This window comes from Lithobates pipiens, unplaced genomic scaffold (assembly GCF_037356315.1).
Source record: "Lithobates pipiens isolate NorthernLeopardFrog02 unplaced genomic scaffold, aLitPip1_a1.2 Scaffold_13, whole genome shotgun sequence".
Classification (NCBI taxonomy): domain Eukaryota; kingdom Metazoa; phylum Chordata; class Amphibia; order Anura; family Ranidae; genus Lithobates; species Lithobates pipiens.
Window position 1 is genome coordinate 422,165,581 of NW_027507718.1, and position 144,179 is coordinate 422,309,759.

Below are 144,179 nucleotides of genomic sequence, written 5' to 3' on the forward strand. Positions count from 1 at the left end.
AATTTGGTAAATCTAAAAAAGATTGTACAATCAGATTTTATAATGTATGGCCACCTTTATACACCTAAAATTACTAGTTGCATTTTCATTAATTGGTAAAGGCACACTAAACACAGAAGCAAACACATTTTTCCATGTGAATAATTGAGTGGCAAATGCACGCAACCCACAAAATGCTAACATGGCCTATAAGCCTACATAACATTCACTCCCACTATGCTAGATGTGAATGGGGCCTGAAAGTGAAATCGGTGCAGTAACACAAGAACAAGGCTCCATTCACATGCGCATTTCCTTGCATTTCGGAAATGCGCTGCACCAAAAATTGCGGTAAAAAAAACGCACCAAGCTCCGCTCTAAACGAAAATTCTGAAGCTTCTTTGGGGTGATTGCTTTGTGTAGGGCAGCACCTTCAGGTAGATGGGCTGCCCTATGTGTGATGAGTGAAAATGCTCCAAAACACCTCCCCACGCATGTGGGAATGTAAGTTCCTGCTATCCAGAGTTGTGAAGGGGGCTTGACAGCTGAGTATTTCTGTCCACTCCCTTCTATGTACTTGTATAAAGATTGCCATACACTATGCAATCTGATTGTCTATTTAGTGAGAAGGGTGATCACTGATTGCATTTCATTTAAAAAAATGTGCAGCTGGGCATGGGAGGGTGGATGATGCAGGGTGTGTGCTAATGAGATCAGCTGGTCAACTCATTCCTGTGTCATAACCTACAGTCTGTAAGGACAAAAGACAGAAGCAACAGATTCCTTAAGCCCCACATGATCAGATTTTCTGCCGGGAATTGTGTAATGATAGGTTGTTGGTGGAAAATCCAACGGTTTGTACGCACCATCTGAGAATTGTGGGATTTTCCGCAGACAAATGTTGGATGGCAGGCTTTAAAATTTTCAGCGGACAAATGTCTGTTGGATATTCTAATCGTATGTACACAAGTCCGTCGGACAAAAGTCCAAAGTACGAACACACATGCTCGGATGCAAGGACGAGCTGAAAGCGGTCGGTCTTGTAAACAAGCATTCGTAATGGAGAATTAACATTCGTGACGTGGCAAATTATGAAATCTAGAAATGCAGCGAACATTCTCTTCTTGTTTAATGGGATAATAATGAAGTTACTTTGCTGGTGAATACTGATGGAGTTATGGCAAAAAACAATTCAAAGGCTTTTTTTTTTATAGTGATAGCAAGAATAATATTATTATGCTTGTTTTTTTTGTTTTTTTTGGTGCAAGTTACCACAACACCATTATCCCGTCATTTTTAAGATCAAAGATACAACTATGTTGGTGTCTCTTGTTAATTTTACATTGTCATTTTTAAACTGTAACTGCGTACTCCCAAACTTTCATTTGAAGTAAAACACATAGCCAAGTATTACTCTTCACAATTTTTTTTATTGTGCATTAAAAAAATAAAAATAAAATTTAGACATGCTATCTGCAAATAGAACCTAACCAAAAAGTGCATTCTATGCATCCAAACATATAGAAAATCTACCAAATCAAATCATCATTCAACCAAAAAATAAAATAAAAGCCTCATGCATGTGTCCTGCTAGTTAAAATAAGTCAACAATGCCAACAGAGAATTCCGAAAATCATCCGGATTATTCTCCTGGAGCTCCCGCAGCAAGGGCATATGACATAATTAGTCACAATTAATAAAGCAACCAATTTTTGGTCCAAGAAATCCTCCTCCTGTTCCTGGACTGGAGCAATAACTCAATAAAACAAGGCCAATAATAAATAACACGCTATCTCCTCTGATTCCCCAACATGTCTGGTTGACAAACAGCGGTTCAGAAACAAACTGAAAAGCGCAAAATGAAAAGCACGATCCAACACTCACCAAACTTCTACTAACATGAAATTAGCAGAAGGAGCCTACGTTCGTGTTTGTTGACCGACAATTCCTTGCCATTTGTATGCAAGACAAGTTCCAAGCCAATGCCCTTCGGACAAAAATCTTAGGTTTTGTCTGCGGAAAATCCAATCGTGTGAACGAGGCTTAACTGTCCTCCAGCCATGATTCCAAATGTAAGTGTCTGTAGATTTTATGGAAAGCTCTGATATTTTTGCAAAAAAAAAGTACATGAATGCTATATTGGTACATAGGGGAGCTGGAATTTAGAAAAAAAAAGGGTAAACTTAGCCTTTAAGATCTTTTTGAATTCAACAGTAGGATTACCCTAATCTCATATAGGTGTTTTCATATGACAACTGCCTGATAGCCTCCTGTTGGTATGAAAGGGAATCCTGAATAACCACCAAACCACCCTTATCTGAACTCCTGATGATAATAGAAGAGTCCTGGGGTTTTAAGGGCATCCAGTTCACTTCTGGTGAGATTATCATTATGAATGAATCCTGTGCTACTTGTACGAATGCCAACCTTGTTAACTCTTTTTCAGTAGACTTCTGAATTGGATTTAAAGATTTACCTCTGGAGTTCACAGGGTAGAAATCCAGTCCTGATCTGAAGAGAAATTCCATCAGTGAAGTGTCAACTCCCTCCTGATTGCTAGTAGATTCCCTCTACAACTCCTCAAGGTCTTGTTTAGCATACAATTCCTGTAACCCCATACACATGGACTCCTCAGATTCTATGGTATCATCACTACATAGTGTCCTAAAAGTAATGCTTACGGAGTGTCAATTTGCAGGCAAACATATATATCCAAAATAGTCTCAAATTAAAGTGTCTTACAGGACAAAAATTCAAATCTTTGGCAAGCAATGACATCTCTGATGTGCTTAATCCTTTCTTGGACAAATTGAGGATGCTTGAGAAATCCTTGGTTGTTGACCCTTTAGATTGTAGTGACTTTTCCCTCCTCTCCTGATTTTCTTATGGGGTCTCCTTCCCTTCCCCTTTTCTTTTCAGGGAGACCATGTTGCGTGTTTAAACGAGGCTCAACAACATTACGGGTACCCACTCCCTAATTTCTGTCCACAGATTAATTTGATCTGGAGTCTGCTAGACTGTGATCGAATACCTCAGTTTCCGTGCCAGTAAAACTGACACGTTTCCCCTTATTAGATGAAGTAGACAGTTTCCTAGACCCGTATGGAAGCTGAGGTTTTTTCCAGACGTATACCATATTTGACTCAGTCAAAATCGATCAAGTAACAACTTTTCCTTCCTGACCTCTATTATTCCCCTTTCAATGCGACCCAATTTCTCATTTAACTTGAGGTCCAGTTTCTTAAACAAGGGGGTATCCTTGAAAGGAAGAATCTCCTCCTTGATGTCTGTAATCACCTTTTGCAGTTTTTCCATCTCATCAGTCTTGGAACTCACAATAATCCTCATAAACTCCACTGAGCAAAAAGTAAGTGTATCTGTCAACTGTTTTTTTTTGATTTTCATCAGTGAACTCATATGTGGGAAATTTCTTTACTTTTAATCCCCTCGGGATCCTCTCAAGAGTGAGATACTCAAAGTATTTTTGTCCCAAAACGATTTAACCTCCTTGATCATGAGGCCCTCTCTTTTGTGAAACATAAATTTGAGGGAACTGATATCATCATCCACAATGGTGTATAAGCCCCGGTGAGCGAGCTACCGACCGCTACAGGTTCTCCAATATCTCTCCCCCACTGTACCATTGTCATGTAAAGTGTTCATGTTGTATAGATCAAACTCCTTGGGAAAAGTCTGGCCAGGATTAGTTATGAGCAAATCTTGCGGTTCATGCACTTCAGCGACAATGAACTCTGTCGTACTTGGAGTAACACTGAATATGATTGGCTCCACAAAATTCGGCCCCTTGTAAACCACTTCAACCAACAATTTGCAGCCTTGTTTATCCCTGATCAAGATGTCTGCATTAATGAGTCCCTGATTACACTTTCTGGCTGCTTTGTTTTCAAATAGTTTATCCCTAGCAAGCATGCCAGAAATGGGGTCAAAATGTATAAGTTCTATGACAGTGCAATAGGCTATACATATAGTTTCCTGGTTTATGAGGGAAATGATAGCAGCGTGGAGCCCCGTGACTGCCCAGAATACATAGGGACCAGTGGCAAAAGGGGTTCCATTTATATGTGGACAATTTTTATACAAGCATGCCCCTTTTTAGACACCTCTTTTTCAATTAGGGATTGGAGCATGTGACACTGTGCAATCTAATCACTGGGGCTTCCCCCAATGGCTTGTAGATACCTGACTTAGACAGGGGGAGAGAGCCTGCTTGGGGTCCAATGAATTGCTTGCAATGAGATGGAAGGACAAACGGAACGTTTTCATTCTGTCTTCCATTCACGCAGACACAGCAGTCCAAATTACAATGGCGACTGGTGTTGAGAAGCCCCTATGTGTCCATCATCATGCACCATATGTGAGGTATCCCCACAATCGTCAGAGTGAGGGCAGTAATTCTAGCAGTAGCCCTCCTCTGTAAATCTAAAGTGGTAACCTGTAAATGCTTTTAAACGATTTTAAAAATGTATATTGTTTGTCGCCACTGCACAGGCGTGCGCAATTTTAAAGAGTATTGCATTTGGTATCTATGTACTTGACATAAGATCATCTTTTATATTTTAACAAACATTTGGGCAATTTAGTGTATTTTTGTGCACTAAAATTCAAAAAAACAGAAAATTGTACCATACTTACCGTAATTTTCCTTTCCTGGTGCCTATCCATGGCAGCATACCTGTGACAAGCTCCGCCTTGGCTCCTCCCTCAGGACTAGTGAATATTATAAAAGAAAAGGTTAGTACAGCCCCCGCATTCTCGTTAATATAGAATACCGAGGGTGGGATTGTATGCTGCCATGGATAGGCACCAGGAAAGGAAAATTACGGTAAGTATGGTACAATTTTCTGTTTTCCTGGTGCCTCCATGGCAGCATACCTGTGACAAATAACTAGCTGAGACGGGTGGGATGCTTAGAAGTCTATTTTAAAGAAATTATTATTTAGAAGAAGCGAGGGCTGATGTGACTGCCTGTCTGCCAAACTCCACCGATGCAAGAGCTCCTGGGTCCACCCTGTAATGTTTCAGAAATGTATGTCGGGACGACCAAGTCGCTGCCCCACAAATAGTTTCAATTAACACATTCGCTCTTGCCGCCCAAAAGGCAGAAACTGCTCTGGTGGAGAGCGCCCTGACTGCCAAAGGGGGTTCCAGCCCCTTTGTCCTGTACACTTTGTGAATGAGTCTAACGATCCATGAGGCAAGCGTTCTTGCTGACGCCTCCTTGCCTTGGTGTTTGCCCCAGGGAATTATAAACAGCCTGATGGAATCCCTGAATGATGCTGTGGCCTGCAGATAGCATCTCAAAGTGGAGGCAATGTCTAGCTCATGAAGAGAACCAGAGTCCTGTTCTGAAAATGTTGGGAGTGCCCAAGTTTCTGACATGTTTAAGGATGATGCGACTTTGGGAATAAATCCTCGCACTGTTCTGAGTTCTACTCTGTCCGGATAGAATATGATATGATTATGATCTGCTCCTAAAGCTTGGAGCTCTGAAACCCGTCTGCCAGAATTTATAGCTATCAGGAAGGCTAGCTTCTAGGCTAGATTCCAAAGCGATGCTGACTCCGAAGGGGCAAAAAGGTGGACTGGCTAAGGACTCTAGGAAAATAGCAAGGTCCCAAGTGGGAAAAGATTGTTTAGTTGGCGGTCGGATCTTTTTGACAGCTTTGAAGAATTGTATTATTAATGAGTCCTCGGCCCATCTTCTACTGGTTTGCCAATGAAATTGCTGATACCTGTACTTTTAGTGTACCTAGTGCAAGACCTAGGTCTAGGCCTGCCTGCAAAAACTCAAGAATTTAAGAGGATGATGGGGAATCTGGATCACAGCTTCTGCCAATCATGAAGGCCCTGAACTTTTGTTTGTGGATGGTTTTCTTGCCTTGAGCGGGGTTGCGATCACTTTGTTGGAACACCCTAGAGATTGGAACCTTTCCCTTTCAGCTGCCAGATGTGAAGATCCAGCCTGCGGGGATCTGGAAGGGTGTGACATCCTTGCGAGAGGCGAAGAGGTATTATTGGAACCTTGACTGGAAGTCGGGTACTTAGATACATTGCTGTGGGGAACCAAGGACGTGTTGGCCAGTACAGTAGGACCGTTATCACTGTCGAGGTTTCTATCATAAGCCTTGACAGGAATCTTGGAATGAAAGGCCATGGAGGGAAGGCATAGGCCCGATTGCATGCCCAGGGGGCTGAGAGGGCATCTAATGCCTCCGCTTGGGGTTGAGGAAGCCTTGAGATGCACCTTGGAAGCTTGGCATTGAATGCTGTTGCAAATAGGTCTAGCTCGAGGGGACCCCACTGGTTCACTATCCAGTCGAAAATCTCCAGGTGTAGAGACCATTCGTTGGCATCCGCAAACTTGCGGGAAAGGCGGTCGGCCCTCAAGTTGAGATGGCCGGGCAGATAAACTGCCCTCAGGTCCTTTAGATTCCTTTCTGCCCAGAGTATTATGGGTTCCACCTCCTTCAGGAGGGACCTGCTGCGTGTCCCCCCTTGCCGGTGTACATAGGATACCGCAGCCCTGTTGTCCATTCGGAGGAGAAGAGGTTTCCCTATAATCTCGAACCTTAGGGCTAGTAGCGCAAGGTAGACCGCTCTGACCTGCAGGACATTCGACACCAGGCCTGTTGTATGGAAGGACCATCTACGCTGCACTGAGATCCGGTTGCAGTGTGCTCCCCAACCTGCTGCACTGGCATTGGTAGTAATTGTGATCCAGTCGACATGCCCTAACGGGCGTGATTTCTGAAGTGTCTGTTTCTTCATCCACCAATGCAGACTCCTGAGCAGTAAGGTCGTCAAGTGTATGGGTTGGGATAGATACCACCTGTTCCACAGTCTTTTGCCAGGAGTAGAAGGTCGTCCAAGTAGTGGCATACCCGAAGCCCCAATTCTCTCAGAGGGGCTATGATGGCAATTGGGGTCTTTGTGAAGACTCTTGGCGATGTGCAGAGGCCCAATGGAAGACTCTGGAATTAGAGATGTACCTGCCCCACCGCCAATCTCAGATACTTCTGGAAAGGAGGGAGTATGGGTATATGCAGGTAAGCGTCCTGCAAGTCTATTGACAACATCCAGCCCCCTGGTTGGTCTACACAAATAATCGTTCGTAGTGACTCCATTTTGAATCTTACTAGGAAGAAATAACGATTTAGACTTTTTAGGTCTATCACGGGTCTCCACCCTCCATTTCTCTTGGGGACTGGAAACAGGGTTGAGTAAAAACCCGAAAATCTCTCTGATGGAGGCACTGGAACTACCGCTTGCTGTTACTGCAAGGAGAGAAGAAATTGCTGTAGCACTTCCGTTTTTTAGGGGGGAACCTTGACACCCTTGTCAGGGAGAAGAAGACCTTGGGAGGTTTGTCTAGGAACGACCAGAAATGGCCGTATTTGACTGTGGAGACTACCCAAGAATCCCTGCACTTTTATTCCCAGATCTTTGAGAAGCGTTTTAGCTTGGCCCACACAGGAATCGCTTGGGCTGGCCAGGCATCAAAAGGATTTAGTAGAATCCTGTGGGGTAGGCATTGGTCTCTGTCTTCGGGTTTTGAGGAACGTGGACTGTGTGCTTTCCCAATTATGCCTGAAGCCTTTTCCCTGCCTGGACTATCGGTAATCCTTATTCTTCTAGTATTGGAATCTGGGTGCGATTGTCCTGGAGCGCCTAGATCACCTGTCTTGGGGTAGCAGGCCTGATTTTCCACCAGTGACTCGAGAGATGTCCTTGTCCAGTTTTTCCCCCAAACAAGGCTTCACCATCAAATGGTATCTTGCACCAGTTCTGTTTGGAGGAGATATCTGCTGCCCACGGTTCCAGCCACAAGGCCCATTTGGCCATAACTGTGTGGAGCATTGCCCTTGCGGAGCAACGAATTGAATCGATGGCGGCTTCACCAATAAAGTCTGCTGAGAACTTCAGCTCATCCAAGGCCTTGATTATATCCTCCTCTGGGATGTCCTGTTGGATTGCTGACTCTATATTATTTGTCCAGACGCGTAGCGCATTGGACACTGATGTCAGGGCTATGACAGGTTTACAGGCGTTGTCTGCCATCTGGTACGCTTTCTTGAGATCGAGATCCATCCTTCTGTCCAGTGGAGCCTTAAAAGAAGTTGAGTCTTCCAGGGGCAACGTGACATTCTTTGCCAACCTTACCACTGCTGCATTGACCACTGGAGAACCCTCCAGCATTGCGGAATCAGGCTATGAGAGAGGGAATAACTTTCCCAACCGATTAATAGAGAACATTTTCTCTGTCTTTTCCCACTCTTCCTCAATCACATCCCTGATCTCGTCCATGAGAGGAAAAACGGAGATCTGGCGTTTGAGAAAGGGGAAGTACGATTTAGACTTCTTAAACCTCGGTGTTGGTCTCTCCCAGCCGATCGCTTGTTTATCTGCCTGTACATAAGGCTGGACCATGGCGAAAGCAAAGCCAGAGGCATGTAGGTCATCAGATGATTCCTCTGAGATGGCATTCTCTTCCTGATGTTTAGAGGAGGATGCCGGCGTCAGATGAAAAATTCCACTTGTGGACAGCCCCGGGATGGAAGCCTCAGCCTCAGCCGTTTGCTCCTGAGGAGGAGACGCTGGTTGTTGCGTCGTCATTGCGGCTACCAATTCCGCAAGGGAGTCCTTTACTGCTTTCTTAAGTAGGTCCGCCATTTGCAGACCCTCAGATTCTCTGTCCGCTGCATCGTCCCTGAGGCAATCTCAAACAGATCAGTTTGTCTGAAAGTGGGGCAGCTCCACACGCCTGACATCTTGGAGATCTAGGTCTCGGGGAGCATGAGTGATAGCGCCTTGTAGGCCGTTCTGCCACTTTTATAATCCCCATGCCAGGACGACCTGTCTCTGCTGTGACTAGAGTCATCATCGTCTTCATGTCGCCTTGAGGTCCTCTTAGACATCTTCTGGCGTACAGGACTGAAATACATAAAGTACCAGCCTGAGTGCACTCTTTTTTTTTTTTTTTTTTAAATGTATCAACTTACCTGGACGTAGGTCTTTACCTCAGGTGTAGAGTAGGATCTTGTGCGGGTGGCGAATGGCTCATACTAAACGGATTAGCAGAAGCAGCAGCTAAGAAAAGAGTTTTTAGAGGAGAAAAATCAACCAACCGTGTCCTTGACTGGAAAAAGGGACTTCGATAAATACATCTAAAATACGTCTAAATCTACATTCTGTCTTCTTGTCTCATTTTTTTTTTTTTTTTTTTGGGGGGGTTAAATTATATATATATTTTAATTATTATTTTTTTTTTTTTTTTTTTTGTAAATAAAATATAATTTATTTAATTATTTTTTATGAATTCTATTTAATAATTTAATGTTTATTTCATTTTATACTATTTAATTAATTAATTGATCCATCTTCTCTTTTTTTTTTTTTTTTTAAACTCAGAGTAGCAGTTCTCCCTGCAGCCACAGGCGTCCCACTGAGGCCATCAGGGAGAAAAACAGTAGAACAGGAGAGGCAGGGCACGCCTCTATCCTGTCTTTGACATTTTGAGGGCACTGACGTCACTGTGCCCTTATCAAAGATGGCCGCCGCGGACTCCGAATCCACTGCGCATGCGCCGATTGGCGGAACAGTAAGCTAGAAGCCTCACACCGCCGGCGCATGCGCAGAGCACGGCGGGGAACGCCGAAGTTAAATAAAACGCCGGCGCTGAGCGCGCGCGGCTCCTATGGAGCCGGGAATGGCGGCAGGGACTAAGAGGGAGAATTTTTCTCTGAGAGAAACAAACAAATGGGAGGTGAAAAGAAAAGAAACAAAGAAAGAAAGAAATGGAAGGTTGGGGGAGGGGAAGAGAGCAAAAGAGAGAGGGAAGAGAAAAGGGAAAAGATAAAGATATAAAACTTAAAAGGGAAAGGAAAGGAAGGAAGAAAAGAGAGAAGGGGGGGGAAAAAAAAAGAAATGTAGAAATAGCTGCTGCCTCTGTTACCATGAACGAGCTGGTGCCTGATCAACTTGCAGATAAAGCTCTTACTTAAGAGACAAACTGCTTGTCCCAAAAGATCATACAGAAGGGACTTCCAACCTTATAAGCGCGTTTAGCTGCCCAAGAGAAGGAACTGCGTCCGGGAGAGGCTTGAACCCGGACGGAAGCTGCCGAATGCAGAAGGTAAGGATGCCGACCAGAATTCACTGCCATGAGGTATGAGGAAAAAAAGGAGAATGCGGGGGCTGTACTAACCTTTTCTTTTATAATATTCACTAGTCCTGAGGGAGGAGCCAAGGCGGAGCTTGTCACAGGTATGCTGCCATGGAGGCACCAGGAAAAGTTTTTTTTTTCCCCCAAAAAATTGCGTTTGGAAAATTGCTGCAGAAATACTGTGTGAAAAAAAATTGCAATACCCACCATTTTAATCTGTAGGACCTCTGCTTTAAAAAATATATAAAATGTTTGGGGGTTCAAAGTAATTTTCTAGCAAAAAAATGTAAACGAAAAGTGCCAGAAAGGGCTTAGTCTTCAAATGGTTAGAAGAGTGGGTGATGTATGGCATAAGCTTCTAATGTTGGATATAAAATGCCAGGACAGTTTGAAATCTCCCCAAATGTCCCCTTTTTTGGAAAGCTATTTCCAAGCTATTTACTGAGGCAAGTTGAGTCCATGGAATGTTTTACATTTTGCCACAGGTTTCGGGAAAATGCAATGAAACGCCAAGATAGCACAACCCCCCCCCCCCTCCCAAAATGACCCCTTTTCGGAAAGTAGACACTCCAAGGTATTTGCTAAGAGTCATGGTCAGTATTTTTCAGCTCTCATTTGTTTTGAAAAATAAAGAAAGAAACGAAAAAATATATATTTTTTTTTCTTTCTTCAATTTTGAAAACTGTGACAAAAAGTGAGATCTGCAAAATAATCACCATGGCTCTCAACAAATAGCTTTGGGTGTCTACTTTCCAAAATTGGGTCATTTGGGGGGGGGGGGGGGGGGGGTTGTGCTATTTTGGCATTTCATGGCCTCCAAAACTGTGATAGGTAGTGAGGAGTGAAATAAAAAATTTACTCCCTTAGAAATCCTGAAGGCGGTTATTGGTTTTCGGGGTCCTGTATACAGCTAGGCATGTATTAAGGGGTGTAATTCCACATATACCCATGGCATGTGTGAGCTATATATCATTTCAGTGACAACTTTGTGTAAAAAAAAAAAAAATATATATATACCGGTATATATATATATATATATATATATATATATAATTTATTATATTTATTATTTTTTTAAATCATTTGCGACAAAAAAAAATATTCAAAGGGCTCAACATGCTTCTCAGAGAAAACAGAGAAATAGAAAGCTTTTTTAAATACAATCTTGCTGCCAGCAAGAACCTGCCTACTATTTGCCATATTTTCATATGGTCATTTGCATGTACCCTTATGGAGAGATGTAGCTGCAGTCAGATCATATGAATAAACTCCATTGGGGGGGGGGGGGGGATCTAGCTATGGTCATATGGACATTTTTGTGTGACTAAGTATCTCTGGCACAATTTCCTTGAAAACGTTTAAAGATAAATAAGCAGCTTTCAATCAACATGCACGGAAAATGATGAATGTGTAGTAAAAGAGTGCCCCCATATGGCTGTAAGTTAAAAATACATTTAACAGCATACTTAGGCAACACTACAGCATTTTAGAAGAAAGAACATTAAGGGCCAGTTCACACCAGATGCAGTTCTGTGCGCTTTTTTTCTGCACTAAAAATGCATGCATAGTGTTTTCCATGTATTCCAAATGGCTCTAGTTTACACCATGAAGTCAGTTTCCGGTGCAGAAACTGAATGGAAACTGTCTGCATGGTGTGAACTAGAGCCATTGGAATACATGGAAAACTCTGTGCATGCATTTTGTGCAGAAAAAAAAGCACACAGAACTGCATCTGGTGTGAACTGGCCCTTAATGTTCTTTCTTCTAAAATGCTGTAGTGTTGCCTAAGTATGCTGTTAAATGTATTTTTAACTTACAGCCATATGGGGGCACTCTTTTACTACACATTCATCATTTTCCGTGCATGTTGATTGAAAGCTGCTTATTTATCTTTAAACGTTTTCAAGGAAATTGTGCCAGAGATACTTAGTCACACAAAAATGTCCATATGACCATAGCTAGATCCCCCCCCCCCCCCCCCCCCCAATGGAGTTTATTCATATGATCTGACTGCAGCTACATCTCTCCATAAGGGTACATGCAAATGACCATATGAAAATATGGCAAATAGTAGGCAGGTTCTTGCTGGCAGCAAGATTGTATTTAAAAAAGCTTTCTATTTCTCTGTTTTCTTTTTTTTAAAACGATGCTTTCTACACATATATAACATTTGAGCAATGTTTACACACATACAATGCTAATGTGTTAATGGCCTTCTGTTGCTAGGATGCAGGCAGCTTCTGCCTCCTACTATTTTTTTTTTTTTTGCTAGGACGCAGGTAGTGATTGAGTGATTGCTGCCTAGCATCCTAACGCTCTGTTATCACAAATGTTTACATAGTCCAAATGGGCTGCAGACCTTGACACTCAGTTGTCAGATGAAGACTGGGAGAAGTCTTTTGCTCTTACCCTAGCGAACAAAGCCCAAGAGTCCAACTTTAACCACTTAAGGGCCGAGCCCATTTTGACACGTGTTTACAAGTTAAAATCGGAATTTTTGTTGGTAGAAAATAACTTTGTGGTATTTGCGCAGCGTTCTTTCAAATGCATTTTTTGGGATGAAATACACTTTTGTGAATAAAAAAAAAAAAAAGAAAACAGTAAAGTTAGCCCAAATTTTTTGTATATTGTGAAAGAAGATGTTACACCGAGTAAATAGATACCAAACATGTTAGGGCTGCAAATTGCACACACTCGTGGATATGGTGGTACTTAAAAATCACCATAGGCGACGCTTTCAAAATTTTTAACAGCTAACAGGTTAGAGGTACAGAGGAGGTAGCTGGAATTATTGCTCACACTCAATCGTGGCAACACCTCACATGTGTGTTTTGAACACCATTTACATTTGCGGGTGAAACTTATTTATGCGTTTTCTTTGCTGCGTGAGCACCAGGGGACAGAAGTGCTTTAAAATTATTATTATTTTTTTAACACTGTCTCTTTAAAAAAATAAAATAAATCTGATCACTTGTTTTGTTGTCACAAGGAATGTAAACATCCCTTGTGACAGTAATAGGCGGTGACAAGTACTCTTTATGATAGGATCGGGGGTCTAAAAGACCCCAAATTTCTTCTTTGCACTTCAAAGTATTCAGATTGCCAAAATCGGTGATTCTGAACACTGTCATTTTTTAAAATCGGCACCATTGGCAGCCAAGTAAACTGCCAACTGTGTGGCGTTGCTTCCGGAATTTTTCTACGGAGACCCGATCGATACCAAATTCCGTATCGTGGATCAGGTCTCCTGGTGGGAGAGGCTTGATGGTAGCAGGTGGGGGTGGGGACGTCCCTTTTCGCTGCCTGGGATAACGGGCGAGCGGCTTCCAAGCCGGATCGGCTGTTATCACCGCTTTGAAAAATGGTACTGGGGTATAGCCTGCAGCTGCAGGCTATATATCGATACTTTTCACTTCCTCAAGCCAACTTAACAATACAGTGATTTGCGTGAAGTGGTTAAATTGCTCATTAGGTGGTAACAGAGCCCTACCTTGCTTTTACTACCGCCTCTGACCGTTGTTGGCACTGCCTTGAGGGTACTGGTTTCCTACTTCACATTTAGTGGGAATGTCCCTCTATCCATGTGTTCTGGGATCTTGTCTTACATGTCTACACTGCTGTCATGGAAAAGACGGTCCCTTATACATCTAAGGTGGTTTTACTTTCTGTTCTACCGGGTTCGTACAAGCGTATCAAACTTGGTATCCCTACCTGGTCATGCACAAGGATAAGGCGGTGCTATGTCCGCAGCCCTCTTTCCTTCCAAAGGTGGTTTCGACATTCCATCTAAATAAAGCCATCGTGTTACCATCCCTATATCTTAAGCTGACACACCCGAAAGAGGTTGCCTAACATGTTAAAGATACTTCTAGACTCATATGCTGTGGCATGTTATTGCCATCATCCCTGAATTATAGACCAACTTTTTTGATACCTCAAAACCAAATGGGATTTTTAAGGCAATATATGAAGTATATAATACTTTTTATTTTAAATGCAAAAGAGGAAAAACACTATATATACATAGAAAGTCCATAATGTGACATTATTATATTGACATACAATAATGCATTAAACAATACAACATGCAAGAATATATATGACAAACAAGCACCTATTCCAAACGGAATAGCCGCTTGTTTGTCATATATATTCTTGCATGTTGGGAGGTTGCCTTACATACCCCGGACGTGGTCCGGTCTCTATGGGTGTCTGCTATGGCTCCCTTTGTCTCGGTGACTGATCCGAAAAAAGGTCTGGCGGTCTCGTTGTCCACCATTTCTCAGTGGATCAGACAGAATGTGGTTCAGGCCTATGCCTTAAAGGGGCAGATGCCCCCTTTTCCTGTCATTCACCAGGGCAATTGGAACCTCTTGGGCTTTCCGACATCAAGTGTCTGTCTCCCAGGTGTGTAAGGCGGTGACTTGGTCTTCCGTTCACACTTTCACTAATTTACACTTTCTTTAAGTTACAAGTTTGTTGTGAACGCATCTTTTGATGCATAAGTTGGGCGCTGGTTTTGATGGCATTCCTCTTTTGAGGTTTTCCTTTTGTTGTGGGTGAAGTTATGTTTTGCTGTTTCCACCCCTCGTTTTTTTGACGTCCCTAAGGTCAAGAATTAAAGGAGCTGTGTCTGTCAATAAACGAAAGAGAAAATGGGAAACTACTTTGTTAAGGCTGAAATATTGGCTCAATAATGTTTAGTTATCATTGTAATTTTTGGAGACAATATGTTTTGCAATGCTATATCTTCGTCAAGGTTGGCTCCTCCACATCTTCCTCTTGGGATTCAGGACATAGGCCCTCAGCAGAGGTGGAAGTCAGGGTTGACAGAGACTGTCTGGGGACACACTGCTCAGTCAGAAAGCACAAGCTGTCAGAGTACCAGAGCCTTGGTACATACACATCGTCTGCTGCTGCTCCTGACTTCTCCGACTGCCTCATTTTATTCAGCTCCCTTTTTGTAGGTGCTGAGGAGATTTGCAATTTTGATGCGCACCAACCTTACCTGGTGTCTGCATTGGGGCAAACAGTTTGGCATAATTCAAGTTTTTCCAATGCCTCATTTCCTTTTCTGTTTATTAGAGTAAATCTTGGTTTTGATTCTCCACAAACATGGCATCTGCCTGTATTGGTCAATGAAATGTGGCAGAAAATCCGGTGATGTGTATTTGTCAGTCATGATGCTTGCAAGACACAAGACAAGGAATTATGCAAGTTCATCTGGCTTCCCAATAAGCTGTCCCCAATATAAGCGACAGTATACAGTATAGTCCACTAAACCTCTAGGCCTCAATATAAGCAGTATAGGCCACTAAACATCTATCTAGGCCCTAATATAATCAGTATAGGCCACTAAACATCTATCTAGGCCCCAATATAAAAAGTATAGGCCACTAAACCTGTATCTAGGCCCCAATATAAGCAGTATAGGCCACTAAACCTCTATCTAGGCCCCAATATAAGCAGTATAGGCCAATAAACATCTATTTAGGTCCCAATCAGGGGTGGATCTAGAGTCTAGTCTTGGGAGGAGCACTGCTATAAAATATGTTTTTTTGGGGGCAATTTATATTGAATTTATATTCAATCATTCCGGCACCCTGGTTGTTATGGTGTCAGGATGATTTAAGCGCCTAATTTCTATTATTACATTGTAATATAAAAATAAATGGTTCAACTCACCATAATGCAGAATCAGTGGGAGCCCTGAGGGTGTCACTTGCCATGTCGCCTGCCACCAAATGCGGATTGTCATTTGCCACGTCACTTGTCACCAAATGCGGATTGTCACTTGCCATGTCACTTGTCATCAAATGCGGATTGTCACTTGCCACGTCACTTGTCACATAATGCGGAATGTCACTTGCCACATCACCTGCCACACATTGCGGATTGTCACTAGCCACGTCACCTGCCACACATTGTGGATTGTCACTTGCCATGTCACCTGCCACACATTGTGGATTGTCACTTGCCAGGTCGCCTGCCACACATTACAGAATGTCACTTGCCACGTCGCCTGCCACACATTGCGGATTGTCACTTGCTACGTCGCCTGCCACATATTACGGATTGTCACTTGCCACGTCACCTGTCACACATTGCGGATTGTCACTTGCCACACATTGTGGATTGTCACTTGCCACGTCACCTGCCACACATTGCAGATTGTTACTTGCCACGTCGCCTGCTACACATTGCGGATTGTCATTTGCCACGTCGCCTGCCACACATTACAAAGCGTCACTTGCCAGGTCGCTTGCCACACATTACAAAGCGTCATTTGCCACGTCACCTGCCACACATTGCGGATTGTCACTTGCCACGTTGCCTGCTACACATTGCGGATTGTCACTTGCCACGTCGCCTGCCACACATTACAAAGTGTCACTTGCCACGTCGCCTGCCACACATTACAAAGCATCACTTGCCACGTCACCTGCCACACATTGCGGATTGTTACTTGCCACGTTGCTTGCCACACATTGTGGATTGTCACTTGCCACGTTGCTTGCCACACATTGTGGATTGTCACTTGCCACGTCGCCTGCTACACATTGCGGATTGTCACTTGCCACGTCGCCTGCTACACATTGCGGATTGTCACTTGCCACGTCGCCTGCCACACATTACAAAGCGTCACTTGCCATGTCGCCTGCCGCACATTACAAAGCGTCACTTGCCATGTCACCTGCCACACATTGCGGATTATTACTTGCCACGTTGCTTGCCACACATTGTGGATTGTCACTTGCCACGTCGCCTGCCACATATTACGGATTGTCACTTGCCACGTCGCCTGCCACACATTATGGATTGTCACTTGCCACGTCACCTGCCACACATTGCGGATTGTTACTTGCCACGTCACCTGCTACACATTGCGGATTGTCACTTGCCACGTCGCCTGCCACACATTACAAAGCGTCACTTCCCACGTTGCCTGCCACACATTACAAAGCGTCACTAGCCATGTCACCTGCCACACATTGCGGATTGTTACTTGCCACGTTGCTTGCCACACATTGTGGATTGTCACTTGCCACGTCGCTTGCCACTTATTACAGATTGTCACTTGCCACGTCACCTGCCACACATTGTGGATTGTCACTTGCCAGGTCGCCTGCCACACATTGCGGATTGTCACTTGCTACGTCGCCTGCCACACATTACAAAGCGTCACTTGCCACGTCACCTGCCACACATTGCGGATTGTTACTTGCCACGTTGCTTGCCACACATTGTGGATTGTCACTTGCCACGTCGCCTGCCACATATTGCGGATTGTCACTTGCCACGTCGCCTGCCACACATTATGGATTGTCACTTGCCACGTTGCCTGCCACACATTGAGGATTGTCACTTGCCACGTCGCCTGCCACACATTACAAAGAGTCACTTGCCACGTCGCCTGCCACACATTACAAAGCGTCACTTGCCATGTCACCTGCCACACATTGCGGATTATTACTTGCCATGTTGCTTGCCACACATTGTGGATTGTCACTTGCCACGTCGCCTGCCACATATTACGGATTGTCACTTGCCACGTCGCCTGCCACACATTATGGATTGTCACTTGCCACGTCGCCTGCCACACATTGCAGATTGTTACTTGCCACGTCGCCTGCTACACATTGCGGATTGTCATTTGCCACGTCGCCTGCCACACATTACAAAGCGTCACTTGCCAGGTCGCTTGCCACACATTACAAAGTGTCATTTGCCGCGTCACCTGCCACACATTGTGGATTGTCACTTGCCACGTTGCCTGCTACACATTGCGGATTGTCACTTGCCACGTCGCCTGCCACACATTACAAAGTGTCACTTGCCACGTCGCCTGCCACACATTACAAAGCGTCACTTGCCACGTCACCTGCCACGGATTGTTACTTGCCACGTTGCTTGCCACACATTGCGGATTGTTACTTGCCACGTTGCTTGCCACACATTGTGGATTGTCACTTGCCACGTCGCCTGCCACATATTACGGATTGTCACTTGCCACGTCGCCTGCCACACATTATGGATTGTCACTTGCCGCGTCGCCTGCCACACATTGCGGATTGTCACTTGCCACGTTGCCTGCCACACATTACAAAGTGTCACTTGCCACGTCACCTGCCACACATTGCGGAATGTTACTTGCCACGTCGCTCGCCACACATTGTGGATTGTCACTCGCCACCTCGCCTGCCAGATATTACGGATTGTCACTTGCCACGTCACCTGCCACACATTGTGGTTTGTCACTTGCCAGGTCGCCTGCCACACATTGCGGATTGTCACTTGCTACATCGCCTGCCACATATTACGGATTGTCACTTGCCACGTCACCTGTCACACATTGCGGATTGTCACTTGCCATGTCACCTGCCACACATTGCGGATTGTCACTTGCCACGTCGCCTGCCACACATTACAGAATGTCACTTGCCACGTCACCTGCCACACATTGCGGATTGTCACTTGCTATGTCACCTGCCACACATTGTGGATTGTCACTGGCAATGTTGCCTGCCACATATTACAAATTGTCACTTGCCACGTCACCTGTCACACATTGTGGATTGTCACTTGCCACGTTACCTGCCACACATTGTGGATTGTCACTTGCCACGTCGCCTGCCACACATTGCGGATTGTTACTTGCCACGTCGCTTGCTACACATTGCGGATTGTCACCTACTGTGTCACTTTTCTGCTAAGGTGTTCTTTTGCTGTGTCCCAGAGTGAAGTTAGACACCAGAGATATGATGTAATCTCTCTGATGCACACAGCTACCCGCACAGTGAGGGTGGAACTGGAGGGATGCAGGGCAGTGAGAGATGATGTCATCTCCCTGCTCCCCTGCCCGCTGGCTTCCTGATTGACCAGCAGCCCTCAGACACTAAGCCGCCCAGCTGCCCCCCCTCACCCGTCCACTCACCAACACCAGCACTCACTAGCGCAGTCACCCACGGAACCGACCGCGCTGTCACCCGCGGAACCGGACGCGATATCACCCACGGAAACAGCCTCACTGACACCTGCGGAACTGGCCGCGCTGTCGCCCGCGGAACCAGCCGCGCTGTCATCCGATGGCTGTATTCATCCGCAATTCTCGGAGGGGGCAATTGCCCCGTTGCCCCCCCTGGATCTAACCCTGGCCCCAATATAAGCAGTATAGTCCACTAAACCTCTATCTATGCCCCAATATAAGTAGTATAGGCCACTAAACACCTATGCCCCAATATAAAGTAGCACCTTCATTTTCTGCCAAGTTTTGTGCATTGTCGGTCGATCATCCTCCACTCACAGATCTTTCCTATGGGGTTTCATCAAGCAATCACTCTGGCTTTATACACTGTGCATGCATCGAACTACTCTCCCAGGTGCGTGATGATGCAGGGGCGTGAACGGCATGAATATTATCCTGCATGCGACACACACTAGTCGGCAGACCGTTCGTGGAGGATTTGTCGGATTCTGAGAGTTCCTGGCAGCACTGTGGGGGTGGTGGAGCTATTAGGAGAGTAAAGCCACACCTATGAGTAAGGGTGAGATGGTGGCCATACTCGAAAAAAAGGACTACGACTGCAAGCTGCAGAATTATGAAAGGCCCAACACCAGAAAGGACGTAATTCTGGACAAGGTGATTGCAGTTCTTCAAAATAAATATGGTGTGGACCAAATAAGGAAAGATGGTCTGATCTCAAGCATCGTGAACCAGACCAAAATCACATACATTATATCCTTTATAAAAGTAAGCAATAGTTGTTTAGTGTCTAAACAATATGTATATGTGTAAATTATGTGTCTTTATCTGTTCTTTGTTAAAGTAGCTAGAGAGAATTCTATCTAAGCTCATTAACTTTTTTTTGTATGACTTTTTCGTTTGAAAAGATGTAGCTAATCTAAAGCATGTATGAAGAATATTAGTTGTTAATGTTTTTCTAAATTCATTTCTATTTGTTCCTTATTGTCTTTTTTACTTTAAACAGGATAAAAAAAATGCAGCTCCAGCACAGCTACCGCAAGGGAACTACTGTCCCTCGGCCACCAGCACCGGAGGAAACACACAAAGTACTCCCAAATGCCAGGCCACATTCCCAACAAACAGGCAAGTGCAAACTTTAACCCCTAAATCATTAATCAACAGACAGGGGTGTTGCTAAGTGGGAAAAAGCCCAGGGGCTTAAGGCCGCATTTAAGGGTTAAAGCTAACTTGTCGTTTGCCTGGCTCACCAGTGCCCATCATTGCAGCCTTGCCAGTGCAGCCATGGAGAGAGAAGAACTGCTGGTTTACACAGAGCAGTGAACTGCCACTTACCTGGTGCTCACAGTCACAAAAAGTGGCAGCTCCTGGATGGGGTCCTATGATGGACTTCACACATCCTGGCATTGGAGCCGGTGTCCTATCATATATGATCCCCAAATCGGATAGTGTCCGCTGTGTATGCATGTATGCATCCTGCTGTGCGCATGCGCAGTACACAGCACACACAGATTCCAAAAATAGCCGAGGATGAACGGTGTCTGCGCCGTGAGTCCAGGTTCTATCCCCACCATCCAAGTGGACATAGAGTTTCGAATAAAAAGAGCCGAGCGAGGCGAGGCCGAGCCCGAAGCGTGGCGAGCGAAGCTCGCCCGCGAGGGGCCCTCAAATTTTCACAACCCTATGTCCGCTTGGATGGGGGAGCTACCACCTCCACTCACGGCGCAGGCGCCGTTCATCTTCGGAGATTTTCCAAAGCTTCTTCTGTCCCGTACTGCGCATGCGCAGTACGGGGCGGACACTATATGATGGCAGGACACGATCTGCCAGAACACCGGTCTACGAGCCAGGACACCGGCACACCCCCCTCCCCAAAGATATTATCCTCCCACATCCACCTTTACTCTGTGCCTGGCTGCTGACCACCTTCCAGGGCTGGTACACAACTTGTGTACTGTATATCAGTGCCCCAGACCCATTAGTAGTACAGGACATCCGGGTACTCGCCCACTGCAGTCCCAAGCACCTGCATGATATGTTCCCACTGTCCCACTACTCCAAGCAAACTTATAAAGCTTCACCTAGGCTCCTCCTTGGCTATTGGGTATGTTGTGGCTCATGAGCAGGGGATCAATAACATATTGTGTCACAAGATTTACACAAACAAGGCCTATTAGTTAATAAGTGTCCACACATTTAGAAGTGGCTCTGAGACAAGGGCAATAGTTAGATAGTTGCAGGAGTTTAACAATGTTGGAACTTGTCAAGTCTTTGCCCCTTGCATCAACTTCCCTTTTTTTTGCTGTTTTGCCAGGAAATAGTCCCCCAAAATTAACCCCCAGCACTGGTCTTAGCGTACGCACCATTAACCTCCAACAGTGGTCTCAGTGGACGCACTAATAACCCACAGAATTGGTCTCAGCGCATGCACCATTAAGCCCTAGCACGGGTCTAAGCGGACGCACCATTAACCCCCAGCACTGGTCATAGCGGATGCACCATTAACCCCAAACACTTGCCTCAGTGGACGCGCCATTAACCCCCAACACTTGTCTCAGTGGACTCACCATTAACCCTCAACACTGGTCTCAGTGGAAGCACCATTACCCCAGCACTGGTCTCAGTGGAGACGCACTATTAACGAAAATACATTTACTCCTTTTCTTAAATGGCAAAAGGGGTACTTTTTCCACTAGAATTTCCTGTCCATTTATTGCTGGAAAAGTTTTTTGGTGTCTGAGTGGATCACCCAGATAAGCATTTTATTCCCTCCTAAAAAGTTTCACACTTTATCCTATGATGGAAAAAAATCACTAAGTAGGGTATACCAGCAAATAACGCTGCTATATCCTCTATGAATAAGAGTTTGACTTGTCCGGCAGACAATGCTCAAATGCTTAGGGATCCAACAGATAAAAAGTTGGAATTCCTATTAAAAAAAAAAAAAAATAATACTTTTTCTCTGGCAGATTGAGTATCTCAGCCTGCGCTGACAGTAAGGCCGCGTACACACGGGCGGACTGTTCGCCCAACTTTGTTTGTCAAACAGTTTCGGCAAACAGTCCGCTCAAAATTAGCATGGACGGACATGGCCACACACGGCACTTTTTGAGCGGACTGTTTCAGCGAACTGTTTGACAAACAGTTCGCTCAACTTTTGAAATGAACGGACTCGCCCACGTAAGGCGGAGGCAAATCCGCCCATTTCGAGCGCGTGTACAGGTAGGCGGGGCCCGCGAAGGAGACGTCGCGGGCTCCGCCGCCTGGAATGGGCTTAAAGGGGAACCTCAACGCCGAAAAAAATCGGCGTGGGGGTTCCCCCAAAGTCCACAACAGACCCTTGTCCGAGCACGCTACCCGGCCGGCCAGGAAAGGGGGGCGAGCGAGCGCGCCCCCCCTCCTGAGCCGTACCAGGCCGCGTGCCCTCAACATGGGGGGGTGCCTTGGGGAAGGGGGGGCCGCGCGGCCCCCCCACCCCAAAGCACCTTGTCCCCATGTTGATGAGGACAAGGGCCTCTTCCCGACAACCCTGGCCGTTGGTTGTCGGGGTCTGCGGGCGGGGGGCTTATCGGAATCCGGGAGCCCCCTTTAAGAAGGGGGCCCCCGGATACCGGCCCCCCACCCTATGTGAATGAGTATGGGGTACAATGTACCCCTACCCATTCACCTGTGAAATAAAGTACAAAAAAAAACACAACACAGAGAAAAAATATTTTATTGCACAGCTCCGGGGGTCTTCCGTCTTCGGGGGTCTTCTCGCCGGACTCCTCCGCTATCTTCGTGTAGCTCTTTTACTAGCGGAGGAGCCCGGCTTTCTTCCTCCCCGCCGCCGGCCTCTTCTCCCGACTTCGGGGGTCTTGTCCCCCTCTTCGGTTCTTCTGCCGGGCCACCGCGCCTTCTTATAGCTCTTTTACAGGCGGTGGCCCGGTCTTCTGTCGCCGCTGCCTTCCGTTCTTCTGTCGCCGCCTTCGGTTCTTCTGCCGGGCCACCGCGCCTTCTTGTAGCTCTTTTACAGGCGGTGGCCCGGTCTTCTGTCGCCGCTGTCGCCGTCGCCGCCTTCCGTTCTTGTTCTTCTTCTTGTTCTTCTTCTTCTTCCCCAGGAGATGTTGACACGTCGCTCTCTCCGGCCGGAATGCCAGAGCCGCGCTGTGCGGTCACTTATATAGTGACAATGGGGCGGTGTCACATGGTATATGTCACATGGGTTGGTCACATGGTGACCCCGCCCCCTTACGATGTCATAGTCCCCATGTGACATCAACCCATGTGACCAACCCATGTGACATATACCATGTGACACCGCTCCATTGTCACTATATAAGTGACCGCACAGCGCGGCTCTGGCATTCCGGCCGGAGAGAGCGACATGTCAACATCTCCTGGGGAAGAAGAAGAAGAACAAGAAGAAGAACAAGAACGGAAGGCGGCGACGGCGACAGCGGCGACAGAAGACCAGGCCACCGCCTGTAAAAGAGCTACAAGAAGGCGCGGTGGCCCGGCAGAAGAACCGAAGGCGGCGACAGAAGAACGGAAGGCAGCGGCGACAGAAGACCGGGCCACCGCCTGTAAAAGAGCTATAAGAAGGCGCGGTGGCCCGGCAGAAGAACCGAAGAGGGGGACAAGACCCCCGAAGTCGGGAGAAGAGGCCGGCGGCGGGGAGGAAGAAAGCCGGGCTCCTCCGCTAGTAAAAGAGCTACACGAAGATAGCGGAGGAGTCCAGCGAGAAGACCCCCGAAGACGGAAGACCCCCGGAGCTGTGCAATAAAATATTTTTTCTCTGTGTTGTGTTTTTTTTTGTACTTTATTTCACAGGTGAATGGGTAGGGGTACATTGTACCCCATACTCATTCACATAGGGTGGGGGGCCGGTATCCGGGGGCCCCCTTCTTAAAGGGGGCTCCCGGATTCCGATAAGCCCCCCGCCCGCAGACCCCGACAACCAACGGCCAGGGTTGTCGGGAAGAGGCCCTTGTCCTCATCAACATGGGGACAAGGTGCTTTGGGGTGGGGGGGCCGCGCGGCCCCCCCTTCCCCAAGGCACCCCCCCATGTTTTGGGGCGCACGCGGCCTGGTACGGCTCAGGAGGGGGGGCGCGCTCGCTCGCCCCCCTTTCCTGGCCGGCCGGGTAGCGTGCTCGGACAAGGGTCTGTTGTGGACTTTGGGGGAACCCCCACGCCGATTTTTTTCGGCGTTGGGGTTCCCCTTTAAGCCCATTCCAGGCGGCGGAGCCCGCGACGTCTCCGTCGCGGGCCCCGCCTACCTTCACACGCGCTCGAAATGAGCAGACTTCCCTCCGAGCGGGAACAGTTTGCTCATTTCGAAAGTAGCCTACACACGGGCGGACTGTTCGCTCAAACACAGTTTCAGCGGACAGTTTTTCGGAATTTCCGAAAGACTTTGTCCGTCAAACTGTCCGCTGAAACTGTCCGCTGAAAGCCCACACACGAGCGGACTGTCCGCCCAAACACTGTTCAGCGGACAAGGTTGGGCGAACAGTCCGCCCGTGTGTACGCGGCCTAATTGGTTAATCGTTGAGAGACCAGTTTAAACAGGTGTTCAAAGTTATCCTGTTCAGCAAGCCCAGGATATGGCAGCTTTATGTTTGCAATAGTTGCTATGAGAGATTCTATCCTTCAGGCCTTGCACCCTTCGCTATGCACGATGCTCCTGGCTAGTCTTCATTTTTGTGGTGAAACAGCTATTTGGGGATGTTTTTTTATAATACATCCAAAGAAATTCTAGTGGAAAAAGTACCCTTTTTGCCATTTAAGAAAAGGAGTAAATGGATTTTCGTTTTAAAGCTCCTTCTCCTGTGCCAGGGGCATCAGCCTCCAGGCAGTCACAACAGCTTCCGCCATCAGGTTCAAAATGTAATCCTCAGAGTTAACCCCAGGGACAAAAGAGGTCTTGGGGGGGAAAAGACCTACAAGATACTGAAGCCTCCTAATGAGGAGGCACCCCCGCTCGCTCAAATAGGGGGAATTATTTTGCAGTTCTCACTGATTTATGCATTCCCTCCTATTCTGCTTGTGTCCACGACTTCTTCGCAGGTCAAGCAGGAAGGGAATCAGTGATTCTTGTGGCCCCCAGCGGGGCCCTGGAAATCTTGGTATGCAGAGATCATAAAGATGTCAGTAGGGGACCCATGGACCCTACTGCCATGGCCAGACCTTCTCTTGCAAGGTCGGGTATTCCATCCTACTTTACAAATGCTAAATTTAACGGTTTGGCTATTGAGACCCACACTCTGAAGAAGTGTGGGTTGTGAGGTTCAGTGGTTTCTACCTTGGTTAATGCAAGGGAGCTGGCCTGCATAATTGATATATTATGGAGTCTGGGAAGTATATGTCTCCTGGTATGAAACCAGGGGTTGCACCCCAGGAAATAGGTCAAAGGTAGAATCCTTGACTTTCTGCAGATGAGGTGAGAAATAAAGCTGGCCTTGAGTGCTTTCTAAGGACAGGTCTTGGCCTTATCGGTATTATTTCAACGACCACTTGCTTCGCATTCTTTGGTTCATAACTTTATTCAGGGGATAACACAACTTAATCTCTGGTTAGGTCACCCCTGAACCCTTGGGACTTGAATTTAGTTTTGTCAGCATTACAAAACAGCCTTTTTCTGGCCAATACGACATATTCCCTTGGTCCCTTTTGACAAGGAAACAATTTTTTCTGGTAACCATATCTGCTGCACTGTCTTGTAAAAAGCCATATTAATATTGTTTTCAACGATAAGGTAGTATTGCGTCCTCATCCTAACTTTTTACCGAAGGTAGTATCAGGTTTTTATCTAAATCAGGATATTGCTCTACCTTAATTTTTTTCAGAACCCTGTTCTATGAAAGAAAAATCACTACATTCTCTTTATGTGGTGAGAGCAGTCAAAGTCTACTTAAAGGCCACTGCTCAGATTCAGAAAACAGATGTTTTGTTTTTGTTGTCTGAAGGTCCTAAAAGGGGACATGCAGCATCAAAATCTACTATTTCTAAATGGATTTGACAAGTAATCATTCAAGCCTATGGTTTAAAGAGATAGTTTCTACCCTCTCAAATCAAAGCGCACTCCTCTAGGGCTGTTAGTGCTTCATGGGCAGTGCATCACCAAGCCTCCATGGCTCAAATCTGCAGAGCCGCAACTTGGTCTTCAGTCCATACATTTAACAGATTCTATTAGGTGGATGTAAAAAGACATGAGGATGTCACCTTTGGGCGCAGTGTACTGCAGGCAGCAGTATAAGTCCTCTGATCTCATGGTGCCCTACTTTTGTTTTGTCTCCCTCCCCTCAGTTGGCATTGCTCTGGGACATCCCACATAGTAATTACTATGACTCTGTGTCCTGTGATGTACGATTAAAGAAAAGAGAATTTTCTTGTTATAAAAATCCTCTTTACTTTTTTTTTTTTCAACAGCTTACCTGTAAAATCCTTGTCTTCTGAAGTACATCACGGGACACAGAGGTCCCGCTCTCTTTCTAGTATACATGTGTATTGCTTTGCTACAAAACTGAGATACTCCCGGTATGGGAGGGGTTATATAAGGAGGCAACTTCCTGTTTAGGGTGTTCCAGTGTCCAGCACCTGAAGGTGGACTATAACCCACATAGTAATTACTATGGCTCTGTGTCCCGTGATGTAATTCAAAAGAAAAAGATTTTACAGGTAAGCTGTTATAAAAATCCTATTTTCATCAGACCAGAGAATTTTGTTTCCTATGGTCTGAGAGTCCTTCAGGTGCCTTTTGGAATACTCCAGGCCGGCTGTCATGTGCCTTTTACTGAGTGGCTTCTGTCTGGCCACTCTACCATACAGGCCTGATTGGCAGAGTGCTGCAGAGATGATTGTTCTACTAGAAGGTTCTCCTCTCTCCACAGGGAAGTGATGGAGCTCTGTCAGAGTGACCATTGGGTTCTTGGTCACTTCCCTGACTAAAGCCTTTCTCCCCCAATCGCTCAGTTTTCCTGCTCTAAGAAGAGTTCTCGTGGTTCCAAACTTCTTCCATTTACAGATGATGGAGGCCACTGTGCTCATTGGGACCTTCAATGCTGCAAAAAAATTTCTGTACCCTTCCCAAGATCTGTGCCTCCATACAATCCTGTCGGAGGTTTACAGATAATTCCTTGGACTTCATGGCATGGTTTGTGCTCTGACGTGCACTATTAACTGTGGGACCTTATATAGACATGTGTGTGTTTTTCCAAATCATGTCCAATCAACTGACTTTACCACATGTGGACTCCTATCAATTTGTAGAAACATTTTCAGGATGATGAGTGGAAACAGGATGCACCTGAGCTCAATTTTGAGTGTCATTGCAAAGGCTGGGAATACTTACGTACATGGAATTTTTTTGTTTTTTATTTTTAATAAATTTGCAAAGATTTCAAACAAACTCCTTTCAAATTGTCATCATGGATTATTGTTTGCATAATTTTGAGGAAAATTATGAATTTAACTTATTTTGGAATAAGGCCGAAACATAACAAAATGTGGAAAAAGTGAAGGTGTTGTATATGCTTGTTTCAGGCTGAGAATCTGATTAAGCCACAGAAAGGGGCAAGATGTGATAAGAGGGAGGATTGGGTGTAGTGTCTCTGATGATGTTTGTTAATGAAGATTTTCTGCAGAGGACTGGCTTTGACAGGTACCCGCTCCCACTTCTGGCTGTTTTTGCCACGGCAAAGTCTCATAGAATTTGGAGCCCCTACTCCTTTCCCTGCCACCGGGGCCATTTACAAAGCGCAGTGCATTTTGTGCATGTGCAGTAGGGAACCAGCTGTGAAGCTGCAAGGCTTTACTGCCGGTTTCCCTTAAAAGAAATGGTGGTGGCAGCACTTAAGAACTCAGGTGAAGACACTGCTGGATCACTGGACAGGTAAGTGTCTTAAAGCGGGGTTCCACTGCCTCCGAAGTTTTTTTTTTTGGGGCACATTTAAAAGTAAATTCAGGTTTAAATTTGGTACTGAAATTAGGGGGAAAACACTGCGCTAAAATTAAACATGTATAACAAAATGGCCTCAACAGCCAGAAAATAGCAGCTAACACCAAAAACAAACAAAGTTCAGCATGCAGATAGAAAAAATATGTGTAGCGCTTGAAAGTGTAATTAACATGGATTACAAAATAATCATATATCAAAGATCATATAGTGAATAATATAAGAAAAAAGTCCATAAAGTAAGAACCAATTTCACAATAAAGCTGGTATGGAGATGGCTGGACCGTCATGGGCAAAGACAGTTCATTGAACAGATGTATTCATGTAAGCCAGCTTGTCTGTAAACATCAAAAGAGGTAGATAAATACTTCTTACCGGCTGTGTTGGACTCACAAAGTCATATGACAGTTGAGTCTGAAAAGGCTTGAGGTCTCACTCTGGGACCAAGGGGTATGTGAAGGGAGGTCCAGTAAGCTGGTGGAGGGACTTCAAACGGCTGTATACTCGATGGTGTGTTTCACGAATGGAGCATCCAGGTAGTCCAAAGACCAGCTCAGACACGGCCCGTTATACCGATAATCCAATCACCCCAAGTGGGGAGGGAAAAGTTTGGGGGTTAAGCCACACAGAGAAGAAAAAAGAAGAAAAAGCTCCACATGGTGCGGGTCAGGCGGTATAAAATGCGAATTTATTAAAGTCAAAAAGTAATTAATGACTTAGGTGATCACAAAAATAGAATAAAAAAGGGGGGTTTAAAAAGCAATGTGGGGTACCAACAGCTAGCCCAACGCGTTTCGACTTAAAAGTCTTCGACAGGGGCATGTTGGGACCCACCACATTGCTAACAAATATATAAGGAGTCAGAGACAGTTCCGCCTACAAAGGGGCGGAGACTCCTGTCACGGACCGCCTTTTCCAATTACAATGAACAATAAGATCGGGTCAAGATAAATATGTTCAATCGCACTAAACGAATACACATGTCATCTAATATAACTTTTCAAATTACACAGGCAGTTAGTTCAGATTTGATAATAGTAAGGAATAAATCAAATAATCTATGCACTCAGTAGGCCAGTTACATACATTGATCAGGGCCTCTTCCAAAGAAGTCTAATATAGCCACAGGGTATACAATCCAAGTACAAAGATGTCAGACATAAAACATTACCTCAGTGTAGATGTATGTTATACCATCGCCTGGGGGGACTGCTTCATGTTTATGTTATGTCACAAATGTAGCTACAAGACTCAAAGAAGTGGTATCTCACGGTGGTCAGTCGTTATGTAAGTTAGATGTTTCTGGCTTGTTTGTCGGCAATCTACAGCCGAGAATTGTATAATCGTAACCATGGTAACCGGTATTGTGTGCTATTCCATAGGCCAGGGATTCCGATCAGGTGATCGGAAGCGTCATGGCGTATAGTGTAGCGGGGAAGTCTCCACCAATCGCTCGGTGTACAAGTCACATGATAGAATATGGGAGTAACTATGGAAGCTGGCCGTCCGCAAAATAGGGGCGTGTACATGTAAACGTCAGCTGGTACGGCATTATGCAGGCATGTAGGAGCGGGGAGGGGCAACCAAAATTGGCGCCATTTGCCCGTGGTGTACGTCACACGCCGCAGGGCGTGGCAAACGGCACCGGAACGAATCAAAGCGATCGAATATATGACGATATTACGCATGCGTCATGGCTTGTGACGTAGCTACGTCACGTTATGCGCCATGATATGCAGAGAGCCTACTGCGCTTGGGCCAAGCGAAAAGATATGTAAACAAAAACTATGTTACGTTGGGCCGAACAAAATAACAGGTCAGATGTCACAATGTGCCCATGGCAACCAGGAAGCATCCTGCATTTTGAAAAACGGAATGTGATGAAGTGAAAAAACGAACGAAAAAAAGGCACACACATCACACCAGAGTTGGCATGAGAAACTAATGGTGGATGGATATAAAAATATGATAATTTAAAAATATTGTGGGTCAAACATTATAGGTTAGAGATGTACGCCACGTAGTAAGGCAGACTCTAGGTCATATAAGTCCCATGGGTAAATTTGAAATTACCAGATATGAATATATGTTTCACAGAAAAAATATATATCCCAAATCGCATAGGGTTAGAAAATGCAATATAATCCCAAGTAATTGTGATAGAACATGGGCAGGGAATGAAAAAAGGATAGGTGAATCAAAAGAGATTCAATTATATCAATAGAGTTAAATGACGTGCAAAAAAACACAGACCAACAATTATGGAATGTGTATCATGAAGGTGAAATATTGTATGGATTAATATGTGGACATACTAAAAATCCATAGGGAAATGAAATCATAAGGAATGAGCAAAAATGGGTGTAGAAATTAAGTATGTGACTGAATTAAGCCTGATTAATGAAGCTATTAATGTCCCAATCTGTATTCATGCCAAAGGGGGAGTAGCACCTAAGTTCATAAATCCAAAATGTCTCAAGGCGCGACACCCCCCTCAGGCATGAATCTCCCCTCCAGCTTGGGACAAATTTGTCAATAACTTGAAAACGTGTACCCGTAGGGTCTCTATTATGTTTCTCGAGATAATGTCTCGGGACCGTGTGCTTGTCGCAACCCTTTTTAATTTTACTGAGGTGCTCGTTGACTCTAATAGAAAAATTACGAATGGTGCGACCAACATATTGTTGGTTGCAGGGACACGTGATCAAGTAAACAATATACCTGGTAGTGCAGGTAGTGAAGTGTTTCATAAGGTACCTACGTGAAGTGGCTGTGGATGTAAAGGAATCACTTTTCCTCTTACCCAACGTGTTATGTATGCAAACGTTGCATTTTTTACAGGGAAAATATCCCTTGCTCTGCGGGAAAAATTGTATCGGTTTGGGAATATCTATTACGTTAGGGGAGATGTCGTTTTGTATCGATCGAGCTCCTCTGTAAATAGTTCCAGCTTTCTCTGGAATTATTCCCCCTAGGACTCTGTCACTCCTTAATACCTTCCAATGCCTATTAATAATTCTCTTTATATCATTATGTTGTGTAGAGAAAGTTGTAAAAAACGACCATTTGAATTTATCGTTTGTTCCTGTTTTGGCTTTCTTTTGTGTAAGGGAGGCCCTATCAGTGTGTAAGGCTGCCTTGATATCAGCATCAAGGGCACATGGGTCATAGCCTTTATCCAGAAATCTCTTACGGATGGTATAAGATTGTGAGATAAAGTCGCTAGTATTCGTGCAGTTACGCCTGAGCCTGAGGAATTGGCCACGTGGGATGGAACTAAGCCATTGACGGTGGTGGCAACTATCAACAGGGATATATCCGTTCCGATCCGTTGGTTTGAAAAAGGTTCTCAGGACCAGGCGTTTCTGCACTACTGTAACCTCTAGATCTAAGAAATGAATGCTAGTTGTACTGGCCTCAAAGGTCAGCTGAATGCCACGATCATTCCTGTTGAGGGTTGCCATGAAGGTATCTAGGGATGAACGACTGCCTTTCCACAGGAGGAGGATGTCGTCTATATACCTAGCCCAAAGAACCAATTCTGGCCTATCAAGGGCATAGACGACATCCTCCTCCCACTGGGCCATAAATAGATTGGCCAGGCTGGGTGCGTATTTAGCCCCCATGGCAACACCTCTGGTCTGGGTATAAAAATTATCCTGAAACCAAAAATAATTATGGGACATGGCAAATTCCAATATTTGCATAAGGAAATTCCTATGTATCACGGGGAGTGTAGAGTCTCTAGAAAGAAACAATTCAACAGCTCCTAGGCCTAGGTCCTGTGGGATGCTGGTATACAATGCAGAAACGTCTGCTGTGACTAAAATAAGATCGTCATGATACTGTACATTCTCAAGTAATCGGATTGTATCGCCTGTGTCCTGTAGATAAGATGGTATGTTCCTTACTAAGGGCTGGAGGTAGGAATCTATGTATTTCCCTATTCGCGAGGTGATAGAATCAATGCCGCTGACAATTGGGCGGCCTGGTGGATTCACAGAATCCTTATGTATCTTGGGGAGTTGATATATAGTTGGAATACGTGGAGCCAACGGGATCATAAATTCTCTCTCTTTCTTATTTAAGATGTTCAAAGAAAAACCTTCATCTATGATCTGTATAAGTTCTTTTTTATATTTAAGGGTGGGGTCCCCTGGTAAGGGGCTGTAAGTAGTAACATCACTCAGTAATCTGTTCATTTCATCAATGTAACGTGTTTTATCTAATACCACTAGACCACCCCCCTTGTCTGCAGGGCGGATGATAAGATTTTTCTTTTCACATAAGGATTTAAGGCCCTGTGCTACAGAAGGGTCTTGGTGTACCCTTTTGATAGGTAACTTATCCAGATCATTTAAAACGAGGTTTTTAAAAACATTGATGGATGGAGGTAGAATGCCTGGGTTGAACAAAGAAGGATTGCTCAAACCGGAATGTCTGACTGATGTAGAATCAGAAATCTTGTTAGTTATACTAGGAGAGGACAAAAAATGTCTCTGAATGTGTAACTTGCGAACGAACTTCTGCACGTCAATGAATGTATTAAATTTGTTGAGTTTTCTTGGTGGGACAAATTTAAGGCCCTTATCTAAAATGCGTTTTTCACTCACTGACAATATTGCTGTACTAAGGTTAAAAATGCCCGCACCTACTGTGTCCGTTTTCTTTTTGTGCTGGATGCGCCTCCCCCCTCTGGTGCCTCGTTTGGTTTTAGATTTGCCCCGCGGATAGGGGTATCTCTGTGAAAATCCTGATGATAAAGAGGCCCTGGTGGATAATTACGATTATATGGGAGTCGGGAGGGGGGCTCATCATTATATGTCATATAGGGAGGAGGGTCCCGTTGAAAGTCATAATGATCCTCATCCCTAAGAGGTAGATAGCGATTATGGGTGCGAATCGGGGTGCTATGTGGATAGTCATCCCTCCTAGAACTGTGTTTATCATCTCGCCGGGTTCTATTGTATTCACGGGGGGTGTGTTGGTAGCCACCATTAGTCTCACCATGGTGTCTATCTTGACCGTGACTCTGATTGTTTCTACCTCTACCCCTATTTCGGGGTTTAAAGCCTTTACCTTGATGGTTAGGGTATTGTACTTGAGCAGGGGATCTATATACATACTCATTTGTTCTAGGGGGCCCTATAGGCCTGGGCTGGGGTGGAGGAGGTTCGTAAATCAACCTTCTTTCGGTCTCCATAACTTCAGGTTGTATATTATCTGATGTTGGATTATCACCTAGTTCAGAAACGATCTTTTTCTGCCAATTAAAGACAGAATTAGATTTGTAATCGTTCACATCACGATTATATTTTTTTTGTTTTTTAATACGTTGATCTTTCTCCTCTTTCTCTAGATGGTTTTTTAGATTGGAAGATAACGTGTTGTATTCTGATGTGCCTAATGCTGGTGTAAGTTTTTCTCTAATTTCTTTGATTTCCTTATCAATGAAGGGTAATCTAGCCTGTTTCTTATCTATCAAGAAATTTAACAGTTTGATACCCATATCATTAAAAAAGGCAAACCAAACATCAAACTCCACCTCACCCTGTTGGGGATGTATGTCCCAACGTAATCCCCGAGGGACCATCTTTTCCTTAATATATTGCCTCAAAAAGGCGATGTCCCATTGGAGATGAACCTCAGAGACCATCACATTTTTGAGTCTAGTGAAAAGGCCACTAACTTCAGTATTAGTGGAATTGGATGTAAATACACCATCAGTATTAAAGGACCTAGTGGTTCTATATTCAAAAATATCCATTTGAAGGATATAACAATGTGAAGTAGAGAAACAAAGCTGCAGTGAATAATGTGTCACAAAGAAAATGAAATTAGGGGGAAAACACTGCGCTAAAATTAAACATGTATAACAAAATGGCCTCAACAGCCAGAAAATAGCAGCTAACACCAAAAACAAACAAAGTTCAGCATGCAGATAGAAAAAATATGTGTAGCGCTTGAAAGTGTAATTAACATGGATTACAAAATAATCATATATCAAAGATCATATAGTGAATAATATAAGAAAAAAGTCCATAAAGTAAGAACCAATTTCACAATAAAGCTGGTATGGAGATGGCTGGACCGTCATGGGCAAAGACAGTTCATTGAACAGATGTATTCATGTAAGCCAGCTTGTCTGTAAACATCAAAAGAGGTAGATAAATACTTCTTACCGGCTGTGTTGGACTCACAAAGTCATATGACAGTTGAGTCTGAAAAGGCTTGAGGTCTCACTCTGGGACCAAGGGGATTTAATACATTCATTGACGTGCAGAAGTTCGTTCGCAAGTTACACATTCAGAGACATTTTTTGTCCTCTCCTAGTATAACTAACAAGATTTCTGATTCTACATCAGTCAGACATTCCGGTTTGAGCAATCCTTCTTTGTTCAACCCAGGCATTCTACCTCCATCCATCAATGTTTTTAAAAACCTCGTTTTAAATGATCTGGATAAGTTACCTATCAAAAGGGTACACCAAGACCCTTCTGTAGCACAGGGCCTTAAATCCTTATGTGAAAAGAAAAATCTTATCATCCGCCCTGCAGACAAGGGGGGTGGTCTAGTGGTATTAGATAAAACACGTTACATTGATGAAATGAACAGATTACTGAGTGATGTTACTACTTACAGCCCCTTACCAGGGGACCCCACCCTTAAATATAAAAAAGAACTTATACAGATCATAGATGAAGGTTTTTCTTTGAACATCTTAAATAAGAAAGAGAGAGAATTTATGATCCCGTTGGCTCCACGTATTCCAACTATATATCAACTCCCCAAGATACATAAGGATTCTGTGAATCCACCAGGCCGCCCAATTGTCAGCGGCATTGATTCTATCACCTCGCGAATAGGGAAATACATAGATTCCTACCTCCAGCCCTTAGTAAGGAACATACCATCTTATCTACAGGACACAGGCGATACAATCCGATTACTTGAGAATGTACAGTATCATGACGATCTTATTTTAGTCACAGCAGACGTTTCTGCATTGTATACCAGCATCCCACAGGACCTAGGCCTAGGAGCTGTTGAATTGTTTCTTTCTAGAGACTCTACACTCCCCGTGATACATAGGAATTTCCTTATGCAAATATTGGAATTTGCCATGTCCCATAATTATTTTTGGTTTCAGGATAATTTTTATACCCAGACCAGAGGTGTTGCCATGGGGGCTAAATACGCACCCAGCCTGGCCAATCTATTTATGGCCCAGTGGGAGGAGGATGTCGTCTATGCCCTTGATAGGCCAGAATTGGTTCTTTGGGCTAGGTATATAGACGACATCCTCCTCCTGTGGAAAGGCAGTCGTTCATCCCTAGATACCTTCATGGCAACCCTCAACAGGAATGATCGTGGCATTCAGCTGACCTTTGAGGCCAGTACAACTAGCATTCATTTCTTAGATCTAGAGGTTACAGTAGTGCAGAAACGCCTGGTCCTGAGAACCTTTTTCAAACCAACGGATCGGAACGGATATATCCCTGTTGATAGTTGCCACCACCGTCAATGGCTTAGTTCCATCCCACGTGGCCAATTCCTCAGGCTCAGGCGTAACTGCACGAATACTAGCGACTTTATCTCACAATCTTATACCATCCGTAAGAGATTTCTGGATAAAGGCTATGACCCATGTGCCCTTGATGCTGATATCAAGGCAGCCTTACACACTGATAGGGCCTCCCTTACACAAAAGAAAGCCAAAACAGGAACAAACGATAAATTCAAATGGTCGTTTTTTACAACTTTCTCTACACAACATAATGATATAAAGAGAATTATTAATAGGCATTGGAAGGTATTAAGGAGTGACAGAGTCCTAGGGGGAATAATTCCAGAGAAAGCTGGAACTATTTACAGAGGAGCTCGATCGATACAAAACGACATCTCCCCTAACGTAATAGATATTCCCAAACCGATACAATTTTTCCCGCAGAGCAAGGGATATTTTCCCTGTAAAAAATGCAACGTTTGCATACATAACACGTTGGGTAAGAGGAAAAGTGATTCCTTTACATCCACAGCCACTTCACGTAGGTACCTTATGAAACACTTCACTACCTGCACTACCAGGTATATTGTTTACTTGATCACGTGTCCCTGCAACCAACAATATGTTGGTCGCACCATTCGTAATTTTTCTATTAGAGTCAACGAGCACCTCAGTAAAATTAAAAAGGGTTGCGACAAGCACACGGTCCCGAGACATTATCTCGAGAAACATAATAGAGACCCTACGGGTACACGTTTTCAAGTTATTGACAAATTTGTCCCAAGCTGGAGGGGAGATTCATGCCTGAGGGGGGTGTCGCGCCTTGAGACATTTTGGATTTATGAACTTAGGTGCTACTCCCCCTTTGGCATGAATACAGATTGGGACATTAATAGCTTCATTAATCAGGCTTAATTCAGTCACATACTTAATTTCTACACCCATTTTTGCTCATTCCTTATGATTTCATTTCCCTATGGATTTTTAGTATGTCCACATATTAATCCATACAATATTTCACCTTCATGATACACATTCCATAATTGTTGGTCTGTGTTTTTTTGCACGTCATTTAACTCTATTGATATAATTGAATCTCTTTTGATTCACCTATCCTTTTTTCATTCCCTGCCCATGTTCTATCACAATTACTTGGGATTATATTGCATTTTCTAACCCTATGCGATTTGGGATATATATTTTTTCTGTGAAACATATATTCATATCTGGTAATTTCAAATTTACCCATGGGACTTATATGACCTAGAGTCTGCCTTACTACGTGGCGTACATCTCTAACCTATAATGTTTGACCCACAATATTTTTAAATTATCATATTTTTATATCCATCCACCATTAGTTTCTCATGCCAACTCTGGTGTGATGTGTGTGCCTTTTTTTCGTTCGTTTTTTCACTTCATCACATTCCGTTTTTCAAAATGCAGGATGCTTCCTGGTTGCCATGGGCACATTGTGACATCTGACCTGTTATTTTGTTCGGCCCAACGTAACATAGTTTTTGTTTACATATCTTTTCGCTTGGCCCAAGCGCAGTAGGCTCTCTGCATATCATGGCGCATAACGTGACGTAGCTACGTCACAAGCCATGACGCATGCGTAATATCGTCATATATTCGATCGCTTTGATTCGTTCCGGTGCCGTTTGCCACGCCCTGCGGCGTGTGACGTACACCACGGGCAAATGGCGCCAATTTTGGTTGCCCCTCCCCGCTCCTACATGCCTGCATATTGCCGTACCAGCTGACGTTTACATGTACACGCCCCTATTTTGCGGACGGCCAGCTTCCATAGTTACTCCCATATTCTATCATGTGACTTGTACACCGAGCGATTGGTGGAGACTTCCCCGCTACACTATACGCCATGACGCTTCCGATCACCTGATCGGAATCCCTGGCCTATGGAATAGCACACAATACCGGTTACCATGGTTACGATTATACAATTCTCGGCTGTAGATTGCCGACAAACAAGCCAGAAACATCTAACTTACATAACGACTGACCACCGTGAGATACCACTTCTTTGAGTCTTGTAGCTACATTTGTGACATAACATAAACATGAAGCAGTCCCCCCAGGCGATGGTATAACATACATCTACACTGAGGTAATGTTTTATGTCTGACATCTTTGTACTTGGATTGTATACCCTGTGGCTATATTAGACTTCTTTGGAAGAGGCCCTGATCAATGTATGTAACTGGCCTACTGAGTGCATAGATTATTTGATTTATTCCTTACTATTATCAAATCTGAACTAACTGCCTGTGTAATTTGAAAAGTTATATTAGATGACATGTGTATTCGTTTAGTGCGATTGAACATATTTATCTTGACCCGATCTTATTGTTCATTGTAATTGGAAAAGGCGGTCCGTGACAGGAGTCTCCGCCCCTTTGTAGGCGGAACTGTCTCTGACTCCTTATATATTTGTTAGCAATGTGGTGGGTCCCAACATGCCCCTGTCGAAGACTTTTAAGTCGAAACGCGTTGGGCTAGCTGTTGGTACCCCACATTGCTTTTTAAACCCCCCTTTTTTATTCTATTTTTGTGATCACCTAAGTCATTAATTACTTTTTGACTTTAATAAATTCGCATTTTATACCGCCTGACCCGCACCATGTGGAGCTTTTTCTTCTTTTTTCTTCTCTGTGTGGCTTAACCCCCAAACTTTTCCCTCCCCACTTGGGGTGATTGGATTATCGGTATAACGGGCCGTGTCTGAGCTGGTCTTTGGACTACCTGGATGCTCCATTCGTGAAACACACCATCGAGTATACAGCCGTTTGAAGTCCCTCCACCAGCTTACTGGACCTCCCTTCACATACCCCTTGGTCCCAGAGTGAGACCTCAAGCCTTTTCAGACTCAACTGTCATATGACTTTGTGAGTCCAACACAGCCGGTAAGAAGTATTTATCTACCTCTTTTGATGTTTACAGACAAGCTGGCTTACATGAATACATCTGTTCAATGAACTGTCTTTGCCCATGACGGTCCAGCCATCTCCATACCAGCTTTATTGTGAAATTGGTTCTTACTTTATGGACTTTTTTCTTATATTATTCACTATATGATCTTTGATATATGATTATTTTGTAATCCATGTTAATTACACTTTCAAGCGCTACACATATTTTTTCTATCTGCATGCCCAACTTAAATTTGGTACTCACATGTTCCGTTTTTGTTTCTTGTGCCTTTCCTTTTTCTCAATAAAAGACATCTTTAAAAAAAAGAAATCCATCTGTGTCATCTTGGCTTCACATGCCCACAGGGATTCTCAGACGTGGATCTCCCAGCATGAAACGGCCATTGTAGCTTCGATCTTGCACATGCGCAGTAAGCTAATATCGGAACGCCGTCAACAGCTTCGGTTGCCATCACAACGGGCGGCGTCATCGCAAGTCCCGCCCTGTTGTGATGGCAACAGAGCGCCCTCAGTGCTGCACAATGCCTCCTGGGAAATGGTGACACACATCTCCCAGGAGGATTAGCGAGTGGAGGCGTCAAGGGAAGTGACGTATTTAGCCCAGACACTAGAAGAGGCAGATTTTGTGGGACCACATAGCAACAGGAAGTAAAAGGTAAGTAAAAAAAATGTTTATCCAATTCCCTTTTTTTAAATGTCATTTGCTGCACAAAAAAGTATGTTTGATTTTTTGGGGGAAACACCACTTTAATATCAAAAGTCAGCAGCTATAGTATTTACTACAGCCACAGCAATGAGAAGGTGACATGTTGCCTCCTCACAGCCTGTCAAATTCTTCTGAAAAGCAGTCTGAGTGTGGAACGCTTTTCAGAGGAGCAGCAATCCCTGCCACTAGTGTAACAAGCCCTAAATAATTGTCTTCCAGTATATTTTAATATTCTATCAAACTCTGCTCCCTCTTCAGAGTAGAGTGCTTTATTTCTCTTAGTCAGTGCTGTTTGTCATGGAAATGGCTCAAACACATTACACAACCACAACAGTCTTAGTTTTATTAGAAACGTGGATTAAAGGAGACTTTTTTTTACACTTATCCCATAATCAGTATTTTTCCATGACGTGCGTCAGTCACATATCCTGTTTCTATGGTGTTGGAATTAGTAGCGATACAGAAAGGTGAGGAGCAGGTTAGGCTATACAGCTGGCATTCTCTAGGGAGCATAGCAACCATGTTTTAGGACAGGTAAGGAGGAAATTGTGTAAAATGTTTAATTGGTAATAAAGTCCTAGGTAAAGCGAGCCATGTTAAATATGTAAAATTGCCATATCTTTTCTGGAGCAATTAACCAGATTAGAAAGTGATGTTTTATTTTGCAATTTACTATTACAAGGCTGTTAGTCCACTGTGACTACACTGAGCTCTGATTTATAGATTTAGCAGAGCAAACAATGCCTGGTTGTTGCTACTCAGTGTATCTTTTTAAAGACCGTTGCCCACAAAGTGACAGTCACTGAACATCTGGGGGAAATTTTCCAGGAAAGTTTGTGTTATGGGGGGGGGGGGGGAGGGTTTGTTTAGCAAAAAAAACTAAAAATCCAGTGGATAAAACTACCACCAAAAGAAAGCTCTTATCTGTCTAAAAAAAAAGTGATAAACGTTTCATATGGGTACAGTGTTACATGACCGTGCAATTGTCATTCAAAGTGTGACAGCGCTGAAAATTGGCCTAGGCCGGAAAGGGGATGAAAATGCCCAGTATTGAAGTGGTTAAACACTTCAGTATGTTCCCAACTATAGAAGTTAAACTTACCGGTCTTTAGTTACTTCTAAATTGCCGCATCTGTAAATTCCAAAAGAAAGTATAAAAGAATAGTAGTGGTAAAAAAAGTACTTGTGGGTTTAACCAATCATTTCTTTGTACAAGTCTCCTTTAAGGGGACATGACAGGGGGTGTGCCCTATGCCTACATACTTTTGCTAATAGATGTACCTTGTTCCCATCTCAAAAAGTTGGAAGGTATGGGTATATTCTGACTGAATCAGACACTGGAAGAATAATTGTATGGTCACACCTCATGCGGGAAATTACACATTAAACATAATCTATCTTTCAAATGCTCCCTCCACATTGCATTACATACCTCCATATTTCACCCTTGGTACTTGGTCTGCCATGGCTGGGTGGGCTAAGCAAGACTACAACTAGAGATCAATAGGCTCAATAGATCCTGCCTTAGAGAGTCCCCCAACAGTACCATCCCCTCTTTTACATATACAACCCATCCACCTACACACACACACACACACACACACACACACACACACACACACACACACACACACACACACACACACACACACACACACACACACACACCTTCCAACCATCTGTATACACACAGCACAAACCGCCACCTAATGCCTATACACACAGATCTGGGCCTGGAGCAGGTAAGTCAGTACTACATTAGGGTACAGGGCCAGGACAAAGCAGTGGGGGGGCATCCTGGAAAATCAGTTTCCCCATGCACAATGTTAAATACGGGGGGGAAGAGATAGGGTCTCTTGCGGCTCAGTAAATCAGTAGTTGTAGACACCAATGGCATACCTCTCAACTGTCCCTGATTTCGGGGGACTGTCCCTGATTTATAGCAATGTCCCTCTGTCCCTGTGTCCCTCTTTTCCCCTCATTTGTCCCTCATTTTGGTCTGATCTATATAGATGTATAAAAATACACTTTTTCTCTTTCAAAAAGTGTTTTCCAGTGCTAAACCTTTTCCGAATTCTAAATTGCTGCATTTGTAAATTTTAAAAGTCAATATAAAGGAATGGTAGTAGTAAAAAAAAAAAGCTCTTTTTGGTTAATTCTCTGAGGGTGTGTGGCAGGAAGCATGTCCTATGCCTACATAGATTTGCTAGTAGGTGTCCCTCATTCCCATCTCAAAATGTTGGGAGGTATACAATGGCACCTTGTGCAACTACTATACGAAACTAGATTGTGACTGGAGAGCCCTCTGCTGGCAGCCACCTCCAAATGCAGCCTTGGACATGACCTGTCACATGGGCATGTTGGCAATTGTCTGTGCAGAGAGAAGCCGGGGGTGCTGGAGAAGTGAGATGCTCCATCTGATTCCACATATGCATCCCCACCCTGAAAGCATACGGTGCCTTCTGAAGCTGCACAGGTTCTACCACTGAAGATGAAGAAAGGGAACTCACCAGCAGATGGTTGACTGTGGGGACTCACCAGCAACTCCATTCCAGGTTCCAGTGAGAACAATATATGGAGCTGGAGGTGGTTTTGCCATGGGAGGGATTGCATTGGGTGAAGGGAGAATTTTTTGTTTGGGAGGCACGCTGCACTTTGCTTACTTTGACCTCTTCACTCTGTGCATTATGCAATCTTGAACACAGTAGGTCAAGCAAAGTAGGCTTAGGTGTTATTAAACACTACTCCTTAAAGCCACTCCCACTGTTAGCACAATTTGGCTTTGCCCAACATTTTCTAAAGCATGCTTTGTGTGCCGCTATTATCCCCATCCCCAATAAAAGTGTCCTTGGTCAGCAGGCTGTCCCCATATTTCATTTAAAAAATTTGGTCAACTTAGACTAAGATGTGAACACAACTGCGCTCATCCCTACTTGATGATTTAATTGACAGAAATACAAATGTTTTTATAAGTAAAACAGTTCTTTCCTTACATATTTTTTCAGTTGAATACTTCAGGAAATGTTTTATGGCCCCTTTATATGGGAGTAAATATTGTAAATTGTAGTTATTACTATGATAGAAATTGGCAAAATGCTGTAATCCTTTTTTAATTCATTGAGCAGGTGTGGCCTTTTCAAAGATGGCGACCATGTGGTCGGGAACCACCCAGGAGCCTGGCCTGACACTTGGCCCAACCTCTCAGTGAGCCTGAGCCAGCCATTCTTGCTCCCTCCGCAGCACAGCGCTCCAGAACTGAGCGATCAGCGGCCTTTGATCGCTCAGTCTTAGCGTCAGCGGGGAACAGATGTAGCATCGGATTGATGTTGCATCCACCTAGGTAAATATGATTTTTTTTTTTAAACAATAAAAAACATACTTTTATGTGTAGCACTGGGCTAGGCTTTTTAAAAAAAATTGTAGTGCTGACAAAATAAACACAGAAAGTACTTTTTTTTTCTCTTCTTTCCTGTGATGGACAGCTGCTGGAAGAGAGGGGACTGGACTGTGCCCTGAATGGCTGTTGCTACAGCTGAAGAGGACCTGCCCCTAGCAAGCCTAGGGAAGAAGAACTGATTAGCTGCCTAAGCCAGGCTGGTTCCCAATTGACTGTGGGATGTTTTTCAGCCTATCACCACTGAGAGAAGCAGGAGATCCATGTGACATCTGATGAGAGGGCTCTGGGACACATTTAGAGAGCCTGGGAACCACTTGGGGAACAAGAGTGGCCAGTACAATATATTCCCAGGAAGTGTTCTGTGAGTAGGGAAACAGAATTGAGAACTTTCTGTGACTGCTATTACAGAGTCTGTGAGCTGAACTGTGCTGTGTGTGCCTAGAAAGTGTTAGCCTAGAAGTTTGTGTTAGAGGACTCAGGGCTACAAGAAGCCACAGGACTGTTGTTGTGACCTGCTGACCACATGCTGTTGCCAAAGGATCTGTTCTGCCAGGAAAAGTGTGCTGAACTTGAATTACATGCAAAACTGTGTGGAGAGACTAGGCTGTTGGCTGTTGCCAGAGCCGGACTTACCATTGGGCTTGACTGGGCTCAAGCCCTTGGGCCCCGCCAAATAGGGGGCCCTACGGGCCCTGCCGGCTCCGCCTGTTTACGTTTTAAATACTATATTTTCTTTATGTTTTAAACGCTAGGCATCCGCGCTATAGCCGAAAGACGGCTGCAGTGCGGACTCCAATTGCCGGGAGGAAGTCCCTGGATGTCCTCCTGTTTACTTCCCCAATGCGTGCCGCCGCAGGTGCACATCAGGGAAGTCCTGTGTTGGCCGTGTCCATTGGACACAGCCAATCACAGATCGTGCTAAATGGCCAATCACAGCGGCCATTTAGCACTCAATCGAAGTGTCCAATGGGAGATGATTTCATATGTAAACATATGAGATCATCTCTCATCTCCGTCTCTCCCTCCTCACATAGAGACAGCGTGTGAGGAGGGAGAGCGAATGGCATCAAGGTGAAAATAAAGTGCACACAGTGCCATCTGTCAGTGCCATCTGTCCCCAGTGCCACGTATAAGTGCCATCTGTCATCTGTCAGTGTCACGTATTAGTGCCATCTTTCCTCAGTGCCACGTATTAGTGTCATGTATTGGTGCCATCTGTCATCAGTGTCACGTGCCATCAGTGCCACCTATTAGTGTCATCTGTTAGTGTCACGTATTATTGTCATCTCTCATCAGTGCCACCTATTAGTGCCACGTGTCATCAGTGCCACATTAGTGCCATCTGTCATCAGTGTCACATGTCATTAGTGCCATCTGTAATCAGTGCCACATCAGTGTCACGTGTCATCAGTGCCACGTATCAGTGCCATCTGTCATCTATGTCACGTGTCATTGCCCTGGTGCTCCAGGGCCTTCAAAAGTGTAATAGGTAGTCAAGAAGTTAGATGTGTAATTTATGCTTCTAGAACACCTGATGGCGCTCCCTGCATGTTGGGCCCCTCTAAGTGGCTAGGCTGTTAAAAAGTCCCACACATGTGGTATCGTAATACTCAGGAATAGCAGAATGTATTTTGGGGTGTCATTTGTGGTATACACATGCCATGTGAGAGAAATAACCTATTACAATGACAATTATTGAGATTAATTTAACATGTTTAATAGACTTCAGCAATTAACATAAATTATGTAGTTTTGTTTAGTAGTTTGTTCAGAATTGTGATCTCTATTTTTATTCTCAGTTTATCCTGAATTGTGTAGCTCTAATACATAGCTTGTGTATGTATCCTTTTGTTCTATTTAAAGTAATGTATAGAAGGTAGGGCCTGAAATTCACTCAAGCCCAGGAGCCCCCACCACCCTAAGTCCTGCCCTGGCTGTTGCTATGTTGAACACTACTTAATGCAGTGAGGGAGGAGAGACTGTGCTTCCATTCCAGTGTGTTCCAGTTGTTCCCAGTGACCACATGCTCAAGCTACCTGCTAAAGCTACAGAGAGCCGGCTCAAGAAGAAAGACTCTTTCACCAGTCACAGAGGAACCCCTCAAGACTAGAATCAGTCAACTGTATTTCCGTATCACTGGACAAAAATATCACCACCAACAGCTAGAAAACTGCCTCAATTCAATAGAAGACTGGATGACCACCAACTCCCTCAAACTCAACGAATCAAAGACAGAGCTTATTATCCTACACCCAAATCATAATTCCGTAACCAAAACCTCCTGGACACCACCCACCATCTTTGGGCAGACCATCTCCCCAATGACCAAGGCCAAGAGTCTCAGGGGTTATTTTAGACTCACAAATGTCAATGGATGCACAAATAGGAGCAATAGTCAGTGGATCTAACCATCTGCTACGCATGCTACACAGACTCATCCCTTTTATCCCAAAGAATGACAAAGCAGTGGTAGTTGGAACAATCATTAATTCACGACTGGACTACGCAAACTCGCTTTACATAGGATTACCACAATATCAACTTGCGCGATTACAACTGATCCAAAACACGGCGGCAAGGCTGATAACAGGAAAAAAAACCTGGGAATCAATCTCTCCTTCGCTGAGGAGCCTATATTGGCTAACCGTAAAAAATCGAATCACATTAAAGACCCTCTGCCTCACCCACAAATGCGTGCATAGAGAAGCTCCTCTGCCTAGCTGAGAAAATAAATCGTTACACACCAAACCTCAGTCTTCGATCAGCCAACAAAAACCTCCTCCTCGTGCCCAAATCCTGGTACAATTCTAAGGGGGATCGGAGATTCGCTGTCCAAGGACCTCGGCTATGGAATGCTCTACCGATCAACATCCGCCTGGAAGAAAACCACCAGGCTTTTAGGAAAAAACTCAAGACCTTCCTCTTCTAGCTGATGATCAAAGCTCGTCACAGCTCCTTGAGGCGATTCAGTTTGCGCTGTGCGCTATACAAATATTTCAGGAGGGGCGAGGAGCGGCCATTTAAGCGTCTCCCTAAAACACTGAGGCTGCCATCAATCAAGGCAGCTGGCGGATCCAGACTTCAGAAGTTGGGATGACGCGCCGCCTCGACTGATTGCAGTGACGTCAGCGGAGAGCGGACTTCAGACCACACTCCGCTAAAAACAGGTCAAAGGAGTGCAAAACAAATCACACGCCTGTGACCTATAGGAGAAGCCCAGCCTAAAAAACTCAGGCTGGACTTCTCCTTTAACAAGAAGCCTACATTGCTATATTGTAAATTATCATTGATTAACCCATTCATTTCTAGGGCTCTGCAATTAAATAAAGCTCATTTAAACCTTCAAGGTGTTTCAGTGTTCTCGGGTCCAGGAGTCATCACAGGTGCAGAGCAGAAGGGACCCAATAAAATTACCAGCGGCTCCTGCAGGGGTAGCGCTACATATGGATTTACTCTGCTGTTTCAAATTAGTTTGACATACCTGATCCACAGTGTATGTAACAGAACATGAAACATTCATTTTGATGGTCAGGTCATTTAAGAGTGGCTATACACCTTCTAATAAAGCAAGCGAGTCTTTAACCGCTTGCCGACCATCACACACAGATGTACGTCGGCAGAATGGCACAGGCAGGCAAATGGGCGTACCTGTACATCCCTTTGAATTTAGAAAAATACATATTGGCCTAAACTGAGACAGAAATGTGTTTTTTTTTATTTTTTTATTTAGTAGTATGCGACAAACAATGCAGAGGTAACTTCACAGGATGTATAATACATATGGTTACATACTGACAATCGTAGTGTGTGGGAAACAGAGCCAACAGTAAGGAAACCGAGGGGAAGGACATATAGACAGTTATGTGGGCTAAGTGAAATGGGATTACTGCATCATCCCCTGAGGAACCCCCTTTGCTTAAAAGGTCATAGATCGCAGCTCTGTAACCCCCGGAAAACCTGGATAACTGTAGATAGGGGAAGAGTATCGTGCAACAATCAACTGGGGTCGGAACATACCGTATTTTTCGTGTATTAGGATAGGAAGGAAAAAGCAGGATTGAAAAGCGGGAGAGGGGGAGGGAGCAGAGCTTGGGCTGAAATGGCAAGAAAGGATAAGAGGGGGTAAGGGGGTAGTGGGGGGTAGAGTGGGTAGGGCTGAGTCTCCTCTCAGGGAGCAAGAGACCTCCTCGGCCCGCTAGCTCAATAGCTGGACGTATTCTGGGGCTGCAATCTCCGACATTCATCATGAGCTTGCTAGACCCCGTTGAGGTACTCCGCAGAAAAACGAAACTGGGTCCAATAGAACCATCTGTTCCCATGCTCCTCCGTTTTGTCCCTCATTGTGGCAGTCAGGTCCTCCATGCGTTCAATGTCGTTCACCCTTGCGAACCACTGGGCCACCGTTGGAGCAGATTGTTGTTTCCACTGACTGGGAATGCAGGCCCTGGCTGCGTTGAGGAGATGTTTAAGTAAAGACTTATGATAGCGCTTGCTCGACATGGGAGTTAGATTGAGAAGAACTGCCGCGGGATCGTTGTCTAGGGAAACATCTGTAAACCTGTGGATGAGTCTCAGTACCGGTTGCCAGAAGGTTTGTAGTGTAGGGCAGTCCCAAAAAATGTGGAGAATGGTGCCAGCCTGTTGCGCACAGTGCCAACAGCGGTCAGAGTGACCGGGGAAAATTTTGGCTAACACTACCGGTGTGCGGTACCATCGTGTGATCAGTTTATAGTATATCTCCTGGTATTTGCTGCATAGCGACGATTTATGGGCGAAATAAAGTATTCTGTCCTTCTGCTTTTCGGAGAATGTAGTTTGTAGGTCCCTTTCCCACTTAGCCAGGAAGGGCGGATCCGTGCAGGAATGTGCTTCCGTCAGGATTTTGTAGGATCTAGAAAGGGACCCGCGAATTGGGCCGGCTTCTAGGCATAGGTCCTCGAGGGGATGGAGTTGTCTAGAAAAGAGCGAATAATTAGGTAAAGATCCAAGGAAGTGGGCCAGCTGTCGAGCTCTCCAGCTATTCAAAGCCACTGGTGCTTGCTCTCGCATTATGGTGCCCATGGGAATCCAGCCCATCGGTCCCATAAATAGGGCTGCTCTTAGAAGCCCCTCCGGGGCTTGCCCGGTGAAGGCCCGATCATACAGGCCTGGAGGGAATCCAGGATGCCCCACAATAGGTGTCATAGGGGAAGGGAAGTTAGTCAGATTGGATAGGCGAAAAAAACGCTCCATCTCGGCGAGCGAGGGGCCAATTAACGGGTGAGTAGTCACACACGACTCCAATTGCCTCCCCGCCCAGGGCAGGCCAGCCAGAGGGGCCCGTGCCATTTCCTGCTCCAACTTGACCCAGAGCTTCAGTTCCCCATGTCGACACCAGTCAACCACGCGTGTCATGTGCGTCGCTGTGTAATATAAGGCAGGGTCCGGGAATCCAATACCTCCCTTCAGTTTTGGTCGCAACAATAGTGTCCTGCCAATCCGCGGATGTTTGCCGCGCCAAAGGAACTTGGTAAAAATTGAGCGAACCGCACGAAAGAAAGACTGAGGTATTTTAATAGGTAAGGCTTGTAAGAGGTATAGAAGTCGTGGCATTGCGTTCATCTTTAGCACGTTACAGCGCCCGAACCACGATAGGGCTAAAGGGTCCCATCTTTTAAGGTCCGCTGTCAGCGTCGCCAAAAGTGGCTGGAAATTCAGGGGAAAAACGTGGAGTTGGCTGGTATTCTGGTGCCCAAGTACTGTATAGACCGGGTGGCCCACCTAAATGGGAAAAACGGTCGTAGACCTGCCAAAGTGCGGTCCGATATAGATACATTCAGAGCCTCCGACTTCTGAAGATTGACTTTAAACTTGGATAAGGAGCCGTACCGTTTTAACTCCTGTAGCAGTGAGGGTAGAGACGTGATAGGTTTTGTGATAAAGAATAGGAGGTCGTCTGCATATGCAGCCACTTTGTGATGATAGTGATCCGTCTGAACCCCGCTAACATTAGGGTTGTCCTGTATGTGTCTAATAAATGGTTCCAGGGAGAGGACGAAAAGAAGGGGGGAAAGTGGACACCCCTGCCTGGTCCCGTTGGAGATCTCAAAAGGTTCCGAATCTATCCTGTTAACCCGAACCGTGGCAGAGGGACTAGAGTATATAGCAGCTATCCAGGCCATTATCGATTCAGGCATACCGAAGGACCGCAATGCCTCCTGGAGAAACCCCCAATCCACCCTGTCGAAAGCTTTTTCCGCATCAGCGGACAGGAGTAGAAGTGGGGTTCCTGATCTCTTCGCCTGCTCCATGACGTCAAGCGTCCTGACAGTGTTGTCTCTCGCCTCTCTGGATTGTATAAAGCCCACCTGGTCAAGAGCCACCAGGTGTTGCATAAAGCCGCTGAGCCTGGAAGCTATGATTTTCGTGAAGAGCTTAACGTCACAGTTCAGGAGAGAGATGGGCCTGTAACTGGCGCATAACAGCGGGTCCTTCCCCGGTTTGGGAATCACAGAGATAGATGCTCTCAGCATATCTGGAGGTATGGGGTGCCCCTCCAGGATGGCATTAAAGGCTTTAGCAAATTGGGGGGCCAACTGCGTCTGAAAGGTTTTGTAGTATGTAAGCGTAAATCCATCCGAACCCGGGGCCTTACCCGGCTGGGTGTCCGCTATGGCTGCAGTCAGTTCTTCTACGCGGATAGGCTGGGATAACAATGCTTGGTCAGTCTCAGAGAGCGTAGGTAGTTTAGCCTCTCTAAGATAATGCTGGATATTGGAGGTGGTAGTGGTTGGGGCGGTATCTGTCCGGGACTGATCTAAATTGTAAAGCTTCGAATAGAACTCTCGGAAAGCCGCTGCCAGGTCCGGGGAGGCATGTATCTTGGATCCCGTCGAGGTTGACAGTGCAGGAATGTACGATTGTGCTCGTTTCGCCCTAAGTGCATTGGCCAGTAAACGACCACACTTGTCCCCATATTCATAGAATGAACGTCGCGCTTTGAGTAGGACGTGCTTGGCTTGGTATAAAGAGTGATTTCTAATTGCTTCTCTTGTCTGGAGCAGCTCCGCCTCTAGGGCTGGATCAGAGCTCGATTTATGCCTCCGTTCCAGTCGATGAAGTTTCTTCAGGAGGTCTGTCAGAGTTTTGGCCCGTCGCTGCTTTGCAGCGTGACCTAGCTTAATAAGAATCCCCCTGATGACACATTTATGTGCTGCCCAGACGGATAGAGGATTAGATACTGATCCTGAATTGCTGGCAAAGAAGTCTCGCAAGTTAGCGTGAATCTCCGCAGCCCCCTCGGGGTCTTTGAGGAGCGTTTCGTTCAAACGCCAAAATGGCGCCTTCTGGCGGAAATGTGGGATCGTAAGTTCTAGAAGGATCGGGGCATGGTCAGAGAGCGTTATCTGGCCGATCGCTGTTTTAGAGACGAGGGGGATGGTGGAGTGTTGGAGTAGAAAAAAATCGATCCTGGAATAGGATCCGTGAGTGGAAGAATAGAAAGTGAAGTCCCTTTCTTGTGGATGGAAAATCCTCCAGATGTCCACCAGTTGATGGCTATGTAACAACTCTTTAAGGTTACGACGAGCGCTTTGGGATAGCGAGGACGACTGTACCGAAGAGTCCCTAGAGGGATCCAGGGTAAGATTGAAGTCCCCGCCCACAATGAGAATGCCCTCACTGAACGTTTCGAGCGTAGCTAGAAAAGTACCCAGGGCCTGTATATACTTAAGAGCCATGGTAGCGGAGTACCCGCTCCCCGAGAGGGGGGTGGGAAGGGGGAGAGAGGGGTGGGAGGAGGGGAAGGGAAGGAAGAAAGCGAAGGATGAGAACAAGGATGGAAATAGGCATCAAGGAAGAGCCGGGCGAAAGGGGAGATAGAAGGAGAGAGAAAAGAGGAGAAAAACTATCAGGGGGTGTATCTCCAAAAAGGAGAACTACTGCCACCAGGGCAGAGTATACTTAAGGTGGGGGGTGGTAAGGCACAGCCAAGCGTGGAGCCCCAGCCATTGGGACCCCCGCAGCAACAGCAGGAAGTAATCTACATAGCATTATAATAAAATGACAAAAAGACAACACCAACATGGCAAAGATAACATTTAACCTAAAATCACATATAAGAAAACCAGACGCGTCCTGTGGGGATTCAGAAAGTAATTTTAACCCAAACCCAACGTCTGTTATCAACAGGGATAGTCTAGCAGGACTAGTAAGGGGGGATATCAGAGTACCTGTTTTCCCAAGAGTCAAGGAGCCGGTCCCCGTGGATCTCGTGAGCGACCCCTCTGGGCGCGTCGTCCGGTTCTGGTGCCCCGTTGCCCTCCAGCGGTGGGACGTTGCTGGGCAGTCAAAGGAGCATTCAGCAGGAGCCAGTTGGGCACGGCAACTGGGTCAATAGCGGCAAAGGCAAATAGGTGCGGCAACTCCAAGGGATGGCGTAGAGCGAAGATCTCGGTCCCCTTTCGTACGATCAGATGAAATGGGTGGCCCCATTTGTACGTAAGGCCTTTCTCACTGATACTGTCCAAAACAGGTCTTAGCGCCCGTCTCATCAGCAGGGTGCGACGGGAAATATCCGGGAGCAGGTGTATCGCTGCGCCATCAAACTCCAGTACTCCCACTCGCCATGCCTGTCGCAGGATTTCTTCTTTTAGATTAAAGGAGTGCAGACAGCAGAGGACATCCCTGGGCCTGTCAGGTACATTGGAGTTAGGGCCCAGCGTCCTGTGGACGCGATCCAAGGTGATAGCGGTGTCTCGCGGTCGGTCCAAGTACCGATTAAATACAGTGGTTACCATCGACCGGAGGTCAGACTGCTGGACAGACTCCGGGATTCCTCGCAGACGGATGTTCTGTCTGCGACTGCGATTTTCCAGGTCATCGATCAGCAACTGCAGTTGGGAATATTGATCGCTAAAACCTGCCTGTGCTGTCTGGACCTCTTGTACCCTGTGACAACACTTCCTGGGCCTGCTCAACATCGGAGACCCGTGTGTCTATTGCTGCGACTTCTTGTTTAAGGGCCTGCATCTCCCCCCTCATTGCTAGTTCCATTCTGGTGGCCAGGGCCTCAAAGTCAGTTCTAGTGGGCAGCTGTTGCAGTAGGACCCATAATTTATGCGTGGGGTCATCCTGCATTGCGTCCCCAAATTGCTGAGTAAGGTTGGAATGAGTACTCACATCGTCCTGTGTGCTGGAGCCATGTAGGAGTGCAGAAGCAGGGAGGGGGGGATGTGCACATGGCGAGGCCTGCTCAGAGCCAAACAATCCCCCTGTCCGGTCTGGTGATGTGGCCAACGACCGTGGGAGACAGGGGGACAGATCGCTGAGGGGGGAGCAGGGCGGCATTGTAAAATCCTCTTCCATCTGCTGCCCTCTGCTCTGGGCATCCCTCTTACTATGCGGCGCGTCCACAGTGTGTCCCGCCGGCGCCATCTTGGATTTCGCCGGGGTGGAGGCCGCCTGTTTAACATGCTGCAGATACCGATCCATGCCGTAGATCGACGGGAAAGTGCGGCGGAACAGTCCCCGCACCTCTGCGGTCTCCGATGCTGTATCTGGTGCCGGTAAATAGTGCCTGCTGCGCCGCGCGGGTGCCTCCGGCCGGGAGCTCACTAAACTAGTGACTTTCCGCCGCCATGCCGAAGCCACGCCCCGAAATGTGTTTTTTTTAAATATATTTTTGGGGGATATTTATTATAGCAAAAGAAATAATATTGCTTTTTTTTTCAAAATTGTCTATAGAGCAAAAAATAAATACCACAGAGGTGATCAAATATCACCAAAAGAAAGCTCTATTTGTGGGAAAAAAAGGACGTCAATTGTGTTTAGGTACAACGTCGCACAACCGCGCAATTGTCAGCTAAAGCGTCGCAGTGTCGAATCGCTAAAAATGGCCCAGTCATTGAGCAGCCTTCCGGGGCTGAAGTGGTTAATTTGTGAGTGGGGTCAAATTGGCATTAGTTTTAGACCACAGTGAAAAGAAAATTTAAAGGGTAACTCCACTTTTGTGGGAAAGAAATTAGCAAATAATTTTTTTTATATATAGCTCATACAAATGCGACACATATTGTAATTTAATTTTATTAAAAATTACCTTTCCTTTTTAATTTGCAACGCTGTAATTTTCTGTAAAATGCAATGCAGAATGTGTACAGCCTGCAGATATGTCCGTTCCTGCTTTTGTAATTGGCTTACTGATTTACCCAGAAGTCTGCACTAAGTCCGATTTTTAGCATCCCCTGCAACAAACATTTAATTTTTGGTGAGATGCACTCAAACCAAAATCACGTCTAAGGCTGGATTCACACTGGTATGACTTGACTATTGTATGACTGTCATTTTACTTTGCCCTGCAAAATCAGTCCTACTTTGGTCCTACTTCCATCTGACTTGAATGAACAGGATAAGATTTTGCTCCGACTTTGAGATAGTCTGACTTGTCCTTTGACCAATCAAAACAATCCCAGTGTGACATAAATTCCTTTCTCTTTCGTTCATTAATGGACACAGCTACTTTAATTCTTGACCTTAAGGTTATCATGCCACCTTCAGGAGAGGACTAGGCAGAACATGTAACACATGTAAAAACAGCAAGACTGCACAGCACCGCCCAGGGGGCGGTCCCTCTGGCTATAACCCCTTACCCTGCTTCCTGCAGCTCAGTTTTTTTTCTGCCTAGTGTAGGAGAAGGACCTTGCTCCCTGAGGGGACCATTGGTCCTGGGATTTTTTCATTTTCTCTACAAATCTTTTGATCCTGTGATCTACTATCAACAGCCGGCTGGGTGACAGGCTGGATAATATAGATCCTTGTAGTCTCCCCAGCCTGGCCATCGAGCATGAGCAGACCCTAGCTACGCACTGGGTCAGCCACAACATGTCCCTTCTGCTCCAGGGGCGGCCGGTGAGCTATATGCTCCAGGGCACACATATGACCAGGTTACTGCTGTCCGTGTCACAGTGTGCCATGGCCAGCAGCCCCCCATACTGCTCGGGTGCTGGGTCTGTGGTGGAATGCGTCCAGCAATCCCAACAGGAAGGGTAAGTATGGCTCTCCCTGCCTTGGCAGGATTGAGCAGCTGGGCATTCCCTGGGAGGTTGACTAGGGGGTCTCTCACTCTCCCTTTCCTCTCTCCCTATCCCTCGTTCCCTCCTCCCCCTGCTGGGGCCGCTGTGTGACTGGGCATGAGGTGCGGTTTATGTACCTAGGCCGGGGGTTCTTCAGGGGAGCTCCGAGCTTTGGTAGGGCTGCCCTGGCTGTTAGGGTTTGTTTTTTGCTTTTCTGCCCCTTTTTTTCTGCGCTGTGAGGTGCCTGAGTAGATTTACCTCAGGAGAGGCTGCTGTGCAGGCCGCGGCAATTTTCCTGTAGTCTATGCAGTGCATGGGCTGTTGGCCATTTTCTAGAAAGTTTGGCGACCATTTTCTTGGTGATTTTTGTACAAGGACGGCCAGCGGACATTTTCTTGTAGCCTCGGCGCGTTTTTACCTCTAGTACCTCAGAACAGCGCGGTTTTCACTCTGAACACTTTGTGACTAAAACAGGGCAGAGCAGTCAGCAGCAGCACAGCACCTAGTGGCAAGTCCCGCAGAGGGGCCCCTCAGTTGGTGAGCAGCTAGGAGAGTGGGATTTGTGTACCTTGCCTTAATTCCCTAAGTTGTGACAGGCAAGTAAGGGTCAGCATGGCATCAGAAGGTGGCGCTTCTTCCCCAGACATCCCTGCTATTGCAATTGGCTCACCTGTAAAAAATGCGGTGCCTATGGGCGCTTTGTCGGCGGTCCTGGAGACCTTTGTTGCAAGGGTGGAAGCGCCATGCGGGCGCAAGAGGGGTAAAAAACGCCCCCTGCCCCCCCATCTTCTGGGGAGAGCTGATTCAGACTCTGGTCCCACGGTGAATGGCGGACCCTGTTCTGACGTGTCAGAGGATGCGGACCAGGACCATTTGGACAGTGAGAATGACTCTGTGTCCAGGTTAGCGCAGGAAAAAGCGCTAGTAGGAGCTCTTATCACTGCGGTGTGGGATACCCTAAAAATACAGGATGCAGCAGGAACCTCTGCTGAGGTGGTGGTCCCTTTTGGGTCCCGCAAACCGGCCCTCACACCTAAGGTGTTTCCGTATTTGACTTATTTTGATAAGTTTATCTACAAGGAACAGGGATGTCCAAAGCGGGCCTTTTCAGTACCAAGAACAATGGCGGTGCATTACCCCTTTGAGGAGAGCCTCCTGAAAAAATGGACGTCTCCTCCGGTTGTTGACCCCGCGGTATCCAGGTTAAATCAAGTAAACCACGATTCTGGTAGAAGGGACTCCCGCCTTCAAGGACCCTGTTGACAGGAGGTCTGTAGCAGTGGCCCGGTCCATGTTTACGGTAGTGGGGTCAGCGTTATGTCCTGTACTGGCCACGGCCTTGGTGTTGCAGACGCTTACTGAATGGGTAAAGTTGTTGCACCGTGAACTAGAGAAGCAACAGTCTCCCCCAGACTGCGTAAAGCTGGCAGACCAGTTGGTGCATGGCCTTAAGTATGTCTGTGATGCGGCCCTGGATACGGTCCCCCTGCTCTGTAGAGCATCAGTATCAGCAGTGGTGCTACAGCGCCTGATTTGGCTGAAATGCTGGTCTGCGGACCAGGCATCTAAAAAAGCACTGGCGAATTTGTCCTTCCAAGGTGAAAGGCTTTTTGGAGCTTCGCTGGATGACATTATTAAAAATGTTACCGGTGGGAAGAGCACATTGCTCCCACAGTTCAGGAAGGGCTAGGAGCCATGCCGTAGGCAAGAGCCCTCTTTTTTTCTACGCTCAGAAACTGCTTTTCGCCCGTTCGGGTCATCAGGTAAGCGTTCCCAGTCCGACAAGGCGCCTGCTGAAGGACAAAGCATCCCTGGCTTCGCAAGCCAAACAAGTCTGCAAACCAAAATATTACTGCATGAAGGTTTGCCCCCGCCAAACTCTCGGGTGGGGGGGTCACCTTAGAAAGGACCTCTCTACTCTCCGACCAGTGGGTCTGCGAACTGGTTTCATCGGGATACAAGATAGAATTTCTTTCTTGTCCACCAAACAGATTTTTTCCCTGAAACCTACCTCTACTTCCAGCTCGTCGGGAAGCCCTATTCGGGGCAGTACAGGACCTGCTACTGCGCGGGGTGATAGAACCTGTACCAATGTTGGAAAGGTTTCAGGGATTCTACTCCAATCTGTTTGTAGTCCCCAAAAATGAAGGGGTACATTCAATCTTGGACTTGAAGGCCCTCAACAGCTTTGTGAAAGTGGAAAGGTTAAGGATGGAATCAGTTTGCTCCATGGTCGCTGCACTCCATCAGGGGGACTTCCTGGCGTCCCTGGATATCCAGGACACGTACTTACATGTACCCATATGCCTCAGGCATCAGAGGTTTCTGCAATTTGCAGTCGGAAGAGCAATACCAGTTTGTGGCACTCCCTTTTGGCCTGGCATCAGCACCCCGAGTCTTTACCAAAGTGTTAGCTCCAATTCTGGCACTGTTTTAGCAATGTGGGATCGCAATCATGGGTTACCTAGATGACCTCCTTCTGAGAGCAGCTTCCGCCTCAGAATTAAGGGAGGATGTAGCAATCACTATGCAGACTCTTCGGGAGTTTGGTTGGGTGCTGAACCTGTAGAAGTTGGTGTTAGTGCCGACTCAATGCCTGGAGTACCTGGGCTTGCTGTTGGACTCCTCAGAAGCAAGAGTTTTTCTCCCTTCAGACAAGCTGCAGACTCTTCAAGCTGTGGTGAAGTTGTTGGTGAACCGCAGGTGGTAGTCACTGAGCTTCTGCATGTGCATTCTGGGCCTCATGGTAGCCACTTTCGTACGCTCAATTTCACACATGAGTCTTGCAGAAGGAGATTTTGTCAAAATGGAACAAATCTCCATTATCCCTGGCTTGTCAAATCTGGCCTGTTAGTCCGGGATTCCCTTCTCTGGTGGCTGAGGTCTCCGGCCCTTCGGTCCAGGAGATCGTTCCTTCCTCTCCATTGGACGGTGATCACAACAGATGCCAGCCTGACCGGTTGGAGGGGGGTGCTGGGAGCATAGTTGGCCCAGGGCCTTTGGTTGCAGGAAGAATCCCAGCTGCCGATCAATCTGCTAGAGCTTCTTGCGATAAGGCTTTACCTCTCCACATGGTCAATGAGGCTACAATGGCGTCCGATCAGGATCCAGTCAGACAACGCCACGGCGGTGGCATACATCAACCATCAAGGAGGAACAAGGAGCTCAGCTGCAGCACAGGTGGTCGCTCACATCCTCCAGTGGGCAGAGTGACACGTCCCGGCCCTGTCAGCCATATACATCCCAGGCGTGGAAAACTGGCAGGCGGACTACCTAAGTTGTCGGATGCTGGACCCAGGAGAATGGTAGTTGAATCCGGAGGTATACAGGCTCCTTTGCCTAAGGTGGGGCACACCAGATGTGGACCTCCTAGCCTCTCGGCTTAATTGGAAGGTGCAGAGGTTTGTGTCCAGGACAAGAGACTGCTAGGCGGACGCGTCAGACACGTTGGTGGCTCCATGGAGGCATTATTGGCTGATTTATGCCTTCCCTCACTCAAACTTCTACCACGTCTGCTGCGCGGAGTGGAAGGGGAGGGGATTCCAGTAATTCTGATTGCCCCAGATTGGCCTCGTTGGTATGCGGATGTAGAACGACTGGTGGCAGAAGTTCCTTGGCGGCTACCGCTGCGAGAGGACCTTCTATCGCAAGGTCCGATACTTCATCCTGCTTTACCGTCGCTGGTTTTAATGGTATGGCTGTTGAAAACCAAGTGCTAAAGGACTGAGGTCTGTCAGACTCTGTAATTTCCACTATGCTGAGAGCACGGAAGTCTTTCTCTCAAAAGATTTACCATCGTACATGGAAGGCTTACATCTCCATGTGTGAGGAGATGGGGTCGCGTCCGCGCACTTATTCAGTTTCCAGGATCCTGCTGTTTTTGCAGCGTGGATTAGAAACTTGCCTTAAGAAGCACCATCAAGGGACAGATATCAGCCTTAGCTGTCTTTTTTCAATGCCCCTTGGCAACTCACTCATTGGTGAGTACCTTTGTGCAAGGGGTTCGATGCGTAGTCTCTCTGGTTCGACCACCGCTACCTCCGTGGGATCTGAATGTGGTGCTATCGGAGCTTCAGAAACCGCAGTTTGAGAACATTAGGGAGATTGCCTTGTTAACTCTTCATAAAGCAGTCTTTCTAGCTATTACATCTGCCAGGAGGGTTTCTGAGTTGGCGGCCTTGTCATGCAAGTCTCCCTACCTGGTCATCCACAAGGATAAGCCGGTGCTACGTCCGCAGCCCTCTTTCCTTCCAAAGGTGGTTTCGGCATTCCATCTAAATGAGGACATCGTGTTACCATCCTTATGTACTAAGCTGACACACCCAAAAGAGGTTGCCTTACATTCCCTGGACGTGGTCCGGGGTTTTCGGGTGTATCTGTCTGCTACGGCTCCCTTCTGGTAGTCAGACTCACTGTTTGCCTCGGTGGCTGGTCCGAAAAAAAGTCTGGCGGCCTCGTTGTCCACCATTTCTCAGTGGATCATAGTTACATAGTTACATAGTTAGTAAGGTTGAATAAAGACACCAGTCCATCCAGTTCAACCTGAGTGAGTGTCTACAATTGTCCCTGTCCCTGTACATTGCACACTCACATCAGTCCCTACCCTCAAGGAGCCCACAATCCAGGGTCCCCATTCATATACTAGGGCCAATTTGGGACAGAAGCCAATTAACCTACCTGCATGTCTTTGGAGTGTGGGAGGAAACCAGAGAACCCAGAGGAAACCCACGCAGGCACAGGGAGAACATGCAAACTCCAGGCAGGTAGTGTCGTGGTTGGGATTCAAACCAGCGACCCTTTTTACTGCTAGGTGAGAGTGCTAACCACTGCACCACTGTGCCGCCCTACTACACCACTGTGCCGCCCAGGATCAGACAGAGCGTGGTTCAGGCCTATGCCTTAAAGGGGCGGGTGCCCCCTTTTCCTGTCATGGGTCATTCCAACAGAGCAATTGGGACCTCCTGGGCTTTCCAACATCAAGCGTCTGTCTCCCAGGTGTGTAAGGCGGCGACTTGGTCGTCCGTTCACACTTTCACTAAATTCTACAAAGTTGATGTAAGCACATCTATGGATGCTTGCTTTAGCCACAAGGTTTTGCAGGCGGCTGTGTAAGGTTGCAATTACACTTTCTTTAAGTTACAAGTTTGTTGTAAACTCATCTTTTGTTGCACAAGTTTGGCCGCTGGTTTTGATGGCAGCCATTTAAGATGGCGACTCCTCTGTTGAGGTGTTCCTTTTGTTGTGGGTGAAGTTATGTTTTGCTGTTTCCACCCCTCGTTTTTTGACACTACTTGGGGACATGCCTAAGGTCAAGAATTAAAGGAGCTGTGTCCGTCAATGAACGAAAGAGAAATGGGATTTTTGTACTCACCGTAAAATCCTTTTCTCTGAAGTTCATTGACAGACAAAAAAACAAAAATGTGCAAAGAATATGCTGTGCAGTAAACAATGTGCAAAGATGCTGTGCAAACAAAGGGAAAGACCACAGATTGTGAAAAAATCCTGTGACAATAAATGCAGTGAATACTGCAATAAATGCTATGCCAAAATTGCAATAGTGCAGAAACCTTTTTCAAAGTGGGACCAACTTGCTTCGGAGCAGTTAAGATGTCTCTCATAGGTTACCATTAATTTACACACGTCAGGCGACATGTTCTCCCAAAGTCAGAGAGTATGTCGTACCAGTCTGAACCCGGCCTTAAGGGAAGTAGACCCTGCACCTTGCCTGATTAATGCCGTGCAGGTGCAGCAGCTGATTCATGTGATGAGTAGGGTCACAGGGCCTGTCCTGAAAGTCTGGGGAGGGGGTGGACATGGCCTTCTGGCTTAGTTCGCCCTCTTCCTTAGGGTTGGGGTCTCCCTTCGGGGGAGCATCACCTAGTATTTGGGTGGGTCTGTTTCGGCAGGCATTCCAAAGAATGGGGTCTGACTGGTTTCGGCCAGGAAGACCAAGTTTTAAGTGTCCCCGGGGATTCAGGACAAGGCCCTCTGATTTTAGAGGGCTTGTGTACCCGTCTTCACTTTTTTGTGTCACTCTTTATGTGTGTGCACATTTTTTATGCACCCGGTGAAGTTTTTGTGTGTGTTTTGCATGCCTCAGGCTTTCAAAAAAAAAAGAAAAAAAGCTGATTCATAATTATAAAACCACTCCCATACAGATTCACTAAGCACATGGACACAAACAAAATAACAACATTTAGGATTTCTGCAGCAAGGTTTGTAAAAATCCTTGCAATGTACATACAGTAGATCATCACCCAGAAGAAAATGTTTTTTTTTTCTCAACAAAAGTGGAGTTACTCTTTAAAGGAGAAAGATGGAATTTTTTTGGGGGATAAATGAAACTCTAACTATGAATGCATTTTTTTTTGTGTAAAAGTCATATACACCGATCAGCCATTACATTATGACCACTGGCAGGTAAAAGGAATATCTCGTTACAATGGCATCTGAAAATTGGTGGTGTATATTAGGCACCAAGTGAACATGTTGTCAATGAAGTTGATGTGATGAAAGCAGAGAAAAATGGGCATCGCAATTGTTGTGTATGGGCAGTGTGATTCTTTGGGCAATGTTCTGCTGAGAAAACTTGGGTCCTGCCATTCATGTGGATGTTACTCTGGTGTATGCTTCAATGGGTCAGGGCTGTTTTAACAAAACGGTCAACGTTCAATATTAGGTGGGTGGTCATAATGTTATGGCTGATTGGTGTATATTGTAATGAAACCCGTTTAAAGTGGTTGTAAACCCTTACAAACCACTTTGACCTACAGGTAAGCCTAGATTAAGGCTTACCTGTAGGTCCAAGAAATATCTCCTAAACCTATACAGTTTAGGAGATATTTACCCGAAGACAGCCACCGCTGTCTACGGCGCATGCGGTGCGCAGGCGCACTGGGCAGGCCGCAGATCGCGGCGATATGCCGCGAGTGTCGGCTCCTGTGCGCATGTGCGGGAGTGACATCATTGCTGCTTCCGTGAATCACAGCGCCGGAGCCGCGAGACCTGGAAGTTGCTCCGGGATCCATGGCAGCGGCGAAGAGGAAGACGGAGGACTGCTTCGGGGGCTTCGTTCTCAGGTAAGTTATTCATAATGAGCTAGTATGCTATGCATACTAGCTCATTATGCCTTTGCCTTGCAGGGTGTGGTTTTTTATTTTTTTATTTTTTTCCCTTTACTTCCTCTTTAATACATTTGAGATTCCATTCAAATAGCAGATCTGGAGGAAGGGCTTTCAAATTAAAAAGACTCAATTATGGCAAGAAGGATTGTTCTGACAAACGATTTTTCTATGAATGTTTAAACATAAATCTAACCGTGTATGGACAGTTTAAGTCTACCTTTTGTTCTAAAATGCCTAAAGAAGAGAAAGCTACAATGTTATCTCAATTCATTCTTATCTAAGGAATGTCAACTCAACTGGAATGCTGTCTGTCAGCTAAAACAATTTATGACCATATACAGGGGGATTGTGTTATGTCATTTAAATTGGTTTTTGTTTTTCATGTTACTGTATCATCTAATGTCATGGCATGCTGTTTATACAGCTCTAGGATTGGCATGTATCAATTAATTTCATTGGATTCCAATAGAATACAACCACGAGGTATATGATGTAGTCACCAGCTGGGTAGCATTCCTTCTGGCAGATGAGCAGGAGATGCAGAACCTCCCTTGTGATGATGCATATTGCCACAGGGGTCTAATCTTATCTTCCATGCTGTTTGCAGTGTGCCTGCTACCAGTAGGTGGTATTATCAGATGACATGACCTAGGCAGGTTATCAGTGCAATGCAAATGTCACAACAACTCCCAGATTTATTTCACATTCTCTGCACCAGAGACCTGGTCCCACCATTCCAGGCTTTTTAATAGAAGCTTTAATGTACAGTGGGCCACAAAAATACCAGGTTTTGTCGGTGTCCTTTATGTGGTCTCAAAGCAAAAGTTTACTTTATTTATGTTGGGGGTGTTTTAGGATGACATTATTGATAACAAAGGCTGTGCCATAAAAACTACAGCTGGCAGTGCTTTGGCAGATCCCACTTCTTGGCAAAAGCTAGTGTACATAGACATTCTGTGAATGCTGAGATGGAACCTTAATTAGCATTCATAGAATACTTTGGTAAGGATGCCTGTTAGCACATACACAAGGTCTTTTTATCCTATGAATTCCTGTGTGACAGGAGTGATTCTTCTAAGGTTCAAATCACCATTTGTCACCTTTAGGACTCAAAGAGCTTCATAGTTTTACCATTTGGGAACTCTAAATAGTGGAGGACAAAACATTAGAAAGTCTAAAATATCATGGGTGGAAAATCTCACAAAACCCATGTACAACTTCTTAAATTTTACTTCCAATTTGTTTCACATTGAGTGTGTGGATAGGGGAATGAGGTGATTTTTTTTTAGCTTTCAGCCCACTGGTTAAAGTTAAAAAACTGAATCATCTATGGCCAACAGATATGGTTGTCCATCAGCAATCAGAGGAAATGCTGACAAAGTTGTCTGTTCTCCATTGTTTTCCAGTTTTCCAATAAAGAGCAAACAATGGGAGGTATTTACATATGCCTCCCCCATCTTCTGCACATAGGTTAAAAGCAAACACTTGTCGAATGTTTATGTTTGGAGACTTGCATGCAGACATAGGTGCTTAAAGGTTAATGGATATGCAGCAGGCATGATATGGCCTCTATGAGCACATTATGGAATCACACTATACTTACTACTATGGTTAGTAAGCAATATATAAAAGTGTATGTGTGTTGAACAGCTGCATGACTGACAAATCGCTCAATTCCCCCATCAACACTGAAGCCTAGTATACGCGGGCCAAATGTCGGCCGGCATCGGCTGACATTCGGACGTGTGTACGGCAGCCGGCTTCTGTCGAGGGCTCATGACTGAAAACGGCTCCAGATCAGGAGTGTTGGGGGGGGGTTGCTGGGCATGTCCTCCTGTCAGAACACAATAGAACAGCAGGGGATATCACTGTACTAACATCGGATTGTTAGAATATTGGCTCTGACCTGAGCTGTCAGGGTTTTTTTTTTTTTTTTAGCTCAACCTGTACCATATACTTGTCAGAGACCTGCTGCGTGTCCGCTTATGCACCCCACACACATGCAGAGGTACACTGCCTCTTGGGATGTATGACGCAGAAATCCCAGGAGGTGGTGGTTATGTCATCAGCCAAAGAAATATGAAAAGAAAAAGAAAAGGGTATTTGCAGTATATATAAAAAAAAAATCTGCAATTGTGTAAGAGGGAGAGGGGAGGAAACCAGTGAGAGCATGTTGTACAAATGGATAAAGGTAGGCTTTAGGTTAATAATAAGTATTTAGGCATATTTTCTTTGTGCATTATACTGAGTACTAAAAAATACATTTATAAAAGATCATATATTTTACATACCGTATATATAATAGGTATAAATAATAGATAAATATGAAGTACTGCATCATTTCATATTAACTATTTCCAAATTAGGTGTGAATAATTTTTCCTTTTTTTTTATTCTGTGACCTCATTCCTTGAATTCCACTCTCTTCTCTGCCTGTGACACCCATACCTCCTATGGACGTTACCAGGACAGGAAGGTACAGGAAGTAATGATCCTTCCTCGTGTTGTGTTTTTTGTCTTTTTATTTGACCCCATTGGAGAGATTTTCCCTCACTTCCTGTTCTGGCAGGTAGTGAGGGGAAATCATCCTAACAGGGAAACAGGCGGCTATATATATATATATAAAAAAAAAAAAACTTTAACCCTTACCTACCAAAACAAAATAAACTGGACTTTAACACCTTTGTTGAAAAAAAAAAATCTGTTTTCTACAGGATAGGTGGATCTCGGATTACACACACAGCTTAATGAATCAGAGACTCACTCTTTGTACATTAGAAAGTGACAGCCTGAGAGCTAAAATAAATACTGCTGGGCCATTTCTTTAGAAAATCCAAAACCTGTCTTATAGGTACCACTTGTATTAAAAAATGCTTACTTGTAAGAGAACAATTTTAAAGAAATAAATAATAAAAAAATATAAAACATCAGTTAAAACTTAAAAAGAAAAACAATACATTGGCCACAATAACTTCCCTTTAAAGGCTGACTATTGTTTTTTTTTTTTCAATTCTCATTTTTAGACACGACTTAGTCCAATAAATGAAAAACTAATACATTTTACACCGGCATATCCATTTTATTTCAATATAAACAAATAAATCACTATGAGGAGTTCTCAGAGTTCAAGCATTAGACTATGTTTGCTACCATTTCCATTTCTTGTGCAAGGAAATGTTATAATAAGGTTTTTCATATTGTAAAATAGGTCTGTACAAGCATTAACCATGCCATACAAGACCCTGCATGTCAATACCAACAACAACACAGGGATTGCTGTTATAAAAATTTGAGAATGGACCATATAACTTTAGTTTGTGTATAAAGCCCTGTATCCATATACAGTATCTTGCATTACAGCCCAGTACAGCCCTCACATTTTTGTAAATATTTTATTATATCTTTTCATGTGACAACACTGAAGAAATTACATTTTGCTACAATGTAATGTAGTGAGTGTACAGCTTGTAAAACAGTGTAAATTAACTGAACACACGGCTATCAATGTCTAAACCGCTGGCAACAAATATGAGTACACCCCTAAATGAAAATGTTTAAATTGGGCCCAATTAGCCATTTTCCCTCTCCAGTGTCATGTGACTCATTAGTGTTACAAGGTCTCAGGTGTGAATGGGAAGCAAGTGTGTTAAATTTGGTGTTATCGCTCTCGCTCTCTCATACTGGTCACTGGAAGTTCAACATGGCACCTCATGTCAAAGAACTCTCTGAGGATCTGAAAAAAAAAATTGTTCCTCTACATCAGTGTTTCTCAATTCCAGTCCTCATGGCCCACTAACAGGTCATGTTTTCAGAATTTCCCTCAGATGAAACAGCTGGGGTAATTACTAAGGCAGTGAAACTGATCAAATCACCTGTGCAAAATAATGGAAAGCCTGAAAACATGACCTGTTAGTGGGCCATGAGGACTGGAATTGAGAAACACTGCTCTACATAAAGATGGCCTAGGCTATAAGAAGATTGCCAAGACCCTGAAACTGAGCTGCAGCACAGTGGCCAAGACCATACAGCGGTTTAACAGGACAGGTTACACTCAGAACAGGCCTCTCCATGGTTGACCAAAGAAGTTGAGTGCACGTGCTCAGTGTCATATCCAGAGGTTGTCTTTGGGAAATAGATGTATGAGTGCTGCCAACATTGCTGCAGAGGTTGAAAGGGGAGGGGGTCAGCATGTCAGTGCTCAGACCATATGCTGCACACTGCATCAATGCCTCTCCTAAAGATGATGCACAAGGAAGCCTGCAAACAGTTTTCTGAAGACAAGCAGACTAAGGACATGGATTACTAGAACCATGTCCTGTTGTCTGATGATACCAAGATAAACTTATTTGGTTCAGATGGTGTCAAGTGTGTGTGGGGGCAGCCAGGTGAGGAGTACAAAGACAAGTGTGTCTTGCCACAGTCAAGTGTGGTGGTGGGAGTGTCATGGTCTGGGGCTGCATGAGTGCTGCCGGCACTGGGGAGCTACAGTTCATTGAGGGAACCATGAATGCCAACATATACTGTGACATACTGAAGCAGAGCATGCTCCCTTCCCTTCAGAGACTGGGCTGCAGGGCAGTATTCCAACATGATAGCGACCCCAAACGCACCTCCAAGACCACCACTGTCTTGCTTAAGAAGCTGAGGGTAAAGGTGATGAACTGGCCATGTCCCAATACCTAACCCTATTGAGTATCTGTGGGGCATCCCCAAACAGGAGGTGGAAGATCGCAAGGTCTCTAACATCCACCAGCAACATGATGTCTTTGTGGAGTGGAAGGAGGGTTAAGCCAGTGCTGGTAAATGATGGTGGCCACACAAAATATTAACACTTTGGGTCCAATTTGGATATTTTCACTTAGGGGTGTACTCACTTTTGTTGCCAGCAGTTTATATATTAATGGCTGTGTGTTGAGTTATTTTGAGGGGGCAGCAAATTTACACTGTCATACAAGCTATACACTCACTACTTTACATTGTAGCAAAGTGTAATTTCTTCAGTGTTGTCACATGAAACAATATAATAAAATATTTACAAAAATAGGAGGGATGTAATCACTTTTGTGAGATACTGTATAATCAAAAGATTGTACAATTCTACATTTGCATTACCTGCTGCATCTATCTGTACAGTTTTTTTGAATAATGACAATAAAAAGAACTGAATAAAAATGTAGTCAAACTGAGACTTATGTCTGCACTGAAGAAATCCTTCATTTTTAACACATCTCACATTTTTTTCAGTTTCAGCTTTTCCAGTTATTTGGTAAATATAAGTTATTGCTGATCCCATCTAGAAGTAAGGCATCAGAATTCTATGAATGAGTTTGGAGTAGCCTTTCCACTGAACCCTAGAGTTTCTCCAAAAGGCTGCTGGGGGCGTCCTTGAGCAATAAACCCTAGAGATCCTCCATAGGTTGCTCGGAGTACCTTGAGTCTTAGATACATAACCACAGACACTGGTGATCATTTTAGATATTTGTAAAAGGAACATTCGTCCCAATCAACATAAGGAGCATTCTTCCCACTTACCACCACGCTACTGTTCTGTAAGCTGAGCCATTCTCAACTAGGATTAGGTGGAACCCAAGGGTTTCTCTAGAGCAAGGTGTCAAACTGGTGAACTACAAGTCCCATGAGGCAATGCAAGGTTGAGAGTTACAAGCATGACTCCCACAGGCAGAGGCATGATAGGACTTGTAGTTCCGCAACAGCTGGAGGGCCACCAGTTTGACACCCCTGCTCTAGAGGTTGGTAGGTAACGCCACTTAGCGGCATGACACCAATGATCTTTTTAGCTGTCTGGAAGGGTGGCATTTTCACCACCAGTGTAAAGGGAGAGGTCATTCTTCACACTAGCCACCAATGTATCTGGTATTTTTCCCACTTGCCCCTGCGGACTAGTTTTTATCAGGGGTTCCTTAGACTGGAAAATAATGTCAAGGGTTCGAGGCATGAGAAAGGTTGATGTAGATATAATAATTTTTGGAAGGGGTTACCTAAAACCAGAAAGTTATTTCCAGGGCTTCTCCATGTAAAAAAATGTAGAGAAAGAGTTTAGACTTAACTCCATTTGGCTAATTCAATATAATGATGTTTTTCATTCAGGCAATCCAAACATGACTCTTATGCATTACATTTTAAAGCTGATCTTCATGTTTAATGTACCTCCAAATAGTTAGTTTGGGCCAAGCTAACAAGCGGGCTTGCTGGGTGCCCTGTATAAACTGTATGTAGCCTCAGCTACATATATATAAAAAATATAATAGGTTGTGAGAAGCCTACCTGTTGACAAATACACAGTAAAAAAAGTTTTTTTTTTTTTTTTTAATGAAAGAAACATTATTTATGTTAGGTTAGACAGAGATGTTCAGACATGTCGGAAATCACTTCCAAAAAATGGAGTGCTGGCTATTCTTTTAAAGGACCTTAGTAGGCCTGCTTTTCACAAGTAAGGCTTTAGTCTGTTGCATCACTTGCAAATATTGGGGCATATATATTAATGATCAATGGGTAGACAGTCGTAGTAACTGCTCTATTTTGAGTACTATGATAAGTAGAATTGCTGAAAATTAAATAAGCCAGAAACTGATATGTCATCCAAGTAATATTGCACATATATAATTGCCTTATTCAGCATTTCTTTATGTAACCTGGGATACATAAAATCTTCATGCCAACATAGTCATCCGGTGAACATTTCCAGCTGTCACTTAAAATGTAGCAAAAGCACATACAGTAACTAAATCTGTCAATTTTGAAAAATGTGAATATTTTAGTTTCAATGGTAAATGCATGATCTATATGTAATAATACATTCTACACCTCTGACTGCTCTAACTACATCTCTAACTGCTAAATATGTTTGCAAACCATTTTTGATGCTGTGAAGCCTGTCTGACTGTTTAAGCGTCATGCACACTGTTTTTTTGGAAACGCTCTTTCTCCTGAAAGGAGAAAATCAGTGTTAAAAATTCACCTAAGCTTCATTTTATTTTCTCAAACCAGTTTAGGTGAGTTTAGCAGTGTTTGGTAAACCCCGAAGTGCTAAATGCACCTAAAATGTAGGCGCGTTTAGTCATGTTTGCTGTTTTTATGCCCAAAAGCTCCTCTCCTGAACGCGATTCTTCTTCATTCATTAGAAGGAGCTTTGACTACCACTAATCTTTGCTGCTCCTAAACTCCTCTAAAAGCCTATGAGTGCACGGACAGGGGCTTTTATTGAGGTGCATTCAGGGGCTTAAGCTAAAAACACCAAAAGCTCAAAAATGTCAGTTTAGAAGCAGCAGTGTGCATGAGGCCTAATGCCGCGTACACACGACCAAACTTTTCGAGGGACTAGGTCCGACGGTATTCCGACGGACTTTTGGCGGAGTTCCGACAGACTTTACGAATGAACGGACTTGGCCACACACAATCACACCAAAGTTCGATGTATTCGAACGTGATGACGTATGACTGGACTAGAATAGGAAGTTCATAGCTAGTAGCCAATAGCTGCCCTAGCGTTGGTTTTTGTCCGTCGGACTTACATACACGAACGGATTTCTCGGTCCGGCGGAGTTCCGGTGGAAATATTTAAAACATGTTCTATTTCTAAAGTCCGCCAGATTTTTGGCAAGCAAAGGTCCGATGGAGCCCACACACGATCGAATTGTGCGACGGACTCGTTCCGTCGGATCTTTGCTGTCAAAAAGTCCGGTCGTGTGTACGCGGCATTACAGATCATATTTTCAAAAGTGATTTAGTAAATATGCTACACAATATCTGCCCTGAAAAGCATAGTGTTTATGTGTCCTGACAGATTTAGTTATTTTGGGCAACATGTTCTAGAGGATTTCATTTAATCAAAGCCAGTGAAGAAAATGAACACAATGAATGAGTAAATACCTCTTTAAAATAAAATCAGTGATCTGAATTCTTTGGAGTGGTCTATTAATTTAGTTGAGCACAATATAAATTGTGAATAAAACTACATCATTAACATGGCGATCTCTGTTAAATTTTTTGACAGCATGTCTTATATGAAACCAGCAAAAATACCAACTAAAAATGTAAGGGGCCTGTACCACAACAGCCATGACAGATCTTATGTGGTCTACCACCACTGTCAACTGGCCATTACTGAATTCTGTTATGGTGGGAATGGATGACATGGGGGCATACCATTGCCAGACAAGAACCTTTAAGCCTTTGACATACATAGAAACATGGAAGGGTACATGAACTGGATTTAAGGAGAGATTCTTTCTTCACCCAGATCTCTTAAACTTGCAAGGAAGTCCACCAAAACTAACTTAAATGGGGCCTCACTTGCTCCTTAAACAGTTTTTTTAGGAATAGAATTTGAGTCATGAAGCACCTCCCTCAGCTGTTTTAAAGGGTTTTCCCTAGAAAACACTTGTGATAAGCTATTGCTCTGAACTGTTTGGTTTCAGTGGTAAGGAGCTGATTGGCTGGAATCCAGGTGGGGTGAACTGCGCAGTTACTGGCTCAGAAATAAAGTGTTATTTTATTGCTTGACATAGGAACAACTTTTTTTTTAAACTACTGTAGGTAGCTTTTTTGCATTTTTTAAATAAAGAAACAATATTACAACAGCAATGAATTTTATAAATTAGAATCCAAATAAGTCCTGCATTTTGGAAAACTACACACACCTGTGCAGGCAAGGCATGTGATAGACACAACATAGTCACTAGATGTGTCCCCAGTGTAAACATGCTTACATACACATGGGAGTTCATTGGTCTTCAGTGTTAGGAGAACAAATGGAGTGAACTGTAATGAAGAGTGTGCAATCTCTCTCAGCACTGGCTGAAACCACCTTTCTTTTTAATGAGCAAGCAGGCGTTGTGTTGGTGCTTGATTGTGTGCAGTTTTCTCCTCTTTTTCTTATATTTTCTTATTACTGTAACAGTTAACAAAAGAACTGAAGTGAAGAAAAGACAAAAGCTGAAGAATATAAGGGGTTTTCTTTGCTGGACAAATGTACAGAAGTGACATGAGTCCTCTTCGTTCGTTGTTCTGCACGGGTTATCCACTTGGTCAGCTGGGAAGCCATTTGCAGTAATGATTGTAGTGTATTTATGTACAGAAGCCTTGGCTTTCATGTTGTAAATGGCAGAGCTGTAGTATCCGTACTGTGGTTTTGTTTTATCGGTTAGTTTAAAAGCGTAGTATCCTTTGAGGTTGATGTTATCTTGTAGGTAGGCTGGAAGAGAAAACATCGATAAGAGGCAAAGTACAAGTTATAAGTTATTCATTTTCTCTAGCAATAATGCAGTTGAAATATTCTAAGATTGTGGTTGCCCATCTCATTTGGCACTTGGGAGAGTGAGTGGGGGATGCAATCCTTTAAATATTTGGCAATACACAAATTGAATTACAAGAATGGTTCTAATGGTTTAATATAAAGTTGTGAATTGCACAGGATACTATCGTAATTTAACTAGATTTTCCATTCTGTCTGAATTTTTTCTGCAACAATTAAGCAGTCTATGGCCATCACATAGCCAAACTTAAATGGCTGGACTGCGGGGTCATATCATCAGATCTGTACTGAGCAAATGATGCCTAAATTGCTAAAACCTTTTCACCAAGTTATGCTTAAAGTGGATGTAAACCCACTCTCATCCTTTCTAAACTACTGTAATATTGGTTATCTAGAAGGATATACATGCCTCCTGCATGTATACTTATCTCTCAAATGTCTCCCCTCTGTCTACTATAAGACCCGAAAAACTGCAGATTTTGTGGGTGGGTCTGTTTTCCAGGGCTCAGTGGGTGGAGTTGTGATGTCAGTAGACTCCCCGCCCACCTCTACACTCCCCTTATCAACATGCATTTTCTCCTATGTATTTCTTACACTGAACTTCTGCTATGATCACTAACATCCAGTCAAAACCCAGAAAAGTCCCCACGTGACTTCAGCATGCCAAATCATGCTGAGGTGTGGAACAGCCAATCCTTGCAGAGCTGCTGAAGAAAGGAGTGGGGTGGGAATTAAAAAATAATGCATGTCTTAGGCTAGTGCACAAAATATGTAAATCACCTGTCAATCACAGCAAGGGGGAAGAACGGACAAAGATTGTCCATTATATTTCACTGAAAAAAGATATGAGGATTGCTCAGAGCTGGATTAACTCTTTGTGGCAAGACTGGGCACAGCTGATCTGAAATCCCATACTCTATATTGTGGCAGACAAAAAAATAAATACAATTTTTTGGGTTTACATCCACTTTAAATTACTAGACTCCTCTTCCTCTCCCTCTGTTTAACATTTAGGTATGTCAATATTGTTAAATGTTATAAATATCTCTTTAAAGCAGAACTAAGGCCATCAGTTTAACTGTTTGCCAAAACAGTTACATTCAAGACATGCCATGAATGATAACTGTCACAGTTTCTTGTACTCGCAACTTGACTGTCAAGCCATTAAATAGCTGGTTTCATAACTGATCGGATGTGCAAAGCCATGATAACTGCAGAACAAATTGAGGCTAAGTTGGCAGTTTCCTGTAAATGATAGAATGGTTTAGTTCCGCTTTGACATGGAATCAATTTTAAATAAAAAGTCAGTCCACACAAAGGTTGTACTAAGTTTTGAATAGACAATGCTAAGTTGAAATAATAATTTTCTGTTTTTTAAGATACTAAATCTATCCACCAAGAGCAGGGACACGGTTTAATGGCATCCACGTCAAAAGTACACCCACCCCACAGATCATGCTACAAGTGGAGTTGCGTGGCTAACACAGGTTGAAAAAGAATGTCTACAGGCCCTGTGGTTGCCAAAATTTAGTTCCTGGATTCTACACTATGGTCAGTTTGGTCTAAATAAACATGATAAAAAAAGAGGGGTTTTCATTAACATTACCATCTAGAAATGAACCATTCAAAATTATTAATTTTATTCTGTGATCTGTCTCTTTTGTAAAGATGCAAAAATTATGTTTTTATTACAAAGCAAGGTGGCATTATTTTGAAATTAAATAGTGGCTTTTTTAACCACGTCTACCAAGATACATTTTTAAATGGCATGTCAGACAAGTTGTGTACTATCTTTGCAGCTGTGAGCCTGGTACCTGGTTTTAGAGTTAGGGAAGGGCTTTCATGTGAAAGAATAATTTTATGGGTCTCTCAAAGGGGCATGTTTGGTATTTATTTACTCAATGCAACCCCATCTTTTATATCTTACCAAAAATGTGCATATAAAACTGTGTTAGTTTGCACTAAAATTTATTTTATTGTATTTTCTTCCTGAAGATATGTGTTTGATGAATAACTGTGCAAATAACATAGTTACATAGTTAGTAAGGTTGAATAAAGACACAAGTCCATCCAGTTCAACCTGAGCGAGTGTCTACAATTGTCCCTATCCCTGTACATTGCACACTCACATTGATCCCTACCTCAAGGAGCCCACAATCCAAGGTCTCCATTCATATACTAGGGCCATTTTGGACAGAAGCCAATTAACCTACCTGCATGTCTTTGGAGTATGGGAGGAAACCGGAGTACCCGGAGGAAACCCACGCAGGCACAGGGAGAACATGCAAACTCCAGGCAGGTAGTGTCATGAGACATAAAAAAATTGCAACTACCACCATTTTATTTTTTAGCGTCTCTGCTTTCAGAGAATATATACACTTTGTACATTTGGGAGTTTAGACTAATTTCTAGAAAAATGCAGATATTAACAAAAAGTGAAAAAATGCATGCCCAGGTGTGCATTGCAGGTTATCGTCACAACACATCAAATCATCCACATCCCGCCTTTCTGCAGTGAAGTACCGTATTTATCGGCGTATAACATGCACTTTTTTCCCCTTAAAAGCAGGGGAAAATCGTGGGTGCGTGTTATACGCTGATCCCCCGCAATTCTGAGCCTCTGGGCAGCTTTCAGCCACCTTCTGCTCTTCAAGGCAGCTTTCGGCCAGCCTTTGGCCATTATTGGCAGCCTTCGGCCGCCTTCGGCTCTTCTTGGCAGCTTTGGGCAGCCTTCGGCCGTTCTCGGCAGCTTTCGGCCACCTTCGGCTCTTCTCGGCGGCTTCCGGCCACCTTTGGCCGCTCTCGGCGGCCGAAAGCTGCCGAGAAGAGCCGAAGGCGGCCTGAGGCCGCCGAGAACTACCGCGCGCTGCCGAGATACACACCCAGCTCTGTATCTCGGCGGCGGCATTTTAAAAAATAAAAAAGAGACAAATAAAATAGACAAGGCTCCAATGGTGGACAAGGATGCATAAGGCTCCAATGGTGGACAAGGATGCATAAGTCTGCAATGGTGGACAAGGCTGCATAAGGCTGCAATGATGGACAAGGCTGCATAATGCTGCATGACAAGGCTGCAATGGTGGACAAGGCTGCAGATGACACTGGTGGGCATATAAATGTAAGTTTTTTTTTTCCCCTTAAACTTCCCTCCTAAAAGTTTTTTTCCTTAAAATTCCCCCCTAAACTTGGGGTGCGTGTTATACGCCGGCGCGTGTTATACGCCGATAAATACGATATGCACAAGTCAAGAGGAGAGGAACTGGGAAGACCATGTAATATGAGCATGTGACATCATCAATTAACCTGGACACAGCCCAGAGCAGACACACCCCTCCCATCCCTCCTCCTGCTCCATGCCATCACAGAAATGTTGCTAAAATGGATTACCCTGCAGCCTCCCAGGCCAGGGATGCCATTATTAAATCTGAAAAGAAATCGAGGACACATTCTTTTAACTGTGGACGAAATAGGGAACATTTTTTTTTCTGGGGCAGACCCCTAACCAGGGCTTTTCTTCTCAGGGAATAGGTGCAGGAACTCCCCCCTTCCGAGTCACCCTTCTTCTCTGCCCCCCCCCCCCCCCCACCCGTCTCTGAGCACCTTTCAGAGAATACAGAACCAAGTATTTTGTGCTACTCAGTCATTTCTATTAAATGTGTTAATGAAAACAAGAAAGATAGTAAAACATATCCCTTGCAATGAGCAACAATAGATCCCACCCCAGCAACAATAGACTCCAACCCACAAACAAAGGACCCCCCTCCCAGCAACAATAGATCCTCCACACAACAAAAGACTTACCCCCAGCCACAATGGACCCCCTACAGCAAAGTACCACCCCAGCAACAATAGACCCTCCAGCATCCAGCAACAATAGACCTCTCCCTCAACAGTAGATCCCACCCAGCAACAATTGAACCCCCCAGCAAGATAAGACCCCCCCACCAGCAACAATAGACCCCAACACAAAAACAGATCCCCACCAGCGATAATAGATACCCCAGCAGCCAGCATCAATAGACCGGCCAGTACATTCAGTGCTGGAACTGCGTTCCCCCGCATTCCCACTGAAAAAAAGCCCTGCCTTTAACATTGGAGACTGTCCTCGATAACTGTGGACACCTGGTCACCCTACTTTAGCATCAACAGAAAATGAAATATCTACATTTTTTGGAAGACTGATCCATTAATGGTTTACAGGTCATTTTTTACCATTCATGTATATTTTCACACACTTACCTTGTAGCAACTGTTTGTTGTATTGTTGTAAATAATACATTCTAAGTTCATCATTATCTGAAGCTTTGTCATCTATTCCATTTGCTGTAATATAAATGGGCAGGTTTCCATAATTTTTTTTTAACCAGTTTAATAGTCTTCTAATCCCATGTGGTGCTACTGCTAGCCCACTGGATGAAGTCAGACTTGTTACATCAGAAAGAAAGTAAACATCCCGGTCGGCATCAAACCTGCTGTCATTCTTTGGCTCATGGATCACCAGCCTGGTGGTAAAATGGTTTATGGCTAAAAAATCAGCAGAGCCTTTCACCAATTTCTTGTCATCTTCAGTAAAGTGGGGCAAGAAAGACCTGGATGTGCCCTTTTGGTTCTTAGAAAGGATGTATTGTCTCATGAGCAGCGGATAGTCACCAGAACCAAAGATTGGCTCAGCAATCCAGGCAATGTCGAACTGCAGAAAACGCTCAGCTGCTGCAGCGTGAGATTGGAGAAAAGGGTTGGCGGGCTCAGCCCAGTCAGTGTGCAGAGACAATGATATGTGGCCATGTTGGAGAGGCCTGTATTTCTTGTCATACAATCGCCATGCTGTGGCATGAGCTATAAGAGCGTTGTGCACAGCTTGGTAAGTCCTATTGCTACTGCCATGGTAATATTGGCTTAGCCGATTTGGTTCATTGATTGTGATCCATTGCTTCACCAAGTCACCAAGTTCCTGGAAACATAGATTTGTGTAATTTACAAATGCTTGAACAATTGTCCTGTTTAACCAACCTCCATTTTCTAATAATGGCCCTGGAAGACTTAAAGAGCCATGAGTTGGGTAATAAAGTGTCAGCATGGTCTTGATTCCAAGCTTGGATGCCTCATCTATCATGCAGCGGTAATATCTAAGGACTTCTCTGTTAACTGTGGACAGGTCTCCTTTCGGCAGAATTAAAGACCAGTTCAGGGCAAATCTATAATGGGTGACTTTCATGTTGGTCAGCAGGGCAAGATGCTTTTTGATGGTGATAAAGTCAGTGCATTGAGCTAGACGAGTCTTTAGTTTCACTCCTTTTACTGCATGAAGGAAGCCATCGCCTGTAATGTTCCACACATACAATCTACGATCTACAAACTGTGGTGAGGAGGGAGCCTGCTCTGCCTAGTGAGAAAAGAAAAGACATATACAATTTATATTAATGACACTGTAGCAATATATTTATAAAGGCATCTCAAGTAGTATATTTACTGTGAAATAAAATTAGGCTTGTTAAATAAACATGTATATATTTTATAATTTATAAATAAATAAAGGAGATAAGCAGTTTTGCCCATCACATGTACATATGGTGATTTATCTTACTATTACAGTGCTTCTTTATTATTCCTGTTCTTTTAGAATGTTTTATAATGTCTTTAATCCTGTATGCCCAATTATATTGAAACAGTGTTATCACTGGGTGGCTGATCTGTCAGAACCAAAGTGAACTTCCCTGGCAACCTGTGTATCCTAGCTCCCCTCCATTCCAGCACTGAAAACTCCATCAAAGTCTTTGGCAATCACCACTTTTGGGATTTTCAATAGCCTGTGTCCTCCGCTGCATGCTGTGGTTCCTTCCTTAGACCCCCACATTACTGTTGAGTCTTGTAATGACATAGGGATTGGAGGAAGGAACCACAGCACACAGCTAAACAATGCTACAGAGGTTCCCACATCCATAGCTAGTTTTTTTAAACTTAGATTTTCTTTCTCTTTTAGTGAACATCACTGCAGCACAGAACAATAGTGCTTCCCGAGCCTGCACGTGCCCGTGTCTAGCAAGACTTAGTGAAGTTGTAGTGGGATGTTCAGTGTAGAGGATGTCCAGTGAGGGCATACACAGTACTGGATCTTTTTGGTATTGCCATTTTTGGAAGAGCAGGGTGGCACAATTTAATAACAGATTTCACTGTAATAGAATGAATGACAGTGGCAAAATCGGTAGCATTAAAGATGACCTTGTAGTGAAAAACAAGGTCTGCTTATACTGCTCAGGCCCCTCCCTGGTTTTAATTATTAGCAGATAGTAGATTCAAAATCTGTAAAGCATGACATCTCCATCTTTCCCTGTAGATTCCTGGCAGATGCAGAACAGGCTAAATCTCCTGAGAACATACACCAGTTCATTTGAAGAGTGCTTTCTTGCAAAATTTCAGCTGTTCTGTATTCCTGGGCTTGGGCAGAATGCAAAGGTAAGGTAAATATTAAGCTAACTTTATTCTTTACAGGTACGTTTGGGACATACTAACCCCCAGTGATTTACAGTATACAGGGAGTTTTCAGAGTTTACTTTAAGGAAAGGGTAATACATATTTATTTTTAGGCTGAGGTTTTAGATCCCTGGTGCCCATCCTGCAGCCCTTTGGCACATTTTGTGTGGCCCTTGGGGCCACTGCAAATATTAATCTGGGTATCCCTTTTTCACTGTTATAGCAATAAGTTATAGCAGCCTCATGTAAAATGTGCCCAGTCTCTGGCAATCTCTTGTATCATGTCCGCAATCTCTGACAATCTCTTGTATTATGCTCGCAGTCCATTACCATTTCTTGCATCATGCCTGGAATTTCTAAACATCTCTTATGTCCACAGTATTGACAATCTCTTGTTTCGTGCCCATAGTCTTTGACTATATCCTGTTATGTGTCTGCTGTCTCTGACAAATTAATCATCTCTGCTCACCATATCAAGAAAGTGGACCTCCACTAATTTAGATCGAGTCTAACTTGTAATTGATTTGATCTCAGCAAGGGTGATCACAACATTGGTCTACAGACGGAATCTACAAGCATGTGTATTCAGTGATATAATGGAAATACAAATTGACAAACAAGTAAATTGTGACTTTCAGTCTAGTATATTTTTTTTAGGTGTTCATCATTTACTGGATTTACAGAGATGTGTAAGCTATGATGGTCTGATGCTTCTAGGAAAGGTCAATCAGTTTTCTCCTAAAATGAGCTAACCATAGAAATTTGAGGGTGGTTGAGCTTGCAAGCATAATTCAACTGCTCAATTATTTTTCATAAAGCCCATCTCCAATTAAATGCATTTTTGGCTTAAAGAGGGAGCGAAGAATGTCTCAGGATTTTATTGATATCTTCGTTCTTATTCGGGAATTACAGAATTATACACATATAGATGTTTTTTGTTCAGCTTGTGTGCATTTACAAAACAGCACGGATGGACAAAACTCCCAATGTGGCTTTGTATTCTGACAGCCGGTGCCACCGGCTGTTCTAAGATCCCCATGGTGCCTGCCTCTGATTAGATGCAGATGCTGTTCAGCCGACAATTTTCCATCCGACTCTTTTGATTTTTCAGTCGAAGAACGTAGGGCGAGAGAGTGCAGACAGGGCCAGCCAAGGAGAGAATTTTAGAAACTGACAAAAATCAATAAATAAGTAAATAAATATGATCCATGTATGGTCAGCTTAAGCCTTCTCTACTATTTAAATAAATAGATAAAGATAATAGTTTAAACATAGAGGCTCACCCGAGAACAACTATGAGGTTTTTCTATCTGCCTTTTTCCCCATTCAAATTCTTTCTCAAACTATAAAAAAGTGATAGCACAGAACAAAAGTAAACAGCAAAAAACAAAATTGACAGCAATTCTAACCCTTTAGGAAAAAATGTTTTCAAAAATCATTACAAGGGACATGATTTACATTTAATCCAAAAGGTCCCTTCTGCTGGTGCCAGCTGTAATAGTTGAAATCCAAAGTTGCCCCCTCCCATACCCTGCAACCGTAATCTTTCAGTACAGTGGGGATTATTACCAGCTTTGGACTTGTGATAGACACTCATCAGGAATCCCGACAATGCCCACCCTTTCAGGTCACCTTCTCCATTCACCGATGCTGTACTATAGCTTCCATGAATGAAAAGTGATCTCAGAAGTGTACATATTGAAGTGGATAATGTTTATTGGACATATCATGAAACGCACATGGGTACAGAGTAGTGAAACATACCTTCAGTATAGAATCTGTTATTCCCCAGGAGTAGTCACATGGAAACTGTCCTTTAATTGGTGAATCAAGAGTAGTGGAAGGGAATCCATTTTGACTGATGACTTGCTTGTAATACAATGCAGAGGATTTGGGGGTAAGCGCTTTGTCCTTGTTGTTGAAGTCTACATAAAACAATCCACGCCTAATTTTATAGCCTTCTTGCCATTCAAAACTATCCATCAGAGACCATGCGGTGTAACCAAAGATCTGTATGCCATCGTGTTTAATAGCTTTTAAAAGATTAAAAGAGAAAGTATGTCAAAGATGCACCATAATATTTTCAGAAAATAATATACTGTATGCAATGTTAGGCAAACATCTTGAATAAGGTAGCTATAGAATGATGTGACTATCAATGGCTTAAGTGCACATGACTTTACACTATACCAGTCTCCTACAGTGCCGGTGTCAGCATAAGGCTGCCTAGGCAGCCGCCTTAGGACACCAGGATAGGGGGGGGGGGGGGGAAATATCAGACTTCCCAGATTCAGATTTTTAAAATACCCATCTTCTGTTTTCTGCCACTGTGCCCCCTCTCCCACCGGGCGCAGCATTGAGATTTTGGTTTGCTCTGTCAACTGCCAGTGGTCGGTGGGGGGATGCAGGGAGTTCGTGGCCCCGCCCCCTCATTGCACACTGCTGTTTGGTGGTAGTTCGGCATGGCTTGGGTTTTTGGTGCTGTGTGGAGTGCTTCATTGTTTACGCCATCACATTGTGGGTGCAGCGTGGGAGGTGTCAGGCATCTGTGGTCAATGGGGGGATGTGGGGGATGGATGGAGCCGCACCCTCATTGCACGTGCTGTTTGGGGGAAGTCGGTTGGGATTTTGGGTGCAACATTGCGTCCTTCACTGCATTAGTGGAGTGTGGGGGTGGTTGCATTGGCATTGGGGGAGGGGGGGTGCGTTGGGGTGTGCCTTTGCTTGTGTGGACAGGGTCTCTTGCACTGGCCCTTCCTCCTATTCAGGCACAGCTATCTTATTCACCAGCTGTGTGAAGCTTGGCTGGAGCAGACAAGTTGCACAACTGTCAGTGTACATGGAGACTTATGTTGGACATTAGAGTGGATATTTTCAGACAATGACTAACTATATCAAGCAGCTTTAGATGCAGTTCTCTCTATAAGACTGAGTAAAACCAACTAGTGCATCTATTCAGTTCCATACAGTAAACTGATTAGAGCATAGGAGGTGGATTTACATTATGTCCTTGAAGATGGCCATGCACAGCATATAAGGCTATCTGGCTTGACCCCTGAGTGCCAGGGTAGTACAAGTTCTGCATCAATGTCCTGCGTCTTTTTGGTATACATCTGGTGCAATAGTATTTTCATATAGTGGAAAGGAAGTTTTTTGTCTCATTGTATTTCAGATCTCTGAGCCAGATATTATATATTTTCACATAGGGGACCTAAATATATGTTTACCTACATAAGATATATCTAATCCAGTGCTCAGGTGTATAACTAAAACACATACAATATTCCCCAGCTGCTGGAACCCTTTATCCCCCTGGATAAAGACAAAAATGCAGAAAAAATACCATCTATTTATAAATACAAGGGGTTTAACGAATTTATAAAGAGGCTGTATTTTTTCTGCATGCAAGTATATATTTAACTACCTTGTAAGACATCAACTATAAACTTCTTCATGATGTATAGCGTAGTAGTGTCTTCAGTTCTGATATTGCTGTTTGAGAACCAGCCATTTTCCATGATCAAGATCCTGGGGCTATTATACTCAAGTTTAATCCAGTTCAATACCCCTCTCAGATAAAGGGAAACTCGAAGTGACTTGTTGTCATCAGTTGAGCGCTTAAAGTTATTTGGTCCAAAAGAGAAAGCAAAGAAGTCTGCTGTGCCTTGAATGTAAGCTTTCTCAAGGGCAGAAAATGTGGGCAAAATAGAGCTATACTTTGTCTTCAGACTGTCGGGGTAATCACCATCACCGTGAATAGGTTTGGCAAAGCTTCCAAGTACAGCTTCCATGGACTCTTGACACATATCAATAGATGAAGCATCAATGTTTTTATTTTCCGGTTCCAACCAGTGAGATCCTAGGGTCACAGACAAGTACCCCCTGTGCTTAGGGCGAAAGTTGGTATTATAAGTATGCCAAACCATAGCATGAGCCTGCAAAACAAAACCAAAAAAAAACAGGATGAAAGTGAGAAATGGATATTTAAAGTGTTCACCTAAAAATACAGAAAACAGATGATATATTATATATTTATATAGTTTTATTTTAAGATCCTTAGAGACCTGGTATCAGTGCTGTGATATGGATATCCAGTGCCCAGGGTGAAGATGCCAAATTGCAAACACCCCATAATATACTTTGTTGTTGGAGACCGTTAGAGCTCTCTACTATTAGCCCTTGTACACACGGTCGGAGAATCTGTCGGAATGTGTCCTGTCAGACCGTGTCGTCGGATTATCCGACTGTGTGTGGTATGCATCGGACTGATTCCGTCGGAATATCCGTCGGATCCAATTTTCCAACATGTTTGAAATATTTCCCGACCAACTGGGCTGATTGGACATACTCCGATCATGTGTATAGAATTTTGATCGAACCAAGTGCCATGCATGCTCAGATCAAATTCCTACATCAAAGCTATTGGCTACTAGCCTGAATGTAGTCCCATCGGAACTAAATTACGTCATCACGTTCTGAAAGATCGGATTTTTTCGCCAACTTTGTCCGACCGTGTGTATGCAACAGTTTCGGACAAGATTCGATGGACTAAATCTGACGGGTAAAATCCAACGGATTTGGTTGTGGAAATCTCCGACCGTGTGTACAGGGGCTTACAGCTCCTTTACAGATCAATGCTGTCACATCTGAGCCCCCCCCTTCCCCCCCCCCCCCTAAAAAATTACTGAGAGTGAAATACGGATCATGAAGATCACAAGGAAAACCATAAAATAAAAAAAGGGATTGCTGGCACATAAAAAGTAAGGCAGTGTAAAGAAATGAACCAAACCATTTAAATACTAGAAACCAGTCTAAAGAAAATGTTCCTTCACTGGCCTTAGTAAACACTTAGGAAAGGAAAACACAACTACTATCAGCAGGGGCCCCAAAGGCCACACAATAAGTGTCAAAGGACCCCATGCACCCCCTGGGCCACAGGTTTTGCATCAGGGATCTATAGAATGGAAACGATGTTATGCTCCCACCATGTGTGATGTGCATCCTCCACAAATGTTTTTTCTGCACATTGAATTAAAGTGGAACTGAAGCATAGCTCCCAACTATCCCTGATTTCGAGGAACTGTCCTTGATTTGGAGCAATGTCCTTCTGTCCCTCTTTCCCCCTCATTTGTCCCTCATTTTGGTCCGATCTATATAATTGTATATAAAATGCATTTTTTAGCTTTCAAAAAGTATTTCCCAGTGCTAAACCTTTTATCCAAATTCTAAATTGCTGCATTGGTAAATTTTAAAAGCCAATATAAAGGAATAGTATTGGTAAAAAAAGCCCTTGTGGATTTAATTATCTTTTTGTTGGGTTAATTCCTCTAAGGGGGGGTAGGAGGCGTGTCCTATGCCTACATATGTTTGTAGTAGGTGTCCCTCATTCCCATCTCAAAATGTTAGGAGATATGACTGAAGTGACCCATGGATATGTCTGTAATAATGTTTTTTTAGCCAAAGCATCTTACATTTGGAAGCTTACTGTGGTCAAATAAATGCTAACATAAAAGATTTTGTGCTTATCCTTGCATCAGCTTACACGTGTTTAGATTAGTTAAATCTATTGATATGTGTCTATATCAGTCTTTTGCCATGCTACATATTCAGTGCTTATACTGATTTGCTTATATTGGCTGCTTTATCTACAAAACAAAAATACACAAACTGCTTTCATATACAACGCAGGTAAAAGCCTGCAGTTGTTAACAATATGATTTGCAACCTTTATTTATTTATTAAAGGGAATTATACAGGGACGACAATTAATGCAGCTCTTTACTTATATATTTTACATTCATATCAGTCCCTGCCCTCAATTAGCTTACAATCTAAGGTCCCAAACTCACATTCATACATACACATACTAGGGCCAATTTAGACAGTAGCCAATAAACCTACCAGCATGTCTTTGAAGTGTGGGAGGAAATCGGAGTGCGTGGAGGAGACCTTCACAAGCAAAGGGAGAACATGCAAACTCCATCAGTTAGTGCTGTGTCTGGAATTTGAAATGATAGCTCTAGTATTGCTTTCTTTATTTTTGACTTTATAAAACTGCACCTGTACAGAGATATGTGCTGCTTGGATAAATGAGAATGTATAGTGTAGAGATTAGCACTGACAGATACATAATCACTTCTGTATGAAGAGGGCAAGAATAGTATACAGCATGGGGAATCCCATGGGACATGCATAATGCACACTGTGACTAACAGCTTACTGATTATGACCCAATTAGGCATGTAAAAAACTGTAGCATATTCTAACTTTGGAAAATGACACCATGACAGTAGCAAATCTATATACAGGGTAAAAGAAAAGTCTGTTTCTTTAAAAGAGAAGCAAGGGGTATCAAAAAATAAATCTGATACTCACTCTGGTGGATACAGCATCGATCAGATCCTGCATCTGTCCACCCAGGCCCCAGTACACTGAGAACTGAGCTATCAAACACTGCTGATTGCTCATTTCTCCCCTCCACTCTGAGCAGTGAGCGGTGACTTTCAGTCATAGACTCCCTGCTCTGTGCCTCCAGCACTCACTGGCGCACTGGGCTGGGGAGAGACAGAAGTGGCTGGCTCAGTCTCCCAGTGGTGCAGCTGAGAGGCTCAGCCAGCTGCCAGTACCAGCATATGGGTGGATCCCAACTGTAAAGTTGGGATCTTTCCCCAGCCTGGACCGGTTGAAAACAGGAGAACGAACTGCACTCTTGTGATCTTTAGAAGAAAAAGTTTTGGCCCTACTTCTTTTTTTGAAATGCAAAAAAAGTGCCAAATTAAATGGTCTGGGGAAAGAAAGCAGATTAATTAAATACATCTTAGTACTGCTGAGCAAATATAATAGGCAGTACAAGCTTTAATTAAGAGACTATTTTAAATTGTTTTGTCATTACGCAATTTATATAGTATAGTTCAGATCTATGGAGAGGGTTATTCTAACCAAAACCTGTGATTTAGGGAGAGGGGCATTAGAGGTTTGAATTGTACTCTGGTTTCTTGTATTTTGCAGGGACTCCAGTATTGAGATCTTCCCATCTGGGAATTGAGTACTATGTAAGCGGGTTAAAATGCCCGTTGGTGAGATAGCTGCTGCCCCAGCTGAGAGGGAAACGGTTCTCTCACTTTCTGCTGAGATTTGTTTCTCTCCCTGTGCTGATAATAAATGGGGGGAGGGCTCTGCCCAGACATAGACAAGTCCCAGCATTTAATCTCCAGCTCCAAAACTTCACAGAGCTGCTGTAGCTGACAGAGACAGCCTCACCTGCCTGTAGGAACCTTCCAAATGTAGGGGGATTGCTTGGACCTGCAATGCACCCTAAACAACACCAGCTGCTGGATAATGGCAAGATGGGCTCAACCAGTTATGGACTATTCCTTTGCAGGTACACTGGCCAAAATTTGAGCCATGGGTGGCCTGCAAGTACTACCCAGCTAGTCAAAGGTAATTTAAAAATTGTCTGAAGCAGGTGGAATGTTATCCCCTGAACAGTGACTGCATCCTATCAAATGCAAACACTGTTTGGCAGGGCTACTGTGTTCAGGCAGCAATGGGTGCTGCAACTAGACGTGCGGTGCGGTTTACCGAATGCTCTGAATAACGAAACAAAATTAGTCTGATGTGTGTGTGTCATTAGAATACCATTTCGAAAAAATGCTGTTTTTTTTTAAGCCAGAGGTGATTTAACCACTTCAATACAGGGCACTTCCCCCCTTCCTGCCCAAGCCAATTTTCAACTTTCAGCACTGTCGCTTTTTAAATGACAATTGTGCAATCATGCTACACTGTACCCAAACAACATTTTTATCATTTTGTTCCCATAAATAGAGCTTTCTTTTGGTGGTATTTGATCAGCTCTGGAGTTTTTATTTTTTGCTAAACAAATAAAAAAAATACAGAAAATTTTGAAAACAAAAAGTTTTTCTTCGTTTCTGTTATAACATTTTATAAATACATTCGTTTTTTCCTTCACTGATGGTCACTGATATGCTGCACCGATAGGCAGCAATAATGGGCACTAATAGGTGGCACTGACATGCAGCACTGATGGGCAATCATAGGTGGCACTGATGGGAACTGATAGGCAACACTAATGGGCACTGAAATGCTGCACTGATGGGTACTTATGGATGGCACTGATAGGAGGCACTAATTGACACTTATGGGTGGCACTGATGGACAATGAAGGGTGGCGCTGATGGAAACTGATAGATGGCACTGATGGGCATCACTGATATGGAGACACTGGCAGGCTTTGCTGATGGGCACTGATTGGCATCATGTGGGCACCGATTAGCTCCTTATGTGGGCACTGATTGGCATCCCTGGTGGCCATGAGTGGCATACCTGGTGGTCATCAGTGGTGGGCATCCTTGGGGGTCCTGGTGGCATCTCTGGTGGTCCTGGGTGGGCATCCTTGGGGGAAGCTGTGCTGATAATCAATTAATGCAGACCCCCCCCCCGTCAGACGTTTACATTGTGATCAGCCGTCATTGGACACAGCTGGTCACGTGGTAAAGAGCATACATCAGAGACTCTTTACCAAGATCAGTGTTGCGGTGTGTGAGACTGAGACACAGCACCACCAATTGTCGTGCTGCGCTCCCCTGTGCACGCCGGCCAGGTTATCCTGATCACGTCATATGGCGTCTGGTCAGGATAACACAACCACTTTGCGTATGTCATATTGCTATATGGTGGGTGGGAAGTGGTTAAAAATTCATATGTTTGTTCACTTTGCCACATTCAAATCAAAAAAAATCCAAAGTTTTTAATTCAGATTCAAAAATGTATCAATTCGAACATTTTGAATCGGAAAAAAAATGGTAAATTCAAAGAAAATTTGAAAAAAGACGTAAAAAAATTCAGAATATGATTTCTTAATATGAATTGAATGAATCAACCCAATTTAAGAAAACAAAAATGACTAGCTTAACAAATTTAAACAAAATTAAACAAAACTATTTTTTTCGTCATGCACGTGTCTAGCTGCAACTGTCTAAATAGAATAGCCGTCTGTGGAGATTCCTCCATCCGCGCTGTTAGCACGTATGAGAGAGTCAGTTGACTTTCTTTCATTTAAACCTCGGGCTGAACAAGAGAAAATTAAGCCATGTATGGTGCCCTTTACCTATAACAAGGTAATGTTCTGGGAGCTCACGGTGTCCCAGGGAGATACAAAAAGCTGCTGTGTCCTTTAAAACCCAACTATACTTGTCATTTGAATTGTTGTTATGTCAGGCTACATAACTGTTAAAGTATTTGTCTGTATTCTTTTTAAGTGATAGTGCCTGTAGCCCTATGTAAGCTCCACTTTTCTGGTAGCTCACTGGAAATCCAAATCGCTGCGAGAGAGCAGAAATCCTGTTTTCTAGCAGTCCCACACACTCCCTCCACAAATGACAACTACTGTTCTCCAATCAAAATGGCTCAAACTCCCTGAATAGGGATTGTGGGCCTTATTGATGGGAGCTCAGCAACTGTCAGCCCTTGTACACACGGTTGGAGATTCCGACGGAGTGTGTCCTATCGGACCGTTTTGTCGGATAATCCGACTGTGTGTGGCCTCCATCGGACTGTTTTCGTCGGAGTATCCGACGGACCAAGTTTTCCAACTTGTCCATAAAATTTTCTGACAAAATGCTCCGATCGGACATACTCCGATCATGTGTAGCCTACTCCGACAGACAAAGTGCCACGCATGCTCAGATCAAATTCCTAGACCAAAGCTGTTGGCTACTAGCCTGAACGTAGTCCCGTCGTAACGAAATAACGTCATCACGTTATGTATAATGGGATTTTCCGACAACTTTGTCTGACCGTGTGTATGCAACAGTTCCAACGAATTTGGTTGTCAGAATGTCCGACCGTGTGTACAAGGGCTAACTGTGCAGGAGGGCCTGTAGGACAGCAGAAATGTAAACTGGTGCTCTCAACTAGAGTGCAGAGGTCCGGATCTCCATTGTGCTGTCGGGAAAGGGGGGTTTAGCTTTAGCTACATAACTATCACAGAAATAAAGTGTCCATCTGCAGCCTTGTCAGTGTCATTTGCAGCCTTGTCAGTGTCATTTTCGGCTTTGACATTTAAAAATGGTGCAGCCGAGATACACAGCCGGATCTCCTGTGTATCTCGGAGGTGCTCAGTAGCTCTTGGCCGTACTCGGTGGTTTTCAGCCGATTACGGCCTTTCTTGGCAGCTTTCAGATGATTTTGGCCATTCTCGGCAGCCAAAAGCCACGAGAAAGGCCGAAAGCATCCGAAAAGCCACCCAGAGGCTCACAATCGTGGGGGATCGGTGTATACCACGCACCCACGATTTTCCCCTGATTGTAAGGGGACAAAAAGTGCCTGTTATACGCCGATAGATACGGTAAATTTTAATGGCATTCCAGTCTTAGTCCATAGGGTTCAATATTGAGTTGGCCCACCCTTTGCAGCTATAACAGCTTCAGCTCTTCTGGTAAGGCTGTCCACAAAGTTTAGGAGTGTGTCTATGGTATTGTTTGACCATTCTTCCAAAACCTTGCTTGGTGCACTGGTTCAAATCATTTGGTGGAGGGGGGATTATGGTGTGGGGTTGTTTTTCAGGGGTTTGTTCCAGTAAAGGGAACTCCTAAGGCGTCAAGACATTTTGGACAATTTCATGCTCCCAACCATTGTGGGAGCAGTTTGGAGATGGCCCCTTCCTGTTCCACCATGACTGCACACCAGTGCACAAAGCAAGGTCCATAAAGACATGGATGAGCGAGTTTGGGGTGGAGGAACTTGTCTGGCCTGCACAGAGTCTTGACCTCAACCTGATAGAACACCTTTGGGATAATTTAGAGCAGAGACTGCGAGCCAGGCCTTCCCGTCCAACATCAGTGCCTGACCTCACAAATGTGCTTCTGGAAGAATGGTCAAAAATTCCCATAGACACACTCAATCTTGTGGACAGACTTCCCAGAAGAGTTGAAGCTGTTATAGCTGCAGAGGGTGGGCCAACTCAATATTGAACCCTACAAACTAAGACTGGGGTGCCATTAAAGTTCATGTGCGGGTAAAGGCAGGTGTCCCAATACTTTTGACAATATAGTGAATGAATATATATATATATATATATATATATATATATATATATAATTTAATTATTTATTTCATTTTTACTATTTTTTCATCTTTTTCAGGATAAGTGACAACATGATAAATCAACTTGGTTGGTATATTTATGTCATATCTCTCTCTCTCATATATATATATATATATATATATATATATATATATATATATATATATATATATATATATATATATATATCATAGTATTCAAGATAACCAATGGATTATTGAAATAAGGAAACAATAAATGTTTTGTACAATTTGGTCTCATTTAGCAGCGCTGGCTACTGTTTAATGCTTTTGTCTTTATCAAAGCCAAATGTTTGCTTAATACCAAGCAAGCATACCAAATCAATACAAGTGTTAGGATCTCATCTTGAGAAATTCCCATTCCAGCTGACATTTTCCCCACTATGAATGGGTAAATGAGTTTGGTGGTTAATCTAAAACCACAGATAAATACTTGCTTATCACGCATCATACAGAACATAAGAGTGTGCCAAGAATGATGCTTTGAAAGAGGTTTTATAAAGAATTTGCATAGCCATTCACCCAGTGTAGACATTCATTATGTGTAAATGGGGGAAAATAACTAGTTTAAATAGGCTTTATTCTGTGCTATTCGAATGTAAATCATTGATTTTAAACAGGACATACTACCTGTATGTTTGACCACTAGACAGGCATACCCCACTTTTAAGTACACAATGGGGTTTATTTACTAAATAAAAGTGCAAAATCAGGCTAATTTCTGCATAGAATCCAATGAGCTTCTAACCCCAGCTTGTACAATTAAGCTTTTGTAATAAAACATTTACATTCAAACACACAGGATAAAGCCTAGCTACATTCATATTTTGCCTTATTTGCACCGAATAAATGTATAGGTTCTCTCACTTGGTAAATGACTATGCAAATTCTTTATAAATGGATCCCTTAACCACATGCTGACCAGCGCACGACGATATACATCGGCACAATGACACAGCTGGGCAAATGGCCGTACAGGTACGTCCCCTTCAAGATGCAGCATTGTAGGCATGTCATGTTGTAGTGAGCCCATCCCTCCCACAGTTATAATCACTCCCTAGGACACACTTAACCCCTTGATCCCCCCCTAGTGTTTAACCCTTTCCCTGCCAGTGTAATTTACACAGTAATCAGTGCATTTTTATAGCACTGATCACTGTATAAGTGGTCCCAAAATAGTGTCAAAAGTGTCCGATGTGTCTGCCATAATGCCGCAGTCACAATAAAAATCGCAGATCGCCACCATTACAAAAATAATAATAATAAAAATACCATAAAACTATCCTCTATTTTGTAGATGCTATAACTTTTGCGCAAACCAATCAATATATGCTTATTGTGATTTTCTTTTACCAAAAATATGTAGAAGACTACATATCGGCCTAAACTGAGAAAGACATTTTTTTTTATATATATTTTTTGGGGATATTTATTAAAGCAAAATGTAAAAAATATTGCTTTTTTTTCCAAATTGTCACTCTTTTTTGTGTATAGCGCAAAAAACAAAAACCGCAGAGGTGATCAAATAAGACAAAAAGAAAGCTCTATTTGTGGGGAAAAAAAGAACGTCAATTGTGTTTGGGTGCAACGTTCCACGACCGCGCAATTGTCAGTTAAAGCGTTGCAAAAAGTGCTCTGGTCAGGAAGGGGGGGGGTAAATCTTTGCGGAGCTGAAGTGGTTAATGTCACATTTACACCTGTTTTACTGCTGATCACTTTTTTTCGTATAGAGGTCTAAAAACAGCTCCAGATACCAACAAACAAAGGACATTTTCTTTTGTTGTCTGCCGCTGTATGCAGTAATGTTCACTTTTTCTTTCAATCCCCACCTATTTGTGAAATTTGACTTGAGCACCAAAACATTTTGTTTTCAAATCCAGCCAAATCCTATAACGTATCCCCCCCATTCAGAAAAGAGTTCCTACTGATGTTCTAGGCTTTATGATTCACGGAATCTTGAGAATGTCTTCTTCTCAGTCCTACTGGGCAAAGTGCCCCACCTCCCAGTAATATTCCTATTACATATGGCTGGGAGGTACAGCCATGGCTGCACAACCAATTCTTCACTGACAACCAAGCAGACACACAAAGGCAGAGAAGGATTCTGACAGCTAACAGCTGTAAGCCTGGAAGGTGCACTGGCTGAAAGCAACAAAGCATGCCTGTTGGAACAGAACAAACAAAATGCTGGATCTTATCTCTATGGTCAGGCACTGGAGGGACTGGATGGTTGTAGGCTGGGTCTGGTGAGAATACATTTCTTAAAAAGATAAACTTTTAATCCTGAACCAAACATTAAGGATCATTTCTACATGCTAAATTATGGGAATACACTAAGGATAATTTCACATGTACTTTATATAGATTTTACTATTTTTAATTCCATCCTTGTGGTGGATTTGGTGCAGCGTGGTTCACACTGATGTTATTTCGGTTGCGTTCCAGAATGCATTGACTCTCATTGACAAGTGAAATAGCATGTTTTTCATTGGAGGTCGTTCACACATATGCAGGCCTAACGTGGTACGATTTCAAAAAGGGTCCTGTGCCTGTTTGATGCGATGCAAGTGTGATTCTAAACTCCATGTAGTTCAATGGAAACCACACTGAAAATGCATTGCTGTTCAAATACAGTGTGATTCCAGTGCAGAGAGAGAGAGACCAGGCCATAAATAAAAAAATCCAGCTCCATCCAAATCGCATTACAAACACATTGGGATCACAGCTGAACTCGCATGAAGTCCCAGTGGCTGTAATCCTTCAAATCACACTATATAACTCTTCACCGCATCAGTGTGAACCTAGCCTAAATCTGGTATGTCATGTGGCACTAAAGTGGTTATAAACCCAAGACATTTTTTTTACCTTCATGCGTCACCCGCTTTAAAGTTAAAAATGTCTCAGTACTTGTAGCACACCCCCCCCCCAACCTCCTTATGTACTTACCTGAGTCCTATCTCAATACAGTGCGGAGCACACCTGCAGCAGCACTGATCTGTGGCAGCCAATGGCATCTGCTGCTGCCAATTGTATGTAAAGCTTAAAAAATAAGTGCCTATACTGTTTAAAACCCAGTAATACATTGTCTCACCCTGCTCTGCACATGCTCTCTATTTTTTGATACTGTGCCAAATTTGTAGACTGACAGCATAAAGATTTACAGCTGCTCAGTGCTTCAGCAAAATGGCAGCCTCTTGTAAGAAGAATCAGGAACAATGCTGTAGGTAATTTACAGCACACAATAACTTTGGTAGTATAAATATTAATGTGGAATGTGTGTTTCTTGCTAAAGAACATTGTTTTTATCAAGTTGTTAAAAACCCTTTCGTTAAACCTATTAATACTGGAACAATTTTTAAGTAAGTGCACAGAGTACGTTGGAGTGAGAAACATATTAGTGCAGCAGGTGCACACTCAAGGTTCACTGATATGCGTTAGTTTGCAGACAGTACATAAGCCTTTCTTAACATGTCTGAATAGAAGACAAGGTGTACTGGTTTGCATAAGTACTTATACCTAATATTCCCTAAACAAGGCTGACACACATTGGGGCTGATTTACCAAAGAAGTTGAGAATCCTCATGCAATGGATTGAAGATTCACTTTAGATAAAGAGGTTGTAAACCTTCAGAGGAAAAAAAAAAAAACCCTGCAAGACAAAGGCATAATGAGCTAGTATGTATCGCATACTAGCTCATTATGAAATACTTACCTTAGAATGATGCCCTGCGGTGCCACCTGCACGCCACTGCCACAGCATCTTTCCCAAAGTTACTGCTGGGTTTGTAGGCTGCAGCGCTGTGATTGGCCGAAGCCACAATGATGTCACTCCTGTGGTCACGGCACAGGTCCTGAAGAAATGGCACTATCGGGGTGTTCCTTCAGTGTGCATGCACCAATGACATCGGTAGCAGTGTATATAGTAAATTAATGAATGAGTGACTTGTATAGCTACCTATGAAAACTGAATCACCTCGGGGTGCTTTTTGCTGCTGGTGTCCATTTGTGGTATAGCACAGCCCTTGCCCCACGGGGTCCTGACACGCTTATGAACACATATTTGGCCAATTCTTTTACATGATCCAATTAACCTACTGGCATGTCTTTGGAGTGTGGGAGGAAACCGGAGAAAACCCACGCAGGCATAGGGAGAACATGCAAACTCCAGGTAGATGGTGTCGCGGTCAGGATTTGAACCAACCCTATTGCTGCTAGGTGAAAGTGCTACCCACTACACCATTGTGCTGCCCACCACAGTGTGCAATCGGTGAAAGTTTAGGAGATATTTACAGTACCTATAGGTAAGCCTTATTATAGACTTACCTGTAGGTACAATTAAAGAGGAAGACTTTATTTCCTCTTTAAGCTATTATTTGAAAAGTTAATTATGGAAATGATATGACATCTTGTCTAATGTTTATAAGGTCTTGAATATGTTTCGTTTCAGCTGCTATTCCCGCCTCCATTAGACTGTGTTAGATACAGTGTTTTACATACATATATCACTATAGAGACTATTGATCTATCTTGAATAGCACTCATCCAATACTCAGCGACACTTTGCAGTCCTCTAAACATGCTGCTACACATTTTCTAAAGGTCTTTGGGTGGGTGTAAATGGATGGATCCTATTTCAGCAGTTTCATTTTGTTTTTAAAAGTTTTCAAGTAAGAAAAGAAAAAAATAGAAGGTAATAATAAAAAATAAAAAAAAATTATATATATATATATATATATATATATATATATATATATATATATATATACAGAAATTAATCTTTAGCATGGGAAGTATACAGGTTAATAAGGACATTAGGAATAGACTAGTCAAAGGTCCCATACATACCTCCCAACTTTCTGACATGGGAATGAGGGACACCTATCAGCAAAAGTATGCAGGCATACGACACACATTTTGCCACGGCCCCTTAAAGGAGAATTGTACAAAAAAATAAGATTGGTTAAACCCACAAGTGCTTATTTTACCACTACTATTCCTTTATGTTGGCTTTTGGAATTTACAAATGCAGCAATTTAGAAATCAGATAAAAGGTTTAGCACTGGGAAACAATTTTTGATAGATAAAAAGGGCATTTTATATGCATCTATATAGATCGGAATGAGGAGGAATGAGAGACCGAGGGATATTGCTCCAAATCAGAGACAGTCCTTCGAAATCAGGGAAAGCTGGGAGCTCTGTCCATATTATAGCTCAGAAATAGTTAAGGAAACCTGTGCTGAAGGAGCCAACACCTGAAAGTCCATTATTGCAGTGAAAGGCAGCCCAAACTCTAATATTCAACAACGCAGCAGGTGCCTTTCAATGTGATCCAACAGTTGGACCCGGCAAAGGGGTCAGGCAAGGCTGTACCCATCCACCAGGACGAGGATAAGGTGGGGCTTTGTTACACTGGACAGCTGCTGACTAGACTGCATGTCACAGCGCCGGGAGATCAGGCGCATGAAGCTGCAGATAGGCACAGTGACTCGAGTATAAGCGCTGCGCATTCTAATTGGCCCGGTGGCGGGGGGGGGCGAACTTCCGGGAGACTGGGCCAATCCTCCCTCCCGCCCAAATGTGACACTGGAGGGGGGAGGAAGTGTATAAGTGGAAGTTCCACTTTTGAGTGGAACTCCACTTTAAGCTGCATTAGGCAGTGGATGGGCATATTTTAATGCTGCAGAAGTGATGCTTCGCTTCATGGCCACAGCAGAGTTGACCCGACGTGTCGTTCGGCCAGTGGCTGAACGCTACACATGCAAGTTAATGGGGAAGCAAAACTAGCCCCACAACCGCGTGCAATGCACATGGTTGTGACACAATTGTCACCACAAATGGGGTTAAAACAGGCAGTGAGGAGGTGTTCTTTCAGCTTCTGTCAGTAGCTTCTGGAGCGCGCTCCTAATGCAGACTTCAGATGAAAGGGAGGATTTAGACGCATGTCTAAATCTACCCTAAGGCTTGTTCACACCTCTGCATGTGGCTGTGGGTGCAGTAATTGCATCTTTTCCCACACCCGCAACCACCTGCAACCAAATTGCGTTGCTTTTAGCAGATACGCAAGGCTACCATTCATTCTGAAGGCCCCCCTCACACATGTCAGCACGCAGCGTGTTTAGAAATGGTGGAACCACAGGAAAATCACATGGTCAAAAAGACTACATGATTTCCCTACAGCTGCATGTTTTAAAAGGTGCATGCACTTTTTTGGCAGAAATGCAGGCACGGTACCCCATTCATTTGAATTGGCTGCAGTGCCTGCGCAAACACGGCCTGCACAAAACGTGGGAGTGTGCACCTAGGGTAAAATGAAAAATGTCTATCTTTAGATCCTACAAGTTCAGCCTTGTAATAGTGTTCCATTAGTTGGGTGCCTGAGCCAGTGACTGACCACCCAACAAGAAATAAAAGATAATAAATGAAAGGAATTCTAACATTGTGGGATGTAATGGACTTTGGTATACGGCCAGTGGTCAGATGAAACAAGCTTTCACAATACAGGTGAAGGTCTGTTTATATTAGCTGTTGCTTACATCATTGAAAAGCATTTAAACAGACATGTAGCTGTGTGTAGGTCTTCCCATAATCAGTACCAAAAAGGACAAAATAATCTGTCATAGTTAATCATGTATAGATGGCCAGGCTGTTTTTTTTAATGAACAAGGAGATGATCTGAATTGCACTGATTTGTAAAATGTGGATATAGTTTTATAGTTTCATAGTTAGTAAGGTTGAATAAAGACACCAGTCCATCCAGTTCAACCTGAGTGTCTACAATTGTCCCTATCCCTGTACATTGCACACTCACATTGGTCCCTACCCTCAAGGAGCCCACAATGAGGTCTAATATCTTTAGACCTTTGTGGGAATGCATCAGTGTTAGCACCAATTTAAGTTTCCTCTAACCTATGGTGGTCAGCCTTGCAGGACCTTCAACCATTCTCAATGCATGCCTGGCTTTTTTTATATATTCTTTATTTTTTCCTTTTAATACAGTATACAAACTCGTTTATACAGTTCTTGAGGGGAAAGTAATTCTGCCATATTATACAACAATCTCCTTATACCCCTCTTTTTACAAAATACCTTTAAAACCCCAAACCCCCCTCCCCCCCTCGGGCAAAAACCAAGAAAAAAAAAAAAAAAAAAAAAAAAAAAAAAAAGAAAAGAAAAGGGGGAGGAGATCTGCCCCCCTGTCTCCTCCCGTGTCCTTCATCCTCCTCCCTGTCCCCTTCACCTACTAATCAGACATAGCCGCCCCCACTCTCTAAGAATGTCAGCCATTTTTGCCACTTCCCATGAATTTCAGTTTCTAGCTCCTCAATTTTGTCGATTGACTCTTCCATCAGCCTGATCTGCTCCACCCTCCTCACCCACTCAAGGATTGACGGCTCCTGAGGGTCTCCCCAATGGTTTGGGATTAAAGCTTTGGCTGCATTCAGGAGATAAGGGGTGAGCGTAGCTTTATATTGCCTTACTCCCATGTCTGTGTCGTGGAATAGACACGCCCATGGGCATTTCTTAATCCTCTTTCCAGTTATCAGGAATATATTTTCAATTATTTTGTCCCAGAAGGGTCTTATTTTTGGGCAGTCCCACCATATATGTTTGAAAGAGCCCAATTCCTTACATTCTCTCCAACAAGTTGGTTCCTCTCCACCTCTTAACTTCTGCATTCTTATGGGCGTCATATACCATCTCGCTATTAATTTGTATGCCATTTCGTGTGTTCTTGAGTCTTTTGATAGTGCATATGTCATTTTTAATAATTTCATTCTGTGTTCGTCATTTCTAAGTGTCCCCAATTCCCCTTCCCATTTCCCTAAATAAGCAGGGAACTCCCCCTCTCCCTCCCCTCTTAGTATTTTATATAATTTAGAAACCCTTTTCACCGTACACTGTGTGTCCTTAAATAACTTTTCTAGTGGCCTTAACGCAGTCATTCCTCGCAGGGGCTGTGGGAGCCCTTGTGTAAAGTGCAATAATTGATTGTGTCTCCATCTATCTAATGGTCTGTGTCCCCATTCTTGGGTGATTTCCCTATACGTTAAAATCCTATCCCCTTTGATCACCTCTCCTAGTGTTACTTCTACTCTCTGCGCCCATCTACTGTAGTACAGCCGCTCTTCCATTCCTGGTAAAAAGTGTTTTGTGTCAAGTAGTGACATGAGTGGAGAATTATATGTCCAGTTGTGTAACTTATTTATTTTATCCCATACTCTAAGTGTATTTCTTGTGATTATAGTAGTGCGTTTTCCTAAGTTCCGTGCCTGAGCGGGTATCCAGATCATTTTTGCCAACTCCGTCCCACTTAATCTAGTTTCCAGCTCAGCCCAACTCTTCTCCTTTAAATTATGGATCCAATCTGTTATCCTAGATAATACTATGGCTTCATAATATTTTTTAAAGTCTGGGAGACCCACTCCTCCTCTTTCCTTTGCCTTTACAAGAGACCTATGCGCAATGCGGGTTTTTTTTGGGTGCCATATAAATGCGAGGACCATAGATTTTAGTTTTCTGAAGAAACCTCCCGGCAGCGAGATGGGGATCATTTGTAATGTATATAGTACCGTGGGCAGTATGAACATTTTTATCACGTTCACTCTACCCATCCAAGATATTCCTTTGTGTTTCATATTTTTCATTTGTAATTTGATTTTATTAAGTAAAGGTATATAGTTAGCTTCGTACAAATTCCCCATCTGTGCCGTAAGTTTTATCCCCAGATAACTCAATTCCCCACCACTCCATCTAAAGGGTAAGCTAGCGGCCAGGTCTCTCTGCTCCTCTTCAGGTAGATTCAAATTTAATATTTCTGTTTTGGATAAGTTGATTTTAAAATTAGAGAGTCGACCATACTGTTTCATTTCCTTCACTGCAGCCGGAATCGATATTCTGGGGTGTGTAATATATAATAGCAGGTCGTCGGCGAATGCAGAGACCTTATACTCTCTTCCTCCCACCTCGACTCCCCGTACATCCCGGTTGCCCCGGATCGCTGCCAGCAACGGCTCCAAGGCAATCACAAAGAGAAGCGGGGACAGTGGGCATCCCTGTCTCGCCCCGTTGAACAATTCAAGGGGGCGGGACAGGGAACCATTCACCTTAATCCTGGCTGTCGGCTTGTTATACAACGCTTTTACCCACTTCATCATTCTCTCTCCTAGGCCTATATGCTTTAGCGTCCCCATTATGAACTCCCAGTCTGCTCTGTCGAAAGCTTTCTCGGCGTCAACAGATAAGAGCAGCGTGGGGGTCTCTCTTCTAGAAGCTTCCTGGATCAGCATGATTGACTTCAAGGAATTGTCCCTCCCCTCTCGTCCCCGAATGAATCCAACCTGATCGGTATGGATCCACCCGGGGAGGAGTGTTTTCAATCGCTCTGCCAGGATTTTTGCGTAGATCTTCACATCCGTGTTCAACAATGAAATCGGCCTATAACTCTCTAGTGCTGCGGGGTCCTTACCTTCCTTTAAGATCAATGTGATGTGTGCGAGCAGGGCCTCTTCACGAAGGGCCCCCCCTTCTCCCACCTCATTAAAATATTCACACAGTTTTGGTGCCAAGAAACTTCGGAATTTCTTGTAATATAAAATGGAGTAGCCATCTGGGCCGGGGCTTCCCCCTAGAGCTGTATCTTTAATTACTCTTTCTACTTCCATTACTGAGATAGGGGTCTCTAACTCCTTCATCTCGTCACACATGTCTTTTGGGAAGTCGAGCTTCTCAAGATATTCCCTAATAGCTTCTTTCCTTTTCCCCCCGTCCTCCCTTCTAGTATTTATATTGTATAAAGCGCTGTAATATCCGTGGAAGTTCTCTGCAATATCGGGTGTTGCAAACTTCATCTCCCCCTCTTTGCTCCTGATCTTCGGTATGTAGGTCCTATTTTTCTGCTCCTTTACCCTTCTTGCCAGCCACTTACTAGATTTATTACCCCAAAGGTGTCTCTCGCTATTTATTTTATGGAAAGCTGTCCTCCTCTCTTGTTCCAGGCATTCCTCTAACTCTCTTTTTTTTTTAAATAATTCCTGGGTCTCCTGGAGCCCCCTAGGCCTGGTCATTTGTTCTAATTCCTCTACCTCCTTGTAGAGCTGAACCTTCACCTTATCCCTTTCTTTCTTTTTCCCGGCGCCAATTCCGATCAAGATCCCTCTAATAACCACCTTGTGTGTCTCCCAAATAGTAGCCTTTGAACACTCTCCTGTATCATTTACTTCATAAAAGTCGCTTAATTCCTGTAAGATTTTTATACTCACATCCTGTTCTTGAATGAGGGAGTCATTCAGTTTCCAAGCACTTCCTGTCCCCATATGACCCTGTATATCTAGTTGGATTTTTACAGGTGCATGATCGGAGAGGGTGATTGACTTAATTTCTGATTTTTTTAAGTTGGCCACTAATTGTTGTCCTATCAATATGTAGTCTAGTCTTGTAAAGGTTTTATGGGCTGAGGAGAAATGGGTGTAGTCCCGATCTTTTTGGTGGTTGATCCTCCATGCATCATGTAACTGGGCATTGATCAATGCTTTATTTAATTTTCTATATCGCTGTTCTGCCCCCCGTGTACCGCCCCCTGAGGAGTCCATCTTAGGGTCCAGACACCAGTTTAAATCGCCGGCTAAAATTACCATGCCTGTTCTGAATTCCTCCAGTTTCCTTAGTACTCTCTTTAAAAATGTATCAGGGTTTCTGTTTGGAGCGTACACATTAACAATGGTGCATTGCATAATTCCCAGTTTACCCTTTAAGAATAAATATCTCCCCTCTGGGTCAGCCAGTCGTTCCTCGATTTCAAACCTTACTGATTTGTCAAAGCCAATGGCTACTCCTCTGGAGTGCGCAGAGGGTGTGTCTCCATAGAACCACATTGGGAATTGAGATGATGTCAATTTTATCCCTGAGTTATTGGTTATATATGTTTCTTGAAGACAGATGACATTTCCCCCCAAAAATTGGAGTTCCTTGTTAATTTTATATCTTTTTTCTTTTGTATTTAGCCCCCTCACATTATATGTTATCACATTGATAAGAACCATTTGCAACTAATATATTGTTCTATCGTTCAACGAGTGCTGACCCAGCGGGGGCTTACCCTTCCAGGGGGCAAGGAGGACGTGAAGGGCACTGCACACAAAAAAAAAAAAAAAAAAAAAAGAAAGGCACACCCACACACTCCCTCCCCCCCTCCCCCCTCCCCCCTCCGTCCCTCCATCCCAACTCTGCCACTGCAGCCGTTGGTCGGGGTCTCTCCCCCGTTTTTCTCTTTTCTCCTCTTCCCTTTCTCATTTGTGGGTATATGAACCCGACGTTTATCTCTCAGATAACGTCTGTGCTTCATATTTACCCGGGGGTTCACACCTGGTAAAGCCTGCCCAGCAAAGACGACTCCCTCCGCCCCACCCCCCTCCCCCATTTTCCCTCCCCGGACCCATCAAGCCCTCAACATTGCTGCACCCTAACTGTCTCCTTCCCTATCGTTTGTCTCTCTATTTCTCCCTCTCTGCCATCTTAGTTTCCGTTGGGGAAGGTTCGTGTCGGATTCTTCCTGCCAGCCTGGTAACGGAGGGGGGGCAATCTCTAAACTCTCACAGAACCTTCTTAGGTCCTCAGGGAACCGGAGTACCGCTAAGCGGCCATCTCTTCGTCCCCTCAAGCATGCTGGGAAGCCCCACTGATAGGGGATACCCGCCGAGATCATGGCTTCCGTTAAGGGTTTTAGCAGTCTCCTTCTCCTCAGCGTTTCCGGGGCCAGGTCTGAAAACACCCGCAGCTCCGCCCCCTCGAAGGAAATCTCCGGCAATGCCCTAAGTTTCTCCATTATTTGCCCTTTCTCCTCTGCATAGTGAAACCTGACTATCACATCACGTGTAGCTTCCCTACTTGCTGCCCCCCCCACTGCGCTCCTATGAACTCTGTCTAACTTTAGGCTTTCAGTAGGCTCTCTTTGTAGTAACGGGTTAAAGACCTGCTGCACTACTTTACCTAGCTCTGCGGCACCATATTTTTCGGGAATACCTTTAATGCGTATATTCTTCCTCCTACTCCTATTCTCCTGGTCTTCTAATTTATAAAGGAGGGACCTATTTGCTCTCTGGAGGCTCTGTACCTGTTCTGCTATCACATCTATCCTGAGCTCTTGGTTGTCAATTCTATCTTCGATCTCCTCTACCCTCTCCAGTACTCGACCTATATCTTCACGTACTCCAGCTATTTCTATCTTTAGGGCCGCCTCCATTTTTGCGAACATTTCCCCAAGCATCTCTTTTATCAGCGAAGGTTCTATTTGGGGACCTGGTCGCAAGATCTCTTCTTCGAGCGCCGGCTCTCCTGATTTTCTCTCCCCCTCTTTATCCTTTTGGCCTCTGACCGAGCTTTGTATTATGGGACTTGTCTCTTTAGTCCCCCCACTTTTAGCCCCATTCGCTTTCGCTCCTCTACCATCCTCTCCTAACTTCTGTCTGTTCAGGCCTGACCTCCTTCCCACTCCTTGTTTTGGGCTTTCCTGTCCCTCTTCTAGCACACTGATATTAGTGATATTACTTGCCATGTATCTTTGAATCCCTCCGGGGCTGGATGCAGGTGGGGCGCTTTTTCCTGATTTTGCCTTCCCCCTCATTCTTCCTCCCTACTATTTTTTCCCCACCTATTTCTAAGTCTGTCCCACCTTTCTATAACCAAGTCGTCTCCTCAGCGGGAAACGGGTAGGCCTCTGGGGATGTGCCCTTCCTGCAATCCACCAGTGACCCCCTTACAAATAAATGCAACTAAATACAGAATAATAGAGATCAACACATTCAAAGTAAAAAAAAAAAAAAAAAAAAATGTCTACACGAAAAAGGGGGGATAAACCCGTTATGGGCAGTCAGGCTGAGAACTGGTGAATGTCTTCTAAGGAGGGCCGAAGGCCAATGCAAATGGACTATTCTAAGAAATGTAGGGGCAGCGAGATCTTCATTTGCTTCTTCTATTTCCAACCGTCGGTTCTCCTATCCCCTTCACGTTTCCTTCCTCCTAGAATGGGGGTTTTTTATTGCCCCTGTCCTCAGTACCTCTACCATCAGCTAGGGAAGAGGGGTAGAGTCCTTCTATGCTGTGAACAAGACTCCCTCGCAGGTCTCCGCTTTATTACTGCTTTATTACTGCTACCTCTTGATAGGGACTTAAATACTCTTCTAGAGCGAAGACAGGGAGATGGACACAAAGGAAAAAAAACAAAAAAAAAAACCTCCACGTCAGTCCCTAGTAATGCGAGAGAGGGGAACCCTCCAGTCCAGAAAGGGCCAGCGGGGGTGCAGGCGCTCAGACTCCTTCACTTTAATGGTCCCAGAGAAGCGCTTCCTTGCGACTGTCAATCCCTCTTACTCCTTTCAAACGTGCGCAGTACCCTTACTCTTGGGACTGTGTCCAGTCGGGATGGGATTTAAGGTCTTCTAAGTGCATATACAGAGACCGGCGATACGTCCGGGTCAGCCTAAATGATGTCAAGGCAGGCCCCAGTCTTTAGGTTTATTACTTTTTGTTTGATGTTCCTGAGCCGCACCGGCTTGAGGAGGATATCTTTGCGTTAATTCTACCGCTGCCTTTCCAGTGACCTGAGGAGGGGGGTGATTACTTTTTCCCTTTCCTGCTAGTTTACTTAGATCAAACAATTTGACTTTTAACCATCAGCGTTTCCACAGCAGAATCTCTGTGTCTGTCATCCATGTATTACTTCCATCTTAAAACAGTTTTAAGCCCGTTTGTATGCACACCGTATCCAGCAGTTCACCCCACCCCCGTCAGGTACCTTTCCTCTGGAGCCTCGTCCTCCGCAGCCTGGTTCCTTGCTCCACTTCACCGCTCTTCTGTCTACTCGGCGGGGCTCCCTTTCATGCCTTAGTCCCAGCGGGGTGTGTTCAGGGGGTCGGGCGGGACACTCGCTCCGCTCTCCGGGTGGCTGGCTCTCGCCGGTCACTCCTTCCACCGTCCACCGGAGCGATCCATTCTCTCCGCTCCCCTCCACCAAGCAGTTGATCCGGAAGCGCCGTCACGTGGGCTTGTCCACAGCAGGATGTTTTACTGCTGGATCCTTGCGAGCGTCTCGGCCATGGGCTTGGCGCCGGTCACGCTCACCGTTTGTCCGGGGGCTGCGATGTTACGCGGGGATGTTGGAGGCTGGGGAAGAGGCAGCCATCTACTACACACGCCTACCTCATGGTGCTCCACCCCCCCTGCCTGGCTTTTTTTATAACCAATAATAATATAAGAAGTTTGGTTTGCAGAAGCATGGCAGTTGATCTCTGTGCTGCTGAGTGACATCATCAATCACAGTGAATCACAGTGTACCAAGGGCTATTGTCACTGACACATCACCATTATTCATCACAGCCATTCACACACTGCCAGTGCACACTACTATCAGTAAAATCTTCCCCTTTACTCTCAGAGAAGGTCTGTTAAATAATAAAAAGAAAATAATGTGTTGTTTTTTTTTGCATATATTTTCTGCTGTTAAATAATAAAATAAAATCATGTTTTTTTTTTGGCATATATTTTCTGCTTTTTACTATATTAAGGGCTAAATAAAAAATATATATATTCATCTGTAGACAACAGGTACATCAGTACAACAGCACATATCAGGGCTCAATAAAACATAATAGATGTGATAAAAAGTCCATGTAAATAAAAAAAACAAGAACAGAAGGTGAACTAACGGTCCCAGCAGAGATTCCATATGAGAAAATTTCAACGCAAGAGTGACTTTCCCTCCACCTCCAGAGCAATAGCTTCGCTCACCTCTAAGTGTGAACCACTGAACTAACAAATGGTCAACATCGCATGTCCCATACGAGTATAACCTCCAGATAGGGTCCAGGTCCACCGACCGATATCCCAACGGGTAAGTATGGTGAGGGCTTCAATATGTGTTCAATGAGGTCATTATCACTGAGGTGTCCCTAATGCCTCAATAGGGAATATTATTGCATAGCTAATCAACCAGCATTGTTCTCCCTTCCTTTTACCTTATTTATACACTTACACTTTTACACTTATCTGGAAATGTTTGATATGACATGTTATTTTGTCCAAAATAAAGATTATACAAAAAATAAATAAATACATTGTAACAGTGTTATTACAATGTGCGTTGTTTTAGGCCTCATGCACACGGACGTTTTTACAGCCGCTTTTTTGAGCGTTTTTTGCAGCTTAAAAAGGCCTGTCCATGTTAGTCTATGGCTTCATGCCCACCTAGGCGTTTTTGAGCTGCAAATGGCATAGGCGTTTTTAAGCTGTAAAAAAAACCCAGGACCAGTGCGTTCCCTGGCGTGGAGCTAGAGCTGTAAAAACGCGAATCGCGGGAAAATGCGCAAAAATGCGCACAAACGCGCAACATATTTTCTTTGTTTTCTGAGTGCTATAGCCAAGAGATGCGTTTCTTTAAAAACGCTACTTAACGCTAACGCTAAAAAACGCGCAAAAACGCCAATGCAAAACGCGGTAAAAATCGCGTTTTTAACGCCGATTTTTCCAGGCGTCGAAGCTAGCTTTGCAGCCAGTTTTTTAAAACGTCCGTGTGCATGAGCACTTATTGCTTGAAGCGGATGCAAACGTAGGCCTCATTCATATGATCAAATCAGCCATGGTATGGCAAGTATTCTTTGGCTATCTGTGGCCAGGGACCCAGGTGTTTGCATCCAAAGCCAATCATCTGTCTATGTATAGGTCATTCTTACAGCTGGTAGCATGGGTGGTAGATGGACCTAAAGTCACATTCTGATTTTAGGCCCACTTTAGATGTTACGGGTCTTGGTAGAGGTTGGGTACAGTTTATTTTTAGAAATTGGCAGGATAAATCATTTGAAAATAAGCAGGTCATTCATGTCTCCTGGCACCCTAGTTGGGCACATTTTGAAGCATATTGGTTAGAATACAAGTTGAGACTGGCCAGTACTCACTCAAACAAGGTAAATATTGGGTGTCCCCGACACAAGTCCATCACGCATATGAGATAGAGGTCAAGGATAACACTATTGACCGCTGTAAACATGAGATGACAGTCACTCAGTCCAGCTGATTTCAGCCTGATTAGGTAACATCCCTCATGTCTATGGTCGTAGACAGGGGCGGACTGACAACTCATGGGGCCCCCGGGCAATCAGAGATTATGGGGCCACATAGTATACAAAAACGACTACTACATACTGTCCCTGGTTTTACTGAGGCTGACAACCCTGATGGGGCCCCCTAGCGGCCCGAGGCCCTCGGGCAGTACCCGAGTGGCTGAATGGTCAGTCCGCCCCTGGTCGAAGGCAGTCACCCCGCAGTCACAAGCTCTCTTGAGGAACATTGATTTTGCAGGTTAGAAAACTTCTTGTTTTTCATTATTGCTGTTGCCCTCTGCAACAACATCAACTTAATGGAAATGAATGAAAAACAACCTTTTCTCATTTACGGAGTATTATGCAGTTCTAAGCAGATGTGTTTCCAAGGCAGTTGGAGGCCTCATGTACACTGGACGTTTTTTGACATTTTTACAGCAGCTTTTTGGCTGTAGACATTTTTTAAAGTCATTAAAGTCATTAAACTCTCCATCATGTTATCCTATGTGTCCATGCACACATAGGCTGTTATCAGCAGTTTTGGGCAGTGGCCTTTTTGAGCAGTAAAAAAATAAATAAATAGCGGGTTCTGAGAGATGTTTTTTCAGCTGTAAAAACTCTCTAACACTGATAAACGCTCAAAACGTCGCTCACCAGTGGTTTTTTAACGTTTTTGATCAATTGAAAAAATATTTTTTTTCTTCACAAAAAAAAACGCTAATACGGAAAAACAATAAAAGACAATAAAAATCGCTATTGCAAAAACATTGAATAAAGCTGAAAAAAATCACTGCACAGCTACTGACGTTTTTATAACTTTGTTTTTAACATTCAGTGTGCATGAGGCCGAATAATTGCTGTACATCCAACCACTCTCAATTGTCTTTGTGTCTATGAACAGTCTAAAAGTACCCAAAGACACGAGACTGCTTTTGAACAAATTAAAAAAAAACTATTGTGTAACATAAAATGCCACATTTTGTTTTGTTTAATAAATACTTGTTTTCTCCTTTCCTCATCATTGCTGATCTCCTGTGGTCTACATGCAGCCACTTCCTGCCACACATATACACTTTAACAATGACAGCATAGTATTTATGTGATAACAGTAAACAATGCCTAGAGCGCCTAGAGGCGATTCAGTTCGCATTGTGCGCTATACAAGTATTTCATTCATTCATTCAATGCCTGTGCAATTTGCATCTCTCACCACTATTATTAGCACTTTAGCGCCTGCAAAGCGCCTCAGTGTGAAAGTAGCCTTAATCTGATTATTCTGATGAAAGGGATCACTGTGGATTGTTCTGGGGTGGTGAACAGGAAGACATTAATCACAGGGTGAAAAGTTTTTTTTTTGCAAGATGCATTAAACCCATTTCACACCGAGGCGTTTTTCATGCGCTTTCACGCTAAAAAAAAAGCTCCTGAAAACCTATTTCCATTCAAATCAATTAATGCTTTCACACTGGGGCAGTGTGCTGGCAGGGTGGTGAAAAAACACCCCTCTCCATTGAAATGAATGTAAAGCTCTTCAAAAGTGCCTGAAAAGCTCTTCAAAAGCGCTCAGTGTTTTACTGGCAGTTTAGAAGCACCTCATTGTGAAAGGTTCCTAAGGCCCCTTTCACACTGGGGCGGTGCGGGTGTCGACGGTAAAGCGGCTAGTGGGGCAGTCGCTTTACTGTCATTTTAGCGGCGCTATTCAGCTGCTAGTGGGGCAGTTTTAACCCCCGCTAGCGGCCAAAAAAGGGTTAAAACCAACCGCAAAACTCGCCACTGCAGTGGCGCTTTGTTGGCGGTATAGCCGTGCTGCCCCATTGATTTCAATGGGTAGGAGCGGTGAAGGAGTGGTGAATACACTGCTCAATCACTGCAAAGATGCTGCTAGCAGGACTTTTTTTTAACCATCCTGCTAGCGCACACACTGGAGTGAAAGGAGTCGCTTTTTTCAGGCACTATACAGGTGCTATTTTTAGTGCTGTAGCACCTGAAAAACGCCTCAGTGTGAAAGGGGCCTAACTTTTTTTTATTTTTTTTATTGTGAGATATATACCACTGCACTATATTATATGGGGCATTATAAACTTCATTTTTTTTTTTAATGCATGTATGCTGCGGTAAGAAAGATAGGCGCAGCTGCCACAGTTACATTTCCATAGCAGAATGGTGTGTTCTGAGAGCGGGCTCACATTATATAGAAGCCATGCCGCCCGGGCAATAAGGCCCACTTAAAGAGCCACTGGGAGGCAGTGCAGCTTCTGCATGAAGTGAGCGCACTCTCAGCACAGAACCTCATAATGCAGCATCGGCATATGTGTGATTGGCAAGAGGCTAAAGAAACTATCTATGTAGTACATGTGAAGCTAGGTAGTAGTCCTGTAGAACAGGTCAAACCAAAGAAAAAGCGGCTCTTATTTTTACCATCCACTGTGCTCATTCTGAGTAACCAGCAGAGGAAATTTATTGTTGTTGCCTTCTATATGATTTTCAGACCCACAGCTTGAGGGAGCAGACTATGTAGGTACCTCTATGTTTACATGCTTGTGGAACAGCGCGGTTCACTTAGATGTAAGATAATTATCACCTGGTCTGGCCAACAATAATCAAATAAGAAAATGACTGTTTGTCTGCATATATGGGCTCCTTTTGATCTGTCCCAACATTTCTAAGATGACAGATCTTAGCTGCCTTCAGAGAAGTCTGCACAGGGCATAAACATACTCAGCTATTATATGCCTATAGAATAAGGCCTCTTTCACATGGGGCAGATCAGTGATGATCCGCCCCGTGGACATCCTCTTGCTCAGCGGGGATCGCTCTGTCGATCCCCGCTGAGCAAGAAGATGATGGGTCCATCTCTGCACACTGTGTGGGGACAGCCCTGTCAGAGCACCGCTCTCCCCTATGGGAGATCGGATGACGATGGACCTGTCATCGCTGACATCCGGCGCTCCATAGACCTCTATGGAGCATCCCTTCAGGTCCGCCTGAAAAACTGACAGGTGGACCTGAACAGATCGGTTGTGTGAAAGAGCCCTTCGAGTTCTGATTCACTGACTGATCATCTAGCCTCCTTTTTTGTGTCCTCAGATACATTTTACCTTTAAAGTGTAACTCCACTTTCGTGGGGGAAAAAAATAGCAAATAAAGAAAAAATAATATAGCATGTACAATTGCGATACAAGTCATATTGTAATTGAATGTTATTTAAAAAAAATACCTTTCCTTTTCAATCTGTAGCCACTGTCATTTTCAATAAATGCAATATGGCTACATGGAGTTGTTCTGTACACAAAATGTGTACAGAACGCCCCCCAGAAACATAATTTCCTGCTTGTGTGATTGGTTTACCAATTTTCCCAGAAGTCTGCCTAAGTCAGATTTCAGGCATCCCCTGCAACAAAAATTTCATTTTTGATTAGGTAGTTCCAATGGGAACACATCTAAAGGGATGCAGGCCCAGAAGCTTTCCTCATAAGCTGACTGATAGTTATGAAACCACTCCCATTATACCCACTTTGGACAGAGGCACAGACAGACACACATGGATTTTTTTCAGAATAACAAAAGGTAGGAATCTGCAACAAAGGTTGTTATAATCATTGCAATGTACATAGATCTCTCAGGGGGGATGTTTTTTTTCTCAACAAAAGTCGAGTTAGGTTTTAAGCTACTTGCCTTACCTATTGTTATTTTACACTCACACAGGAAATGTTAATACCTTTCTGTTTTTCAGAGCAAGAAATGTGCATAACTACTTGCAAATATTGGGAACAAATACTTTGGGGTACATTTATAAAGCAGTGAATCTGACATTCATTTACCAAATATTCACTGTAAGTGAATCTCCTGGTTCATGTGTTTTCAATCCCATTGTTGATATTTTCACAAAATCAACTTTCACAAGGTAACAGTGTATTTGAATGTATCAATGTTAACATATGACTTATTTTGCAATAAGAAAAGGTAACAATGTCACATGTTATTACTATAGAAGCCAAACCTAAAACCTGGCAGGTTGCAATGAGGTTGTTATGGCTTTTGCTACATATTGTCCATTACTCTTTATCTATCTATCTATCTAGACAAGTGTCTAGAGCCTTTCTCAACCAGAGGTTGCTTATCCCTGGTTCACACTGCATGCAGCTTTGAAATCATGCGGCTTCACTTGAAATCGCAGAATTTCAAAGCCACGTTTCAGTGCGACTTCAGGTGTGACTTGGCTGACATGCACAGATATCTATGCAACCTGCAACCTGCCAGGTTTTAGGCCTGGACACATGACTAGATAGATAAACAAAGAGTAATGGACAATATGTAGCAAGCCATAGCAAGCCAGAACTACTTTTATAAATCGTTGCACCGTGTCTTTGGAGTGTGGGAGGAAACTGGAGTACATGGAGGAAACCCACAAGGCACAGGGAGAACATGCAAACTCCAGGCAGGTAGTGTCGTTTCTGCTTCCCAGATATGTTACTGCTGACACCAATGAACTTTTCAGCTGTCTGTAATGAGGGTAATCTTCTCAATAACCAGCAATATAATGCTTTTCTCATTGGCTGCAAGTGTAACAGGACCCTTCTCCACTGCCCAAAAAATCTACAAGATCCTTCTCCACTGCCTAACAAATCTACAGGACCCTTCTCCACTCCCAAACAAATATACAAGACCCTTCTCCACTGCCTAACAAATCTACAGGACTCTTCTCCACTGCCTAACAAACCTACAGGACCCTTCTCCACTGCCTAACAAATCTACAGGACCCTTCTCCACTGCCTAACAAATCTACAGGACCCTTCTCCACTGCCTAACAAATCTACAGGACCCTTCTCCACTGCCTAACAAATCTACAGGACCCTTCTCCACTGCCTAACAAACCTACAGGACCCTTCTCCACTGCCTAACAAATCTACAGGACTCTTCTCCACCCACCACCAATATAACATGGAAATGTACTGTGATCACCAATGTAAAAAAGCACTTCTCTGACCACCAATGTAAGGGGCACTACATCGGTTTAAATGAAGACTTTACTGACCATCTATGTTGGAGGGCATTTTTCCACTGACCACCAATGTTAGGTACCACGATTCCCAAGATCTAAGTTTCTTCTCTGGCAATTGGTTATTGTTATTATATAAATAATTTCATTATGTCACTGAATGTAATTGTGTCTTCGAGGAGCACTGGGAGTCAATTACCCTAAGTATGCTACAATTCTTATTCTTTTATTTATTCTTATATCTAAAACCTTCTGTACACACTAATGTTCCCTGAGCTGTAGATATAATAATTATAAGAATGTTTTTTCAAGCGTTCCTCTGTGTTAAAAAAAAAACTGAGAAAGGACAGTCCATATAATTTACATTTACCTTGCACTCTCACAACGTATTTATGAAGACTTACAGTTTGTAACATTTGTTGGCAATATTGTTCTTTTATCTTCCACACAGGACATAATGATTGTCTTTATTTAATAGCAATGTAACCTGCAGCTAATACAACTCTTTCTGCAGTTTAATAAAAATTGGTTGTTAATGCCCACATTTGCTCATTTGCAGTATTAAGCCCAAAAATAAAAATGTTATATATTTATTTTGTTTCTTTTTTAGGCTTTTTTGTGCTTAAAGTGGTTCTAAAGCCTTATTTTTTTTATTTTTATTTTTTTATTTAATGCATTCTATGACCAACTTTGGCAGCCAATGGCGCCGCTGCGCTGTCTCAGCCAATGAACAGGGAGAGTCCTTGATGACTGAGGCAATCATGGACATTGCTGGATAGAGATGGGGCTCTGGTATGTATTGGGGGAATGGAACTGTCAGAGTTCCACTCTTCCCTATGGGGTGATCAGATGAAAACAGACCGCTTGTCTGTTTTCATTTGATCCCATCCAATTCACCAGATGGATGGAAAATAAGGTCACCATCCCTCAGGATTTCAAGGACAGGATCGGATGGGATAGCAGTGAGTGTCAGCAGACATGTCACCGCTGGCATTCACTGCCCCATAGGAGTGAATGGAGGCTCCGATCAGGTCCACCTGAAAAACTGACAGGCGGACCTGATTGGAAAGCCTGTGTGAAAAGGACTTTACAATCCCTGAAAGCACTTCAGCCCCAGAAGCTTTTACCCCCTTCCTGACCAGAGCACTTTTTGCAATTCGGCACTGCGTCGCTTTGCACTGACAATTGCGTGGTGGTGCGACGTTGTACCCAAAAAATTGATGTTCTTTTTTCCCACAAATAGAGCTTTCTTTTGGTGGTATTTGATTGGTTTTGCTGTATTTATTTTTTTGCGCTATAAACAAAAAAAGACAATTTTGAACAAAAACACAATATTTTGTACTTTTTGCTATAATAAATATCCCCATTTTTTTTTTTTTAAAGCAATTTTTTTCTCAGTTTAGGCCGATATGTATTCTTCTACATATTTTTGGTAATAAAAATCGCAATAAGCGTATATTGATTGGTCTGCAAAAAAGTTACACCGTCTACAAAATAGGAGATAGATTTATAGCGTTTTTATTATTGTTATTATTTTTTACTAGTAATGGCAGCAATCTGTGAGTTTTATAGTGACTGCGACATTATGGCAGACACATCGGATAATTTTGACACATTTTTGTGACCATTGGCATTAGTACAGCGATCAATGCTATAAGAATGCATTGATTACTGTAAAAATGTCTCAGGCAGTGAAGGGGTTAACACTAGGGGGTGATCACGGGATTAATTGTGTTCCCTAGTGGGTGTTCTAACTGAAGGCGGGAGGGGACTGACTAGGGGAGATGACAGATTGCTGTTCATACTTTGTATGAACAGACGATCTGTCACTTCTCCCCTCAGAGAAATGGGATCTCTGTGTCTACACACTGAGATCCTGGTTCTCGCTGTGTTACGAGTGATCGCGGCAGCCTGGTGGTCATCGAGACCACCGGGCACTCGCATTGGCCCCGGGGGCGAGCTGCGGGAGCACGCCCCTTGTGGCCACCTTAAGGAGCAATGTAGCATGACATGATACACCTGCCCGTACCATTCTGCCGCAGTAAAACTGAGGTGGCTGGTCGGCACACGGTTAAAGTATCAAACCTAAGTAGCATTAAACCTTAAAGAGGGATTCCACCAAAAAAAAAATATTAAAAGCCAGCAGCTATAAATACTACAGCTGCTGACTTTTAATAAATGGACACTCACCTGTCCCGGGTTCCAGCGATGCCGGCAGCCGAGGCCGATCGATCACTCAGCTCTCGGCTGCTGTCGCCACCATTCTAGGTGAGGGAATCAGGAAGTGAAGCGATTCGGCTTCACTTCCCGGTTCCCTACTGCGCATGCGCGAGCTGCGCATTAGGAAATCTCCGCGCTGTCACTGGGACCCGTGTGTGTCCCAGCAGACAGCGCGGCAGGGCAGGAAATGGTGTAGACTCCCACGGGAGTCTATGCCCGGAAGTGGGTGAAAATACCTGTCTTTGACAGGTATCTCCACCCCCCTCCCCCCTGAAAGGTGTCAATTGTGACGACGGAGGGGGGGAGGGATCCGATCAGCGGAGGTTCCACTTTAGGGTGGAATCCCGATTTAAGTATATTTTAGCTTAACATTGAGAAAATAAAATAAAAAATAACATTCCCCAGTTAATTATTTGTTAAAATTCTTACCCCACCACTTGCAGTTTACAACTTTCAATGCTGGGGCTCCTGTTCTCTCAGTGCTACATCCCTGAACTTCCTGTTTTCACAGGAAAGAGCTACCAGTGGACAGTGCATTCTCCAGTCAGTATGTTAGCTTTGAGAAGGAGGAGCATTGGAGCTGCTTGCCATTCTAAACTATGGGGCTGTGTGTTTTTATTGATGCACAAAGTGTAAGGAGATACAACTCTAGTCTCTGCATGCAAGGGTGGCTCCATAGGATGCAAGAGAAAGAAGCCACCCTGAAACAGAAAACCTGGGACATCAGCCATGGTACTAGCTTAAACAGGAACTCAAGCAAGGATTAAAAGATAAAAAAAAGGTCTCACCAATTTGAACGGTTCCATTATTGCTAACGGGGTGCGACTTGTCATGCGACTTTGCACATTCAAACCGTATGACAAGTCTCACTAATGTGAACCAGGGCTGACGGTGGTACTAAACCACTGTTTTTTTTTTAAACCTGCAAGGCAAAGTTATAATGTGCTAGCTTCTATCTTCACCCCATTTTCCTTCTGGGTTGGTGGGCTCTGGGTCCTTTCATTGGATGGGTATGCTGTTTCTTCAGAGCACATGCGCTGGTGACATCACACACAGCTTCGCAAGTAAATATCTTCTAAACGGTGCACATTAAGGAGATATTTACTGTACCTGTAGGTAAGCCTTATTAAAGTTTACTCTCACTTTAATCAGCTGCTGAATGTGCTTAAAAAAATTAGGGTTTAAAGTGGTTTTAAATTCAAAACCAAAAATGAATTTTTTTTTCAGATGTGAGATGTGGACGCTGCATTTGTTTTCTTTTTTTTTAAAGCTTTTTTTCCATCTGTTTTCACCTGGTGATCTGATCAGTAGCACACATAAATACATGCTGATCAGTGTAAGCACCCCTGTCAGTGATAAATGGTTTATCCCAACCCCCTAACTGCTACATCTTCAGGAGAGCTTGTTCTATTGAAAATCAGCTTTACTGTCAAGATCATTGGGTGAAAGTAAAAGCAAAAAAGCCTAAAAAACAACTTAAAGCGGGAATCCGCCCAGAGTTCCGCCGTTTTTTTTTTTTTTTAAAGCCAGCAGCTACAAATACTGCAGCTGCTGACTTTTAAAATAAGGACACTTACCCGCCCAGTGCGCCCGCGATGTCGGCACCCGATCGTCTCTCGGGTGCTGCCGCCGCCATCTTGGGTATGGGAATCAGGAAGTGGAGCCTTTCGGCTTCATTTCCCTGTTCCCTACTGCGCATGCGCGAGTCGCGCTGCGCAATAAGGATGGACCCGCTGCCTCTGGGATCTGTGTGTTTCCCAGCAGGCAGCGGGGGACTTTCGGAAAGGGGCGTAATCTACGCCCCTTTCCGCAGAGAGCTATCCCGGAAGTGGGTGCAGATACCTGTACTGTACAGGTACCTGCACCCCCCTCCCCCCTGAAAGGTGCCAATTGTGGCGCCGGAGGGGGGGGAGGATTCCAATGAGCGGAAGGTCCACTTTAGGGTGGACCTCCGCTTTAATGCAGCCATCACATCTAAAGGCTCATATACACAATAATAAAATGTCCGTACAACGAACAATCAACCAACAATGTGATCCTTAGCATAGTGCTTTGGACAGCTGATACCAACTGTTGTGACAACAAAAACTGCAACTGCAGACTATAAAATTGTTTTCATATGTGAACACAAAGCCTGATTGTCATTTAATTAGTACAGTTTTAGTCGGAAAAAATCGGAAGAGCAAAACTTAGCATGTTTGGAAACAAAAGAATACATTACAATACAATTCAACACATTACATCACTTCCGAAGTTGTATTCTGTGGAACAAGAATTTTTGTAAATTAAGTAGCCTTCTCGTTTCCATATGAGACTAGCATGCAAAAAAAAAAGAACATTCGTACAATATTCTCATCATGTGTACAATGCTTAAAAATTGGTAAAGCTGCATTATAATAAATGTTTTCTTTTGGGATTAAAACCACTTTAATCATACTTTAACCGGTACTGTATTCAGATCAGGGTTTATAAAACACTAAGAGTTCTTTGCAAATGTTAAAGTAATGAGCATACAGTAGATCAATACAAAAACTAGAGTCTAGGTATGTCTAAAGATACAAGTCTTTTGAAAGTATGAGCATGCTAATAGTTTTATATTTAAATTAATGGTGAATGGCCCTGCCAATAACTGTACAGACTCTTGAGGACACTTACTGAGAAGCACCTAAAGATAGGTAGAAAATATGTCATAGTAGCTAAAACAGAAGACACCAGGGAAACACTTATATATACATTGATTTACCTTGATGAGGTTGTGGGTCACTGCTGCCACCTTTACGTCTCCTCCTTTTACCCAAGGCGCATGAGTCCCCGTACCATACCCATGCAGGGCTACTAGGTAGGGGTTGTGCATGGTGATCCAATATTTCACCCGATCGCCAAACTGCTGGAAGCAGAAAGTTGCATACTCATTGAAGAGATGGATGACACTCTGGTTTGCCCAGCCGTCGTACTGCTCCTGGATAGGCACAGGTAGGTCCCAGTGGTACAGGGTGATGATGGGTTCTTTGCGTTTACTAAGGAGAACATTAATGATACGGTTGTAGTAGAGGACTCCCTGCTCGCTGGGAATGTTATTTCCCTGTGGGAAAAGCCTTGGCCACGACAAGGAGAAATGGTAAAAATCCACCCCTAGGAACTCCAAAGCTGGCAGCTCTTCTCTAGGGAAGCTATCTGAGATGCCTTCACTGTGCCCAGATGTGCGGTTTGCCACCCAGGACTGGCGAGATTTCATAAACTGGTCCCACACAGATTGTCCTCTGGTGGAGTGATCTTCTTCCACCTGCAGAGAAGAGCTCCCTACACCCCACAGAAAGTCGCTGGGAAAGGTTCCATGGGTGAAGAGTTGGCTTTCATTTAAGGGGTTCACCTGACTCATTCTCCCCCAGACTTTCCTGCCTTCTCCTGGTCTACCTGCGACTTGCCTTGTGCAAAGCAAAACCACAAAGATCCAGCAGTCTTTCAGCCAAATTGCATCCATGGTCCCCCTCTATGATCTCCTGGTTTGGGGGCTTCTTTTATGCATTAGGATGAAGAGTCTTCCATTCAATGGTCGAGGGTCTGCAGAGAGAATAGATGTCCCACTGACCCTGTTCTGCTGACTTCTGCAGCCAGCGCTGTCTTATCTCAGCTGCTCTATAGAACTGAATTGTAAAAGTGTTGTCAATGATTAGCTTGAACTGTGTGCTCAGGAGGGGTCGCTGACGGAGGGGGCGGTGAGTTCTTGTATCAGTTCTATTGGTAGCTTGATATTCCTAGCCAATATGTTACCTATCCTAGGAGAACTCACACCTACTGTACCTACTCCTCTGTATTATCGTAGCTTATTTAGCTATATGCTATCCTGTGTAACCATCTATAGGGGAAGCCTAAGTTTTAGAATGCTATGCTAGATTCTAAGCTTTCTATAAATCTAGAAAGCCCAGCATGACCTCCAAATCTATAATTTGAGCTATAAGCTATAGCTGGTCTTTATACCCAAGCTGTAGGTAGGGCATTAGGCTTCTGCATACATTGCCAATTTCTGAAAGATGTTTTTTGGGACTGCAAGGCTAAGCATGCCCTTTTATCATTGAAAATATTCAGTGGAACTGCAAGACTAAGCATGCATCTTTCTGTGTAACAAGCAAGCTTACCTGACTAACCTCTGAACATTTGTCACTGAACAAAAAAAAAACATGAAATGATGTGGAACTACAATACACAGATTGCCTCCTTCATCTCCAAATCACAAGATATACTGAGACTTGTAGTTCCACAAATCACTCTGTGCCCCCAGCTTCCCTAGCAATACATCTCTAGACTCACATTATCTCTGCATCCCCTGACTCACAAGGCATACTGAGATTTGTAGTTCCACAAATTACTGTTTACCCAGAGCTTTCCTATCTCTGCATCCCCTGACTTAAAGATCCATTGCATCTCCTGGCTCACAAAGTACACTGAGACTTGTAGTTTTACAAATGATTGGGTGCCCCAAGCTTGCCTATCTCTTCATCCCCTGACTCACATGTCCTCTGCATCTCTTGGGTCACAAGGCACACTGAGACTTGTAGTTCCACAAATGACTGTGTGCCCCCAGCTTCCTATCTCTGCATCCCCTAACTCATATCTGCTCTGCATCTCCTGGCTTAAAAAGCACACTAATATTTGTAGTGTCACAAATGACTGGGCTCCCCAAGATTGCCTATCTCTGCATCTCCTTACTTATATCTCCTCTGCACCTCCTGGCTCACAAAGCACACTACTATTTGTAGTTTCACAATCAACTGGATGCCCCAAGCTTGCCTATCTCTGCATCCCCTGACTCACATGGCATACTGAGATTTGTAGTTCCACAAATTACTGTTTACCCAGAGCTTTCCTATCTCTGCATCCCCTGACTTAAAGATCCACTGCATCTCCTGGCTCACAAAGTACACTTGAGACTTGTAGTTTTACAAATGATTGGGTGCCCCAAGCTTGCCTATCTCTTCATCCCCTGACTCACATGTCCTCTGCATCTCTTGGGTCACAAGGCACACTGAGACTTGTAGTTCCACAAATGACTGTGTGCCCCCAGCTTCCTATCTCTGCATCCCCTAACTCATATCTGCTCTGCATCTCCTGGCTTAAAAAGCACACTAATATTTGTAGTGTCACAAATGACTGGGCTCCCCAAGATTGCCTATCTCTGCATCTCCTTACTTATATCTCCTCTGCACCTCCTGGCTCACAAAGCACACTACTATTTGTAGTTTCACAATCAACTGGATGCCCCAAGCTTGCCTATCTCTGCATCCCCTGACTCACATGGCATACTGAGATTTGTAGTTCCACAAATTACTGTTTACCCAGAGCTTTCCTATCTCTGCATCCCCTGACTTAAAGATCCACTGCATCTCCTGGCTCACAAAGTACACTTGAGACTTGTAGTTTTACAAATGATTGGGTGCCCCAAGCTTGCCTATCTCTTCATCCCCTGACTCACATGTCCTCTGCATCTCTTGGGTCACAAGGCACACTGAGACTTGTAGTTCCACAAATGGCTGTGTGCCCCCAGCTTCCTATCTCTGCATCCCCTGACTCATATCTGCTCTGCATCTCCTGGCTTAAAAAGCACACTCATATTTGTAGTGTTACAAATGACTGGGCTCCCCAAGATTGCCTATCTCTGCATCTCCTTACTTATATCTCCTCTGCACTTCCTGACTCACAAGGCACATTGAGACTTGTAGTTCCACAAATGGCCCCAGATTTCCTAGGTCTGCATCCCCTGACTCATATCTATCCCCTCTGCACCTCCTGACTCACAAGGCACAGCAAGACTGGTAGTTCCACAAATTAATGTGTGCCCCCAGGTTGCCTATCTCTGCATCTCCTGACTCTCATTTCCTCTGCATCTCCTGACTCACAAGGCATTCTGAAACTTGTAGTTCCACAAGAGACTGTGTGCCCCCAGCTTTCCTATCTCTGCATCCCCTGACTCAAATGTCCTCTGCATCTCCTTGCTCACAAAGCACACTGAGACTTGTAGTTCCACAGATGGCTGTGCTCCCTGCTTCCCTATCTCTACATCTCTCCTTTAGCCCCAGAAAACACTGTTGCCAACCAAACCCGCCAACATGTCACTGGTAGTAAATAGTCATTTATGACTATAGATAAAACTGGGAACAAACACAGTACAGGTATTATAAAAACAATTATTAATGCTGGGAATTATAGCTGCTAGGTATTGCAGGTAGCTTGTCTAGAAGAGCCTGTTATGCAATGATGCATGAGATTACTGTACCTATCTAGGCTTGCAATGTCTGTTTACAGTACATGGTGAAAATGTATCTTTTTGCAATGCAAAGATTTTCCAAATTGTTATCATTGCAGGCATCAGTCATGGTGACACATGTAAATAAAATGTTTTTTTTTTGTATGTTGTGATGTACTTGTTTTACATGACTATCACCTTTCTAGTCTCATGTAGACTTCATACCTGTGACAATGCAAACAGAAACTGATCTACGCCTTATCATACTGGATAAGGGGCAAGAGATAATGATACTGCAAACAGCACACAGCAAATCTAGGTGCCTCACATACCAGATCATCATTATCCTATTATGCAAAGCATCAAGGTCTGTGTTTGTGCTTCTTAAAGGAACCCTGTAATGAAGAAGTAGAAGGTTCAATGATTGACCTCCAATGCCAGTTTCTTGGCTTTTATGCTGATCCAGTAGCTTCAGTACCTTCAGTTACTGAGTTGGAACAAGTATGCAGATTGGGTGTGCTGATTTCACAATGATTTTCCTGATTTGCGTGCTTTTTTGGGGTTAATGACTATGCTGAAATCATAAACAGCCAAGCAACTTTCATCTTCAGAAGAAATACGCTATTCTGCAAGTGCAATCTCAATATTTTCTAAAGTACAGATTACCTTTAAAATGAGCATAATCTCCCATAGACAAAGACAGATGCCCAATCCTGCATTGGGTAAGAACCTAAGGTCTAGAACTCAAGTGTGATTGTTCATAGGAGGAGAGAGTTTAAAAAAAAAAAATACCATTTACTATTTTCACCCCTCTTTGTTAACAGTGCAGCTTCTGACAACTCGGCAATCCTTCTCCAAAGTTTCCCCTCCAAAGAAACAATTTTCAGGACATTTGGGAAAGCCAAGCTGACATGATTGTGTGACGAGATTAAAAGCAGAGCCAAAGGCTGGATTCACACCTATGCATTTTTAGTGCTTTTTTTGAATTTTTCAGATTTGCACAACAGAATGTGTTCCATAGGAAACCATGTTAAATGGACTGTAGTGCAAATCTGCAAAATGCAAAAAGCACTAAAACTGCATAGGTGTGAATCCAGCCTTAAGTCTAGTACAGACGATCAGAAAATCAGAAGAAAAATTCAATTTTCAAAGCGATCAAATGATAATCTGATAGTTAGTACAGAACTTTCGAGAGCCAATCATGACAGTTCATCTGAAATTATCCGAAGAGACAAACACAAATTTTTTTCTCATGCAAGACCAGATCATACTATTTTTTCTTAATCAGTACAGTTTTCTCTGGAAAAAAATCGGAAGAGCAAGACCACGCTTGCTCGGAAACTGAAGAATACTTTACATTACAATACAATCCATCACTTTCGAAGTTGTATTCTGTTGTACGAGAATTTTTGTAAATTGATTAACCCTTTCATTTTCAATATGAGAATAGCATTAAAAAAATAAATAAATAAATAAATAAAAGATAATTCATCTGATATTCTCATTGTGTGTAATAAAGTGTTACTAAACCCACAACAGGAAAATCAGTCTGCAAAGCATGCTTGTTATATTCACTGTGGAATCTAAGGAGTTAATCTTCTGCATTGTGTAAAAAGGCTGTTTGATCCTGTATTATCTGATCCTCCCCTTCTTTTACTGTCCCCAATCCATCTGCTGATAGAACAGAGCCCTAGGAGGCACTGTGCACATGCTTGTTTGGTGTGTATTGCTATAGAATTTTTTTTTTTTTTGAGGGTGCATGTGATCAGCACAGAGCCAATCAGCACTGTCCAGAGAGAGGGTGAGGGGTCATGCAGCCTTATAAGACAGTCAGGGGACAAAGAAAACTCCTCCTACAAGCTTTACCCAGTGCTCGGCCAGACACTGATAAAAGTCAGAAGACTGCTGTATGCTGCTGCTAAGAAAAAGGTAATTAGCAGTTTATATTTACAAAAATAATTGCATTTCCATGTTCTGTGTACTGTGGGAGACCAGATACAGTGATTGCATGGTTCTAGGTTTAGTAACACTTTAAGGGTGGTCAAGGCATGTATGTATGTCCAATTGCCCTCAGAGATCTTTGGAAATCTGTAGACATAACAAAAAGGTCAGAGATGCAGACAAAATCGAATCTGATGCTTTTTACAGGTTAGAATTCGTTTTGATGCCCAATATAGTAAGAGGGGAGGTATAGGCAAATATATAGTTACATAGGTAGTAAAAAAGACACAAGTCCATCTAGTTTATCCAATAAAAAAATAAAAATAAAAAAATCTACAATCCCATATACACACTCCTATACCCACAGTTGATTCAGAGGAAGGCAAAAAAAAACAGCAAAGATTTATCCAATTTGCTACACGGGGGGGAAAAATTCCTTCCTGATCCCTCAAGAGGCAATCGGATAGTCCCTGGATCAACTGTACCTGTAAATGTCAGTACCCAGCTATATTATGTACATTTAGGGAAGCATCCAGGTCTTTTGTAAAGCAATCTACCGAGCTGACCAGAAGCAGCCCTTGAGGGAGTCTATTCTACATTTTCACAGCTCTTACTGTGAAGAAACCTTTCCGCATTGAGATGAAATCTCCTTTCCTCTAGATGAAAAGTGCGCCCCTTGTCCTCTGTGATGACCTTAAAGTGAATAACTCAACACCAAGTTGACTATATGGACTCCTTATGGATTTGTACATGTTGATCATATCCCCTCTTAATCTCCTCTTCTCAATCTGCTGTTGACATTTGGCAAATAAACAATAGCAATCAAGCAAGGCTTTCTAACCTGTCTACAGACATTAGATCATTGCCTGATCTGGCCAATATTTATTTCTATGGGCACCTATAAAGGGAGAATACTATGGAGTAAAATCCTTATGGCTGAAGTAAAAAAATAAAAAAATGCTATACTCATACGCCACAGGTGTAGACATCAGATGACTGTTACCCTAGAAAGATGTGTAGCATACCCCCTTAGAAGCCACAAGTAGAATGAGATCCCCCCACCCTGCACTGCCAGGCACCCTGTATTTCCACATGTACTCAGAGTCAGAGAACAGTCCTTGACTTTTATTGTTTGTGTTTATTGAGGAATATACCTTGGATAGGGATTGGAGTTTATGGGATGCCCATTTGACTTCAAACAAACTTCACAAGCTCCACTTCTTCCTCCAGCACACACTTGCTTGCAGAACCCAGCTATGTCACCCTGTAGTATTTTTGTAGCAAAGGCCCATTACAGGCAGTGACTCACAGCTTCTATGCTTGGAGAACAGATGGGGTGACAGCTCACCCTTTCCAGCTCTTCCTCTCTGTGGTCACTGCTCCCAACACCACCTCCTCAGGCCTCTCAGCCCTCCTGGCTGCAGCAGCCCCTTTCACTAGCCCTCCTGGCTAACTGCTCCCACAGTCCTCCAGACTGACACTCTGTCCACAGTCTTCCAGACTAATACTCACCAGACCACCCAGCTGACTCTCAGGAAATCTCCCAGACGTACTGACCTGCTCCTGCTGTCCTCTGACTTGCTCCCATGCCTCCAGAAAAGGATTCCTCCATGTGTTATAGAGTGTTCCTCCAGCACCCAAGCCCCAGGCCCGAAGTTGTCCCCTCTAGACTAAGGGGCGCCCTCAAGGGCAACCAACAGCCTCCTCCGCACTCCATCTTCATCTTTCACCCGACTGTCCTGCTGGCATCACTCATGCCTATTAATGAGGTGCCTATCCCCTTCCAGACCCTTTTTGCTGGGGATTGGTTGAGGACCTCATAATTATGCCAAACAGCTCCTCCTATCCTCCACCCCCTATGTCTAGAACATTCTTCAATGTTCCAGAGAACAGAGGGAGGCGCCAGAGAAGCTGCTTGCTGAGTCATCCAGCCTGAGTCACTGATCTCTGATCCCTGATCCAGATTCCCAACCCAGGCCTGGCTCTCAGCCAAGCCAATTTGCCTACACTAACAACTAATCTATTTACACTAGTACACTAGCCAGAGGGTGCTACAGAGGAATTTTGGCAGATCAGCCAATGTCCGTGGACATCATTACATCATGTGCCAATTGTAAACCCATATAGGTCTATTTATAAAAGTTTTCACACAACTTTCTCCCAGGATTCTCAATTTTTTCCAAATTAATCCAATACAAAAAGTGTGAGTCTTGATGGAATGCTGTGGGAATCTTGTGTACCATTCTTTTGAGAAAATACAACTAGCTAGTTTGGATGTCATGCTCCCCAGAAATACAATTGGCATGGGCATAGAAGCTGAATTCAGAAACTTACATGCTCAGCCACTGCGAAAATTCATTTGGTAGAAGCGCTGGATTGTGCATATATGATTTGTTAATGCTTTATGTAGACTTTAGATATACAGATATTGCATGACTTTTGTTGTCAGAAAAACTGGATACAAATCTGATAGTATATGATGCACTGTCAACAACAAAAAATACAATAGTGAGAGGTTTGTTGTGGGGAAAAGCTATTGGCCAAAATTACATTTTTCACCCAGTTGCTTATAGTCTGAAGTCTGTAGATAGTCATTGATTGAAGTATCCTGCTAGAAAATTCTGAGGCTATTACATAAAAAAAACTTGTAACTAATTCAGAGGTACAATCTCTTTAACTTTTTAAACTTATCCATTTTGGTTTACACAATTGAGATTGTAGCATGTGTTACAATAATTTTCAGTATAAAAGTGTCTTACGTCACCAAATGTATCTACAGGACAACCAGATATTTTGAATAATTAGACATAGATTGCATGTATAGCTCCCAAGTTATCCAATCTGGCCCATTGCCATATAATTACTGTAGCACTAACCCCCGCAGGAGCTGCTGGTTTTTGTTGGGCTTACCCTTACATCACATATTCACTGTGTCCGTCCTAGGGGTCCCGTTGTAGAGTGGACTAAAGAATGTTAGCTCCGACACTTAGTCCTTTTTCCAATTTTTTTTTGGAAAGAACATGAATTTTGCAATAGAGGGATAGAAGGTTAAGGGGGAGTCAGGTACCTTGTAATTGCAGGTTAGAGGTATTTCCTTGATCCAGAGGACAGCTTCCACAGGCTGGATCTGGCAACCACCGCATAGACCTCTCTCACTGACCTAGCAGCCGATGAGATGTTCGGACAAAGTCTCTGCAACAGACTTGTCATTTCAACAGCATCGTTGTGCATTCCTCTGCCACAGGAAAGCACAACCAGCTACTTGTTGTAAAATTAAAGAGCTGTCACACAGTACCAGTTTCTTTCAGCCAACTGTGTTGTAGGTGACCCGGGATGCGTCCTACAACTGAGTCTCCAGGCTCTTCCAGAGATACCAGCCTTGATGCTCGGTCCTCTCCTGGAAAAGTCCTCCCTTGGATCCTCCAGTCGCTTGGCTTCTCCCCACAGGCAAGAAATCACGGACCACCCCTGGATTGGTAGGCCCCAATACTTCTGGGCCTACCCTTCAGTTGCGAATCCTCGGGCCAGCCGGCCCTGAGACATAAAGTAAGGCAGCACATACCCTAGGCCAGGAGGGCCATGAGGCCGGAATAACGAACCCCAAAAATATGGCACCTGTACCTTAAGTACCCTTACCCAGAATGCACAGCGGGTGAACCACTCCCACCGGGCTGTTTCTGAGTAAAAGGTGTACCCAATGCATTTAGCCTGTTACCTTTCCAACACCTACCGGTGGTGACAGCGACACCCACGATCAAGTGGAAACTAACACAACCCAGCTAAACTGGTACAGAAACCAGAACTTTAGTACAATTAATCTGAGCCAAACTGCAGCTTCAGACAAACTTAAATTTACAAAAATAATAGCGTCGGTATTGAAAATACCAGTGCTACATTACTAATATTATTTCAACTGGTTTAACTGCAAAAAAATTTTTTATGACCATACACACAAATTTGCAATATTTTACATAAAACTACATTTATTGATCAGCACTTTTGCCGATCAGCCAGAAATTTACAGACAGAAAAATACAGATTGATCGAGGCTTTCCATAAAGTTCATAATTAAATATAAATGTAAAGAGTATTAGTACAAGCAAACAACATTGTTCTAGTCTAGTCAAACGAAGTCTATGTTCATTTGATGTCTTCTTGAATATTTATTTTATTTGCCTCCCAACACTGGATGGATCACTTTATGTTATGTCGCACTGTGTTATATAATGTAAGCCTACCTATGCACTGCCCCTGTCCCGATTGTTATAATAGTATGGATTAGCATTACTATTATATTAGCCTCATTCTTGCAAACTGGATACATTTCAGTTTCAATAAATTTTATTCAAGTTTTCAACAATACAAAGTAATATCATGGCATTGGATTTAACAGTCCATGGTTTTTGTATATCAAGTAACATGAGTTACAATTACAGATAGTCCACCACCTCATCTGCTGAGGCCGGATGAAAATGTCTTTGTTATCTTCCTTTATACATTTTAAATCCCGTTTGGGATATTTCTAAAACTGTTATGTGGTGGAACACCTGTGTTGGGCTGCTGACCATAGCCTGTTTCCTTAAGACAATTTTATAATTTGGGCTACAGGCTGCCCCCACCATGCCCGGTGATGAAGTTCACCCCATCGAATATTCGGGGATCCCTCACACCCTTCAACCGCAGAGGAACAACCCCCACCCAACAACACTAAAATCTCAGATGGTGAGAGGAGATAGGAGGAGAGGGGGAGAAGAAAGAAAAGGATAGGAGGGGAAAAAAGGAGGGGGGGGATGACTCCACGCTCTGCGTTACCTCCCCCAGTAAACCCCCTAGTCAGAGAGTGTCCGGGAGTTATTTGTCAAGTATCCAATCTATGGATCACATATTTTATCAAAATGTTTAATTTTATCCTGCACAATTGCTGTTAGTCTTTCGTTCAACATAATCTATGAAAGTTTAAATTGAACAAATGGTATGGCTGTTGACTTCCAGTTCTTAGCAATTGTAATTTTGGCCAATACAAAAATGAACGTCAAAAGCATTTTGATGATGCCCTGGAAACAAAAGTGGGCAGTCTAGTCGGCACCAAATACCACCTTTTAATTCGCCTCTATTATTGAAGTATTTATCAGTGACCTGGAAGCAGCTAGTGCCACCGAATGCCATTTATCGAGTTCCAGGTTCTCCTGGATGTCTTTTTTTGTGTCATATAAGTCAGTTTGTCTGAGACAAATGTTAATATAGTATATATATCTGATATATGGCCTCAGAGTTTATCTAATTGGCGACACATATTCTCCATAGGTATCATTGATGTAAGGTCCCCTTTATGTGATAGGGTCTGCATATAATGATATATTTGAGTATACCTAAAATGTTCTGAGACCTGTAGTTAGTATTTTTCTATTAGTGTTCTTTTGGATAGCATTCCCTTATTATCGTTGAGGTCTGCAATCCGCAACAATCCCTTATTGGACCACCATTCGAAAGCAGGGGGGGTGAGGCCCGGGGGGGAAATCTCCATTTCGCAAGAGAGGGGCAAACTGGATACATTTCAAAGTTACAATTGATATATTGTACACAGTATAAGGCCTCTTTTATATTGGAAGCAGGGGAGCAGTGAAAACAGGCAGCTGATCCATGGTTAGCCTCCTGACCATTCACTTAAAGCCTACCATTTAGCCAGATGGGGGTGTTCACTTGCCCCAGCTGCAATGCTTTGCTTTATGGTCACAGCAAATTTAATGCAGCATGTCAAAATTGACAGCTATGAGAAAACCAGCACACTGAGATATAGATACTGAAGTCATATAACCGCAAAAAAGCTATATCAACATTTCTAGAACATGGTGGCCCTCTTTTTCAGTCTGATAGTGATTAGGATAGCCACCTTGTGCAGGGCTTCTGCATATCACAAGCAATGATCTGTGACCAGATGTTTCTATGTTTCTCTTTTTGATTAATAATGATAAGGGTGTATATATATATATATATATATATATATATATATATATATATATATATATATATATGTTCCCTTTTTTTGCACACTGTGTCAATGTCTGTGATATTGTAAAAGAGGGTCACCTTGCTCTCAAAATGTTGGTATAACTTTTTTTGTTGATATGGTACTTCAGTAAATCCTACTTCAGGATCTACTTATTGGAGTGCTGTTTTTCTCTTCATTGCAGGATTTTGTACTATACCACCATAAAGTATTGTAGCCAACCTTCATAAAGGTTACCTATAGATGTCTGTGTGGTATAGTTTGATGAACTGTATGTCGAGTTTGACAGGTGGCACCACCTGTCAAACTCGCCCATTCAAGTCAATGAAGCTGCACTGAAACTGCAAGCCAAGTGCTTGGTTCCTGAATGCTTTGCTTTAGTTCAATTTTTAAAGTGATATTAAAGGCAGATTACTTTTTTTTAAAATAACAAACATGTCATATTTACCTGCTCTGTGCTAGGATTTTGCACAGAGCAGCCCTAATCGTACTCTTCTCAGCTTCCCCGCCGTTGCTCCTGGCCCACCCTCCTGCTGAGTGTGTCCATAGCAAGCAGGTTTGCCCCAGTCGCTGCTCTGTGTGTCCATTCACACATTGAGCATGGCTCAGGCTCGTGCCCATTCTCACCTCATTGGCTCACTGGCTGTGATTGACAGTAGTGGGAGCCAACGCTGCTCTCATGCACATCGCTGCATCGAGATGAGGCTCGAGTAAGTATTCCGGAAAGTAAAAAACCTTGAGCTTTTACAACCACTTTAATTGCCATGCAAAAAACAAACAAACAAAAAAGAAAAACAGGCATTAACCACGTTGCGCCCGCGCTATAGCCAAAAGACAGCTACAGCGCGGACGCTAACTGCCGGGAGGGCCTCCCTGGACGTCCTCCTGTTTACTTCCCCTCTGCGTGCCACCCCGGGCGTGTGAGGAGGGAGAGATGAACCGCTGAGAGATGCAGCGGTTAGTGGAAAAAAATTTAATAATAAAAAAAGAAAAGAAAGTGCCCATCTGTCCCCACTGCCACCTGTCTCCACTGCCCCCACTGCCATCTGTCCCCACTGCCACCTGTCAGTGCCATCTGCCCCCACTCCCACCTGTCAGTGCCATCTGCCCCCAGTGCCACCTATCACCAGTGCCATCTGTCTCCAGTGCCACCTGTCATCAGTGCCATCTGTCCCCAGTGCCACCTGTCGTCAGTGCTATCTGTCCCCAGTGCCACGTATAAGTGCCATCTGTCATCAGTGCCACGTATAAGTGCATCTGTCGTCAGTGCCACATCAGTGCCACGTGTCATCAGTGCCACATAGTGCCATCTTTCATCAGTGCCACATCAGTGCCACGTGTCATCAGTGCCACATAGTGCCATATGTCATCAGTGCCACATATTAGTGCCATCTGTCATCAGTGCCACCTGTCAGTGTCACATGCTATCTGTTATCAGTGTCATGTGTCATCAATGCCAGGTATCAGTGTCACATGCCATCTGTTATCAGTGTCATGTGTCATCAATGCCAGGTATCAGTGCCATCTGTCATCAGTGCCACGTGTCATCAGTGCCACGTATAAGTGCCATCTGTCATCAGTTCCACATATAAGTGCCATCTGTCATCAGTGTCACGTTTCATCAGTGCCACGTATTAGTGGCATCTGTCATCAGTGCCAAGTATCAGTGCCATCTGTCATCAGTGCCACGTGGGTGTCACGTGTCATTGTCCTAGTGCTCCAGGGCCTTCAAAAATGTAATAGGTAGTCAACAAGTTAGAAGTGTAATTTATGCTCCTAGGACACGTGAAGGTGCTCCCTGCATGTTGGGCCTCTCTAAGTGGCCAGGCTGTGGAAAAGTCCCACACATGTGGTATCGTAATACTCAGGAGGAGTAGCAGAATTTATTTCGGGGCATTATTTGGTATATACACGTGCCAAGTGAGAGAAATAACCTATTACAATGACAATTTTGTGGGAAAAAAATAAAATAAAATAAAAAATCTTCATTTTGCAAAGAATTGTGGGAAAAAATGAAAACATCAAAAAGCTCACCATTCCTCTTACTAAATACCTTGGAATATCTACTTTCAAAAAAGGGGTCATTTGGGGGGTATTTGTACTTTCCTGGCTTGTTTGGGTCGCAAGAAATGAGGTAGGCCACGAGTACATCAGGTGTGATCAATTTTGTTTGATTTGCACCACAGCTTGTAGACTCTCTAACTTTCACAAAGACCAAATAATATCCACCAATTTGGGTTATTTGTACCAAAGATATGTAGCAATATAAATTGTGGCCAAAATTTATGTTGAAAAAATAATAATTTGCAAAATTTTATCACAGAAATAAAGAAAAATACGTTTTTTTTTTCTAAATTTTCGGTCTTTTTTCATTTATAGCACAAAAAATAAAAAACTCAGAGGTCATCAAATACCACCAAAAGAAAGCTCTATTTGTGGGAAAAAAGGACAAAAAACTCATTTGGGTACAGTGTTACATGACTGAGTAATTGTCATTCAAATTGTGAGAGCACCGAAAGCTGAAAATTGGTCTGGGCAGGAGGGGGGTTTAAGTGCCCAGTTGTCAAGTGGTTAAGGAGGTGGCAGTATCGCCCCTGAATGCCTGACAGAGACTGCTTTTTTTTTGTCAATGGTTTTTATTGAGATTTTGCAGATTTAATACACACTAAACAAAGAAAAACATGTCCACATAAAAAAAAAAAAACAATCACATGCAGTCGACATATACAAGTAAGCTTGCAACCATCTGACATAGTTACATAGGGAGTTATTTAAGAAAGGCAAATCCACTTGCACCCGGTCTCAATCTAAGGGGTAGATCTGAAATAAGTGGAAGCTCTGCTGATTTTATCATCCAATCACGTGCAAGTTAAAATGCTGTTTTTTATTTTCCTTGCATGTCCCCCTCGGATCTACAGCGACTTTACTTCCAAGTGCACTTGCAGTGCAAAGTGGATTTTCCTTTAGTAAATAACCCCCAAAGTTACATAGTTAAAAAAGATTCATGTTCATGTTATCCTATGTGTCCATGCATACATAGGCTGTTATCAGCAGTTTTGGGCAGTGGCGTTTTTGAGCAGTAAAAAATATATATAAAACTAGGGTTCTGAGAGAGACGGTTTTCAGCTGTAAAAATGCTCTAATGCTGATAAACGTTGATAAGCACTCTTTTTTAACATTTTTGATCAATGAAATAAAAAAAAACCCTGCTAAAATGCTAACGTGGAAAAATGCTAATAAACGCTAGAAAACGCTATTGCAAAAATGTTGAAAAAAGTTGAAAAACTCACTGCAAAGCTACTGACATTTTTATAACATTATTTTAATGTCCAGTTTGCATAAGGCCTAAATCTCATCTGCGACATAGTTGCCCAATTAGACAGAGCATTGAGGTCGGCTTGTAAATTGGAGACATCCTGTAAGGACGTTATTCCACTGCATAGCTTGGTGTCATCTGCAAAGACTGAAATGCTACTTTTAATCACAGACTCAATATAATTTATAAAGATATTAAAAAGTAAGGGTCTCAGCACTGAATGTTGGGGTACACCACTGATAACCTTAGACCATTCAGACTAAGAATCATTAACCACCACTCTCTGAATTTGGTCTTTTAGATTTCTAAATCTAGATTTTTAGAGTTTTCTATCCATTTACAAACTGATATTTCCAAACCTGTAGACTTTACCTTACACATAAGCCGTGTGTGGGGAACTGTATCGAACGCTTTTGCAAAATCCAAGTATACCGCTTCCACAGCCACCCCTCTGCCCAAGGTTCTACTTACCTCTTCATAAAAAGAAATCAGATTTGTTTGACAACTTTTGTCTTTCATGAATCCATGCTATCTGTTGCTTAAAATATTATTTTCCAGCAAGAACTCATCTGTGTGGTCTTTTATTAAACTTTCCAGTTACTTCTCAACTATAGAAGTTAAACAAACAGGTCTATAGTTACTTGGTAGAGACTTTGTTCCCTTTTTAAATTAAGACACCACATTGGCCTTACGCCAATCCAGTGGTAATATTGCTGTCATTAATGAGTCCCTAAAAATTCGATACAATGGCTTTGAAATGACAGGGCTCAATTCTTTTAGGATCCAGTGACAGCTATGTCATAGTTAACCAAGCAAATATACAATTCCATGAGAACAGTACAAAAGATCTTAAATTAGCACTAGACGCATAATAACCCTTCATATTAGTACAGAGAACTTCATATGGTAATGAAACATGTGGAAGCACCAACTTCTCTGAAAATATACAGAAATACACCACCCTCAAACACAACGCAAATATATTTATCTGTCTTGCCACAGTAAAAGACATTATACACTGCTATAGTGATTGGGCTATCTACTTTCACGGACAATTAGAAGCCTAGAAAATACCCACAGCCATGTACAAATAATACATTTTATGCCCCATTGAAGTTATCAACACTGTAACAACCTACTGTATAGGAGACCAGTGAAATAGGGAGCTAGGCCTGGCATTGCTAACCATGGCTCCCAAAGTTTATAGAATTTGTTAGGTGTGCCCCTGTTACAGTATATTTGTTGTTCTTTGGGGAGAGTGTCATTAACCTGGAGATGCCATTCCTCATATGAGTTACACAGGTTCTGAGGCTAATTTAATGCATATAAGGCCCCTTAATCAGCTACAGAACCGGTGTAATTAATATGTGTTGGGTTTTAAAGGGATGAGGTGGCAACCCTAGACTGGGAGACTTAGGAGAAGTAATGGTTTTGTGTGCAATAAACAATAATCTATTAATAGGTAGTAAGATTTTGGGTGGAAGGGCCTCTTCATTGAAGTTGCCTAATAGTCATATAATAAGAGCAGTTATTTGTATCCACCAGAGCACGTCAATTCCTAACCAATTTGGGGCACTTCCACAATATATGAAGAAAGTCTGCAGGAGATCTTTGGCATCTGAGGTATCCTGTCTGCCCCGCTTAAATAATTTCAGAGGGGTCCTATATGCCTATTGATTATAAACAATGCATGGATGATAGGGACACAGAAGGTACCCGGTCACATATATTTTGCCAAACATCTTCTACAGAGACTGCTTAGCTGTACTTTAAAACGTTAACCACTGTAGGGAATATACGCTTTCCAGAGCATATATTTCCTAATATACACCTCACCCTGTCACCAAATCCCCAAGTTGTGCAGTTTCCTGTCTATTGTGGTGTGACCAGGTATCAGGCTGGCAGTGGTCTGCTCTAGGCACTGCTTGCCTAGTAGAGACAGCAGTAGCAGAAATTGAAAATCTTGAGTAATCTTCCAACTTAGCTAATGGACAACGATGTTTAGAGGGTTCAGCTTCTAAAAACCCAGAGATCCAAATTGGGGTCTTAGATAGTCCAGTGATGACAGGAAATGTTCCCAATTTCTAGCATTATTTGAGAATGCCAGACAATTTCTAAACTTGATGAGGACAGGCAGTCAGAAACGACCATTATCATTCAGAAAGGTTTTCCAACTTGTTAGAAAATCTCCCTGTGAGTAGGACTAATCCATTGGTGTTCTATATGGAGGACTGAAGAGTCAGAAGTAGCACTTAGTGCCCAGATTAGGATTGTGAGGTTTCTGGCAATTCTGTGAGTGATGCTCCTCATACTCTGAGCCCTTGTACACACGGTCGGAGAATCTGTCGGAATGAGTCTTATCGGACCGTGTCGTCAGATAATCCGACTGTGTGTGGTATGCATCGGACTGATTCCGTCCGAATCTCCGTCCGACCCAATTTTCCAACATGTTGGAAATATTTCCCGACCAACTGGGCCGGACGGACCTAATCCGATCATGTGTAGAGCATTTTCATCGGACCAAGTGCCACGCATGCTCAGATCAAATTCCTACATCAAAGCTATTGGCTACTAGCCTGAATGTAGTCCCATCGTAACGAAATTACGTCATCACGTTCTGAAAGATCGGATTTTTCACCAACTTGGCCCGACCGTGTGTATGCAACAGTTTCGGACACAATCCGTCGGACTAAATCCGACGGGCAAAATCCGACGGATTTGGTTGGCAAAATGTCCGACCGTGTGTACGTGGGCTGAGATATCTCTCCACTTATGGCCAACCAGTCTAGAAGCTAAGAACGTGCCAATCCAGATGCTAATACAGGCACAATATGGTTATCGTGCTCTTCAAGCTTTGCTATCAGCATTTACTACATCAGTGTGGTAAATAGTTATGTTGTGAATGAGCAATGAAGACAGCATGACACAAGTCCCAGAAGCCATAGTTCAGGCACTGAACCTTCTTACAGACCAACAAACAGCAGAAGGAGCATGTAAACACAGGCTGCCTGACAGGAAGGCAAGAGATCAGTAGAAGAGGGCACCACAACTGGCTACAATTGTATTTATAGTCACAAAAGAACACACTATCCGATGGGTATTCAAAACAGTACAGTCTGCTATTATTTTGTTAGGCTGTCGGCTTACACTAACCCTAGGTTTTTCCGCAGCAGATTGTGTTTTGCATGTAATAAACTCAAAATGGACCCACACCAAAAACACAAGTGTTGCATTTTTACATGTGTTCTGCATTTTTTATGTTGATGGGGACAAGGGCCTCTTCCCCATAACCCTGGCCGGTGGTTGTGGGGGTCTATGGGCAGGGGGCTTATCAGAATTTGGAAGCCCCCCCCCCCCCCAATTGAATTAGCATGGGGTAGTTCCCCTACTCATTCATGAAAAATAAAAGTGTAGTGTAAAAAATGACAGTAGGCAGTTTTTGACAAGTCCTGTATTTAAAAAAAAACAAAAATAGAAAATAAGAAAATAGAAATTCCCCCTGCCCCAAAGCACCCCACCCATGTTGAGGGCATGTGGTCTGGTATGGTTCAGGGGTGCTCGCTTCCCTGACCTGTCGGGCTGCATGCTCGAATGAGGGTCTGGTATGGATTTTTGGGGTGACCCCATGCCATTTTTTAAAAAAACGTCATTTGTTCCCTGATTTTTTTATTGCCAGCAATTATTTTCTTTTCGATGAAGACTCATCAGTTATTACCAGATATTCACAGTTTGTTAAAGAGAGAAAAAAATGCAAGATGCATAAAAACTGCATTCAAGAATGCATCAAAAACCCTGGTTTAAAAATGCAAAACACAAAAGTGCACCAGAAAATGCAACAACCGCATAGGTTTGAACCTCGGGTAAAGGCACTAGCAGCATAAGGGTGGCTACTGACTATAAACATTAAGCTGTAGTTACCTCAGCAGTATAGGCTAGAGGTCTAGCCCTTCTTGCCCCCATCCTTCAACTGAAGCTTCCAAGTTCCACCAACCCATTTACCTGGCCATAAATTTCATTCCATGGTGTCTGTAAAAAGTTTGAGTTTTCTGTCATTTTTTTTTGGCTGCTGCTATCCAGGTATGAGCATCCTAAAGCATTGCATATTCAGGCAGAATATGATTGTTTCCAAGAGATTGCACCTTTAGAAACCACTGAAAATATCCAACAGATCACAGTCTACTCTATCCTATCAAATACAGAGGGGCCCAAAAAAATGTATACACACTTCAACAGTTGTCATCTATTTGCTTTTTTAAAACCCCAAATTAATTTTGGCAGCAAGGTGTAGTATTATGTTTCCCCTAAAGATGTCAGCAGTTGCACCATTGTTGATGTCATCATGTGATTGTCAGGAAAGAGTCAAAGAAAATGGTGAAGGTACTCTTGTATTTCGAAATTTCGCTTGACGTAAGACCATTTTGAAGTGGCATTGTAAATTTGAAAATGTGTGTGAAGTTCAATGACAATGGCGACATGAGTTTGGAACAGAACCACCAACACGACTAACAATCGCACGAATATAAGATCATTTTGAAGCCAATGGCACTATGTGTGATGTGCAGAAGCAAATATCTGGGAGGATGATATTCTGCCAAGACGTTGAATAGAACATAGAGGTTCTGTTAAATTCCCTCCACATTCCCTTAACACCCCTCAATTGCTATCTGTGGGGAACACTAAATGATGTGGTGCATTGTACAAAAAATCCTGTGGACACTCTAGTCAATGTTGTTCATGCAGTAGTTTGCCGAAATCAAAAGTGTCTAGATGTTAATGGTGACGACTTTAAGCACCTAATGTGATTGCATAATTTAAACATAACTTACAGCTACCCTTTGGTGTTTATATACTGTAAATCTAGTAATAACATTTTCTGAAAAAAAAGTTTTATGTTGAAATATGTACACATTTTTTTTGGCTCCTCTGTATGTTAATGGGGGTTTTCTGTGCCCTTTGATTTAGTCATTTACGCCCCATATGTGATGAGATTGTCACAGGATTTGGATAACACTGTCAGTATAGGGGGCGTGGCCTGGCTGAGAGAGATGGCGGCCGCTTAAGTGAAGAGCTCTCGACACCCCGGGACTTTTTCATTGAATGCTGAGGTGAAATTTTTCATTTCTGCCTAAAATACATGATGGGGACAGCTTCTAGACACTCTTCAACATCTAGGTCCCGGTCCCCTCGCGCACAAAGCGACATTATGAGGCAAAACATTCCGGAGATGTTTCGGTCTCAGAGAGGGAACATGGCGCCTTCCCGCCGGAGACAGTCTCCAGCTTCCCAGACGCGCGCTCTCCCACCAATGGAACTTATCCTGACTGACTCACGACCGGCTCTCACAAACCCCAGCGATGTGTCGAGTGGGACTGCTATTGCCACCCTGATCAGTATACAAGACCTCCGAAATGTGGCCACAGATATCAAGGACACCTTGTCGGCGGCCATAGCTGAGCTGCGCCTAGACATTAGAGCACTGACGGACAGAGTACAAGTGGTGGAGAAAGTTACTGAACGTCACGAGCTGCAGATCCGTAAGACGGCAAGGAAGGTGGACTTCCATACCTTACAGCTCAGAGAGCTCCAGAGGCATACGGAAGACCTCGACAACAGAGGCCGACGCCATAACTTGAGAGTGCGCGGCCTTCCTGAAACCATAGACAACGACAACCTTACTCGAGCGATCACTACACTCTTCAACGACATTCTCAACAGACCTGCTCACACAGTTATAGAGATGGAGCGGATTCATCGGGCTCTCCGGCCCAGGGGGAGAGATACTGATCCACCGAGGGATATCGTGTGTTGCCTGGTGGACTATAATCTGAAGGAAGACATCCTCAAAGGTGCCCGGAGCAGGCAGTCCCTGTCCTTTGAGTCTGCCCCGGTTCAGATTTTCCAAGACTTATCGGGCATCACTCTGCAGCATCGTCGAGATTTGCGACCTCTTCTGGATGTTCTACGGTCCCGAGATATCCTGTACAAATGGAGGTTTCCCTTCTGTTTATCCGCCACTCACCTGGGGCGCACGGCGCACCTGAAGGTGCCGGAGGATTTACCTATTTTTTGCGCTACCCTGGGGATCCCCTTGGTTGAAGTACCCAATTGGTACGCCAATTTTCGTCAGCCGCTATACAAACCTGTGGATTCTCCGGCGGAAAGGATGGAGTTCCAGGAGTCTAGATTCCGTAGGAGACGCTCTGCATCCGGATCCAGGAACCATCCCGCATCAGATGCAACGCAAAGGGATCGCAGCCCTTCGGTCTCCCCTAGGTCCAGGAGAGCCCGGCGAGATCGCTAAGTGCGGTCTGCCTGGGGATGTGATGGCGCTTCTGAAGGTCAATTGTACATTGCACAGGATGCAATGAAAATGTTTTTTTTGTTTTTTCTTTTTCCTTGTTTTTTCGCTATTTTTGATTCTTTTGTCTCTTTCAGTTTTTGATAGATTGGCTTTATCGCCTTCGTTTCAGGGCTGCCTCACAGAGTACTATTCCCTAATGGTGCATGTATTGCTATGCAATCACTGATTCCTACCACAGGCAATATATGCCTCCTTCCATTCATCAGATTGTACGATGCTTCAGACCTACTAGACTACAGACTGCAAACTACCTTACCCAGAATGCACTTCCTCAGTCATCGGGTCCTATTGGTCTTTGGAACATTCAAACCAGCTATACAATGATGATTCGCCGCCCACTTAATTTCAACCCCCGCTACTTATCGCGGCCTGTTTGATTTCAATGGTAGTGCTTGTTGCTATGAACTTATTGAGCGAGACTAGATTGTTATATGTCACGATCCATGCACTACTTTGAATGCAAGTTTATGACCCGTTACGGCTTGATGGACGTTATTGAGCAACTGGGAAGATGCTCGTGGCCATCTTTACAGACTGAATTGCAGACTGGATTCAAACATGCTTTCACGGCAGGTTTGCTGTTTAGTTACTCGTTTTGCTCGTTTTGTTTTGTGGAAGCTATATATCTTTTCTGTTTTTCTTTTGTTTTCTTGCATATACTAGAATTCACTCCGGTTCTAATTTAATTTTTCTTTATTGTACATACCACCGGCCATGTATCCTTCTCTGGGTATGTTCAGGACTAACCTCTCCTTCGCGGGCTCTGTGGCTGTCCGGACACGGGGTGCTTCACTCCTGACGGGCAGTATAGTGGACCGCGAACAGAGACGTATGCACTCCATATGTGCAATTCTGAATGAAGTATAAATAGGAATCTTCTTAGGGTCCTGTAGGCAACGCTCTACTAGAGTTATCAGATTTGGTTATACCGTTTTAGGAATATATTTAGCCATGGTTTCTGATTTCAGGCGAATACCCCTACGATACTCACAGACAAAGGTTGTAATTCATATGCTATGTACAACCGTTTAGCTTAAAATGGATTTCGCCATAGGCACTAGAAATATATAGATTCATACGGTTGCACTTTGTATTGGCTAGCATTCCGGTAGCATATATCTTAGTGTTTTATTCCCCTCACATCACCTACTCCATAAGACGGCTAATGTCCCCACTGTCCCCAGACACTGGCTCTAGTGATCTTTCTTGCAGCTTAAACACCCTCACTTTCTATACATTACACTCCTGTGTCCCGGGGTGTCGTTTCCTCACTTATCATCACAAGTGTATTCCTATACTATAATACCTCGGCTCGATACCGGCCAACCCCCACGCTAGAGGGTATACTGGTGTACACGTTTCTGGACAGAAACGTGGGCGCCTCTTGCTCTTTGGTAGCCAACCGACCTTGTATCCTTTAGTGGTGGCGGATACCTTCCGCCCATCTATCGGTTTTTCCCACCAGTTTTCATAAACCCCTATCCTACCCCCCCCTTCCCCCCCCCTTTTTTTTTTTTTCTTTCTCTCGCCAGTTTCCCCCCCCAACTGACCTCTTGTTAGTCATGTCGCGCAGTCGTGTGCCCCAAACTCCACCCAGTCACCCTCAGCTCACACTGTATTCGGTTAACATTAGGGGGCTCAACACACCCGAAAAGAGATCGCAACTACTGCTCTCTTTACATAGGGCTAAAGCACATATCGCCCTAATACAAGAGACTCATTTCAGATCCGACTCCGTTCCTAAACTCTACAACCACCACTACCCAACGGTATATCATGCGTCGAATGATGCGGCGAAATCCAAGGGAGTCGCAATTGTAATATCCAAACACTGCCCCATCCAAATCTCTGATGTTCAGAGAGATACACAGGGTAGATTTATTTTCCTCAAAGGACGGCTCTTTAATAAACCCATTACCATCGCGAATATTTATGCCCCTAACAAACAGCAGGTAACATTTTTTCGTAACACTTTACACCAACTAACGGCTTTTCAATCTGGTATGTTGGTATTAGGTGGTGATTTCAATGTTCCATTGTCACCCATTATGGATACTTCCAATGGTGTATCCTCTCTACCATACCAAGCCCTTCGATCGATCAAATCTCAATTGCAAACGTTGACACTTCACGATTCCTGGAGAACACTCAATCCACGCACCAAGGATTACACTTTTTTCTCTTCTCCACACTCCAAATACTCCAGGCTAGACTATTTCTTTATTACACAAGCTGATCTACCCTTTTTAGAAGGAGCTACAATCGCCCCTATGGTCCTATCAGATCACCACCCCATTTCTATAACCCTTTCTTTCCGGCAAGCTTACTCCAGATCCCCAATCTGGCGCCTGGATGAGTCCCTGCTATTAGATGAGGTAGATAAACAGACCATCTCTGATAGCATGCAACAGTACTTTCTAGAAAACTCGAGTTCAGAGGTACACCCTATCACAACCTGGGCAGCACATAAATGTGTCATGAGGGGCGTTTTTATCTCGCTGGCGGCAAAGAGACAAAAGCTTAAAACGGCTCGTATCAGAGAATTAACTGAGCGTATTCAAACCCTAGAAAAAGCTCATAAACGCTCCTTGGCGAGCAATTATTTGGAGGCTCTCATTGAGGCTAGGGAAACCTTTTAGAAGAATTGCAGAAGACGGTAAAACGCAAGTTTGCTTTAACGCATAAACTCTTTTATGAGTTTGGTAATAAAGCTGGGAAGCTGCTAGCGAAAGCCTTGCAAAAGAAGAAAGCTTTTCATACCATACACGAGATAAAGACCCCCTCCGGCGACACGTTGGTAGATACGGACATCATAACGCAGCGATTTGTTGCATATTTCCATAAGCTATATAACCTACCAACGCAAACCTCAGCGGATCACATCTCGCGCAGACAGGCTCTGATTCAGGAATACCTTTCTAGCTACTGCCCCGTTCTACCTGATTCGGAAGAGGTGGCAAGTTTAGACTCTCCTATATCTGTAGAGGAAGTAGCCTCGGCCTTGAAACAACTAAAGGCGGGCAAAAGCCCAGGGCCGGATGGCCTTACTGCAGGCTACTATAAGGCCTTTTCGGACCAACTATTACCGAACTTTGTTAAAACATTTAACAACTTCTCCTCTACCGATGTAAAACACGCGGACATCCTGGAGGCACATATTACCTTACTCCCTAAACCAGGTAAAGATACGACACTAATTCCTAACTACCGTCCCATATCGTTATTAAATGTAGACATTAAGCTTTATGCTAAGGTCCTGGCGAATCGGATCTTGCCTCTTCTTCCGAATTTGATTTCCACAGACCAGGTGGGCTTTGTCCCTGGGAGGGAGGCTAGGGACAACACCACTAAGGCCCTTAATATACATAATTGGCTAACATCTTCTTCCACGAAGGGTTTCTTTCTGTCGTTGGACGCGGAGAAGGCGTTCGACAGGGTGGCATGGGACTATATGCAGGCAGTGCTTCGGACCCTTGGCTTTCCAACTAACTTTATACAAATGATTATGGCACTATACTCGGTCCCCACGGCTAGATTGAGAGTCAATGGCCGCCTGTCGGACGCCTTCTCCATCTCCAACGGCACGCGACAAGGTTGCCCTTTGTCCCCCCTTATATTTATCCTTACTATGGAACCCCTTCTTCGAAAGATAAGGGATAACCCCACTATTAAAGGAGTTGACATTAAATCCCAACCCTGCAAAATAGCCGCGTATGCGGACGATATACTACTTTTTCTGACCGACCCGATCACTACCATTCCTAACCTCCTTCAAGATCTAAACACCTTCCAAACACTATCAAATTTAAAAATTAATTTTGACAAATCCCGAGCCCTAAACATCACACTACCTTTGGCCACGGTCACACTCTGTCAAAATAACTACCCTTTTCGGTGGGAAGCCTCAGCATTGACATACTTAGGAATTCACATCCCGACTGACCTGGCCAGGTTATATGATTGTAATTTTAGACCCATTCTCCTTAAACTACAAGATGATCTCTTACAGTGGCACAAGGGGTCATTTTCATGGTTTGGAAGAATAGCCATACTGAAACTCAATGTCCTTCCTAGATTGATATACCTACTACAAACTATTCCCATTAAGCTCCCTCCCTCCTTTTTTGTCTCTTATAGTCGCATGTGCAGGTCATTCGTTTGGTCTCATCGTCCCCCTAGACTAAGCTGGAACAAGCTAATTCTCCCAAAAAGGCTGGGGGGACTAGGCTTGCCGGACTTAAAGACTTATCATCGGGCTGTCCACCTCACAAGAATTGTAGATTGGCATGTACATAGCGCCAATAAGGATTGGGTCCGTATTGAGCAGGCCTTTTCGCACCTTCCTCTTTTGAACCTTCCCTGGATTAAACCGTCCTCACTTCCCACTGCATGCTCCACACACCCGCTGATAGGACCTACTCTGCTAGCCTTCCGAACATCATGTCAAGCTCTCCAGCTGAACACGATTAATGGTCTCATGACACCAATATCCGGGAACCCTGACTTCTTAGCTGGCATGAGTGATTGCAATTTGGACGACCCTCTACATCCCCGCACATACAGAGCACACGACTTCTTTAACAATGGTAACCTCCTTTCATTCGCTGAAATGTCCTCTAGATTCCCTGAACTCCACATTCCATTTTACAAGTTTCTTCAAATTCGACACTTCCTGACTCATACTAGACCAACTACACACTGGTGTAGAGACCTTCACCCCTTTGAGTCCCTATGCAATAACTCTGAACCTCAGTCACACTTGATCTCGAAGATTAAAGCACTATTTCACGTGGATGCCACTCCCTTACATAAGGTTCAACGGATGTGGGAGATGGACCTCTCCCACACCTTTTCTGCCACTGAATGGGACGATATATCTGACTTTATGCATAAGGGCTCAATAAATGTTTCAACTCAGGAAAATAGATATAAAATATTCTCCAGATGGTACCGCACGCCAGACAGAATTCATAAAATATTTCCACAGATCCCTTCTATATGCTGGCGGTGCGACTCAGCTGAAGGCACTTTTTTATACATCTGGTGGGACTGCCCCCTAATTGCATCTTTCTGGCGTGAAGTACACGCTCTAATCGTCAAAATTACCACTTACACCCCTGACTTCTCACCAGCGCAATTTTTGTTGCACCACACGTCTATCCCGAAGCGATCATATCATAAATCTCTAGTACTGCACCTCATCAATGCAGCCACTCAATGCCTCCCCAGGCATTGGAGGTCGGCCCAGCCCCCTACTGTTAACGAATGGATTAAGCAAGTGGACCGCATTGCGGAAATGGAGAAACTCATCCACCAAGCTCAGGACAGATATGACAAATTCAGTACTATATGGTCTTGCTGGTCCCACTTTCGGTCAAATAGCTCTGAATACTCGGTACCAGCTCAGAAGCCCTCAGAGTGAATTATTCTGATATGAATAGATTTCCCTGACGACGCTTTAATATCCCTTCCCTCCCCTCACTGATTGGGTGTTTCCCCCCCCCCCCTTTTTTTTTTTTTTTTTTTTTCTTCTTCTTCTTATTTTCTTTCCTCCTCCCCCCTTCTCCCGTCCACAGCAAGTTCCCTGCAGGGGTGGACGTACGGAGATGAAACACGCCCTAAGGCCCTGGCTTGTTTTGGTCATTTACATTTGTTAAGTTCATTGGTTTCTTTTTGTTTTTTGTCTTCTCTTTTTGTTCTGTTTCAGATATAGCAGATTTTAGCATATTATTAATACGATCTGTCGTGTTCGTTTGATCTATTAATGTTATCTATGATATCCTGCTTGTACGTGATATGTACCGGCGAGGTTTTACTGCTTGGTAATAACTGGCAACTGTAAGGCTTTTTGTGCATTTTGACTCCTTGCAAATGCGGTAAACATTTCGTTTATGTGCCTTTTTGGAACCGTTTTGTATTTTATATTTGTATTCTGTAAAACTCAATAAAAAATTTTCTGGAAAAAAAAAACACTGTCAGTATAAAAAAAAAATACTCAGGCTTCTTTGACTACTCCAACAGAAGCCAAATATCTGAAAATAAAGGGTCAAACATGGTGTTACCCAGTGGCCGCTGGTGTTTTTTTGGGGGGGCAACAAGCCACCCCCCCGGGCCACCGGTGGAGTGGCACTCCCCCTCCCCCACCACCATCCGCTGTCCTTACCTTTGATGCGGGTGGTGAGAGCATGGCAGGCTCGGGGAAAGCTCTGGGAAAGTTCAGTGACCAGTGTCCTCTCCTGGAGCAGCTTTCGTGTTGTCTCTCTCCTCCTCCCACCACTAGGCGTCCAATAGAATCGCCTGACGCTTTGGCAAATCGGGAAACAGTTTTCATACTTGCTTCTTGATTGGCTGGGAGGAGGATTAACGTTGCAATAGCGAATTTTCATTCGCTGTTGCAACACACCTGGGTGGGTTCCAGATGCAGCTGCAGATCCACCCTATTTTGAAGCCTATTAGAGTCTATGGCTCTAATCAGGTTCTTCAAAAAAAAAACTGGCAGCTCTAATTCATATGCCCGGTGACCCGAAAGGGGCCAGACACATGAATAGGGGGCGGCTGCAAAGTTGGAAAGTCCATTAGTTGACTACCTCTGCTCACATCTGGTGTAATTTTGGCTTTGTGTCTGCACAGTTATATAGCACCCGACTCTAGTTAGGCTGCTAGGCTAACTTTAGTTTTTGGCTTCACTGCAGTCAGTAGAGCAGTAATTTATTGTTTTTGCATGGTCAGGGTTTCCAAGCTGGGTGTTTGATTTCTCTCATCTGCTTCTGAAAGAGGCTTCCAGAATATAGGGCAGGGACAGTCAAATTAACAGTATGAATATTTATCATGCCCCAGACAATCCCTGGAAAGAGGCCTCCAGAAGGTGACTGAGGAGGTAATAAATGTTTCTTTACTCTTCGGGGAGGCTTGCAGTTCTTCTAGGGCTGTTGGCCCTAGAAGATAGCTAGTGAAATAAGAAGTTTAACTCTGGGCCTCAACAGGTGATGGGCTGAGGGCCTGGAAAGGATTTCAAGAGGATTATTTGCTGGAGGGCATCATCCTAAAGTCTTGGTCTGGAGAAGGATCCTTTAACTCCCTCATTGAGGAACTACCTGGGGATGCTGGGTGGCAGACAGCTCCTGGGACATTGTGAGTAAAGACCTTGCTGTGCACTCTTGGATATGCAAGTGCTAGAAGGGAACTAAGTGCCAGAGGATACTGTATGGACTGGTACTGTTCCTATGGGGTCCTAGATATACTGTCCATTCCCTGTTACCTCCAGGAACAACTGTTTAGAAATATTAGTGAGAAGCTGTCCTCTTGTTATTTCTGCTATCATTTGGAATATGCTCTATCACTCTCCTGTTCAAGTTATTCTGCAACAAATTCTAAAAAGATACCCCAAAGACTGAGCCTGTATTGTAGGTGTGTGTATGGAACTTTGTCTGTGGTAGGCAGCCTCTGTACTAGCAAGGGAGACCTAGGTCATATTCAGCAGCCCCTTCGGGGCGAAGTGCTACAGTTATTAAGGGCTCTGTTGAGAGATAACATTGCTCTGGAGCTAAGATATTTTTATAGCAGAAAATCTGTTTAAATCACCTACACAGACAGGGTGTGTGTGTCTAGCAAAAAAGAATTGGACATTGCGTAACCCACATACACACCTACCTTGTTGCATCCTGCTTCTGTTTTGAATTGTATTGGACACATGGACATTCCTATGAATGTGAACGCATTTGCTTCCAAAAAAAAAACATTTTGATTAAACTTTTTTATAGAAATTGTAAATTATATGTATGAAAAATGGATGTGTGCATACAGTAAGCAAGAAAATCCCTTACATCTAGGGAAATAAGGTAATAATAATGAAGACATTTGTTTGTCAAACTCTCTAAGATATGTAGTTTATTACTTACTTAGAAAATTGTAAGAATTGTAAGAATTCCTGCGTTTTGCAATATCTTGCAGCATTATAATATAAAGTTCATCATAACAAGGCATAGTAGATGTAGTGCAGTACTATATCTACTATGCCTTGTTATGATGAACTTTCACTATGTAAACTTTGCACCTAACATATCTCAGGTATTCTGTGAGTGTAGAAACTAATGGGCAAAGATCACATATTTGCATTCTTGTTAGGTAAATGTACATCTGGTATTTCATGCAGATGTACTGGAGGTGTTGCTTGGTTGGAGACAAGTGTAAAAGGGTCATTGTCCTGAATAAAGCCCCATATTTTTTGCTGCAGCAACATATTTTATTTCTAGAAGTTGGCACAAAGAAGATACTGGTCTTTTTTTTTTTGTGTTTCCCAAGCTATTCTTATCTACTTTGTTGAAAAAAAACTTGCTGTTATGGAGCTCAGTAGCTCCAGCACAAATTAAAACACACACAAGTAAATAAATCAGAGAAGTGACTCGTCAACCTCCTTACTGCTGCATGCAGAGGGCAGCATCTAAAGTTCCAGTGAGACAGAAAGAGTCTAAAAGCAAAAAGCTCCTGCTGTGAGCTATTTTTGGAAAACTCATAATGCTCTGCCTCTGTCAACCCCATTCATGGATGCAGTCTGTAGTCCAAGTTTATTTTTCAGAAGAAGAAAAAAACAAACAAACAAAAAGATATAATCATCAGCTTAAAGCTTAATGATTTGGGATAATTATACTTTATAATTTTTGAGTTGTTAACGGAACACTGCTAAAAACCCTAAAAACAGGTGGAACATGGAACAAGTTCTCACTGCTGCAGCTGTTCCCTGCTGCCCTCTCTCTGTGACAGCAGCACGGGGAGAAGTTCCCAAGACTAGCTGTCACTTTTTGTGGCTGTTGACTTGTAGTTCTCGATGAACTACCACGGTGCTGTTGAGCACCGTGGTAGCTCATTGAGTTTTTCTGCCAGTGTGAAACTGCCTGGCCATACGATGTACGGGCACACAGCTCACACTGACAGTCTGCAGGAGATCTGCTGGCATCAGCGATCTACTGATCACGAGTGCAATGCTTTCCAGGCTTCTAAAAAAAAAAAATAGTAAATGCACATTTTTTTACCTGCAAAAAAATTTGCATTTATTATTTTTTTTTTAAAAAGTGAATTTAACCTTTAACCACTTTCCACCCGGGCAATAGCAAATTGACAGCCGGGAAGTGGTTCTGTTATCGTGACTGGGTGTCATATAATATCCAGCAAGATAAAACGGGGGGAGCGCAGTGCGGCAATCGCGAGTGCGGCGTGTCAGTCTGACACGCCGCATCTCCAATCGTGGTAAGAAGCCTCTGTCAGCTGTAACCAATCACAGCTGATTATCGTGTGAACCAGGAAGTGCCGGTAAACGGCATTC

At 43.8% G+C, this 144,179-nt stretch overlaps 1 protein-coding gene across 1 annotated transcript; it reads right to left on the reverse strand.

Moving 5' to 3' along the window:
- Window positions 1-63,876: 63,876 nt before the first annotated feature.
- On the reverse strand, window positions 63,877-114,638 carry KLB (klotho beta). The gene is made up of 5 exons (XM_077477627.1): window positions 113,738-114,638; window positions 79,988-80,498; window positions 78,328-78,596; window positions 74,332-75,475; window positions 63,877-70,032 (listed from the first exon to the last, which is right to left on the reverse strand). The coding sequence occupies exons 1-5, from the start codon at window positions 114,473-114,475 to the stop codon at window positions 69,626-69,628; spliced, it is 3,069 nt and encodes a 1,022-aa protein (XP_077333753.1). The 5' UTR covers window positions 114,476-114,638; the 3' UTR covers window positions 63,877-69,625.
- Window positions 114,639-144,179: the final 29,541 nt, after the last annotated feature.

Bases quoted from the DNA above. Each gene is read 5' to 3' on its own strand.
- KLB (XM_077477627.1), bottom strand. From the start codon at position 114,475: ATGGATGCAATTTGGCTGAAAGACTGCTGGATCTTTGTGGTTTTGCTT. The intron at 78,597-79,987 runs GTAGTTAAATAT...ATCTTTTAAAAG, and splicing joins TATAGTTGATGTCTTACAAG to CTATTAAACACGATGGCATA. The intron at 70,033-74,331 runs GTAAGTGTGTGA...TTTCTCTTCCAG, and splicing joins CAACAAACAGTTGCTACAAG to CCTACCTACAAGATAACATC.